Source organism: Echeneis naucrates, chromosome 12, assembly GCF_900963305.1.
Source record: "Echeneis naucrates chromosome 12, fEcheNa1.1, whole genome shotgun sequence".
In the NCBI taxonomy this organism is placed as follows: domain Eukaryota; kingdom Metazoa; phylum Chordata; class Actinopteri; order Carangiformes; family Echeneidae; genus Echeneis; species Echeneis naucrates.
In genome coordinates, this window is record NC_042522.1 from 16426642 (window position 1) to 16562463 (window position 135822).

The following is a 135822-nucleotide window of genomic DNA, read 5'->3' on the forward strand; positions in this document are numbered from 1 at the left end:
CTTGTGTGTCCAGCTCTGGGGAAGGAAGTTGAGCTGCAACCACCTCCAGCCACTCTTGTGTTCCCATAACGGCTCAAACACTTTTCCAGAAAGTGGCTGTTTTGATTTTGCGAAAACACACCGAGTACAATAGAGTAAAGGCTCAGTACAGACGCTTGTACTTGTCTCTCATGTGGCACACGAAAATGTTGTGACTGCGGTGGCACAGTTTTGCTGTTGCTTCATGCAGTGTATCTGAATACGGCACTGAGTTAAGCAGTGAGTTATTCCTGAGGAGCTCCTTGTCATGCTTTGTGTCGAAGTGATGGAACGTGTCACCAAGTGTGCAGTGATGGACAGCAGTGATCCTTTTGAGAGCTGCAGGGAGCTTAGTCCATATGCTTTCCTGATTTCCTGAGCTTTCTGACAGCACCATGAATATTTGCCCAAACTGACACCCTTCACTGCTGCAGCATTTCTGTTTTGTTGTCGTTGTACTTTCTTTTTTATAATTTTTGATTACTTCCCGACAATCTCAATCTCCATGAAGAGTGTGGTGTTTCAGCAAGACATTTGACCAACAGTTTCTTGGAAATCGATCATTTTCAATTCAGCAATTCATCCTCATAATCTCATCTTTGTTCATCAAACCATAAGATACATCATCACTCATTTATTGAATCCCTGAGTTTGAGGTTGAATACAAGGATCAATACAAGGCCAATAGGTGAGATAAGCCTTAACTGAAAGTGATTTTTTTCAAGTAGCTGCAGAACATAAGTCTAGTGCAAGTCCAAACTTCATAGAAAAGAAACTATCCAACAGCTAAAAAAAAAAAAACCTTTTCACAGTATGTCTACTGTGAAAAAGGTCCACTGCAAAAAAGTAATGAAGCAAAAGATGAATGAATGAAGCAGGAAACAACAAAGTCACACAAATAAAAGCACAAAGGTTTGACGTGATCAGGTGAGTGACAGCTGCTTGTCCAGATGCCTTCCCTAATCTCTAACAAGGTTTCAACTCAGATCATTTTAAATCCATCTTTCATGACAGGTGATATGGCTTTAAAGACATTTAGGCCAAACACTCAAACGCCGTTCAAACACGGCTTCAGACAACCACTCTGCATTGTATGTCGGTCACGTTGAAATGCTGGGAAACCAGGAACGGGAATCATAACACTTAGAGGCAGAACATCTTCCAGTAAGGAATACTGAAACTCCCAGAAGACACCGAAGACGACGGATGAGCATCACAAATGAACCTGCGCGGTTCATCGCACACAAGAGTCAGAGAGCAAGACACAGAGAGAGATTTAACAAAAAAAAAAAAACAAACAAACACACAAATCAGCCGTCTGTTATTGGACAGAGCAATGGTTACAGCTAATGACAGCTCCGTCTCTACGTCGTGTTTTAAATATTTTAAGCTTTCAATTTTTTCGATTTGTTTCATAACGCAAATGATTCTGGTACTCGTGGTAAAACTAATTAAATGAGTAATATAAGTCTTAAAATCCATCTTTATGCTGCTCGATTAATATTTGGCAGTGGATGGTGGATATGTCTGGAGGTGTAATTTAGCAACAAGCTTTTATATTCTTGCCCTGGTATGGTGATAATTAACTCTCTCGGAGGCCTCCGTTCTCCAGAGGTTACATTTTGATTGCACATTTGACTTGGCACCAAAAAAGAAAAAAAAAAAAAAAAACCAAGACAAAACTCTGTGACATTTATGATCGTTCCGGTTCATATCCCTCAATAGATCAGTCACAGCATTAAATAAATATAAAGACAACACAGTTTCATTTGCTCCCCCCCCCCCCCCATATTTTGTGCTTTTCGTGTATGTATTTCATGTCATTATTCTTAACACAAATTTTGCAGTCATTTTAGTGTTAATGTATGTACACTGCATTGCAGATCTGATAACATTTGGCAGAGCGTTAGCTCCATGTCCTCTGGGAGCCTCCTGGCACTGCCTCATCAATACCCCGGCCTGGTGGCAGATTCAAAAATACCACAGCAGCAACACAGTTATGTACAGACTGTGGTAAACACAAAGCAAATATGCGCTACTAATATACAGTAGCTCAAATCTGCTGCCATTTGGTTAACATTTGCAGTGATACAGATAAGTTTTCTCTTTTCTTTGCCGCATGTGTTCTCGCTGGGCTTTTTACTGAATTATTACTTGTTATGACACCTTTCTCAGATGGGGCATCGAAGACGCGATGCAAAGAACTTGGCAGAGCTCCTCCATGATGCCTGTACAGACTGAACCTGTGAACACTTGCCATAATACCACAAAAAAAAAAAAAATGACACAAGTTCATGTAATTTTAGGTAAAATCCAGCCAGTATTAAACCTGAGCTCTGTACACAGAGAGGAAAATTGCAAATGATCAGACCTTGAGATGAGAAGATAAAAGAGCACTCCTCTGGATAACATTAAAGGTGTTGTCTGCTCTCTTTAATAAAGTTTCACGAGAAGATTGATAACAATTTGATTTCAGCATATTTAGGCCGGAGATGAGTTTTTTCTGGCTCCACAGGAAAGCTAGCCGGAAGTGGGATCCGTTCAAGAAGCTCCGTTTTTCCTGTCAACAATAAAGAGCACCGTGTTAGCAGAGCAAAACAAATGATGCTCCTTCCTGTTGGATTCCTCTCTGGCAGAGAAAGCAGAAGTCATGTGCTCCAGCATGTCCTCATCATAAATGGCAGTGGTACAGGGCATGATGGCATGGCAGACCTGGTCACAGATGGTACACTTAGGCGCCCCGGAGGCTGCCTGGTGGCAGGACACACACGTTACACAAGAAAAACTGTCATCCTCTGCTTCCGCTTGAGAGGCGCTGACCAATCACCTCCATCATATCCTCCTCTGTACAAATATGACTGATGCACTCTTTGGGTATCTGGCAGAGCTCTCTATTTACCTGAAAAGTCTCTTTTTTATTTTGTACTGGAGAGGCAAAAGACAACTTGCCGTGCTTTGGCTGTGGTTGAAACACAACACTTGAAGCGTACATCCTAAAAAGAGGCAAAAAGGGAATGTATCAGTATTTCTTCACATCCTGGTTAAATTATTATGACTTTTTTTTTTTTATTAAACTAACCTATTTTTTGTGGAGTTAGTGCAGATAAAGTATCGAGTTTCTAGATTTCTACGAAATGTACAGGTATAACCTTTTGAGCTACAGATAATTGCACTCAGCGGTGTTAGTCCAAAGTTTCTGTTCCGATGTCTGCAGGGAAACTCTGAACAGGCTCACTTTCATGCTTCTTCTAAATTGACCTTATTGACTCCATTCCTATCTCTTTCTTGTGATGAAGTGCCTTTGGCAGATCTCATTAAAGTTCGACATTACGTCTAAAAGAGGCTTATAGCGTGTCTCCCCAAGGCCTCGCATCCCCGTGTAGCAACACTGAAAAGTTCTTGAATCAATCTGAAATTCAGCCCCCTCCCCCTCCACGCTTTAGATGTCTTCAATGTTAGAGAGTATAATGACAATGTGAACTCCCGGAAGCTGAGTATATAACTGTAAATAAAGCCAGTGACTGAATGGTAACTCATTAGAGACTGACCTGCTGCAGCCCTGTCCCTTCCCTGTCAGCTCTCTGCTCCACCCAGAAACAAAGCAGCGATTCCACCTTGCCCCAGGATTTGGGAGAAAATATAGATTGCTCCACAACGCTGTATTAAAAGGCCCATTGTGGCTCACGCTTGTGTTTGGGATGAATATTCCTGCACAAATACTCAGCTGATCAAATTATTTATAATCAGCTGATATGATGTAAACTTGTGGTTTTGGTGGGGAAAACAAATCTGGCATTCTATCATGTTTTTTTTTTTTTTTAAACACACCCGGACTACTAATGTTAAATATGAGTGGCTGGTCACTTCACAGTGGGCAGGGTTTTATAAACTGACACCTTTTGGGAAAAGCATACAACTATTGTTTCTGTATCTAAGAAAATCTTCTTCTTTTTTCCATCACTTTACAGTAAATACATCACTGAAGCCTTCACTTGAACGTTCAGACGTGTGACAGTAGCTGACACAGTGCGCCGCCATCCATGAAGAAACTGCGGGAATGGGATGACTGTGAGAGCGTTTGAGAGAGGCGTACGAGAGCAGAGACCGTAAAAGAGGTGGAAATATACAACAACAGAGCAACAGAGGAAGAAGAATTTCAGGGCATTTCTGCAGGGAGGAGTGCAGTTTGGGTATCATAGTTTACACCCAAATGGAAATCACAGTGAACTTACAAATAGAAAATTATCCAAATTTATATGTGGCCTCTATTAAAGCATGCAGTGACTCTCAAACGCAGTGTGACTGAGAGATGACACTTTGTCATCATTGGTTGCGGCTCTTTGAAAATGATTTGGTTTTAAATGTGTTGTTGCAGCTGTAGTAGGACTTTTTAGATCCCCTTCACTTACTTTTTTTTGAATTAAGACAAATTCCCCACCAACGTGAGGTCGTCTTCTCAAGACCCTCAAGCTTTCTCCCTGTTTGCTGATATTGCTGTGTAACTTCAGGATTTTTGCATCGCAGAGCAGCCACTTGGAAGAGGCCACGTTTCAGTCACTGTTTCACACTTGTTCCGCTGTCTGACAACAAAAACACGTCAACAAGAGCAGCTTTATTTGAAATTCACTTGTACTAAAACACTGAATGTGAGCATAGAGGCTGGGGGGGGGGGCAGATAAAGGGGTGAAACCGACTGACAGGGTTCAACCATACACTAGATTTTTACTGCCCCCCCCCCCAACAAGAAGCTTTTTTCACTGTTTGTTTTGTTACAGTCTTTTGAAAGGGATGCCGAGGCAGAGCTGCACAAAACATTCAGCCTTCAGGTGACTTGAACTACAGAAATGTCTGCTGGAGATTATGTTAACTCTGCAGAGTTGTGCATTTCTAAAACATCAGAGGCTCTTTGTTGATGAACTCCGCTTCCCTCCCTTCTCTCATTTAGTTACCAAGTTTTCCTTTGTGTTTGATTTCTTTTCTCTAAACTACTTATTACTCCAATTTCCGCTGACCTCCATATGACGGAGTGGCGTGTTTCTCTCAGATCTAATTTTTAATCAGCACAGTTGGACAAGCTGAAATCAGAGAAGTGGGTTTGTGTATTCCCTCCTGCTGTTTGAAATGAATAACTGTCAGTGTTTACCCAAATCCTTGTTTGTATGCTCCCATGCGTTTGGGCAAATTTTGTTTGAAGGACAGAATATTTGCTTCTAAGATATTACTTAAACAAATCATCTATTTTCAACCAAAAATGTTTTCCCTCAGTCGTTTCCTTTGTGACAGGTATACCTACTACTTTTGGCCCAAATTTGTTTTTAGACAAAGCCATCTGGAGGTATGTGGACTCTGCTGTTTTTCTGCGACTGTGAGGGATGATGGTCAGGTCCCCGGCGTCATTACTGGATGAAGTTTCTTCATGTGAATAAAAGTCTCCAACTTGCAGATGAATGCACCGTCCACCTGTGTCACCTGTGGTTTTGGCATATCATTGCCAAAAAACACACCAGATGTATCAACGATTACTATGCAAAGATATGCATGCATGTCCGACTCTTCACACAGACACTGATGCATGTAATTTCAGGGATTTATTTTATCAGCGCTTTAACTGTATTGTTTCTAAGTACGCCTAACACAGTTTTGTATTTTAATAATTGGTGGGAATTCTTTACATGTATTTGCAGAGCTTATCTATTTTGGTAGTATTCCTGGTCTCCTTACACATTTAAAACATGTTAGGGAAAAAACTAAACTATTACTCATTCGTTTTGTTTTAAAATATTTGCTTCTTTTGGTGCTTTGGTACATCTCATCAGTCCCCCCCCCCCTTCATGTGACAAAGGCCGTCAATGGCGCCAGTCTGTGTGGACAAAGGCGGTATTACACCGGCGGAGCCTGCCAGGTGAGCTCACCTGTTACAATTAGGAAAAGAAGAAGAAGAAGAAGAAGGAAAAAAAAAAAGATGGTGGTCGAAAGAAGAGGATTAAACCGACGCTGTGCAAAAAGAAGAGAGTCTGAAATGAGCGATTTTGTTTGTTTGCTGGTTTGTTTGGAGGTGAGAGTGGATACAAAAGAAGCAGCAGGCGGACCAATCCAGCTTTATCCAACAAACTGAATCATCACATCAGGTGAGCTAAACTCATTTTTACTGTTTGATTTCCCAGCCGATGGTTAAATGTGGCTGTGTGTGTGTGTGTGTGTGTGTGTGTGTGTGTGTGTGTGTGTGTGTGTGTGTGTGTGTGTGTGTGTGTGTGTGTGTGTCCCCTCAATGTGCTGTGCCTCGACAGTGAAGTTGTTGTGTTATTGTTGCTGTCTACATACTGAGTTTGGTCTGAGCCCGCTGAGGCTTTGAATCTTTTCAATGTTTTTATTGGTTGTTGTATCGATGTGTGCAGAAAGTGTTGCAGTTGCATGAGCGTGTTTCTTGTTTGTGCTGCATAATAAGACCGTGTGAGTCATGTAATCGATACATGCATTGATGCATTTTTAAATTATTATGGACTTCTTGATCTGTGCATTTATTTAATGCAAGATGGAGACAGTAGAGACAACTCCAGGTCATGTGTTTTTGTATCCAAATAACAATTTTAAGCTTGTTTGTGTAACTTCTGAGCACAGAGTCTGAATGATTTGAAGCATGGGCTCAATTATTATTTTACAAGCTGCATAGAAATGATGGTCTGGGTGAAAACCCGTCCGACTAGCACAAGGTGCTTTAAGATCATCTCCACAATTGACATGCATGCACATTTTGACCCTAATCTACAGCCTGAGACTCTCTTCTCATACAACAAAAGTTTGATCGGGCCGAAAATGCTGTTCTGAATTTTTCCAAGACTCCCAAAAAGCATTCAGTGGTGCATGTAGTCTGGTGTCTCGTTAAAATGCAAGAAGTGATGGTGAGATACCGTCTTCATATCAACCGTCTATGCAGTGCAGTACTCCAGAACAAACTCAATTTGTCACCTGAAAGCATTATGACATCCCTTAAAAGTGTTCCAAAATTCCCCAAAACATCATGTAAGACAGAAAAACAACCCCCCCCCCCAATGGCATCCACGACTTTGTGACAGGATTCTTAATAAAAGAATAAAAATAATAAATAAAGTAAAAATAAAAAACACAATCAAAGCGCATCACAGAAAATTCCCCCAAAATTCTTTGCATATGTTTCTATCAACAAATGTTTTAACTTTCCTGGAAGTCGCATTCATGAGCTCCAAGCCACAGGCAGTCTGCAGGAGCAGCAGAGGGCCGACATCCCAGCCCCAAGTTTTCCAGCTGAACTCTGTGAACTCTGATGTCAGCCCCACTGCTACGCTGAGCCTGACAGCTCCGCCGATTGACAACAATTTTGCTTCTTTTGGCCTGAAGCGCAGACATTTTGAGGGAACATACTGCACAGCAGCAGCCGCCGTTTCTCAAAAATATGCTAACGTGTTTGAAATACGGCACGCTGATGTATCAGAAGTGGTGTCATCTGGTGCTAAAGGACAGTGTGAGAAACAATGCAGTGACGGTGGAAGTCAGCCAAACTAAGCCCCGCCGTGAGCACGCTTTACTTGTTTGTTCAACAAACAATTGTCCAAAAATAACACACAACTGTCCCCTTGAAGACACCAGCAGGAGGCAATAGTGAATTATAAGATGAAGACATAAATATAAAGAAAACTGTAACCTGCTGTCCACAGATATTTGACCAGAATAGTTATTTTTAAGTATTACTTGAATCTGACTGAAGATTTTCAGCGGCCATCGCTCCGTCTTTGAAGTTGTTGATACGGTGGGCTGATGTTGGTTTATATTGCAGCATCTGGAGGTTTGAACTTTGTTCCTTATGTGGAATGACTTAATGGAAATTGGAATTTGTTCAAAGTCCATTTTGCCATTTTAGCTGGAGGTTGAATGTGTTAAGATGGATGTTTATGTAAGCTGATGTCGGAGGTGTATCTGACAGCAAACGCCGGCCTCGGCAAGATCTCCTACCATCTGATAGCAAGACTGAAATTAAACTGAAAGGAGCTGCTGTCCTTATCTGTATAGTGACAGAAATAAAACAAAATAAACGTCAACCAAAAGCAGTTCCAGCTGTTTCATAGAATAAGAAGACGCGTCAAACTTCTTCAGTTCATTGACTGAACAATCAGTGCGGGAGGGAGCATTTATCTGTAGAGCTTTCGCTTCACTCTTAACCTGTAAATACGATTCATCTGAATGTTTGTGTTGGTTTAGAGTTGCAGTTAGTTCGCTGAAACTAGCTCTTACTGTGAAGAACTGGGAGAAAAATGAATGAATAAAATAAATGGACATATATTTGGTGATTTATTTAATGTGTGCTCTGGTTGAACCGGTATCGAACAACACTGCAGACTGAACGTATCATGCAAGATAAAATGAAATATTAATAAGGGTTAAACATAAGGCCCAGCGTGTGTGTGTGTGTGTGTGTGTGTGTGTGTGTGTGTGTGTGTGAGACACTATTGGTCCTCCTCGTCATATCAATTCCAGTGTATTTCTTCACCTGGAAGTTGTTTGCTTACACCTTGATGGCTCTGTATTATTCTTTAGGGGATGTCTGTGCTGCAGGCTTTTTTTTTTTTTTTTTTTTTTTTAAAGGTCTTCTTTATGTGGCGCTTTTTTTCTGGGTGTCTTTGCCAATTTCTTTCAGCTCAGCCTCAGGCTAGATGCCTCAGGTACACCTGTTCGAGATGAGTGAAGGGAGCTTGACCAGTTAACAGGGAGGGGTGGAGAAAACACTTCGCTGACTTGAGGCACCGAGTTGCATCTCGATGATTCACATTTTATTTGTAATTTTTGGATCTGTTTGTCTTCTTAGAGGAACACCTCTCTCATATCTGTGCTCATGCTAAGGGGCAGCACACAACCGTACATGTGAAACTTTTAAAGCCAGCCGCAGGCTGTTGCGTCCACGTGCTAAGAGGTAGTCTGGTGAAACATAAATTCTTCATTATGATATTATGATTGTGATTTTATGATTTTATTCCGTGATTCTCACTGCTGACTGCAACACTTGGTGATATAAGATAGTTTCAGTTACTCCTCCCAGACTGTCTTCACCTTCAACACCACGTCTCTGCAGCCAGGGGTTATGATGCTGGTATCTGTTCTTCTCTGCTGGAAAATAAAATGTTATTGACTCAATTCAAATGTTTTTCTCTGGAATAACCACTAACAGAATGAGATTATGAATATCATTTTCCATATTTATCCACAAAGAAATGAGTATTCATGTGAATGTAATACTCATGATTTTATGTATGTGTAAAAATAAAATCAAATACTGGGACTGTAAATTTTTTAAAAGATATTTTAAGCCCTCAGAGTTTCTTATTTCAGTTCAGTTATTTAGGTTTTGAGTAGTTTGATCTGCGTGCAGCACAATGTGAAGTCTGTTTACTTGCCTTTCGCTTTGTTTTGTTGTTTTGGCTGTTTCGAAGTTGAACTACAGTCAGATGTCAGCAGCAGTCACAACACTTTTGGCACTAACATGCCTTTGTTGAGCGTTTTGAAAAGATCCTTGAGTTTCAGCCAAAGGATGTTCTTTTAAAGATTCAGTACCTCAAAGTGTGTAAATGTCAACATTGTCATTTAACATGGTCTTACCACAGTGCCGTAGTTTTCAATAATACATGTATGACGGTCAGTTCGCTGTACAAAGCTGCTTTAGGAACACTTTCATCTGTTAGTATTGACATGTGATCTTGCTGGCAGTCGTGATGGTCAAGGTAGGAAGGACTGCATGAAGTTTGGCTTCAAAGTTCCAGCCTGCTAACTTTTGACCCCAGCAGGTTTCACAGAGTGAGTTATTTTTTTATTTTTTATTATTATTATTACAGGTTTTTTGAAAAGCACTGGTAAAGGTTGGGAACTCGGTGTTAGCGTCTTCCGTGTAGGAGATGGTTCATGTTTTGGGAGAGAAAAAATTGTATTGGTTCAGCCTTAATTTTGTCTTGGAATTGATTTATATTCTTGAGTTTTTCAGGATGTAGTGATCAATGCGAGGTTTTCAAGCTAGTGCCGCCCCAGAGAAACACGGAACCCTGAAAGAAATCAGGTCATGTACAGGATGACGGCTGCAGGAAGTACGGGCACGGGTAGAAACCCATGGGCTCACACGGTGAAGCTAACAGGCTTGTTTATCCCCGAAACAAAGGACATCTGAAAAAGCAAGTCTCAGGGCAATCAGACGTGGAAGCCTGGATGCAAACAGGAGGCAGCGGTACAGCTGGGAACACAGTGCGGAGATGACGGGGACAAATAGAGACATTTTCCACCAAACTCTGAGTCACATTCAGGCGGCTGCAGGAGACTAAAGGCAAACTTATTCAGCCGCCTTTTCTCCCACATCCCTGATCCCTTACACAGACGCGCATGCCAGCGTTGGCAGGTGCTGCAGTCTACCTTAAGAAGTAAATGTATGAGATCAGGCGATAAGTGTTATGCTCACTCTATGGCCGTGACAGTAAGTGCTTCTGAATCAGCAGTACTTCCGCCCGCTCCTCATCTCTGTGCCGTGATAAACAGCGGCTGGGTCATCTCGCAGTATGTGCCCGAACACTTTTGAACTTGACTTAAATACCCACTCACTCTGTTTAAAAAAAAAAAAAAAAAAAAGTAAGTAAAACATACATTTAAAGTTCAGAGTTTCATTTGGACTCTTCAGCTATTCAGAGCTGTGATTGGGGGGGAAAAAAAAAAGCAGGGAGGGGGGCAGTTTTGTGTTTTTCTGAGAGTTTACACTCATTCATTTTTTATATATCTCAAAGCAGCAAAGCACAACGTTGCTCCATTTTAATTTAATTAGGCAGATTGCTCTCATTATTCATTTACCGCTGTAATAAACACTAATTATTGACAGTTTTGTATTGAATAGAGGCATCATTTGGCAGTTCAAGTCTTATTTGTCAGAATTAAATCATGAAAAAAATAGCATAAGAATATGAATTGAGTATTGAAACTTTAGCAATGATTTGTTTTAAACCATAAATACAATCATTTCTTCTGGTGCTGCTGTTAACTATAGGTATGTGGCATGTCTTTCTTCTAACTTCCTAAGTATACTTTTTTCTTTCAATAATCCCTTTTTCATTCATTTTTAATCTGAATTTCACTTGTTCAGCGCCTCAGAGAGATGAGTGCACTGGATCTCAAGAAACTTGAGCAAATAAAACGAAGCACAAGAAAATGAAGAGCATCTTCTCCATTCTGACGCATTTACAGTGTCCTAAAAAGGAGAGAGCGAGCAAATGGAGAGACAAAGTCACCAGAGTGACCATAAAAATACCAGAGAAATGCTGCAAGTTGCTCAGCGTCGTGCAACATGAACACACGGCGATTAGAAAAACTGCTAATGCTATAATTAGCATCAAAATCTTTTATTGTGTTAGAATAATCGACTCACAAAGAAACGGTGAAATCATTGTCACGGCCGTCTGGAAATTGCTCGTGTGTCTTGGTAACTTGTAGAACTTGTGATGAAGAAATGCGATGTCAAACTGGTGTTCTTTCCTAATTAGCGCTACTATTTATTTTCAGTTATGACTATTATACTTCGCTATATATGTGTGTGTTTTGTCAAAGTGTTTTTGATGTCTTCTTCCCTGCTTTCTTAAAGGGTTCATTTCATAATTTTGGATTTGAGAAAAGAAAAAATCAACATTAGTCACTGCACACCTATTTTTGTCTGCCAAGAAAATGTCCTGTAAATTCCCCTATAGAGTCACATTTTCTGGCGTTTCCACATATCTGTTGGATGTCAGGATTAAACAAACAAGGTATGTGTTTATTAGTGTGTTCTGCAGATTTGGAAAAAGCACGACTAGCTCGTTTCCTTTTTCTTCTTCTTCTTCTGAACGCTTGTGGCCAGAAAGCAAACAAGGGTATTTCCCATCATGGCCGATAGTTACTTTAGATTTTAGAGCGTTGACCTTGTGAGTGTAAACATGTTTTTAGAAGACAGGCCATTTAGAAGAATATCTCAAATCGACATTCATCTAAAAAGGGTCTTGTTTGTGTTGCGCAGTACATTTTCTGGTGGTTACAAGCCCTTCCTACTCTCTGATCCAGAATGAAACGTGTTCCTTTTTGTATCGTTTCTCAGTGTTCTACATTCATAAACTATTCCCTCCCAGTTCTCTGTTCTTGACACCATTCAGACTCAGAGGGGATGAGCACAACACTTGGAGCAGCTAATAAAGCTACCATCAGCTCAGAAAGAGAAATACCAGAATCCTCCGTCTTGTCATTTCTCGCAGGTTTTAGTCTCGCTTTTATCTTTTGATGTACACAGTATCCTGGTGTAATGCAGCTTCCTTATCTCTTTATCCGCTGTGTACCTGCGCTGACTCAGCAGTTGAACATTTCTCTGTGAAATAATGTGCATTTCTGCTTGGGGGGGGAGAGACCCCAAACAAACCTGAAGGACAGCTGCTAAATGCAATACATCAGTGGCACAGACTTTTAAATATCAGTCATCTGGAAGAGAGAAGCAAATCTGGCCTCAGGATCAGTCGCTTTATCTCTGAGGACCGTTGAGAATCAGCATATCTCCAGTGTTTATATAGTGAAAAATATTTTCTAATTAGCCCATTAACTTGTGGTGCATCAGCAAATGACATTTTCAAATATAAAAGCTCTTTGCAACTTTTATCAGAGTAAAATAATTTATATTCTCTAGACAGGAAAACAGTTCTTAGTGATTGTCAGACAGGCTGTTGTATTTTAAAATTGGAATAATCCATCCGTAATAATGAGCATTCAACACCATGTCCAAAGTAAATGAAATAGATCAAATGGATGACTTGGAGTGATGGCTCTCTCGTCTCAACGTGTTTGATATTTCCTTTTTTTTTTTTTTTTTTTCCCCCCTCCTCTCTCCACCCGACTGGAAAAGCAAAAAGATGTTAACAGCATTGAATCATGGCCATTTGACTGGGGGGAGAAAAAAAGTACAAGCAAGAAGGCAAATAACAGTCATATTTACTGCAAGGTTTACACTCGGTGTAATAAAATGCTCATTTGGAATAGTTGTAAATGTCATTTTTGTATCATTTATTGTAACTCCAAACAAAAATAATTTCTACAAAAAATAGTCAAATAATGTCATAGTATTGATGTGTGGTTGATATCTTTACTCTCTCTTTTAGACATCTGACGTTAAATTCTCTTATGTTCTGCTTCCTGAATACTGTGTGAAGATTAAATCTCGCTAAGTGTGGCAACAATCACTCATTCCTATAACAACCATAATAGTGACTAAATTTTTATTATTCGTAACCCCCTGGATATTATATAATATGTATAATCTCAGCGACTGTTAGTGGGCACATTAGATACAATGACTGAAGATATAATTATTTTTTTTTTGTAATTATAATTTTTTTTTTTTAATATAGTTTTTTAATTTTTTTGTAGAAAAATGCAGCAGAAATAGAATAAATGTAAAATCAAGTCTCATCTGTTGACTGGAAATGAAACCTGGTTAATATACTATGTAGGCCTCAGCAGCAGGATCGAATGCACAGCTCGCCTCCCGACGCACTCGTCGTGTCAACGTGTCTCGTCCTCTCCACCGAGTCTGACCACACACACACACCGTCCATCAGTCTAAAGGAGGTGAGATCCATAGCTCAACCAAGAAAAACAAAAAAAGAAGAAAAAAAAAACCAAACCCAAATAGGTCCTTGTGGTTATAACAGCCATTCCCTTTGTAGTGAAACAGTGGTGAATAAAGTATTCTCTTTATGCTTTTTGGTTTGATGCACTTTTGCTCCAGCTCAGAAATAAAGGGAACAGTGATTGGTATGGTTTAGTTTTTTTAGTTTTTTTTTTTTTCCCCCCTCCCCTTCGTCCGTATCTCTCTCTAACAGTCACTCCTTGTTTTCCTCTGTTTGTCCTCCTCACACCTGAACACACACTCGGTGTCATCACCGTCCTGTGAGGTGTTTGTGTGTGTCTGAAAGGTAACTGGGGGGAATAGTAATTGTGAGTGTGCGCTTCTTTTTTTTTTTTTTTTGCAGGTGGTGCAGAGGGTGTGTGTGTGTGTATGTGTGTGCGTGTGTGCGCGCGCTCATTGGGTCCATGGCCGGGGCTGCCCTGCCTACTGTGGGATACCCCTTGACATACACACATGTACACTCGTTGGTCTGAGCGGTGGGTGCAGTGGTGGGGGGGTGTTGGGGGTTCATGGCTCAGTGGGGAATTAACGTGGCCAGCAGGTGGGCTAGCAGAGTGCAGAGCAGCAGACTGAATGTGGAGAGGTTCGGCGAAGAGGCGGCGTTGCAGTCCTTGCCCGCCTCACAGCGAGAGTGTTGGCACAGTACCCCCTTAAACTCCGGAGGACAGATGCACTTCTGGTTCTGGGAGCATGTTCCTCCGTTCTGGCACAGGAGCATCTCTTCGTCGCAAATGTTAGCTGTGAGTGGAGATGAAAGCAGACAGAGAGAGAGGCAGAGGGGTGAAGCATTGGAAAAGAGGAGTGAAGGCATTACAGATGTAAGGAGGGTGAGAAAGAAGTTGGGAATGAAAAGGATGCAGCAACGTGACAGGTGGTAAAGGGATAGTGGGGGGGAGTAAAGAGCACAAAGAGGAAAGAAAGATGTATAGTGAAGTGACAGACAGGCGGGTGAGGAACAGGAGGGGCGATGTTGGGGAAATACATGATTGGAAACAGCGATAAAGGGGCAGGAGAAAAATCCAGGGCAGAAGGATCAAAGTAGAAAAGGAAGTAAGAGGAAGGAGAGAGCCAAGATAAATTCTCCAGTCTTTGCCTCAGGGACAACAGGTAACACCTGCCTCTTTTTGTTTTTGCAGCCCTTTGTCTGTTTTTCTTGAGCCTGCACTTTCTCAGGGTCAAGTTAAAATCATGTCGGAACCCCAGCAGAAAATACACAGCGTGTGTGATGTCTTAAGTAATGATTGGAGGAACAAATGGCATCATTAAAATGCTATAAAAAGCAGTGTAAAAAGTGCCGAGGTAGTTGTACTGCACGAGATACTTGACCTGAAAATGTTCGGAGACAAAATCAGGCTTCCGTGACAAGAAGTAATTACACGAGATAATATTTTCACTACAGCAGAAATAATTGGTGCTGTTGCATTGGAGTAAGGTGTCAGGCCTAACGCACGCTGTGCTGCTGGCTACTACGGTGCAGCCCGTGTCGTAATAAATTATACTGCGTTGAAAGAACACACATGTCCGTGGAGGTCCAACACACGTTTACGTGTGGGGGTGGGTCTATTAAAGACTGAGGCCCCTGACTAGATGGTAGATGGAGGAGGAAGGCCATTCCCTGTAATGGGGTTAAGGTGTGACAGGGTCATCAATTAAAAGAGCAGCTGATGCTGCTAATGAGCTACATGATCTGTTCCTTTGAGAGCAAAGAAAACATCGGGAGATGCACTCACAAGGGACCCGGAAGGCTGCAACGTTTCTTCAAACCCTGGATTTAGTTTTTTGACATTAACCCTCCAAATATCACTGCCCTCATACTCACGGTAACAGCCTTGTTTCCAGTAGTATCCCGGCACGCAGTCGTCACACTTGGCCCCCGTGGCGCCGTCTTTGCACTCGCAGAAGCCGGTGCCGTTACACCGGTCGTGAACAGAACCCATCTGGTTGCAGTTGCACTCTGAAAGGAGAGAGTCATTTAGAAAATCCCCGCTTGCTGTAGTTTTTTGATTTACACTTGAATTAAGTCCAGCCGGTTGTGTCTGACCATAGATTTTTTTTTTTTTTTTGTGCGTGTTGAAGCACTTCAGAGCTACAGTGCTGCTCTTGATGTGCGGTAATGCTCCTCCAGGGAACAGACAAGTCTCAGGATGCTGCAGAGTCAGACCCCAAAATTAAGGCCCTTTTATTTCACCATGGTTTCGTTTTTTTGATTTATGTGTCGGTGCACTAAATTTATCACGCCTTCAGTGAGACATGCATTCCCCTCAGGACTAAAAATGACTGCGATTTAAAAGATATGTCATTCATTTGGATGTTTTAAACTGCTCGTCATAGGTCTCTTTTTTTTGGTCACACAATACACCACCCCTGCTAAAACTGCTGCAAAGGTCTCCGAGGGACCAGGACCAGCACCTTTCAGTGGATTCACTGACTCTGTGCAGAGACCACAGTGACTCATCCAAACAGAAAAATGAAATGACAGATGTCCTATGTCAGAGAATACTAAGTATCTCAGATGTTGTTTGGGAAAATAATCCCATCTAAATCGAACTGCAAGTTCTTTAGATTGGATGGTATCTTCTTACAAAGGCTGATGGCGTAAGTTTCGGGAACATTGGGATATTTTGAAAAGTTCTGGGCCTCTTTGTTCAATGCACCTCATTCTGTACACACATAATTGGTCCAATCAAACACCACAAACGTATAATTCACCTCAGAAAAACCCTCAATTCTCCCTCCCGTGCAATTTTGTTGTAAAATGTCACATTCATGTTGCTAGTCTGACAAAGAATTTCTGCTCTAGTTTATTCCACACAAAGTGACATTGAATATTTCTGCTTAAATTTTATGATTCAATGTTTCCCTGAGATGTCTTTAAAATATTAACATCACAATTGCAAGTATTTTTAGATACTGGCTGACATGGAGATCAGTGGTGGCAGATCAGAGATGGTGGGAAAAAAATTGCAAATCTGCATATTTGCACTGCTTTTGTGGCTTGTTGTTAACTGATAGCTTGTCTTTTACTGAAACCTGAGATCAAATTAACTAATTTATTCCAAAATTTATCATAAAATATTCATAAAGCAGAAACAAGCCAAGATGCCCAGATTACACAACCACAGCGAGGCGGTTTCTATCCGTGTGTATGTAAAGCGTGTGTGTTAATACTGAGCCACCGAGAACAAGTGCATGTGAATGTGTATCTGCGTAAAATGCATTTGTGCTGTACGGTGTGTCGTTTTGTGTTTTGCTCAGGAGACTCTCAAACTGATTTTTGTTACCATGCGTAGTGTGCCAGTGTGTTGGCAGATGAGCGAATGGGGGCTTTTTTTGTGCTGACTCCAAGGCCTGGCCCTGTGTGTCCCCAACCATGGTGAGTTTACCCTCCAACCCCCTGCAGTCCACCTACAGATGGATCCAAATCAACACCAGATTTCTGCTCCACAGCAATACAAACAGAGTGACCTCTTACTAGGACATGCCCTTAATAAGGCTGAGTGTAGAAAGAGTAAATACTCTGGACCCAACAGCGTAAATCGCCAACTAAGAGCGTTTATCAACAGTGGAGTCAGAAAGTTTATTGATGGGATTCTTTATACGTTCTGTTTTGTGTCATTTTTCACTCTGTACCCCAACAAATTGACTTTGAGCTTTGAGGGTGCTTCAGGGTGTTTGCATCATTAAGTTAAGGGTGCTGGACTGAAAAACGTTTGGAAACACACTCAAAAAAAGGTTTGAGTGTCCAGACCATGAAAAGCTAAGATTAGACTGACGGCATGAACAAACCCCTTCCAGAAATAAGGAGGAGGCCTGACAGAGCCTTGGTACGGATTATTTTTCTATATGCCTAGAGGCAGCAAAATCCAATTTCCTGATCAACTTTACTCCGATCAGAAAGTTTCCAATTTAAACATCCAGTAGATAAAGCTAGCTGTGTCCATCAGCTAGCTGCTTTGTGTTTGCCACTATCAGTGACCTCTTTCACATTTCAAACAGGACATAATTAACCTGCCATGATCTACGTGACACATTTATATCGAATGAAATTCATTCCTCTGTATCCTCTGTATCTGTCCATGTCCAGTCCATACACTGGACGTAAAACAGGACAGATACTGAGTAGTGCAGGTTTAAGATGTTGAAGTTGAAGGAGAATCATCTAAGAAAGAAAGGCATTTTTTTATATTTCAGAACTGGACTGTTCTAGATGCAATCATTTGTTTTTTTGTTTTTTTTTTTTTTTTTTACCAAGAAAAAAAAAATGTGAGTGGGTGCTTGGATTGTAAAGGCAGTAACAGCTATCTTATCCTTTCTCTGTCAATCAAACACACACACACACACACTCTCCCATTCGCCTGTCGACTAACCAATGCAGACGCTCTCATCATCCAGTTCGGCAGAGGCGTTGCGGAAGTATCCCAGTCTGCAGTGTTGGCAGTTCTGGCCCCTTGTGTTGTGCTTGCAGCTGACGCATGTGATGATGTTCAGGTAGTCGATGTAGCTGCAGCGGTTGGAGTGGCCGTAGCACTCACAGTCTGAAATAACAGAGGCAGATTTAATCTCATGCTCATGCTTTTTCAGGTGAACTGTCTATTTAAATGTTGAAAAATTGGACGAGGACTTTTTTTTTTTTTTTAAAGCCGTCTCTCAGGACTCTTTGACGACAGCAGGAAGTGACAAATGACTTTCACTGTCTGAAAGTTTTAGTTTGAATGGCTGTGTGGTCTCCTTTCTGACCATATTGGTTCAATAAAGCCAGACCACTCCCTCTCCATTACTATTACTCAGGTTTGCTGAGTCCGCTTCAGTGTGCTGTACTGATTACTGATGGGAATACCACTTTCCTGTGTGTGTGCGTGTGCGTGCGCGCGTTTGTGTATACTACTTTTGTGTGAGTACAGGCATGTTAATTGTGCCTGGGAATTTCATTGCATTGCAGGATGAGTAGATTATAAACTACAGAATCATAACCTAGGGAGTGTGAGGTGAGTTTTCAGACTGAGCCTGACACTGTGGATTTAGTCCGACCTGCGAGGAAAATCGCTCTCTCTCTCCTCTCCCTTCTCTCTTTGCTCCTCATTTCCACCAACCTAAATTTTCTCTTATAAAGCGCTGCACAATCAGAGCTCATAATTAAAATTTCTCTTTGTAATTCATGAATCATCTGAGAGGATTGGAATGCAAGTTTTACTTTACACGCTCCGACGCTTTATAAATTAAGACTTCTTCCATGTTTCGGGCCCTTAAACCTAAAGCTAAAATATAATGCTGTGGAGAATGGTGTAATTTTTCCACAGAGAGAGAAATGAAGGCCCGATATCATTCACCGTCTGATCTGCATTGTGCAGCGAGAGGTGGAGGGCTTTTGCTCCACATCCTCACTACAATTATCTAGGCTGAATCTGGTACCTAATTAAGGTTTTATTAAGCTTTAGAAGTTGGATGCAATAGTGTGCTGCAAGGCATCACTGTCTTCTAAAGAGGCGTTTACCAGGCATGTTTATGCAAATACACATTTAAACACACATTAAAAAGTCGGAGTTTAGCTGTTTAATCAGCCGTCACATTATTATTTTATTATTGTTTGGTTGATGATGCCGGCTGAAATATTAATGAGCTGTTTTAAAGGAAGTCAGTGAGGGAGCACCATAAAATGCCTCTCTCAGCACTGAGGGAACCATGCTAGCTGTGTGGGAAGAACTGCCTAATTAAATATAAATGGCCAATTACGCCACAGACTAGTGAGGCAGTAGGACATTGTTCCACAAATTGACATTACTAGTCAAGATGCTACTTTATTGGTATTTATCAACTCAAGTTGTAAACGGAGAGAGACGGTTTAGAAAGACTGAGAGACGGCTGCCTGCATCAAAGAGTCTCAGGTTGAAAGAATAATAGAACGCTTTGTGTTACAGGCATCACTTCCTCAAATCGGTGTACAGAAATGGCAGCGCGGGCAGTTGTTAAATATAAATTTAAAGTATAAACACTTACCTTGATCATGCACATAAAGAAAGACACAACCACGAGAGAGACAAGGATGGAAGGAAAAAATGAGCAAAATAAAGAAAAACTAAGTTATGCAATGGAAGGAATTGTTCCACAGATTCTTATCCCACAGAAACAACATCAGCGCTTCAGTGGGATGACTGAGAGATGTTACATCCTCACATGTATCCTCAGACCAAGTAGCACTCGTGCTGGTCTCTTACCTTTGAAATCATCGTATATGATCCCAAACAGCTGTCTGGCTTGGGGCTCTCCTGAGGTCAAGAGTTTCAGAAGGCCTTGAGGGATGAAGGAATCTCTGTAAGAGTAGTCCGCTCATCGTTCATTCTGCCACAGTCATCTACAGCTACACACAGACGGGGCACCTGTAGCTTGTAGGTGAGCATTAGTGCTACATTGGGTTTATGGGATTTCCCACTAGGCCCTACTTTTTTAAAAAGGGAACTGCTTTGTTCTATAAAGCTGATAAAATCCTTCACTCTGAGGTTGGAGAAACTGTTTGGACAGAACCCAAAAATCATAATCAAGATTTAATGAGTCTACATGCAAGGAACTACTGTAGTGCTGCACCTGAGGCAGAGGTTTCAGGTTTGTAAAAATTATTTTAAATTGTCCAATTAGACCATCTTTAATATCTGGGAAAGTAGCAATTTGATGTGGCTTGTTTCTTTTATAGCATGCAGCGGGGATTCATCTTGAATGTATTAAAAAATTTCAAAAGATGAGACGAAATGTTGGTTTGCAACCTTGGGAACAGCACTTGGCAAAATCATTGCATATCACACATTACTCTTGGAGGATGTGATGGAATCAAAAGATCCAAAATGGCACAGTCGGCTTTTTGATGTGGCTGTTTTGCCAACCAGTGTTTCCACGGGAAATTAAGGAACTCATTGTTAAATTTGAAGCTGCACGAGGATACAAAGTCCCCCAAAAATAAAAAATTTGGCCGGAGTGCAGCAGTGGATCCAAACCTATAATCTGTACAGTCCTGGACCGACGGACTGACTGACTGATGATGACGACCAGGCAGCTGAGTGTCTTGTTGCTGAGTTTGCAGTGTTTCCAGCTTAGCAATCTAACTCATGTTCAAACAAACCCGAGTCGAAGCCTGGTACATAGCTGGACTGCGTATGGATGCATACCATTTTAGGGTTTAGGACCACGCCTGTTGTTACAGGTAGTCAATCGAACCGGTTTTCTGCCCGGTGAAACAGCAGAGGGCTTCAGATTTGGAAAGGTTACAGAATGTGATAGAGAAATCTTTACAGCGTGAATGGGATCCATGTCGAAATATCACAATCACCACTTTGACATGTCAAACTGAGGGAGTCTGTAATGAATCTAATAATAAAGAGAAAACTACTGTGATCTTAAATATATTATGTCACTTTCTCTCCGACTGCCATTAATTAACTAAACAGAGCTGAAGACACAAGTTAAGTTTGTCATATGACGTCACGTTACTCAATTCAGGATTGTAAGTGGTCCAGTGATCTACTACCTTTTGACTTCTTGCTAAAAATTCTAATTGGGAAACTATTTTGAGAAACGTTTATTGGGGTCAAACTTTCAAATCAAACCTCAAAAAAAGATGCAGGATTAGTTTTATTTTACACCAATGATGCGTGGAAGATTCAGCCGAGAGAGATGACTCAACTGTGGCCTCAAATGTCTCAAACCACTGCATTTAATAGAGCAGGAACATATTAGATAAAAGCAATACTATGCCACCTATTAACCTTATCATGATAAAGCTCGGCTCCCAATGTGAAGCCAGTTATGAATCACTGTGCTATTACACCACATGCTCCAGTTCTACCTTTCCTTTTCTGTCTTTCCCTCTCTTCCGTTTCTTCATCCTCTTTCCCAGAAGTGTGTTTTGTGGTTTCATGCCTCCCTCGTTCCCCCTCCGGGTTTTCAAAGACATGGTGCACTACAAAGGAGCGAAAGCTTGCAAATCAATCTGTATTGATGATCATCTCTGGCTGTTATACCAAAATAGATTTTACAAAGACGACTGACTAGACAACAATATCCAAATATTTGTGTGAAACCCTTCTCTTGTATAGATTCTTCTCTTCAAATTCTCCGATTTCATGTTTTTACTTAAAGGGAAATGCTCGGTTTAATTTTTTGATCCATGTCATAAATTGGGAAATATTTCTTGTAAGAAATGTTTCAGAAATGGCTGATCAGAGCTTTCAGTAAAACTTGATGGAAACATTATCAGAATGTTTTCTGATGTCCATTTAAAGGACAAAAATCTATCTCCCTGTTGTTTGTCGACCCTTTTTTCCCCTCCTTCACTTCATTCTGCTGCCTGCCTTTTATTTCATAAGCTTCAGTGTCAGTCATCATCTCAGTTAAAAATGTGCCGCTGCTGTTTGAACCAAATTAAGATTTAGCCTCATGGCTTATGTTGACTGACAGGTTATCATGTAATTGCGGAGATGAAGTTAGAAACTTTTTTTTTTTTCTTATCCCCCCCCCCCCCCCCAGTTCCTGTTTTTCACTGCAATGTGCCGAAGGAAACTCACAACAAGAGTTTCCTGCATATTTACTGCACAAAAAGTAATTTATCTATCTCTACCGCCACAAACATCAGAGGTACCTCCCCTGTCAGCTTTTCTTTCCGTGTGCTCGTCCTCCTCTTCCCCTTTCACCCCGTGCTCGGATGAGGTTTTTGTTATGTGACCGTGGGTTTCATGTGGGTGTCCTTCAAAGTTGTGGGAGACTAAAACCACAATGATTGAGCTCACATAATGCACAGAAATATGAGGATGTGCAGATTGCTATCACTGCTGGTGAAAGAGATACCTTTCCTTTCAGCTTTTCTTTCCTCCCCGTGCCCGGATGAGGTGGTTGTTCTGCGGCTGTGAGGTTCATGTTCGTGCCCCTCAGACTTATGGGAGGCTGTTTCGCCACAATCATCATGAACATAAAAAGCAGGAAAATCATATTTGTGTTTCTTCTTGGTTAATGACTCTTTATTTTCTGATCCTTCACCTACAATCAGTATAAATAGAAAATCTGATGCTGATGTTGGTGCTAAAGATTTTACTCTGCAGTATAGCCAAAGCTGTTATATAATGGACAGCTACAGATAGATGGATTCAGTTTCTGTCCAGTCAACACTGGAGCTTCTAAGTTTAGCTTTTGAACAGGTTTATCTGCTGCATATTTAATACGGCACAGCTTAACTACAGTATCTAAGTCCAAAAAACTCCATAGAAATCCAATACCTTGCCTTTCTTTCTGTTTCTCCCCTCCGTGCTCAGATGAGGTTGTTTCTTTGTGGCCATGATTTTTGTGCACGCCTCCCTCCGACTTGTGCGAGACTGAGACAGTCATCGTCATCAACACACAAATCCAACATACATTCCTGCCAATCTATTCAGGAGTTTACACGCCAATGAAAATTTGTTTATCACTACCAGCCAGGGATCTACAGTAAGAGTCCAAGCCCATTTCCACAGAGATACCTTTGGTTTCTTGATTCTTCTCCCATTTTCCCCCGTGCTCGGAAAAATGGGTGTTGTGCCCATGTGTCCCATGAGTCTCATGTGTGTGTCCGTCAGGCTTGTGGGAGACTGAAACACCACAATTCTCATCAACATAAGAAGCAGGAAGACATCATGAGGGAGCAACACAAACAACACAGCCAATAACTGGCCAAATTAAAATTTACCACCACAGCCAGAATCGACTGAGGAGGCAAATTTAGACGGTGCACTTTTTCGGCAATGATTTGAGATGTAAGCTGTGAAGTTCACTTCATACTATACTACAACATCTACATCTACAAGGCCGGGCTACCTGTGCTTTCCTTTTCCTGCGTTTCCTCGCTGTGCTGTGAAGGAGTTGTTTTGTGGCCGTGGTGCGTCTCATGGACGTGCTCCTCAGACTTGCTGGGGACTAACATATTTCTTGTAATTAGCGAGCTAGGTTTAACGCAGGCTGACACTACAGGTGAGCTACAGCGCTACTAAAACTGATACCTTTCCGTTCTGCGTGCGTCTCCTCCTGCCTCCTCTCGCCGTGTGGAGACGAGGCGGCTCTGTGGCCGTGAGTCTCGTGCACGTGTGTCGCATGTACGTGTCCATCAGACTTGTGCAACCCTGAAACACCACCATAGTTATAAAATGTGACAAGCCAAAGGCAAACTAAACCGGCAGCCCAATAATGATCTGTTTTTAGTAGCACTAATATAATCTAAATTAATAATCTAGTGATGTATGAAGTGTACAAGATAATAGCTACCACTACATATAAAAATACCTCTTTCTTTATGTGCATCCTCTTGACTTTTCTCCTCGTGCTCAGATGAAGTTTTGTGACTTTCAGTCTCATGTACATGTCCGTCAGACTTATGGGAGACTGAACACCCAAAACACAGCAAAATACAAGGTCTTGATTTCTGTAGCTTCAGTGTTTTGTTTTTTTTAGTGGCATATTTTCACACTTAAAAAGTTTGTTGCATGTTTCCTACATCGATGGCAGCCACATTTAGAGAAGATACCTTTCCTTTCAGTGTTTATGTGATTCTCCTCCTCCCTTTTCATCACATGCTCAGCTGAGGTTGCAGTTTTGTGGCTGTGACTCTCATGTAAATGTCCATCAGACTTGTGGGAGACTTAACAGACAATGATCATCAAATCATCCAATTTACAGCTAAAGAACAGTCTTTGTTTCTGCATTTTTTTTTTTTTTTTTAAAGGTGCTTGTTTATCACGGTGATAAACATTTCAGAAAAGACTCTGTGTATAAATCTTCCTCCACTCCATTAAAAGAAGTTTTACCTTTCCTTTCAGCATTTATGTGATTCTCTTCCTCCTTTTTCAACCCGTGCTCAGATGATGTTGTTTTGTGGCCATGGCTCTCGTGTGTGTGTCCCTCAAAGACGTGGGAGGCTGAAACACCAAACAGCAAAATTTCTGTTCTGTTCTGTACTGTACTGTTCTTAAGGGCCCAGTTCACATTTAATCAAGACTGGCTCATGGAAGAAAGTAGATTTTCTGCTTATTTGCTCCATCTCAATTACAATTACAGTGTCGACGCTATGTAAACCTTGAGCGTTGCCTCCACTGCCTTCTGAACAAATACCTTTTTTTCCAGCTTTTGTTTCCCTTCCCTCCTCCTCCCCTTTCTCTCCATGCTCAGGTGTTGATTTGTGGTCATGAGTCTCATGTGCATGTCCCTCAGGCTGATGGAGAACTGAAAGACCACAGTGACGGTCGAAATAAAAGCAAAAATCCAACTGCATTTCTGGAGTTTAAACCGCAGTCTGAGTGCATTGTTCCGCCGGTACACAGCTGAACTACAGGTCGCTGCTGCCAACGTGTTGCATATGAAATACTGCTACCTTTTCTTTCTGTGTGCTCCCCCTTCTTTTTCTCCTCGTGCTCAGATGAGGTTGTTATTTGGTGGCCGTGACTCTCGCCATGATGTACGTGTCCCTCAGAGTTGTGGGGATCTGACAAAGCAAAACCGTCATTTTTTTTTTTTTTCTCTTTTCTTTTAGATAAGGTCTGTATTAGCAATATTAAAGACCTTAACCACTGTATCTGTGTATGCTGCAGACGTCTACTGTGTGAAGAACTACCATAAATGTGGTTTTGACTATTTTGGCACGTGATTGTTTTTGTGTGTGCGACAATGTCACATCCGTGGAATGTACGCAGGCCGGTGGTCTCAGGCTTGAAAGTCGGCTCTTGCCTTTTCCTTTCCTTGCCGCCCACTGCGGTCATTCCCTCCCAAAGCGAGGTCACTGAAGAGACTCGTTCTTTTCCTCTTTCAGTTTCAAGTGCCATGTTAACTCACGAAAAAAAGTTCTGCTACTCCATGTTTACTGTATGCCAAGTCAACATAAGGAAGAATGCTACCTCTACCTAAGAAGCAGGATACCTGTCTCTTCAGCCTTTCTTGCTTTATGCTCCTCGTCCTCCTTCTCTTCGCGGTGCTCAGATATAGTTTTGAGGCCGTGAGCCTCGTGTACCTCGTGGCCCTCAGAATTGTGGGAGACTGACAAATCATAAATATCATGGGCATTACCAAAAAAAAAAAAAAAAAAAAGATTATTTCTGCTGATTTAAATTCTAAAATGTTTTTCATCTACAGAACGCAGAGATGGACAGATACCTTTCCTCTCAGCTGATCTTTCAGTGTCCTCCTCCTCCTCCTTCGTTCTCTCACCGTGCTCAGATGAGGCCGTTGTTTTGTGGCCATGACGGTCATCTCCCTCAAACATGTGTTGCACTGACACACCACAATCATCAATAACACTAACATAGAAGGTTTTGATGCATTTCTGCAGTTACTGGTATTCAGATTTACTGCCATGTCCTCCACTACATCTTGAGGAGATACCTGTCTCATCAGGTTTTCTTTCCTTTTCCTCATCGGCCTCCTTGTGCCTTTTCTCCTCTTGCTCAAACGAGGTTTTGGTTTTCTGGCCATGGGCCTCATGTTCGTGCGGGGCTGAAGAGTCAACCAAACGAAAGGAGCAAACATTTGACATTTTTAAATTCGTCTTTGGTCTATTTCTAAATGAGCTACACTTACGCTAGAATAAAAACGGATACCTTTTCTTTCAGCTTTCTCCTCCTCATGCTCAGATGAGTGCGTGATTCTGAGACCATGGGTCTCATGTATGTGTCCCTCTGCATTATGGGAGACTGACACATGGTAATTGTCTTAGACGCGATGAACACAGTTGTAAGGTAAACATGGCAAAAGTGCCACTACTAAATATAAATGATACCTCTTCTCTCCTTCCTCTCTCCATCCTGCCCAGGCTCAGGTGAGATGGCTGATTTGTGAACGTGCGTCTCAGTGATATGGGAGACTGAAACACCACAATGATCGTTGCCAGAACAAGAAAAAGCATCTTATGAGATAAATTTAAGGAGCTACTTCCTCTTTTTCACGTCAGCTTCAGTCCTCGTCTCAGATAAATATGACACATGGCAAAAATTCAGATGTATCTTTACACCTCGCGTTGACTGACAGATTATTATGTCAGCGAGGAGATAAAGTTAGATAAATTTCTACCTGTTTTAAAATTTTAGGGTCTGACTGTGAGCTGTCAAATTTATCCGCTGCACATTTACTGCACCATAACTAAACTACAGTATATAAATTGACAAGGATGTCGCCTCTACAAGATATGAAAGAAATACCTGTCTTTTCAGTTGCTCTCTCTTTTGCCTCCTCTCCCCCCCTCCCTTTGTCATCGTGTCCAGGTGATGCTGTTCGGTGGCCATGAGCCTCGTGTACTTGTTCCTCAGATGTGTGGGAGTCTGACACAGCACAGCCGTCATTAACACAACAAGAGAAGGCATCATGTGAGGTGTATTTTATATGCTCTTTTCCTCAGCAACCTGAACAGTAGGAACTTTATAATTAGGCTGATTCTGCAGTGGCTAAAGATTACTGATATCGTCTGCCTTCCTTTCTCCCCCCGTCTTCCTCGGAGACCTTGCTTTCCTTCTCTCTTCTTCTCTGTCAGTTAGCGGATTGGCCCATCAGGGGTCTCGGCCCCCGGGCTTGGGAAAAAGCTGTGAGAGTCAGAGAGGCTTGAGAAACGCCTTCATCACTACACTTTCACTCTGAGTGTGAAAGAAATGGCATACACCTTCCTTTTTCTGAATGTCGTGAAATTTTCTAAGTAGTTTCAACACTGGATTTTTTTTTTTTTTTTTTCTTTGTTCTAAAATCTTCTAAAATCCGTCTGTGGCCATATTTTTGTTTCTGTATTTACTCTTGCGAATGTTCACAGATTCTGTCGATTGTGGTAAATTACAGTAACACCTCGTCTTGGACACACTTCCTTATGTTGAGATTTAATGCTCTCTCCGGTGCTACACTCACATAAAACAACTCGAATCAGGATGCTAGCAGGGACGGCTTTGCATGCATACCCCATTTTTACAGAATTTTTAATTGTCTCAAGCTCAAGCTTTTCTTTTTCCTTTCCCTTTTCATTATATGTTCCACTTTCCCGGGGGGGGGGGGCTTTATGCCATTCCCAGGATCCTTTGCTCCAAGCTTTAGTGCTACAGTGAGCGCAAGTTAAAGAAGAGATGTGAAAGTAGTTCGGTTTACAGATCAATTCCCCTTTTTCTCTTACCTTTCCCTTTGCTGCAGCACAGGCGCACTCCCCCTCACAGAGATGATTAAGAAAATACTGATAACCAATCGCACAAGGCGACCATGCCATGCCTGTCATTGAGGGACTGGTGATCACTGGGCAGCTGGAGAATACAGCGCTGCACGCTTCCATCTGTGTTTCCCCTTGAGGTGTTTTTGCACGGGCGATGTATGTCTCGAGCTGTTTTTCTTCAGAGAGGGGCATCCTGCGAGCCTCCCGCTCCCCTGCAGAGCATCCCCCTTCAGGCTATCTCCCGCCCACTCACTCCCCTTCATCCCTCCCCCTGCCTGGGGCTCCAGTGAGACAGGATGCCAGCAGCTGTTCTCACAGCACCCTGGACCATTTCACATAACTGGCATCATGCCATCATTACATCTCATCGAAATAACCCCTACCTAACTCCGTTCATGTCCGACTCTGGCCCCACTAGACCCATTCTCTCACACATCTGTCATGGCTGCACGCACACACACACACACACACGTGCGCTCACACGCTGGCGGAAAGGAAGTCTCTAGTGGGAGAATGAAATTCTGAATCATGGGTTGTTTCAAAGGCTGATGTAGCACAGCAGTGAACATAAATGCATTTAATCCCAGTAACCTGTGGTGCCTTGGGGGTAGGAGTGATTCGTACCGTTCTTGGCATTAATCTCAATCAGCTCAGCCCAAACTGTCTGACATCAGACACTGGCAGCCTGAGCTTTCAGGGGTTCCCTTTGCTCCACTCTGATTGAAAGAAGGATATGTGTGAGAGTCTTTTGGGCTTAGTAAACCATGACAGTGATGGAGCTCTTCATCTGGTTCCTCATTGGCAGGATAACGTCATGCCAGGAACAGCAGGAAGTGGCCTCAAACAAAAGACGATCATTTTATTCATTTCTTGGCCCTTCGTATATTAACAATGTAATGCACTGCTGTACGTCCAGGTTAAATTTCAGTGGATGTGATGTTTTAGGGCTTAGTCCTGATTCTATCTGTTCGATCTATTCATCATTCTGATCAGAAGTCTGCTGCACAGCCCTCTCATTATCTTTGAACGACAAAGACAATGTCAACCGATCTAAGGCTCAACCGTCTATGTTCATATCATGTGTTTCTCTCTGCACCCTTAAACTGTCTCTCACTCACTCAGCCATGTTAACTAGATTTTACTGTCACTTTATGAATTGAAAAAGCATATCTGACATGCAATATGATGCCCGGCAACATAAAATGATTATAGCTTGTGTATAAGAGCGGGATAGTGACTTTACCCCCATGAAAATTGTCCATTTTCGGAGGATTGCACACCATAAAAACCATCACACTGGCTGGAAATGAAAATGATCTCCTGATTCTAAATTAGATTATTCTATTTTCTAGGGCCCTCTATATCTACTGTCATCTAGATCTATGGGTGTGCCTTACCTCCTGTCTCACTATGCCTCGACACTGAGTGCTTTTCCTCAGTTTCGACCGGGCTTGTCTGGTGGTGATCATGAGTGTGGGGATGGAGGGTAAACTCTGCTGTGACTGGATGACGGTTGTGGTGATGATGATGAGCAACAGCTGCATGGTGTGTGGACTCCTTTGGGACCGGGTGAGACAGATGTGCGTGCTCGGGGATTGTTTCAGAAGGTGTGAACTCCTTTGGTGTCAAGGAAACTCGGTGCTTCTGTGATGGAGTGGATGCTAAAGGAGGGAAAACCTCTGTTGTAACAGGAAGTGTGCCAGAATCTCCCAGGGGGTACCGATGAACGCTCGCACAAAGGACTGATGGGTAACGCGTTGTCTGTTAGTGGGGCTGAGCTCTGTGCAACTCTGGTTTCTGCTCCAGTGTCTTTTGCATCAGTTACGTGAGGACAGAATGTAAATGCAATGAGGAATGAGCAGGCTAAGGCATTAGCATAAGAGATGCTGCCTCAGATTGTTTATCCAAAGAAAGCCTAGCTTTCCTTTTTTGCCCCTTCAAATGAGCACATAGACACACACTAGTATGCACATTCATGCACATGGAAGTGAGAACACACAATGAAAGTGTGATTTCACGCTGCTGAGATAGGCTAAACTCAAAAGCTGTTCCACAACCCTTTCACTGCTGGATGATTGTGTTTTGAACACAGTGATTGTTAAAGGTGTGACTATTGTTAATATGGTTGTAGAGAGAAATTGCACAGTATTTGTAAGTGTAAAGCAGAGTAATACACTCGCAATGTTGTGCGTGCATATGTGTTTGCACACTGAATCTGAGATATGAAATGAACATGTGTGAATAATGGAAATGTTCATCTTGCACCTTCAGCGCAGTTCACATTTACTGATCTACACATTTGGCACAGTGCAGTGATTAAATTATAACTTTGACATATAAATACATTAAAAAAACATTTTTTTTTCCTTGTTTATGCTGCTCTGATGTGCCTGCTAGTCATCGCTAGTTCTTACCAGTGTGAATCTATAAACTTTTGATGGCCTCATTGTCATTCACCAGCTGGTTAATGTCAGAAAATAAGACAAACAAAATGCCAGACATTCAGCATTTTTCTGCAGACCACATCGTGTTGCATTATTATTATATTTCCACAGAACTCACTCTGCATCTAAACATCTGGAAAGAGTTCTGCTCAGGTGGTTTTGTGCTTTAAAGGACAGAGGGTTGCAGTAAGGAAGCTAGACAGCTGGAGTGTAGAAAGGGCCTACCTTCATTTAATTCAAAATGATGATGGTTTAGTGAGTTGAAAGTGGAGTCGCTGAAGGCAGTGGACTCTATGTAAAGGGAAAAAAACAACAACAAATAGGCGGAGGGGCAAGGTCTTAGTGTCATTTTCAGCCACAACAGTGCCATCACACTCTCACACCAAGCAGTTACGATCTAATCTGATTCATTACATAATCCTATAACATGTGCCTGTCTGTCTGTACAGATGGACTCACTAACTGTCCCATGACGCAGTCTGTGGACTGCGCACGCACACACACACACACACACACACACACACTAAAGTGAGCCTAGAGCGGCGGTTCATGTTCTCTTCCTGCTCAGCCACATTTTTATTTCTTCTACATAGAAGGATTTGCATATAATGAGATAATTTATGGCTTGTATTAATATAACCAGAGAAATGATAACAATGATATTAAATGCCACCTGTCAGTCTCAGCATTCTCGTCATTTATTACCAGAGCTAGGCATTGATTTAGCCCCACACTAATGAAGCCATTGCGATTCAGTGCAGGATAACATTTGCCAGGAGACCTAATGGTGGTGGGCTGAGTGACAGACTCGATGTTTTTAATATGGCACATGATTTTTCAGACATGATCCAATCTCTCTACGTCTGAAACAAGTTCAAAATGCAAGGATTTTAATAGCCGGGAGTGAACTAGGCAGATGGGCCAGATAGGATGGTGGCTGATGTGATGTAGAACATCGCCAGTGCATGTCAGTTTGTCTACACGTGCTGATCTGTGTGTGTTTGTGGGTCTGCTAGTCCTATACTCTGCAGCCTGGTTTTGCATGAAAAGATGAAGAAAGGTCATGTGGGGTGACAGCGGCTTGATGTGTAGATGTATGACTAGCTTTTAGGATTTGGTTTCTCTGGCCTCCCCTCCCCCTCTCTCCAAACGCGCATCCATCCAGCTGACCAATGGGACGCAGGCTCTGTGGATCAGAGTCCCTTGCCAATAGGCCGCTAATCCTCATCTGAGCATGCTCACTGACGTAACTGGGACAGGGACATGACAAACGGTGCAACTACTATGACACTCCAATCTATAAGTATGCTGTAATGTTTGTAGTTCTGTGATGCCCACAGGAAGGCATCTCTACAGTCGAAAAGCGATCACTGATCTTAATGTGAAATCACATAATGAAAAAAAACTAAGCTTCGTTTTGCAATTTCCTATTTCTGGAAAAGGCACTGAAAATGTGATTTATATAACTTCTATGGGAATGAAAAGGTGACAAACAAAATCCCCGGCTGCTCTAAGGCTCTTCTACACAGTTCACAGAAGAAGTCAACTTTTCCTGCTTTCTCAGTATTTCTGCGTGTAAAACTTTTAGAATAACTTACAAGCCTTGAACGTGTCTTTGAGAGCAGGTGAGAGTCAGGTGAAACAGAAACTACAGATTGTATTATTCCAGATGACAAAAATATGATCTTGTTGTTATTTGTGTGTGTGTGTGTGTGTGTGTGTGTGTGTGTGTGTGTGTGTGTGTGTGTGTGTGTGTGTGTGTGTGTGTGTGTGTGTGTGTGTGTGTGTGTGTGGCGGCGGCCGCCACTCTGTGAGACTAGAATCTAAGACCTTAGATCCCGGGAGAAAGAGGAGAGGATGAGAATGATTTATCGGTTTCACGGAACTGCACCATATGTCTGCCATAAATCTACACACACACACGTGCATACAAACACATACATAAATGACAAAGGTTTACTCACATTGGGGTCAGGTTCAAGGTAAATATGCCTCTCTATAACTGAGGTATAAAAATGGCACAAATGCAACTCGACACTGGTATGATTTTCCTTTTCAACGTCCTAAATGAGATTTTGCTGGCTTTTAACATTTATATTATATAATATTTTGAGTAGATGATTAAACAATATGAAGTTAAGAAGATAAAGAACAACATTCAGTGAATAACACCTTAGAAGGCAGTAAGTTATCTGAAAAGTCTGTTTGTCAATCCACAGGAAATGAATCACCAATAATTCTGACGACTCATCTTTTTTTTTTTTTTTTTGTTGTAGTTATCTCTTCATGTTCATATATAGTTCAGAGGTGCATCTAAATAGATTTTAATTAGTGTTTAGTAAGTATGTGGTATTTTTGCTTAAAAATGTGACAGAAGGTTCAGTCGTTTTTATCAAAATAGTTGCAAATGAATTTATTCAACCACTAACTTCAAATATTGTTCACTGAATATCAGTTCTGATGGAGACGCGTGTTTACGGATGCAGCAAGGAATTAAAATTCTGATGTTGTGACCGTGAACGTAATCAGAAGGTCTCAATTAGATTTTTTTGTGATGTTTCTGGCCTTCATTTCAGATTTTAAAACACATAAAGGACTTTTAAGTCCGTTCCTTCCGAATCACAGCTAATCAGTGAATTCTTTGAGTCCCTAACTGATTTCAGCCAAACAATAAAAGTCAAAAAGTGCTGTGCTGTTCAAGTATACTCTCTTAATGGGTCTCCTTCAGACAAAAAAAAAAGAAAAGAAAAGTTGACGACAACGCAGTGGTACCGGAATCCTCCCACGTCCTAAGTGCTTTTCTGGTGGAACATGAGAGGTCTGCTACCGACCAAGATGGCAGGTTTAAATTTAGCATGAGGGCAAGTCAGAGTTTGAGGACCACTTTACTGTACGTTCGAGCAGCTGACAGAATCTGTTCACGTCCGTCCCAGATTTGCTTAAAATCAGTGAGTCGGAATGAATGAAGTCTGAATGTCCATATAGTTTGATGCCTTCACTCTGTTGGGACAGCCCACATCTGACCGTAACATCGGAAAGGGGGGGGGGGGGGGGGTGGCTGATGTACATCATTAAGACCTCCTGGAAGTCGCAGGATGAATTATGTATGATGTATACACAGACAAAAGCACCTTGCTTGTCAGCATCTATAAGCACATTCATGGGCTGACATATTTGATTTAGTCAGGTGTAGTAAGTCTTCATGTCTGTGCAGCTTTGGCCACTGGCAGAACAACGCACATCTTTTAGTTGTGTTCAAATGTAAAATATATCAAAGTATTAAAAGCAAAATAACGCTTCAGAAGTATGGAAAGTATTTAAGTCTCCTCTTCACGGGTTTCTAATACTGTACTATAGTATTCAAAAAGATTTTAAATCCTTAAAATCTCATGGATTATTTCAACCAGGTTACTATTTAGTTTACTATTTTTGAAATGAGAGCGCATTCGCTTTCTTGGATTATGGAGGTCGATACTCACGTCTGGCAAATTTGTGAGAAGTATAAACTGTCGCATCTAACTACCAGAAAACCATCCAGTACCCCCCCCCCAAATTAATCCTGAAGGAACAAACCATATTCTACAAAACGAATAAAACCAGTTGACTTCTGCTGAAATGATGTCACCGGACTGGCAGATGTTTTCACTTTCAGGACAGTAATTGACTAAAATGACTGCATGACATGCAACCTTAACCTACAAAGTATCTACAGCTGTCAAACTTGTTATCTAGCCACGCTTTCTGTGTTTGCAGCTCAGATGGCAGACTTTTGCTTTCTGTGCACGGTTGCATTACCCTTTTTTTTTTTTTTTGGCAACAACGGAAAAGGTTTTGTTGCAGGAAATGGGACACTGCTATTTATCCACCATCAGAAATCAAAGCCATTATCAAATCACTGATGTTGTGTAACATCATCTCCCCATGGTTGCTCCTTTTTGTTTCCAACGTTTTTTTTTTTTGTGGGAATTTATTTATGATTGAGGTCATTTTGTAGCAAAGCTGTCAAAGAGCTGTACCGAAGAGGGCTAAAAAGGAGAAATGTGTTGAGTACATATTGTTTGCTACTTTCTACTTTTGGCCATGGCTAAGCTACTTTTCCACACCTTTGTGAGAAGCTCTAAAGGGCCCTTCAGCCTCTGACATGGTTGAAGTCCTCTGTAGTTGGCCCTCAGATCCACCTTCAGCTTCGGCGTCACCCTGCGATTCACCCTCTGTTTCATCTTCAGCTTCAGGAAGAGTAAATGTCTCCGATTTAGTGAATATTGTGGTCATTCAGCAGCAAATGTAGGAGCCTCGATTAAAACGCGTAAAATAAATCTGTGGGGAATCTGAAACTGCACCACAAAATCAGTAATCAGTCCATTAGCAATCATCCCTCTCTAAGCATACCTGTTATTTTTCCGAAATGTACACACACTAATTATGAGTGGAGACCTTTTAAAAGCAGACTTCTGCAGTGCAGCGCAATTGCTCAGTCTATCCATGCATCAGCCTTTTTACTGTTGGGCCATGTGGAGAAAAGCCCAGTGCTGTCAGGGTTGATGTTGCCACTTTGCCGATCGTTTCTGTCTAACAGCTCTGAGGCTGAGAGCCTCTCCACAGAGAGAATCCCTAATCAAATTCCCTTTTATTCCTGACTCCCCGAGCCCCTCACCCGGAATCACACTGCATTACAACACACTAACATATGCCCGCATCCTTCTCTCCCATTTTGTTGTCCGTCTGCTTCTTTTCTCCCTCTCTCTGCTCCTCCGTCCACCAGCCATTCTCATCTGCCCTTTCCTCAATCCGTCAATACCACTGTCTTTTAGTCTAAATAAGAAAAAGATCAGCTGTGGAAGAGTTCCTCCTTTGCAGGTTTGTGTGATGTGATGTGATGAAAGGACGTAGCAACAGAGGGGCCTATTAATAATGAAGCACACCAGGCCCAAACTGCCACACTGAAAGGAGAAACGCTGGGAAAGGAAAATGACTGACTGGAGAAGCCAGCTGATCATCACAGTGGAGAGGAGAGGGTTGGTTAGAGGACATGCAGAAGGTGAAGTATGGGGTTAAAAAAAAACAATGAAAACATCAAAAGGGCAGCGAGACGGGACAGAAAGAGCGAGGTGGTGGGAAAACTACCTCTGCTGCTTTGCTTGGCATTATTTACTTACTAGAACCGGAGGAGGAACCAGCAATTGTACCTGAAAGAAAAAAGGAAGAGGAGATGAGAACTTGTTTATTTATGCATTCAATTTGCCTAAAGACTCCACTAAACCTCATTCATCAGGCTCAGGTGGCAGAGGGAGCTGAAGAGCTGCTCTGAGAAATATGGGCTCATTGTTAGACCACCTCTCCTCAACCTGGGGTAATTACTGGGGCTGCACCGCCCCCCTAAATTTAAACTGTTAATCCTTCACCAACTCTCACATATATGTTTTAAGAGCATGCAACCTCTTCACAACGCTTGTAGTGGAAAAAAGTAGTTTGTTTTTTTTTGCCGTTCCTGCATCCTTTCTCGATTATATTTATAGTTGGCTTAGCTTGGCATGCATAATGCAATCTGTTGAGACTGAACTGTTCCGTGAGCCGGAGCCATTTTTGTGCTGCATTTCAACCGAGAAAAGTTGCAAACATTTTAATTTTTAAATTCCGCCAATGGGATTTAGAAGTTTAAAAGGGTAGTCCTGGGCTCTGAAGGTGTGCGTTAGCACCATTAGAACTGGGTTGGAAACAACAGCATGATTTTTAAAAAAGCTGACAATGGAGCCGTTCTCTGCAGTGAGTGTGCAGGTGCATGTGTGTGTCTCTCCCTGCGCCTGTGTGTGTGTCCATAATTGTTTGAAAGGAGAAAACTAGGGAAGGGCTGCCCTAGATTATTATTTTATCATAGCTAGCTACTGTAGGTGGCTACCCTCTCCGGGAGGATCCCCACACACACACACACACACACACACACACACACACACACACACACACACACACTCTCCCCTGTCGTGACACAGCTCCAATCTGCTCCCTGCACGGAGGTGACGACAACTCGGAGCACATTTCCTGTCAGTTCAACTATTGTCCCGATATCTAAATACCTTTCTTTTCAGGACCTGTCATGATAATGTCATGAAATGAACTGCATCGATTACAGCTAACTGCCTCTGGACCTGACAGCAGAAAAAAAAAACGAGAGTAAATTAAAACAACAGAAGAACAAAACACAGTGGATTAAGCCGCCTTCACAGTTTTCCTGTAGTCCAAGCAACGCCTTTTCCTTGGACCGGATGACTGGCAATGCAGAGGGGTGAAGTAGGATTTGTACCCTCTCTTTATTCTCTAGTTTTCAAAGAGCTGTTGGAGCTGGATCAACTGGTGATCCAACATCAGCTTAACAAAACACCATGTAAGAGTAACATCAGTGAGTCCGAACTACCAGCTGTTACATCTGACAAGGCGTTGAGGTAACAATAAATTACTTGGGCTTAGAAAACAGATAAGAGGGCAAGCAGTTAATGGGACAACCAGCAAGCTTGTTAGATTAAATATCTGAAAGTGACACAAATCAATATGTTTTATATGAACAATTGATTAAGTGATCCCCGCAGCGGAGAGTTATCATCAACCCTACTGAACATTTTAGTATCTTCGAGCTCTTCATTTTGCTTTTACAGCCCTCACTCTTATTGCTGCCGTCGCTGCTGTTTTTGATTTGTTACGACAAAACGAAGAAGCTAAAAAAAAAAACACACAACTTGCTTAGCATCAAACAGCAGCAGGCAGATTTGGCCACAGAGTGAACATGGCGGTGCATTTAGAAATTTCTCCCCCCAAGTTCGCCTGGAGACGTAAAAGGAGAGTGAATATTCATGGGGTGGCTTGAAATGGGAACGTTGGTTCCCATCTGCTTCTTTTGCCATAAGTAAGTTAGTTTTCCACAGGAGGGTGATACTATGATGACTGACTTAGGATCAGGCACGTCTGATATCATTTGTTCTGCACTAAAACCATTGTGAAAGAGCAGTTTTCTATTCTGCGTGTTGTTATTTGCTGTAGCACTTCATGGCTCCGACTAGTGACTGGAGCCTACGACTGCTCTCAGTAAGTAGTGAAAGAAAATGTGTTAATGAGGTGTTGGTAGGCTACCTTGATAGTATTTCAACAAAGGCAGGCCAGCTCCTTCCCCCCGCAAGTCTTGTACTACTTTCGTTGTGATGGGGGTTTGCATGTATATGTGAATTTCAATAGCTCACAGTGTCAGCAAATACATTCCTGACCCTTCTGCAACAAGTCGACGGATCCTCAGTGAAAGTACCCTGCAGTGTTGTATCTGACTGTGTGAGTCAGGTTGATGGATGAGCAGATAAACATGGGCTGGGTACGTACAGGTGTTGGGGGTCCCGTTGGGATTTGGCAGATAGGATCCAGCCTTCCAGGACTTGGCTTTGAAACCCTTCTTGCAGCGCTGGCAGTCCGGGCCTGTTGTGTTGTGTTCACACTGACACTGGAGGTTCCCATCCTGCATCAGGCACTGGGAGGCGTGGAGGTTACACTTGCACCTTTAAAAGAAGTGAGAATAGGTGGATAACGTGAGGTGAGGTGAAAGTGTGTGTCTTTCCTGCACATACAGCAGGTGAAATTTGTAATCACCGACTGTGTGTGTGTGTGTGTGGTGTTAGATATGCCAGTTGTGCAGGCAGCAATTATTGAAAATCTGATGATGAGACAGAACATACACCTATTATGGGTGAACTGCATTATGGGAATTCATGAAAAAGAAATTGTTATGGAACATACACACAATCTGTTGTTGGCTGAGCAAATACTTTAAAATCACATGGTCCACATGAAAAAAGCAAAAACTAGGTAAAACTTTACGACAGGGTTTTTTTTTTTTTTTGTGCGTTTGCATGTATGGTTTGTGTTGAGTACACAACTATGCATCAAGAGCAGCGAAAAATTCCAAATCCGAGCCGGAAGCTTGGACTAAGGTTTGAAACAGATTTAGAAATGTGACATAACAAGATTTACAACACATTTATAGAAAGAACAATATCACAGTTACCATGATAAGTTTATAGTTTTGCTTGTTTTCTTTCTCTCAGAAGTCACTGGCACAGCTACAACATCCATTTCTATTTTGATGTGTGCGAGTGCAGTTTGTACAAACGCCAGTCCATTTGAATTTGTAGTCTTTCATTTTACCAGCAGCTTTACTCTTTACAGTTTGATACCTGTTATTTATTCTTTAACAAAACAAACAAACCTGTTTTTACATAATGTGACAAGTGAAATGAATTGTTACACGAAGCTATGTTTTAAAATCTCCTTTTCTTTCTTATATTTCATAAACTAAATATCTTGGTTTTGTAAAATTGAGTGAATAAAACAGGAATTTAAAGAACGGGTCGATGTGTGCTGTGAATGCTAAGAATGAAAGAAATGATGAATGGAATAATCATGAGTTTATTTCTATTAGCAAAGAATTTTTATGATCTTGAAGAACTGTTTGTTTTTTTTTTTTTTAAATCGTCAACTTATTGTTTAATTTAGTGTCGATACAAAAAAACAAACAAATAAAAGGACAAGGAAATATGGTCTTTGTGTTTGGAAATAATATTGGAGCGTAGTAAAGCATACAGCAAAGTGTATTCAGAAAAAACACTCCAGTGAAGTGCAGTGTTGGTAATCTATTTACCTGCACTCTATCCAAGTCTTCCATTTGGAAACAAGTGATTTTTTTATTTTTTTTTTCAATTGCTGGCAGAGAAATTAAAGTGTTTTGAGTGTCTGTGTGTGCTGGGTTAGGGTTAGGGTAAGCGCATATGTGTGTGTGTTTATATGTACACAGTGTGACCTCAGCAGAGGGCAGGGCCCAGGTGGTCTGAGCCAGAGGTTGAAGTTCTGCTGAGAAGGAAATGAGGATCTCAAGGACACTCAGCAGCTACGACTTTAAATTACAGCCTTTTCCAGATGAGCGACTGGACTCCAATCCAGTTTGTTCCACTGGAGTGAACAGCTATCCGTCTGCATCAAATATTCAAAGAATGGCCGCTGTATTCTGGAGAGATGACTACTTCAATCTTCCTTCCTCGCACTAATCTGCAATCTCTCATCATTTTTTTTTTGGGAGCGGGGGGCTTTATGCTGCCATCTTATCAACCTCAACTCTAGTTTCACAACGTTACTTTACATACAGAATAACGATGACGGAAACAGCCAGCAATCGACAGAGTGGAAAAACGGAGGCAGTCGGTCTTGGTGAGATCTGTCTCCTATTACACTGTTGCACTCAGTCCTCTACATTACCCACGATTCTCTCTGATCACCTGGACGAGCTGACAGGGCTTGCCAGGATAGAATCCATCCACAGACAAGGCCTTGTTTCCTGCATGCTTTCTGAAAGATGCGAGCTGTCCATCGAGCAGAGAAGGAAATTGAACATCTCTTTTTCATGGAGAAAACTGTGTGTGCGTTTGTGAGACAGAGCGAGAGAGGGAACGTGCGTGAAATGAGACAGGTGTGTGTGTGTTTGTTTCTGCTCGGTGTGATTGTGATGCATTTATCTGAGCGCGGCGATGACAGACAACAGATCAGAGAAGCAGAGGCGCGGTGACTAATGCCCATGTTGAGTGACTGACAGCGTTGACATATCACTGCTTGTGATCTCCTGCATCTTTGGTGATGAAGCTCATCTGTCTCGGCCCAAAAGAGGAACCGCTGCTGAGTGCAGGATCTAGAAGTTGTGGTTTCAAATCAATACGGACGAACGGAATGATTTTCGAGGTGTACTGCTGTGCATTTCGTGCCTTACAAACTTAATGTCTGCAGCGTACGAGAGGGAATGGCCTGCCTGACATGTCCTGAAGTTAGAGCCTGCGTGAGTAGATGCGTCAGCGTCCACGACTTTACCTCAGCAAAATGTGACAGCCTTCTTGATATTAACCAACTCCTCCGCTAATTAAATGGTATTTTTTGAGCTGCACAGTCTTACAGGTTAAGGTTTGTGGGCACTTCATCCTTACGACCTGCTTTTCTGACTCCTGCCACACAACTCCGGGTCCGGGAAGACCTGGAGTACCCCCAGACTTGCACTCCTTCCACATGAATGACGTGACACTTTGCCTCTTCAAGTGCCACATCTCTCTTTCGCTCGCTCTCTTTCGGATGACAGCTTGCTGTGGGATTTCTCCCCGTCCCTCTTTCTCAGTCCCTCCACACACAAATAATACATGGGCACAATCATATGTTAATGTGCAAGATGTCTGCCTTCACTGCAAAGTCATCAAAGTGGGAGTAGCAGCTCTGAGCTGAAGGAAGTTAAGACGGGACAGCTGGATGCATCACAGCCCTGTCTATTTACTTTGAGAGAGAGGGGGAGATGAAATGAGAGAAGGTGAGTGGAGGAAAAGACAAAGAAGGGCAAGAGAAATCAGGGCAGGAGAGAGAGTCTGGGCTCGAGAGGAAATAAGGGATGCAAATGCATTCCAGTCTACATTAGAAACCACACACACAAGGTGGTGTTTTAATTAGCTGGTGTAATTATGGGTCAATATTTCAGTCTGTTGGCCATGGTACTTTAAACATTCTTTCTCAGTCCCGAAAGCACTGTGATTTTTGTTTTGTTGGTTGTGCACACACAAGGCTGCAGGGCTGAACATGCACACGGTGTGATAAAGGTGCCTGCTCAAAGACTAACTGACAGTTGGCAATAATGGGCCGAGATAGGCGGCGAGCATGAGGGCTGCTCGCAAGCTGACGAGGATGTAAACGATGCCGGATTCAAAGTTGAAAGAAATATCAGCTTTGCAAATGTTTTATGAGGAACAGAAGTGCATGTTTTGTTGCACACAGTGTGTCGAAATGAGAAGCAACGACCGCAACAGTTCAGCTATGAATAAAACACCTCGGTGCTTTTAAAGTTAAAATACTGATCATTGGGGATTTCAGCTGGTTGAACTGGTTGGTTTTCATGATGCAGGTGTAACAGTTCCACATGAGATGACAATGTATCGACCGCTGCCGGCAACAACGCAACAGTTTACAGAGCCAAACAAACCACGGGCCGAGTCCTTGTTTGAGAAAATGGAACGGACAACACATGTTCTTGTCATGTGGCGCACACTGCAGTTCATCTTTCAGATCGTTTCAAATACACACTCATCTCCCCTGAGATTCCTCGTGCGAAATTAGAACTATCATTAAAAGAATGTACTTCTAAGAACAATCTTTAATAGTATTTGCAATGTCAGATTCTTCATAATGGATAAAAACAAGGACAATATGATGGATTCTTGTGCTAAAGAACAAATCCATGTATAATTTATAACTGAGCTTCATGGTGAACTTAGCAATGAATTATTCCTGATCATCTGCTTAACTGCGAAACATCAATGTGGGATCATTGGTTCCTTACAATGTATTTTTTTGTGTGCCCTCACACAGAGCGGAGGAAAGCTGTGCTCCGTAAATGCTTCCGCTTTGCTTAGCATCCCTGTCATCTGACTATGACCTGTAATAATTTGCAGCAGCACCCAGAATGTGGCGAAGAAGAAAGACTTGGAACATCTCGTTCTCATTCTGTTTCATCAACAGAATGAGAAGGCATTATGAATAATATGCTTAGTGATAATACACCAATTTTAATTCATACAGCATACTTTATTAATTCTCCCCCCACGCGTTTCGAATACGAGACCCACTTGCGGATGGCATGATCGATGTTTTTATGCTGTTGTTAAAGTAACTCAAAAGACTTTAGTCATCAGTGAAATGAAGCAACCTTCACAGTGTCACAGCTTTGTGTTGTGTATGGCTTATAAACATGCACCATGACCGTCTTAGTGATGCAAAATGCGGAGAAAAGAAAAGAAAAAAAGTTGCCAGCAAACATAATCCAGGCAGTAATTGGATTCCTTTCAGAACATGTAAGGCGAAACAGTCCAGTGGGATGTAAAGGCAATCTTTTGGTGAGGGGTTGTTCCATGTTAGACATGTACAGTAACATCATACATGTATTATCTGCATGCCCGCGCTGTGCTTTATATCTAATTAATGACCTGTGGTAATTACGCAGTAGAAGGATAAATGAATTGAAAGCCTTTCAGGCTTGTCTAGCTGCGTGTGTGTCCTTCTCTTTGTCCATCCTCCATGCAGACTGTCTCTCTGAAGTCATGTCGGCCCAGTGTATTTAATGATATGAGGACTGCCTGTTTTAGACAGCAGAGATGCAGCAATTAGGGGCATAAATAAGAAGAAAGATAAACAAACATCAAGGAGGAGTCCTGTGGTGGCAGAGCCTGAGAAAGCAGCTGGAAGCGGCAGTTAATGGGGCTTTATCCGTCTCCTCGCTGTAGTCAACGCCTATGCCTCTATTCCTCCCCGGGGACACGGCTATCACTCCCTCACTGTTTTCTGTTTTGTGCTCTCCTCCCACTGTATTTTTTACATTTGCTCCCAAAGTCCATCCACTGCAGCCATTCTAATCCTCCAGTCTTCGCTTCTGCTCTTTTTCTCATTTTCTCCCCCGTCTCTCTCTCTTCCCATCTTCACCTGTTCTTGTCTTATTTGTGCAGCTTTACCCCTTTAGCTCTTTTGCTGCTGCCCATTGCACCAGTGCTCACTGAGGACTGCATTGGGTAAATTGGGTTGTGGACATGTGTTTGAGCGGAGCAAAGGAAGGGGGGAACAGACGATGTCGAGAGGCTGAGCAGTCATACAGCAGGGAGTAGGGCAGTTGTGTCAAAGCCCTGTCAGTCCGCCTGCCTCTCTGACTACAGCGCTGAGGCTTGGAGGAGGAGCAGAAGGAGGGCCCGCATTGACGTGCTCTAACCTGTGATGACAGACCGCATCGATGCGGCTCTGACCCAGCAGGAGATCACCCTCCTCTTCCACTCTGTGTTCGATCAGCCGTCACTGAGGAGGCCCACTTGGTGCTTGCAACAGCTCCCTCCCTTGATAACTAAAAATACACAACTGTTTGCACAGATTGCTGGAGTAATGGTGGAGTGAGAGCCTAATGGGCAATGAGTGTTGGTGCTCTTGTCAGGCAGAAAAGAACTAAACACCCAAACCAGAACTGACTCACAGGATTCGAGGTCCGTGTGCAGATGCTGGGGGTGAATAAAATTAACCTTTGAGAAATCTACAGATTCATACATATTTATGTCACTTTGTGTTGCTTAGTGTCGAGCTACTGGATCTCTACGTGTGCGCAGCTCTACCGTGGATGGTGGGATGTGTAATGTGCAGACGTTTGACCCCACAGTCCGAGGTCGGCATTCTGAGTCCTGCATGCAGCAAAAGCAGTTTGGTCATATCTCATACATCAAGCTACTACGCACCAGATGTTTGTGGAGTTTTAATCGAGTGGTGCCGGTGCCTGAAGGCATTCATCCTTCGGAAATAAGTGAAGTGGATGTGGCTGCCGCCATTAAGATGCTGTTTGTTGAAATGCAGGAGAGAAACGGTTGCAAATTAGTTTCATAGAAGACAAATGGACAGAACATGACTGTGAAGGGGTTTCATGCAACTCCTGTGGTACGTTCTGTGGTCAACGTGTTTTTGTATCCACTTTCCTTTCAGGAGTGTCTTCTGCATGTAGATACGTGAGGTGGAAGATTATGCTGAAGGACTCAGGATGTACGGCACCTCAGAAGCGTAGACTGTGATCTGTCCCAGAGTGCAGGACCGCGGGGTGTTTTCACAGGCATCTGCTGACGTACAAGTTGGATGTGGAAATGTGAAGCCTCCAGCACATTTGAGCTGACAGTGGACTTTTCAGTGAAGTAGGCGACTTCCTGTTTCTACTCACTAAACTTTTCAAATGAAAAATACTTGCATATTCATGTGTTCTGTATTTTCAGTGAGGGAGAAGGAATTAATATAATTTTATGTTGGAAGTGGAACTTTTTTTTTTTTGTGGCAGAACCACAGCAGCTGAAAATGATTATTCAAAGAAAGAAAAATTTGTGTTTTTTTTTTTTTTTTTTTTTTTTTCCTTAAAACTTGTCCAGAGGTGACTTTTAGTAAAATCATGTATTAAAGTCTGACTGGTGGAGGGAAGCCAGGCCCCTGAAACAGTGGATCCCAGGCGACCGAGTGAGGAGTGGGAGTTTCACGAAGCCAGGATCATTGATCAGCAGCACGGCTTATTGGCTTCTGCTGAAGTCTTTATCACCACATCCTGTCCCACTTCCTCCCCCGCTTCGCCTCGTAAATTCAGAGGAGCTAATTGGACATGACTGCGTTTATGTTCCAGCTTCATAAATTTCTTTCTCCGAAGGGAGAGGATCGATTTTCCTCGAGTGCAGCCTCCCGTGGCGGGGGAGCAGAGTGAGTTTGTTCAAACGTTCCCTCTCCTCCCCATCCCGCCACACCTTTTTTTTTTTTTTTTTCCTCCCCCCTCCACCATCCATCCTCTCTCTAACACATGGTCCCCCCTCTATACCTCCAGACTAACAGGTAATCTATAAATGACCTCCCCTGCAATCATGCAGTGAGAAGGAATTACACTCCGCCTGTTCTTCTCCTAACCACAACAATATCACGTTAATAACAGAACTTAGGACCTCTTTTTAAACAAAACACGCAGCCCAAGTTCATCATCTGTCAGGTCCAATTAAAGTTGTTGACGGCAAAACACCATGAATGTTTTAGATACATTTCCTTCCTGGCTCTTCTCTTACATTTGTCCTCTCTCTCTCCGTCTCCCTCTCATCTCTGTTTTCTTTTTTGGGCACATCCCAAAAGGAAGAACACACTACAGGAGCATCTAAGAGAGCGAGAGACAGGCCTGAGGGATCGTGTGTGTGTGTGTGTGTGTGTGTGTGTGTGTGTGTGTGTGTGTGTACGTGCGCTGTGATAGGAAGAATGGGAGGCCCCAAACACACGCATGCATCTAAATAGATGCACTCACAAAATGTGTTCAATGTCGAGAAGTCACTGGATGTTTTTGGGGAAAAAAATGTGGCGTGAAATGTCCGGCAAAAAGAAATCTTAAATTATTCAAAGCACAGGAATGACCTTGACTGTGTTTGCAATCCACACCGTGTGTGTGTGTAGCTCTACTATGCAAGTGCACGGGGATGTGTGACCTCCCTGGTGCGTATGTGGGATGATTCATTATATTAGCACAGTTTGCTCCGAGTTAAAAAGTGTCTTTTAGTTTGTGGAGTTTAATTTGACCAGATAGAAGGATGGCTATAAAGATAGAAAAGAGAGAGACTGTGTGAGACCAAAGCGTATGAGTGAATTATTTACACAGGATACAGTAAATGGCTATTGCGTGCTGCCGAGCTGGCGTTCCAACCTGAGCGCAGAGCCCTGATTGGTCGGTTTGAGCCATGCAAAGAACAGCAGGCAGACTCGGCCCCACTTTGAGCTACCTGCTCTCTGAAGGATGTAGAGTATCCACAGATAACTAAATAATGGAGCCTGGGCACATCCTGTTCTCCTGCCTGGACCTCAGAGGACTCCTCTCATGAGTGCAGCGGGGTGTGTGTGTTGTGTTGGAGTACAGGTGTGGGTCATTTGCCAGCTTTGTGAAAAGCACTGTTTTTGCTGACCTTTCAACAGCAGGAGTAATTAATATGCAGCTTTCAAATGATTTTGTCACTGTGGCTGTTTCCAGGGATACTTTGTGTATGCAGATGAGATCCAATTTGTAAATTACTTTCTCATTCACTCAAACAGTAAAATGAAACAGTCCCAATGACATGGATTCCTGTCTTTATGTGGAGATAGTGTGACCTTTAAATCACACTATATTCTTTCTGCATCTGAGGATTGTGACAAGAGACGAGCTATTCCAGCTTGTATGGACCTTTACCTCAGAGATCTACAGAGACCGGAGGTACAGCTTATCTGGCCACGCATGGACTAGTCTAACCTTTTATTTGTTTTCTTGGTCTGTGTGAAATTCACAAGTCCATCAGGTCATTTTCAGACATTTTCTTAGGACAGGATGGAAAAAACACATCTGGCACATTCGTTGGCGAAAAAAAAGATTTTAAAATAAAGAAATGGACTAATTATTCGCAGCCATAATAATATAATATGATATAACTTTCCAGAGTTCTACTATGTTGTACCATGAAGAGTTGTGCGTTGTTTTGCGTCTAATAATGAACTCATGTTTCTTAGTTTAACTTTTTGCGTGACTTATGACCGTCTCATCATCATCATCATTTTTTTTTTTTTTTTTGCCCCGTACGTCACTGTTTTTCCAGCACACCACTGTGAATCAGCAACCATCTGCCAGAAACTGGAACATATGAAGAGGGAAAAAAAAGTGATTAAACTGACTTTACGAATGTACACATTTCTGCCTAATTACTGCCAAACACCAACCATGTGGTTAGGGTGCACACCATGTGGGCATACTGAAACCTGAGCAGGAGGTCCCAGGCAGCTGGACCCTTTACTACATGTCTATTTCTCCATATTTCTCATCTCACTCCACTTTCCCAATCAAATAGACATGAAAACCAACTTAAAAAGCTCTGAAATTGTCCTTACTGGTTTAACCTACAGATAAAGTTGACTACAGCAAGCTATGTTATTCCATGTACAATTTTTTTTTTTTTTTTTGAGCGTTGCCTCTTGGGTGCATAATTTTAGTCAAATCCAATGGAAGAAATGAGTAACCTTTTCTTTCTTTTTTTTCTGTCTGTGTGAAAAAAAAAAATTCATAAGAAATACTGTGCGGTAACATATGCTGAATGTTATCACCTTTGCATAGATGCTCTCCGAAAAGTCACTGACCACTGTGATGGGCGACCCTTATTAATTCATCCACACAGACATATTTTACCGGCATTTGGCACTTGGTGGGTGGTAATTTAAGACTCTGCATGCCAGCATTGTAATATTCAAGCAGCTTGATGCAGCATCAAGCATTTCGGAATAGCTGACACGGTTCTTACTGAGGCGGCCATGTCGCATCATCAAAACGCTCCTTCCAAGTAAGGAAAGTCCGGCCCGGCTCCATCCAGGCTCCACCGTGTAACTGCGCTGGATACCAAAGCATAACCTCCCTGCAGAGTCTTTGCTGCTGCTGCTGCTGCTGAACACGTTTTAATGAACACTACAGCAAAGATTAACACCTGGGGAGAGAGGAAATTGGGTGAGGGGTGGGGGGGGCTTATTATTCGTTCTCTTATTTAAGATATGAAAGATGAAGAAGTAAAGGAGGAATGGGAGGTAAGAGGAGCAATGAGAGTGTGATAGACAGAAACTCTGGAAGGAGGTGGGGTTTGGTGGGAGCTTCTTCCTGTTGCACTCCCCGCTGCAGGATCTTCAAACCTCTGAGGTTATTTAGATCGATGATGTAGGCTCTTTATGTCTCTTGTATATATCAGAATGAAAAAAAAAAATCTTTGGAGTGGAGACCAGATTACACTCAGCAGCATCTCCCTGAGACAGCACATCCACCACATGAACCTCAGAGACACAAAACACTTTTGAACCTTTATGTGCAAAGTCATGTTGCTATAAGTTTACATCCGTAAACCTTCCATCCACCTTTGCACCTGATTTTCCACACATTTACGATTCATTTTCTTCGTTGCAAGCATTCCTAATTAAATTACAAACTCACTTCTCTAAAAGTTGGCGAAAACTGCAGACACACTCTAACGCACATTCCTGTATATCCACGTGTGTCTAATTGTGGTGAGAGCGAGCAGGGGAGGAAGTCTGGGGAAGAGGAGCTGAGCTGGGATCAGCCAGAGGACAGGGGTTAATATAATTATCCTGCTAAAACCTTGAGTCTGAAAGAACATCATTAGTCATCGTGAGAAGAGGGCTATACCCCAGCCCTGGGCCAGAAGACGGAGAGTGGAGGGGACGAGGAAAAAAGAGCAGGGGAGGAGAAAGGGGATGGATAAGAGCTTCAGAACGCGCTAGTGCACTTAGCAAGACAATTAGTTCAAGGACTAAAACCTGAGGGTCTCTGTTGAAAAACAGAGGGCAGTGTTTATCAGTGCTTTGAGCTGTAGCAGAAACTGCTTCACTTTTTCAGTAATTATGATGTTTTGCTTAATAACCTACCTAAATGAATTACTTGTGGTGGAAGGATTTAGAAATTAAACTCATATCTGACCTGAACAGATAATGATTCCCTCGTGCAGTGAACGCCCAACATTACAGCATGAACCGACCTCTCGTTGGGAAGACTTAATAATGAGCTGTACTTACTGAAGGACCCGCACTTTTTTTTTATGAACTGTGATTTTGTTTAGTGCCCAGCAAATGAATTGATCGATAGATAATGGCACACAGGTCTTCAAACGTGTCATTTAGGACCAAGGGCAGGGTTAATCCGACGGTTACGGCTCGCCAACTTTATCACGCGTTCTTTCCTCGTCACATTCGGGCGCTTAAGTTAAAACGCACAAACGTGGCGGAAAAAAGATATACGCATCCAACTTTTTCTCCTCAACTCCCACGCAGCATTCAAGTGTGACAAGCTCTGACTGGTGGCTACAAACTGCAATTAGTTTTTGGACCAAACAATGGACAAAAGGAATACAGATTTTAGTCACAAAGTTGTTCCTAGTGTCGAATAGTTGCAAAGGTTTGTCCAACCACCTGAGGAATCAAATTTGTTTGTCGTTTTTTGAAATAACAATAAATAATAACTAGATGTTTACGGTTTTAACATGATTGACATGCTATTCTACATACTGTGCTGTACTTACACTCTGCTGAAGGCCCAAAGCCATGCCTTTAAGTTACTTGTCATTATGGAGTAATTCCAACAAAACCTAAAGAGATTTGGTGTGATGACATTTGACAAGTTTTGAGCAGCAAATTCTCACAAATGCGAACCGCTAATTGGGAACATTCTACGTTTAGTGAGAAGTTACTACTAATCCCAATCAAAACTTTTGCCGATTTAGTTTTGCATCGATAAAATTTCCCATTAATTTCAATTTAAACTGTCAAACCTAAGGCAGCAGCAATCCAACCCAGTTTTGTTTGTCTTTAATTATTTCATATATTATTTAATCTGTGTTTAGATTTAGCTACACAGCAACTTGGTTCACTTAGTTTCCTGGCAACTCCGTTTCATAGTGGCAGGTGCTGCTGTTAGGCTGCTGCACTGTAAACTGCATCCCAGTATGCAGTATCTGATTATTGGTTAAACTTGTCAATGGGCCACAAATAATGCTGTTCTTAACTGTATGTTAAACCTTATTTATGGGGACACGCATGTAGTGCATAATTTATTGTTACATTATGAGCTTTTAGTTCATCCCTGACCTTGGAGACGACATTTGCTAGAACCGTCCCCTGACTGGTTTTTAAACCCGCTAGTCTACATCAGCTGATGAACACGAATCTTCAGCAGATGAAGCACAGCTGTTGTACACGGCGGGAAAAAATATCCTCAAAGTGAGAAATTTTGAACATATTCAGTCTCAACTGTCCACAGAAGACTGTGATACAGCTGAGTGGGCATTTTTTTCTCTCATGGTCAATTATTGTGCTCCATTTTTGTGATTTCAGCTCGCTACTTATTCATTAATTAGCAGTGCCTCACTCGTATGGCTCCATCGTACAGCTCAAGTCTCACCAGACTCATCAAAGATCAACACGACATCAGGAGAGCGCCTGTTTGTTGCACGGAAAACGTGCAGACTCCCGTCCCTCTATGACCCATTACGGACCAGTGCTGCAGTAAAAGTCTCCATCATCAAAAAGCGACTGATCACAGTGTGAGCCAGCGAGCTTCTAATTGACAAACACACGGGCTTATTTTCTGTCTCTCGGCTTCAGACGCCAATTGATGAGTTGTTTATGTTCCCATGTACATGATATTAATGGCAGCGACAGTCTTGCAGCAGAGGCTCCGGTGTGTTTTTGTACACTCCATGCCTGTAATAATACTATGCTAATTGATGTGGCTGACTGAGAACAAACCGTCTTTCCAAGGACACCCTCCCTCTACCTCATGTTCTCCCACTTACGATTCCCAGCATGCTTTTCAGCTTTAAAGCACGCTTGCGGTATCAAGAGATTCCCCTCTCACCAGATGCTAGGCAAGGCACGGTGCGGGCGCTGATGGGGAGAATTCTTCATAGTATTTGCGAATTTAAAAGGATAGTAATGGGATGAATAAGAGGCAGGGTGGGAAGATGCAAGAAGAAAGGAAAAATCTGTTGAAGAGGGTGGGCATGAAGGGGAAAAAAGATGTTCATCTGTGAAACAAAAGATGGGGAATGAAAGGAAAACAGGCAAAATTGCTGACTTTAACTTTCTTCCCTTCTGAAGGGAAATAAACTGTGATTATCAAATCAGTTACAACCGTTGTATCATAAATCATCGCATATGAGAGGAACAATGACACATTCCTCATTGCACTCCCTCAGCTTTCTGCATGCCCTTCTTTTCTGGGGAGTGCTCATGAATGATTTAAAAAGTGATCTGTTTCCGAGCCTCGGCAGCCTCCGAGGGAGATAACTCAGAGGAGGAGGAGTCTGGAGGGGGTGGGAGGGACCGCGTGTGAAGGTTTCCTGTCTTTGGCGGCAACACCTGAGCCACCGCTTTGTTTTGTTTACTCCATCACCCGTCAATCACGGACCGTATATTTCATTCATGAGGGGAAAACGGAGGCAGTATTCAAGTGCAAAGCAGTTTTTCGTCATGAAAGAGAATAATAGACGGGGAAAGTTTTCATCCGTGGGTGGAAAACATGGAGAATACGTAGGGAGAGTGTCTAACGCTGCTCTGTGGTGGCCATGTGAACAGGAGAATAATATTTACAGAGCAACACACCTCACATCATTCATCACAAAATCACACACCCCAGCTAGTCCCATGAAACTAGGAGTTAATCCATCATCTGCCTCCCTCTTTTCTTCCTCTCCCTGTCCCCCTGATCCAGGCTTATACCTCCCATCCGCTCACCTTCACTGCACAAAAGGACACGAAAGAAAACTTTGTTGTAATTCAGAAATAGCAGCGACGGCTCCCAAAGTCAAAGTCACCCTACGTGGATAATCAAGACACACAAAAAGACTGGAGGCTCCAAAACGGGAGCAACTGCTCTTCCTTGTAAGATGGACACGGCCGTAGAGATTTTTCATTTGTCCTGCCCACTACAACTACAAACCTTTGTCACGGTTGGATTTAGCCAATGTAAGCCCTTCAGGATCTAATTAGTCTGATTCCCAAGGGGCAGTGTGACTGCAAATACAAATCGGGGTTATTGAAAGTTTGTGATTTCCAAGTTTTAATGAGAATGTTTTAGTTACAAGTTAATTTTAGTTCAATTTAGTTTTTTCTCTCTCTTTTTTTTTTTTTGTTGCATTGTCTGGAGCTTTATGTATCATCTGTTGCATTTCTTTTTTCTCGTCTTCCCCTTGACTGTAGTTCACTACATTGTCAGTCAAAAAACTGACTGTTTTTTTTTTTTTTTTCCTCCCCAGGTCAAAATCAATGGACAGGACTGATAACATTTTTTTTTTTTTTCTAAGAAGCATTCATCTTTCTTGTCAAAACCTGATTTAGATGGAAAACAGCCATGGTAGGGGTGTGTTGTTTACGGTTCGGGTGAGACAATGACATACGACCGAGGAAGACCAGGTGGAGTAATAGATTAATGTGTTTAAAGGCTTATCAAACACCAAAACACTGTGTAACCCCAACAGCTGCTGATACTCAGGCAGGATTTCAAACTCTGGAAAGTTATCAAGAGAATCAGTAAAACGAGTTCCCCTTCAATAATTTTGCTAATTTGTTTTGATCTGCATTCGATTGTGTTTTTATTACATTTTTTGAATGTAAATATTGCCTGATAGGTTTAGTTTAAATGGTTAATAAGTGAAAATTTAAGTTAAGTTGTCCTAACGAAGTTGTAACTGGCATAAAAACCCAATCTTTATCTAGCCATCTCATCCTTATGAGGAAAAGACATGATCGGTGGCATTTTGTCATCGGGAAGGGGGAGATATGCTGATAATAAACATTTAGATGCGAAGGATCACACAAAATTTTCAGATAAAATGGCCTTTACAAGCTCGGCAGCAGGGAGCTTTAGAGGCAAATTGCACTGAAATATTTTCCTCGATATTATTTGCAAGCGTTTCCTCAAATCAAGTGATCTTTTTAAAAGTTTGTTAGAAATAATATTCATGACTTGAGTTGCATATTTTATGTAGCAGAAATATCCCCATTTGGTGGGGAATTACAAAACTTCTGCTGCTCTGGCTGTCATCATATAACCACAAACAGAACACCTAGAAAGACATGAAAGAAGTTGAAAGAACTTCCTCGACCCTCCTCTCTCTACTCTCTGGATCAGAAAAACTTTCCTGGTGTTTATTAACATGTTGCAGTCTGTTCCAGTCTGTGAGGAGATGGAGAGCTTAAACCTCTCAGCACATTAGCTCTGTCAGCAGGGGGCCAGGATGGCACTGAGAGAAACACACACACACAGCAGATAAATGAGTCAAGCAGGCATGAAACAACACGGCCACGTTAAAAACCCTTTGAATATCATTAGCATTCAGATGGCCTGTTTTTCTGGCAGGTCTGCTCTTAACTAATTTTCACCACTGCAAATAATTAGTTGTCAGTGAGGGATTTTAGGCAAGACCGAGCCTATCAACTCAGAATTAAAGCCCATGACATTAAATGCTACTTCACTACACTGGTTTCAGTGTCATGATAGTAGCAGCAGCGGTGGGTATTATAGGGGAGGGGAGAATGGTGACGCCAGTCTGTCAGATCGATCACCACTTTGGTCCAGACTACAACATTTCATCATCTCTTCAATAAAATTTGTGCGTTTGGTAGAAACTTTGGAGGATAAATCACACAGAGTGTATCATTCCTATGACTTCAGCTTTGCTGATGCTTTGATGCTGACATATACGGTTGTGAGACAATTATCTCATCAACTGCTGGATGTATTACCATGAAATTTGTTCCCCCTGTGAAAGATGAATTGTAATAACTTCGATCCTGTGAGTTAAAGAGGAGTGTTTAACGTTTGGGAGCATCCAGCAGGGAGGTTGGAGATATTAAGGGCTCATTCTAAGCAAAGGAAAGCACTCATTAATTTCACGTGATCAGACACAAATGAGAACATAATTAGGAAAGCTAAACAAGCATGACAAACAAGGCAAACAATCAGCCTGCTAAACATCAGCGCGTACAGACCCACAAAACCGTCTTCAACTAAACAGCAGTACTTTTATCGAATGAATTTTCCTCATAATGTGGAAATTATTCCATACAAAGCCTCTAGATCCAACTGCTTGGCTCTATAATATATAATATAATTTTAAATAAAATTATTATGTAATTAATCATAAACTGTGAAAAATGGGATTCAAATAAATTACTGATACGGCTCTTTAACAGCACTCATTGCCTAAAATGCCACTAATGGGTTAATGTTTTAAATGGCATCACTGCGATGTTGCACATGTGCTGAAACTTCTTCCTCACCCCTTGCTCAGCTTTCTGGCATAAGAGACACTCACGCTGCATACTTGGCTTCTCTTAAATGTCATTCTTAGCCCATCATCCAATCAAATCAAATTGAGATGTCTCGGGGAAGAGGACCTGATGCTGCAGCGATTACCAGCGAGGAGAGAAAAACGATGGAGACTTCTAACGTCTATCTCCTCATCCTGCTCCATCTCCTTCCCTCTGTCTTGGCCCTAATCCACTTAGTTTGCTCTTCCCGAGCTTACAGCCTTTCCATTATTCCATTATAAAGACCCACCGTACAACCTGCTGCTTATTTCATTAAAAAGGTCCAAATCCGTGACCCCACGTCTAATCCATAATATAGACTACAGGCTAGCCGTGGCCCACTACAGTCCACGCTCCAGTCCAGCAGGGTGCCTGACAGATGGGACACAGGGAACAGGGATGGAGGGATAGAAGTCCTTTGAATGAGGGAGAATTTGAGAGCTCCGCTTCTGAGTGAAGCCTCCTGGTGAATATGATTTCACTGATTCAAATGATGATAGAGTTGAGGCTTTGCTGCTCTATCTTTGATGGTTGGAGGTGGCTTTCCCATGGCCCATCAGTGATATGGAAATGGCCACATCTAAGGATTGAATATAGCCTGTAAAATGAGCGGAGAGCCCAAGGCTTAGAAAACCCAAAACACCTCCACTCTGAGTGTATATTGTAGTCTGTACTGTAGCTCATTACAGTTAACCTTGGGAGAACTTTGCAACACAAACCGGCTGATGCTGAATCGTACAATAATAATTCTATCGACTCTGTCCAATTTAACTTTGTCTCCACTCCTGCTACTCGACCTTCTCTCCTCCTCTACCCACCTCTGGGTGCCCTCTACCCTGAATGCCCTCAGAGAACTTGCTCAAGATCCAGTTTGCTGAGTGTTTTCGTCGCGTCCACAAATCTAAATTTACAACCTGCCTCCCGTCAAACCTAGCTTGCCTGTGTTTGCACTTAATGGCCTATCAGGTTGCGTATTTATTGATAAAGCAGCACTATTTAGCCCTGAGTACCTGGCTTCCCGCATACCTGTGCCAGCTCTTTAGAGCCCGACCAGTCATTCTGACAATGCAGCGTCAGTTAAAAGAGACACATCCCATAGAGGTAACATCTCATGTTGGTTGATGAGAAAAAGACTTGTTTTGCAGTCTCCTCCTTGGCTCAGATCAGATCATTAAGAACAGTTAACTAATAATAATTACTTTTAACTGGGTTCAGTCAGAGAGCCAGAGCCTCGAGGCCTGGGGACATACAATACAGACAGGAAGTGACTACAACCCTCTCTCCATCGATAACACTAGCATATCTCATTACCTCGGCGACCTGCGGTACACTGCCACTTGGTCTTGATCATATAAAACCCATTTCAGTGTGCCGTCCCCGCTGGAGCCCCAGCAGACTGGCATATTCATTATTCAAATTTTAAGCATTGGAAATCCCAATACATTACTAAGGCCAGATGAGATGAGATGAAATAGCTTAGCCTTTTGTCCAGGGAACACTGACTAATCGTCTCCCTCCCCAAAATCAATTTTCCAGCCGTAAGCATCACACTCCTGATTGTACTGTACTGTTGAGGACCCCCCGTCACTATCACCTAATACTCATGCTGGCTGCCGAGAATAACTTATTGATTAGTGATAATGTTACGGGAGCTGAGGGTGGCCGGGGCGGAAGGCAGACTGGCCTCGGTCATCTCCACAGAGCTAAATTTGGTTCCTCTGTTACCAGATCTAGCACATACTGACACTATCACCAGCTGCCACCCGCCACTGGCCATCAGCCATCAGCCCCACTCTTGGGACAAAGACCGAAATTAACATTTTCTTAAAGTGTGGACATGAGGGGGAGATTTTTCTTTTTTTACAGTCAGTCAGGGGCGTTTGAAGAGGAAAAAAAGAAAAAATGTTTCCACTGATAAATTCTTTAAATTTGGTACTTGTAGACTAAAAAATATAGAAAGATGTACAAATATTTTGAAAACAGAAGCTGGAATGTTATAAAATTTGCTGAGCTTAATGATGGAGGTTGTACTTTGGTGTTGGACTGCTTCAGCCCCCGAGGTATTGGGCTGATCTTTCCTCTCACACTCTGATTCTGTGCTGAGCTTGAAATGTGGCTGTGATCAATACCTGCAGGCTCTTTCCCCTGTGCCAGAGGGCTGTTTGTGTGTGTGTGTGTGTGTGTGTGTGTGTGTGTGTGTGTGTGTGTGTGTGTGCTGTGTCAGCATCCACTCACGAACTCCATCAAACATTCCCCCAACTCCAAACACACGCACATACAAATATACGAGACGCCCATGTTGGCGGACGCTCCGCTGAAACAGTCGCTCATCTTCACTTTCCCCCTTCCCACCCACAGGCCCTATCTCGCACACATTTACACCTCCTTGCTCCTATTCCAGGCCATCCCAACAAGGATGTTAAATACCATTCAAATGTCAGCCCGCTGTATTGATTGGAATAATAATTCTGTAAGGTAGCAGAGATGGCTTGTTGATGCTAAGCAGGCGCGTGACGGCCCCAAGCATCCTTCACTGTCACAAAGTTGCCATGTAAGGGTTCCCGGCTCCTCTGGCTGAATGTGGATGGCGGTTTATGTTAGACCACCGAGGCCGTGTGTTTCTGTCATTAATCATTGTCCTCACGGGCCACTGACAGACAGACCAGGATGCATGCTGAGACAGAGAGAGGGTCATTTTAAATGCCCTCCCATCACAGTGACTGTGTGCGAGTGTGCGTTGCACGGATGTTAGACCAAAGAGTGCGTTCATCACCAGATGGTTTTACTTTTTCTGTCATGTTCAAATGTAAGAAGTACTCAACCGTATGGCGGTAATATGATTAAAACTCTAATCTTACATTCACATTCAGTCTCGCATTACTCATTTATTTTAACTGGGACTGCAGTGACTGACTAAACATTATTGTGGCACATTGCATTATAATTTAATCAGTAGCCATTCCTGCAACTATTAATTACAGAAATTTCTATAATTCATGTCAATAACTCTTGCTACCCCTATCTAGCTTCACAAATTACTGTTATTTGTGGTGAAAATCCTTTATGTCTGCACTGAAGTTGCATTTTAACACATTCACTGAAACTTAAAGAGGCCTTTGGTTTTAGGGAGATTTCATGTTCATGGTTTCGGTATTGGGGCAACATTCAACCTGGGCTCAGTTTAGAGCCAATGTTTTTCAAGGACTATGCAGTGTTGTGTTTTCTTAAAAGTGATTTTTGATTTTATATTTAAAAGGCGTGAACCTGTGTGAAGATGCTTCTTTATAAAAGTGCATCCCTAGTGAAGTCATTATTGACCCTCACCTGGCAGGTACCTCGATGTTTGAGATGGCGTAGAAGTATTTCAGCAGGTTGTCTCTCTGGACATAGGTGCCTCCGAGGGCAGGCCTGAGAAGCCTCAACCTAAGGTTGGTGAAGGTGAAGAAGTCCCTCAATCCCTTCATACTCTCCATGCGAGTGTACAGTTTGTCCATGTTCTGTAGCTGAGGTCCAGCGAACACAGCAAAGCGTGCCCGCACCTCAAACTTCACATTCTTGTCATTCTTGGATCCGACCCAGCGCGAGTACTGCTCAGTGCAGATCACGCGTGTGATGTTGGCGGCCGAAAGATCGAGCACTCGTTTGGGTGGCATGTTGAAGGCGTCCAGGCAGTCGTCAGCGTAGAACTGGTAGGGCTGCCAGGAGCGTCCGTGGTCCATGGACTTATCCAGTACCATGATCGTAGGGCGGCCGTACTCAAAGGTGATCAGGATGTCGTCTGTGAGCTCCAGACTCTTGTTCCAAGACATTGTAATGTTAGCCAACAGGGGTTCTGGGTGGCGTCTCCATGTGACTGTCTGCCAGTAGGTGATAAGGCCAGTGTGTTCACGGTCCTGCATCAGCTGAGGAGGGTGAGCCAAGTCTGGGTTAGAGGCGTCACACTCGTCACTGCACAGGTATGGGTTCTCCTAAAAGAGCCATAAAGACAGAGTCATGAGGTATTAGTCAGGGTTTGAGAAGTCCTGTAATGACAGTAGCCTGGAGATAATAATCCCTCTGAGATATCAGATTTGATTACTTCTGAGCAGATACAATTTAAAATAAAATCACCACCATCAGCATGTATTGAAGTAAGTCGGGGACAAATTAACACTTTAATTGGCCATGTGGCAAATTTAAGCTTTGGGCCTTAACTCCCATGTCCCCCCGCGACTATTTGTGCATTTTATTTGTGTCCTGTTGCCTTTAAGTACCCATCAGGTACAAAGCACATAGCAGACTACCCAGGGCAGTTTCAATATACTATAGCCCACAGCACAAGAAACGATACGTGCTCCGATGCCAGAATATTAACTTGCACTGGGTTTGCATTTTGGTGAGGTAGTGGTAATTTTATTAAACCCGATGATGTAAGCACACTATAAACTGATATACTGAAGGACTTGGGTTGGTCCAAAAAAAGATCAAGCCACCTTAATGCTCATATTACATCAGTTTATAATGTGCTTTAATGGTGCACCATTAAGCATTAAGTTAGCACAAAGCAATTGGCACACATTGAACATGGGGCAGTTGGCCAGCTTTGTCCAGTTGGTAATCCAGCCTCACGGAGACCTTTCAAAATAAAATGTCAGCATTTTGATTGATTAGAAAAGAAAGGATCTATGTGTTGTCATAGTAAAGGAAATTGAGGACTATCTTGAAATGAGGAATTGCAGTTTCTACTCCCTTTCAGCTGCCAGTTTAAGTGTGGGTGCCCCCCTTTTTGTCATCATTAGTATCAGTGCTGATTCAAAAACTGTTTTGTTTTTTGTTTTTTTTTTCCTGCAGCCTCACTCACAAAAATATCTGTGTGCCACCATAAAGGATGGTGTGTTTCTAAATGAGTACCTTGAACTCCTTGCCAAGGGCACTGAGGGACAGAGAGCTTAAAAGAGAACTTGCCAAACAACACAACAGGAAGTGTGAAGGTCAAGAGGATCGTGCATCATCACTGTCTTTGCATAGACAGCAGAGAGCTGCTGCACTTTTAACTCATGAGAATTGATCCTGTTCTTTTAGTGATGAAAAGACTTTTGAGCCAGCACCTCTCCGCACAACGCAGGAGTCAACGGGATTATTCACACTGCTCACAGAGAGCCGCAGCCCTCTTTCCACCTGCACCCAGAAATGCCTTTCACTGTCTGTGCGAAGACCTCATACCTCTCATCGTCCTTTTTCTTTCCAAACAGGCAAATTCATCCTCCTCACACATTTCCACGTGAGAGAAAATGTCAGGTCCTGTACCTCTAACCTCGTCTCCTAGACATTATGTTAATACATTTCTAAATAATTTTACCACTTATGTTGAAATGAAAAATGGAGTGGATTATATTCAGACTTAACCTTTTTATTTTTGACTGAATGAGACAAGGAGGTGGCACGGGTGGACGTAATGATTTGGTTAAGGTTTGGGAATTGTAACATGTAAAAACAAAAGAAAAAAAAAAGGCATAGTGTCTGAAATCTCTCTGTAAGGGAGTATTTTGAACTTAACGTTAGTACTTTTACTTAGGATCTGAATACCTCCTCTACAACGTCCCTTTCACCATTTAATTCCCTTTAAAAAGCATTTTAGTTGTTGCATACTATTTGTAAATTGATAGAATATCCCCACAACCTCTAATTCCACAGTTACTGGCTCCTCGTGTTGAGACATTTGCAGACATTTCAGCAAAATTGATGTGGCTTACTGTGGTTAGCCAGTTGTCTGACAGCCACATCGCCATGGAAGTTAAATATTTACACGACAAAATCCCAGAGATCCACACAGACGTCTCTCCTGGTGCTTAATTTGCAAAATTCTGCTTCGGTGTTGTTTAGATTGTGTCACGTGTAGAAGGCTCATCATGCCCCCCGGCCTTACTAATTAGACTGATATGGCGCATAGCTAGTCACAGTTATTTATTTTATCAACGGCCTCATAATGGATTATTTTTCCTTGTGTTGATGTGATCATACACACACGGTGGTTTCTTTCATTACGTTTTAGGGTACACATTTGTAGCATTACTCAAAAATACAAGTCCCAAAGTGATTATTTTCATCCTCACAATTACACTGTTGTGTTATTATGTGATAAACTTAATATAAAAAAAAAAAAGTACAAAGTTATTTAGGTTAGGAATTAGCTGCTGAAATTGCCATTAGATTGTGTTTCCAACTTCCTCTTCTGTTTTTTTTTCACACCTTGCAAGAGCTGATCAAATTTTATAGCTGATGTTTTCCTTTTATTTGGTCTTTCTGAATTTTACTGCGCTCGTCTTAACAAGCTCTTGATGGAGTGTAGAGTATAAATATCCTGCTTTTTTTAATTCCTCTTCCTTCCCTCCTCCCTCCTTCCCTTTCTTCTCTGTTTTGTTCCTCTTATTATTTTTGCTGTTGGTGTTATACGGCTTCTAATTGTACTGTTGTATGCGACCAACTTGTCTTGAAGTGCACTCTGGGAACGTAATGGTAATTACGTTGACAACTGCGACGACTGAAAAAAGCTGATTTACTTGAACGCTTGTTTTGTAATATATCTAGATATTTAAATTTTGCAAAACAAAGGTAAACAATGGGTTGAGGAAAAACAGGAAAAGAAAAGACTGAAATCTGCCTCGGTGGCATCAAGTATTTGTAGCCTGTTACCTCTTACATCTGACCTGCATGTCACAAAAATGTGAATTGGGATTTGGTTATTTTTTCGAACAAGAAAAGTGCTGGAGCAGAAAAGAAGTTTTGCCTCTTATAGAAGGTGCATCATTGAGAGGGAGACTTTAGTACCACATTATTGAGTGTGTATTAGGACAGCAAAGTAGGTGGCAAATGCAAACTTCTTGGTTAGCATGCTATTAAATGTTAAATTGATACCAGGATAAAATTATTTAACTCTGAAGCACACAGCACACACTCAGGTAAGAAATAATTCACGAACAACGGTCACATTTTGTGAATGAACATTTTCAAACAGCCAAGAGTGTCTGCTCATCTCCCCCTGACGTTAAATTCAAGGAAATTTTTGTCCTAATGGGTGTCGTAGAAAATCGTGCCGTATACAATGAAATGCTGGATTAAAAAGGTAAAATGAACTTAACGAACTATCCACACCTCATTTCATCTCATATTTAACATTTGGGAAATGATTGCTGTGAGGTAAGATAATGAAGTGAAACTCCCGAGCATTCATGAATCCATGAATTCATGAATCTGATGTTGCAAATGCTTTGCTTGAGCCCGACAGAATTAGATCATAAGGACTTGAAAGTGACGTGAATCTTGAATCTATGGCTTGCGCGTCAAACACCCTCCTCTGAAGACTTCAATGTTGGCTGTAGTCCAGAGTTTCATGTTTGATGGAAAATGGCGGCTGTAGTCAGCAGGAGGTATGTTAGGAAACGTACGCTTACATACATGCATGTACATGAGGAGGATTGTGATGCAAGTTGTGTATTTACCCATAGTGTTTGAAACATGCTGCGCAAACAGATGGAGAAATGGGCTGTGAGGTGGTCGAAGTTCTTCCAGATGTTTCAATGTATTTGCATCGGTATTCTAACGAACATGAGTTCAATTTCTACAGCCAGCTTTCTGGCCCACAGAGGCTGACTGCTTCATACTTGAAATGAATTGGGTGTAATATAACTTTAAGCAGCAGATTTTTCTGTATGACCTAAGCTCTAACGTGAAAGCCATACTGCATCATATCGGTGCACAGCGCGAGCTCAGATCGTGTGTCACCGCCTCTTTGCAGACGTTGACTTCTTCACGTCTGCTGCCAAAAAGCAGCATCTGCCGACAGTGCTGCCTTTTGAATAAAGTCATTGGACTGTACCAGGAGCAAGTGAGCAGTCACTCAGATCCACTCTAGTGGTCTAGTAACAGACGCAGAAGTTAGAAACCTTGCAAGGCTAAGATTATAAATCAACTGATTTATGGTGACAACGCAGACTATGAAAACTCCAAACATAAGCAAACGCGGAGTCCTTGCTGAGAGAAGCTGTACAGCACAGAAGACACAACACGGGGCCATAATGCACGTGCAAGACACCGCGATGAAACTACAGTGTCCTTATACCAAAACCTGCAGATAATCCATCTTTTTCCTCCATGGAACGACACAGCAGCATTGTTCCCCTATCTGATAACCCAATTATCTCCCTTGCACCGACTCAGATAGAGATCACTGTCAGCACAAACACACTTAGGATGATAATCTACAATGCTTATAAACAAGTGCGAACGGAACAGATGATTAGAGTGAGATGAATCGGGTGGGGTGTAGTGAAAGTCAAGACCTGATTTTATTCAAAAACTGCTCTGGGCTGTAGTGGGCCTGTTGTGTTCGTACCCTCCGTCAGTGTATCCCCTGACCTCACTCCAGACGCACATTTACACACACACAGGACTGGATTAGTAGGCTGTTGTTCTTGGGATGACCCCCGACCTACAAATCCTATTGAAAATGATTGCAGTGTCACGCCGTCCCAGATAGAGAAGGAGCTGCATATAGGTTAGCTCCTGAGGTGTGCCTGTGACGGCGTCTGAGAGAATGAAGCGCTCGGGTGTTTTTCTGCGAGTGAATCCTCAAACTCGACGAGCGATATCGAACAATTCTTTCTTTTTTTGACCAAAAACCTGCACGTTGTTGTTTATGTCTGCTCAACCTCCCTGAGCCCTTTGGGATTAGCTACAGTAGAGGTGATATGTATAGTTATATAGGCTGGAAGGATTTTATCCCCCATGAGAGACTTGTGCGTGAGGTTATGTTTAAGCCCTTTGTGTGCCCTGTCCTCCTTATCCTACTCTGCCTCCTGCCACTGCTCTGCCCCGGTCCAGTATATCTATGCCAGGACACACACACACACACACACACACACACACACACACAAGCGGAGTCTCTCTCTCTCTCTCACACGCACATGCACATACAGATCCCGGGCCAACTGCTGCGGCAGGTGGCCCACACTGCTAAGCCCCTCCAGCAATTATCCTCACTGGGATCCTGTCTCCACGACAACAGCCGCCATGATGCCCCTGCAATGAGTAACTTCCTTGTTTTCACGAGCGGGATAACAATGTGATTCTAAACACTCATTAATAACTCTGCAAGTGCTCGCGCCTGATTCATCTCTGAGTTCATTTCTTGCGGCGCTTGTGATTGTGAGACTGTGAGAGTTAAAAAAAAAAAAAAGAAATAAATAAATGACTGCGCTCTCTGACCTGAAAAATCATCTCACAGAAATATCTGTGTAGACGTGAATTATTGCAAAGTTCTTTAACACAACTGCAGTACTAAAATATTACGGGCTGCTTATGGAGATAGTGTGGTGCCATTATGCATTCACGCAGGAGTAAAGCATGAAGAGAATCATTCTCTGCAAGTCATCCTGTCTCACTTTTATCACCGTTTCCGTCCCCTCGAAATGTTTTCCAGTCACCGCGTTGCCCTCTGTCTCTTCTTTATTTCTTCCTCCACTTATAGAAGTTTCTGAGCTATATTGCTAGCAAGGGGAATAAAGGTAGGGACACACACTCAAAGAATACAATTTATTTTGTTATGGAGAAACATCAAATGAAATGACCCTCCCATTAAAAAGGCCACAGAGGGCATGGGAAAGGGATATTGCTTTTTCACTTATAACATTAATCTTTTATTGTGTCTGATGGTTTTTCCATCAAACTGGAGGTTCTCTCTACCCTAAGTGAAGATGGTGTGTGTTTGTGTGTGTGTGTGTGTGTGTGTGTGTGTGTGTGTGTGTGTGTGTGTGCGCGCATGCTTACTGAAACAAGTTGTGTTGAATTACAACTCATATACCTGCCTTTTAATTACCAGAAACTGTGATTATTCGCTCACTGAAAAATGTCTCACTCTGTGCGAAACAGCATTTGGCAAGTGTGTAAGTGTCTAAGGTGTGTGCGTATGTTTGTTTTGGTAGGTGTTGTTTATGTCTGAGTGTCTGTGTGTGCGGAGGTTTACTGTGTACTGCTGGGGGACTGAGCTGCTCATCCCAATCAGATCACCTCAGTCAAACAGGGGACGAGTTATACAACAAAACATCAGGACATGTCGCTGTACCTCAAAGTGCACTTGTGATGTCAGTTCAGGTAAAAGCCATTATACTTTTTTTTTTCTTTTTTTTGACGTCTGTCATTAAACTAATCACAAAGCAAGAGATGTAGATAAAGTAAGATGGAGGAGGAAATTGACTTAAAACCTTGAGACAACAGAGACGAGGACTGTGCGTCGGAGATATTTAGAGAGAGATATTATTTCATATTGTACACTAATTCCACTGATTTAGATCTGCCCTCCTATAACAGGCAGCAGAACCAGCCTTTCTTTTGTCCCATGCCTTTTATTCCCTTCTTTATCAAAGCCACGCTGCCCACAATGGAACTTGACTTGTTTATGTTCAGAGTTGGGACTAATGTAGCCAGAACCAGTGATGAGGGTGAGATGTCCGGTGAGCTCCAAACTTTGTTTCACATTTCAACAAGCCTCAAAAAGCTTTTACAACTTTCACATGTACTGCACAGTAATTCTGCCCAAGACCTGGAAACTGACTTTAGTCTCAAATCAGCACACTTTCCCTTCAACTGAGGAGCTGAAGTGTTTCATTGTAGACATGTCTGAAACTGCAAATGGGACAAAGAGCAAACGTTTTCTGCAGATCTCAAGAAACTTATTAACAGATAATATCAGCACTTGAGTCCAACCTGAAGTAAGTGAGGAATAAATTCCCGATGAAATCCATTCAAATAATCATATGCAAATCATGGCACTTGCCCTGACATCGTTATTTCTCCTAGGGCATCGATTCTCCTACAAATAATTTGATATACTTACCAACCTGTCATGGGGCGACTTTTTGAGATTGTTTTTGTCGTATTTAAGTTTTTTTTTTTTTTTAAAGCTGTTGGAGCCTTGTGCTCCCTCCTCCCTGAACTTTTCTCCATTTCCCAAAACCTTGGAGCAGAATTTGAGTGACAATATTTAGTGAAACTCTGTTATCAAAAGGGGCCGAGTGGTGTACTCGGTCTTTCCCTCGTTCACATGCAGAAACAATGGCCCAGTAGTTTCAATACACGCGCTCTGTCGTCACCAAAAGACCATCAGTCCTGAGGTCCTGACTGGGGACACAGGGCGGTTTGCTCAGTTCAGCTCTGGTCATCTAAGCTCCGATGGCCAATCCCTCTTAGTATCACCTGAGTCAGGGATAATCACTTATAACTATCCTTCCGTTTTGCCAACACATCTAAACACTCCTATCGCTTTCAACTGCTTCCTAATGGGGAAGCAAGCCATGCCATTACATCACTGCACCCTCCCCCACCTCGCTTGTTTGTACAGTCACTCTCTGTCGCTCTCTTTACTGTAGCGGAGCTTCTTTCTCTCCATTCTCTTCGTTAACGATGCCCTACGCTGTCAGACCTGCTCCCGCTGTGTCCACATTCACCTCCATGGGTGTATTATTAGGACACTGGCCACCTGGGCTTTATTTTTACCCCAGGGAGGTGCATCGGAGAAGGCCCGCTGCTGGATGCGGGTGGCCCTTTTTGCCTGGCCTCGATGGCCCGCTGCTGGGCAGGGCAGGCCAGGCGGACCTGGCAGGACTGAACTGGGCAGGGCGTATGAGGTATGGCCATAGGCCCAGTCTGGGAAGCACTGATCCACACTACCAGCTGCTATCTTCCTCCCCTTCTGCATGCTCCCCTTCCGCTGCTGCGTGGCTTCTCTCTTCACATGTCTATTTTTAGAGCTGGCTGATTTCTACCTTCTAAAACAGGCAAATGTGTTGTGAAACAGGAAGGTGTGGTTTTTTTGTGTGTGTGTGTCTTTTTTTTTTTTTTTTTCTTAGACATACTACCCTGCGCTGTTGGCCAACTCGTGCACATCCTTCCCGCTAACGTCACACCACGCTACATTCTTGCACACATGCGCGCATCCCATTTGCATTCGGCGGCTCTCTGTTCTCGGCACCCAAGGGAGACGGCTGATTGAAGGTTTTGGTTCAAAACCAAAAAAGTGAAATAACAAACAACAGCACAGCGAGACCTTTTTGAATGCAGCATTTTTATATCGACAGTGTGTATTATTGTGGAACTGTGGTCTGATTTCATCTTTCTGCTTAGCTAAGCTTGGATCTTCTTCACCTCTCCCTCATCATTAGCTATCCCCCTCTGCAACACGCTGTCTCACCCCCCTTAAACCTCCCTACTCCATCATCCTCAACTGCAAGCGAAGGCCCCTAAAGTAACTATCACAAAGAGAAACTACAAAGAAACTACTGAAGCTCCAAATGCGGCGCTAGTGACAGTAGCATCTTTGTCAAAGTGCTGGAAGCCCGTCACATTGAAAGAAGCCAACATGCTGGCCTGTTTGGCTGAGGAGGAAAGATGCTGCATTCCCAGGAAACAAGAGTGATAAATAGAGTAGGAAAAAAATGCATCCCTGTGGAGATGGAGAGACCAAAAGCTACTGTAAAGCAATGCAAGCAGGGGAAGCTACAGTATGCCTCAACATTAAAACCTCAAAAAGTGAATTCTTCCATAGTTTTTTTTTTTCCCAATACACACTCATAGGGCAAGAGAAGGAGGGGAGTTGGGTGGGGGGGGGGTTATTTTGCATCTTCCGCAGTATGTCTCAAGTCTTATTAAGGATGAGCAGCTCTGCGCACTGGGTGATGCAGTCTTTTTTTTTTTTTTTTTTTTTTTCTGTACCCTCACTTTTCCTTGACTTGAGGGATCGCTGAATGAGTGAGTGAATGTAAATGTACACCAATTAGATAAGAAACCAGCTTTTTTGTAAAGCTGCCAAATCTGGGGGCAAGAGGAGGAGGAGGAGGACCAAAAAAAAAAAAAAAATTGCTGCTTGCCTGAAAATAAATGTGTATACCAATATCCCACCACCAAAACTCAGTTGGTGTGTCCAACCATGTTGTGATGGCCTCGCTTCCCTGCTGAAGTGTGTACAGACAAATTAATCCTCTTTTTAGGGGACAATAATTTAGATGCTCAGATTTTTTTTTTCCTCAACCCAAAATGTGTGCCAAAAAAAGTTTTGATCGTTTCATGCCATAGTAAAACACTAAATGAAATATTTTAAGTATGAATTAAACCCATCCTGCTCTCTCAGAATGTAGGACTTTGAGTCCGACACCTGTCACTCTTTTCATCCCCAGCCAGTGGACTAGGGTGCCCTTTTCAATTCCCACAGATTTGCAGAGGACGAAACAACAACTGAAACTTTCCACTATAAAGACCCCATCCTTTAAAAGTGCTGACTAAGACCAGACTCCTTCCTGTCCTGCCCTCCATCCCTCCCTGGCTTTCTCTCACAGCAGCCGGGCAGCACACTCTGGATCTTTGGGATGGAGCGTTGCTGGCCAACCCTAGTAAGGAAGCCCATTAAGGGGCCCATCAATATTTCATCATTGCTCACTCATAAACATAGTTATAGAAGTTTCCAGGCTGGGGCCATTAGGGGGCAGACGTCAATACGTTATGGCAGCGAGCATCTTTCTTCACTATCCCTCCCCCCTTCCCTTGTCTCTCTCCAACTCCCCCTTCTCCCCCTTTCAAGAGAAGTCATTGGAGAGGCTTTCTGAAGACGACAGTGGTTTCCGCTACTTCTACATTAAACAAATCATTAACCATTAGGTATCCAAAGGGCACAATATCCTTTTCTGCTACTGTCAGATGACCCCAAGTACTGTCATTAGTCTCCATGGGAAGAAGGGCGACAGACTGGGGCAGAAGGCTGTTTGTAAAATCTGTCTCAAGGTGACAAATCTCCAGTCACACAGGACACAAACAGCTAATTAACATGGCATGACACGATTGTATAATGTGCTGCAGATGGGCCCAGACACCATCTAGAAACATGTTTCCGTGAAACTTGTGTGACTCGTGGCCGTCAGCATGGATGAAGTCAGCGACCACCAAAGCCTCTGTCACAGACAGCGTGTCGGATGTAAAACGCTCTGTGGAGGAGGCTTGCAGGGTGGAAGCTTAATTGCTGGCCCTTTAGGATCACAATGATTTTATAACCCTTATTTCAAATTATTACACCCACATTAGCAGGGATGGGAACTAGCCTGCAGGCTAAAGTGTTTTAAATAATGCTGTAGCAGACATTTTAATGAGTTTTATGCAGCTCACCCTTCACTGTCCTTGGAACTAAAAAAGGTCCCACCATGTGCATCTTACAGGAGGGACTGTTAGGTCCTCTGGAAGCCCAAATCAAACCGGATCCAGGATGCCAGGTCCATACTAATGTAAACAACACCTCCGGTCCTCTCAGAGGGAGCCTGGACTGTTCCCAGCACTTATGTCATCCTCTTTAGGTCCTATAGCTGAGTGTGAAATCTCATCTGACTGTAATTGGACCCTTTTTTATGTGTGTGTCTGTGTGTGTGATCACTTTTCACCGCTGATATTCTGTAACTTAACAGCATGAGATCTTGGTGTTTCCTCCTTTCCAACTTTTTACCTGTATTCACACTTTCACGCATTGCTCTCTCTCTCTCTCTCTCTCTCTCTCTGAATATTTTCGAGATAATAATATACGTGGGGAAAAAATGTAACACAAGCACCGGCATGAACTCACCAGAGTGCAGAACCTCTCCGGCGGGTTTCCACACGTGATTCCGGGCGGGTCCACCTTGATCCGCATGTGCTCTTTCATGGACGCGGGTTTCGGCTGGCACGCGTAATACTCCCACACCGAGCCTTCATCCGTGCTCACCAGGGACTTGCACAGTTCGTACTGGCCCAGAGTGGAGGCCAAGCAGCGCAGCAGCAGCAGTAATACGGCCTGGAGGAGCATGGCAGGCTGGGGGGTTGTTTGGAGTGGGGTCCGGCACGGGGCGAGGGGGCCACGGAGCTCAGAGGAGAGATGAGGCGCATGGAGCGGTGATCACAGGGAGACAGTGGACATCACCACCACAACGCTGCTGGACTTGTGTTTAGACCCCCCCAGGCTTGTAAATCCCCGAAATGTGGGGGTGGGGGTGAGGGGGGGAGGGGGGGGCACTGTATCTACGACTCTCCCTCAGTGTCTCTTCACAAATATCGACGGCCCCCAGAGAGCCGAGAGAGGGACACTTAGCTGTTTTGACGGCTGACTTCCTGAGGAAGATGGGCGGCGGATGGAGAGGCAGATAATGTTACATAGATGAATCTCGGCATACACTTTCACCATAGTGTTGCAGGGAGTTGGGTGGGAGGCTAACGCGGATTCATGAGAGCGGTGTCCTGCAAGCACACAGTGGAGCTGGTCCGGGAGGAGGAGGGAGAAGCTGCTGCGTCTTCAGGTACATCCATTGGACGCTTTGGACGGGCCGAGCTCCTCTGATTGTCCTGCGGGGGTGGGGGGCACAAACGTGAGAGAAGAGGGGAGTTAGTGTGATGAATAGTGAATCCCCATCTTTCTTGTAAATGCAAAAATATTCCTGTCATACCCCCCCCTGCCCCCCCACACACACAATAGCTGCTCTTGTCTTTTGCATGGATAAAAGTTTAATGTCGGTCTTTGCAATATACATGCGGGTGGGCGGGATTTCCAACTAAAATCAACCCTTGCATTATAAAGTATTCAACTGCGGTGGTGAAGGATTGAACTTTGAAGTGTATGTGTGTCACAGACGTTGACATCTAACAGCGAGAGTTGCACGTTAACATTAAAAGACGCACCAGAAAGTGCCGCACTGTGTGGATAACCTTGTGCGTAAAAACACGTGCTTGTGCCGGGTGCAGGAGTTGATTGCTCCCGTAGCTCACCTCTGCTGGACATGGAGGCTGCAGATGTTTGTGCGGGAAATAACAACTTGTGTAAGTGTAATATTCTGATTCGTCTTTTTTTTTTTTTTTTTTTTTTTGGGGCGAGAGAGAGTTAAACCCCACTCACTCCGCAGTTTTAAGAATTTTCTTTTCAAATGCGTGCAATTTTCTTTGCAGTTAGTGAATTTCGGGCCTGTTCCTCATCCTGTCTTCCTTCAGCATGACCGTCATCTATTTCATAATAAACTTTAAGAAAAACAAACTGCGGTGGAAGTGGAGCGTGTCACTTTAATTGTTTCGATTTTAAACTGAATTCATGAATAAATATGTGATTTTTTTTTTTTTTTAACCCCCCCCCCTCCCTGCCTACCGTCGCCGCCCCCGCCTTCTGCAACGTGGACTCATTGATCATAATCCGACCGTCATCCCACACAACCCGGCGGACTCTGACTTACTCCAGCTGTCAAATGAAGTCGCCAAAGCAATTTCCAAGCACTGACAGTCTCGCAGGGGTGTGTCAGTCCCCCCCCCCCCCCCACACACACACACCTCTCCTCCCCCTCCTTTCTCACCAGTAGTGCATCCCACCCTGCAGCATTGCTCTCACACTCTCTGTATGTTCAGTATTCGCACATGAATGCGCGAGTGCGTGCGTGAAACAGTGCAAATGAAGCTGGAAGTGTCTCTCATCACTCTGATGCAGAACTCAGAGCAGCTTGACGGAGCCGACTCCAAATGCACCGTGTGTTTTATTTATTTATTTATTTATTTATTTATTTATTTTTCCATATCACAGATAAAGCACTTACTTCTAATGTGCATCCGTGAAGCAGATCAGCACTTTGTCCTGTCCGTGCACGTCTGCCCCCCCCTTTCCCTCCTCCTCCCTGCTGTCTTTTGGCCAAAGAAAATTAAAAAAGAAGAAGAAGAAGAAGAAGAAGGTCCTCCCGATCCTCCACTGTACTCGGTCCCCGCCGCGGTCCTCCGGTCCTCCGGTCCTGCTGCCCGGCTCCGCTGGTTGTTTGTGCCTACTTTTTCTTGTCTCACCGGGCGGACGGCTGCGCGCGGCGGATCGGCGTCCTGGATGCGGGGGACGGCGGGCAGGAAGGTGTGTGTGGAGGGTGTAGGGGGTGGGGGTGGGGTGGGGGGGTTAAAGAGGACCGAAATCCGGCGTCAGGGAGTATCAAAAGTAGAAAATATTGACTTTGAGGAAATGCTTGCTCCCGCCCTTCTTGCCCCCCTCTCCTCTTCCTCCTCTTCTTCCCACTTTACCAGCGCGGGTTTACCCGGGATGCTCAAGGGCAGATAGAGAGAGAGGGGAGGAAAAAAAGGCTTTATGGAAAATATCTCCCTCCCTCTCTCTCCCTCTCTCTCTCTCTCTCTCTCTCTCTGTCCTCACTCCCTCCCCCGCTCTCTCTCTCTCTCTCTCTGTCTCTCTCTCTCTGTCTGTCTCTCTCCCTCTGTTAATGCTGAGGCTAAATCCTTTTACCATCACTTTCAATCACTATCCGAGCTTTTATCTGCTCCGGTCCTGCTGCCTGAACCGGGGCGGTGCAACTTCCCCGCTCCTGCTCCTGCTCCAAGCTGCCCCCCACCCCCATCCCACCCCCACCGGCAGGTCCGGTCTGCAGGCACCCTGCTCGGCTTAAAGGACCAGCAGGAAACACCGAGATGTTGATGCTCTCACCTTTTAATGTGTCCAGATGTGTAAAAGAAGCTTTTTGTGCATCATATTTATTTTTGTTGTTTTGTTTTTGACTGAACTCTGTCGGTGCATCGAAATACAAAATTGTGCTGATCCTGTCCCGGGACTTGCAACCTGTCTGCGGTGCAACATAGTGACCTTATCCTACTTTATTGCATTATTCATCTCCTGTAAATAACCTTAAAGTCTCTTGCAACACTAAGTAATACAATATCTTGTGATGATATTAACTTTCTGTGTGTGTGTGTGTGTGTGTGTTTACCTGTGCCTGCATCTGCTTTGAATTCTCCATAGGACTATTATGCAGAATTATAAGTGGATGTGAATTTAGAGTTTAAGTACAGGCTGTGGGTCACAGCAGGTGCAGTGCTGTGTAATGCTGTCATCCTGCAGCAGCGTGGTGCTGTGCATGGTGCTGTGCATGGTGCTGTGCACGGTGCTGTGCACGGTGCTGGGCCTTTAACTTTCCAAACTCACATAAGTCTCCTCACATTTTTCCACAGTATGGCCAAGAAAAACAAACAAACAAAATGATAAAAAAAATCATGGTCTGGATCAAAAGGTCACCAGGTTTTGTTTTGTTTTTTTTTGGGGGGGGGGTTATTAATTGTTTTAAGAAAGTAGAAAAAAAACTTTTCTGCTGCAGGACAGCAAGAATAAGTTTTGTTGATGCCACTTTAAAGATGCTATCAAATGGAAAAGACATATTTTGTCACAGCTGACAACTGTGTTCAAAATAATAATGTGGGAATACTTTTTTTTTTTCCCCCCTCTCTAGACAATTTCGTATTTTCTGTAACCATACTTTTAAAATGTGACTAAATTATGGTAGTGCATCTTGAAGCGAGTACAGTTTTTATCGTTGTTATCGAGTCCAATGTGGAGTTTGAATGACAAGCAGAAATGGTGGTTGTTGGGTATCAAGCAAAAGGTAAAAGTTTTCTATTTCAACTAGCAAAAACCCCCAAAAAAGTGTTTATGGATGCGGTCTGAAAAAGTGACCCTGAACATTTTGGCAGCTTGCATTTTGTTTGCGTTTGTTGGCTGGACCGGTCAAAGATCAACTGATGCCATTCAAATGGTTTACATCACATTATCAGTGGACGCGTGCAGCAGTTTTAGTTTGCCCTTTTAGAGTTATTTAAATTGTGTGTTACTAACTCAGCACTTTCTGCAACAGTGTCAAATTCAAAGTTTTCCAGTATTCAGGCACACCTTAAATCTGAAAGGGCTTTTATTAGAGCAGCAAATGTATTGTCTCATTTCTGGTTGCTGGTATTTCTGTTTCCTTGTTATTCAGATGTGCTCTTCCTGTCACTTTGTAGTTACAGCATAGCTTCTCTCTCTCTCCATCTCTTCCTCGAAGTGGTTTATAGTTAGTTATTACTGTGTCAGTTAACTGGAGGTGTGCAGTTTGCATATTTAGGATGCACGCAGTTCTAATTGAAGACACTATTGAATAGAAGCTTAGTTGGAGCTTGACCTTTGGCTTCTGCTGCTTTGATTTTGACCTTTATTTTGCCTCTTTGCCAGCAGCTGGATGTTTTTAAGCCGTCCATCCCAGTCTCATGAATACAATATCTCAGAAACGCTTTCTGGCTAGTATTTTAAAATTGGCACATACATTTGATTGGACTTAAAGGTGAACTAATTAGATCTTGGTGGTCAAAGGTCAATGTCACAGTGAGAAATGGACCAAAAAACACTTTTTTTTTTAACTTTCCAGTTCCAACACCAGAATTTATGTAAAGATCTGATAAGAATACATTGAAAACAGACAGTCGTTCTTAAAAATGCTGTTAATGTAAAATGTGTCTAGTCGTCCACTGACAGTCACATTTTGGCTCTTGTTATACATGTCAACACGTGAGAATTCACCAGAAAACAATGCGCCTTTTTAGAATCAGAAGAATTGATTTTTTTTTTCTTCTTTTTTCAGAAAACTGCTGTTTTCATCTGATTGTGAGACTATAAAGTACGAGAGAGCAAGAGAGAGAGTAACTCATAGTAACAACCTCTGAAAATCATGTCTTGTCTACTTCTTGTCTTGCTGTGGTGATGAAGAAGTGTACTTCAAGACGTGTCGGGTGCTTCATCGAAGCACACTGCAAACATAGCCCGACCTCAGAAGGTAGTTTTGACGGGTGTGGTCAGTGATGGAGCAGGCTTCAAACTTTCTAGCAGATTGTTTTACAGCTTGGTGGTGAATCACCGCTACCGTAATCAAAATATTCCTTTTTTCAAGTGTCCTTGAGTGAGATACTGAGCCCCTGAGTACTTGTGTGAATGTGTATTCGAGTGAATGAATTACACATACATGGATCTTGTTAAGCACTTGGGTTGATGGGTTTAAAAAGCACGACAAAAAATATAGCCCGTTTTACTCACAACCTTATGGAATAGCTTGCATTTTCAGTCAGTGAAAAAATTATTGAATCAAACACCAGAAAATCACTGTCCTGCTGTCATGGTCACAAATTGCAGACAGGAACTGAGAGACCTATATAAGCAGCTTTATGTTTTTCTAACACGACCAATCGACTGATTTTTACCACAAGAGGACTGCGGTTAAGGCGGAGACACATCTCAAAGCTTTAAAAGGCTTACAAGCTAAATTCCAAGTGTCATCGCAAAAAGGTCTGTCGCAAAACTGTGACATTTCAATGTTTCCTTTGAGAGAAATTCTTTAAATTCCGTTTTCACTTTGTCATTATGACGTATTGAATTGATGAGTGAGAGGGGATCTGAATATTTGCTGAGCGCACACAGTGAATGGAGAGATTAATTAACACTGCTGGGGTCCTGCCGCAGCATCCTGATGGACCCCAAAGGCCTCCCACCTAATTTTGGAAATCACTGAAGTAACACCAGTGTAGTGCCAACGCAGGAACAGATGTGTATAATGAATTCTTAGTGAGCTGGGACGCTGTAATTCACACTTTGGAGGTGAATGACAACCATTTGGTTGTATATAATTCACACCTCTAGTCTGGTTCAAGGGCAACATGGGAGGTAAGAGGCCAAAAGACGAGGGGGCCGGAGAGAAAGAGGTGTAGGATTCAAAGGAAATTATGAACGTTGGCAGTACACCCCGGAGACAATCGATAGTTTGTCCTTGCAGGGCCTCCCCTTTCTTTTCGCATCTTCGAAATGAGTCTTAACCCCTTTTTCTATCTGTGGGGCGTTTCGGAGGGGTGGACACCTTTCCTCACACCACTGGGAAGTGGGCCGGGCCGAAAGACAAATTCTTTGACAAATTGATCCTCGGGGATCAATAGAGCAACACAAATATGGCGTTGAAAGTTATAGCAGGCTCTCGGTATAGAATCGACAGTGGGCACAAACACAAAAAAGGAGCTTGCTGATTTTATCAAAGGTGGGGGGAAAAAAAAAAAAACCCAACAAAAAATTATGGCCTATGTCGGAAGTTGAGGAAAAATTCAGTGAGAGTGATTGAAAAGCAGTTTTGAATCATCAGTGTTTCAGCGATGTTCAGAGTGTCTGCTGTGCCTGAAATGTGACTTTGCATGATTAAGCTTCAAACGTTTATTTCACAAATGGATAAGGATTACACATTACATGTGTAGCCAGGGAGGCTGATTGCATTTTGTGCAGCTGTTATGATTGACCGTAGTGTGTCCCTTGGCAAAATCATGATCACATTAGCCAACTACACATCTATATGCAATTTTACACTTTGCTTAATTCACCTGAATCTGCATCAATAAATTTGATAGAAATGTCACCCTTCAACATGATGAAGGAGTGATATTGTATTTTGAAATTCAATTATGTCTACCTAAATAACAACATCAATAACAATAAAACAGCCTGTCTTAGTAGACTTGTAGCGATGACGGTGCGTAGTACCGCAGGATATAGCTGCATTCATTTCCTTTTCCAGCGTTCGGCGTCTGTCTGTGCCACGTTCAAAGACGCTTTTGAAAAACCTGCTATTTCTGTTACTCATTGAATAATCTGTGCAGGAACCTGCTCTAAGTGTGCTCACCAAATGTGGGAAGTTGTATAAAACGCCGAGTGGCAAAGTGGCAAAAATCAGATGACAAGACGCTCCATCATTCTTCCCCCGTGCTTGGCCTATCACTTCTCTGTGTTTGTATTTTAGCAGAAGATAGAACTGTCAGTGTGGCCTAGCTGGCAGACCTTGATGGAAAAAAAATAAAATAAAATACCCTTCATCGTGGCAGCCTGCAGAGTTTGGAAAAGGTTCAGGATAGGCCTCATCCCTCCCTCTCTTTGCTCTCTTTCTTTCTTCCCTCCTTCCCCATGTTTGCCAAAAGGATGATGCAAATGTTAACTTGTGCGAGAGTCACGCTCCAGCATAAATCAGTTTGGAACTTTGGGAAGGCCCCAAACAAGTTGTGCAAGATCAGATATAATTTATCTGTTCATCAGGAAGTGCTTTGACCAGATGGTCAGGCTTTAATCACACACACACACACACACACACAGACATGTATACCAAACAGTATACAGTTTGTACGCTTTGGCTGATGTCTTGAAGAACTCTTAAGGATATTGTCTGGAGCTACTGGCTCAAAGGACCATATGTAGAAGAGAAATCATTTAAAAGTGGACGACACACCAACATCTGTTTACATGTATTGGAGGAAATAAAAAAAAAAAAAAGTACATCTTTGGTTGTCTTCCAACAATTCTGATCCATTAATTTAACTTTGCATTGTGATTTTCACAAGGTTGAAGGAATTCGGTTCTTAAATCGGTTGAGCACTCCTTTTTAATATAAATCACTTTTGAGTTTGTTTTTCTCAGATCTGGCCAAATATCTAAGAAAAACAAACTAGAGATTCGGTTTGATGAATTCGTATAAATTTTTTATTTTTGTTAGCTTTAAGAGTTTCTGTGATGGAAAAAAAAAAATTTAAATCCAAATGGGTGTGTTAATATTTGAACACTTTTCATCAATTAAAAAAAAATAATAATTTGATTTAATTTTTTTTCATTACCAATATTTTGTTTGCTCTTTTCGTTCCCATTTTTGGCTCAGAAGCCACAGATGACAGAGTACCTGTCAATAAGAGCATATGATGTACTTTAAACAAGCAGATGGGTCCTTCTGACAAAAGCACAAACACACACACACACATGCATGCACACATGCACCATTCATTGTCTCCTAGCAACTCCTAGTTAGTGGCCCTACCTCGGGAGTGATGCTCTTTTCACTTACATCAGGTGTTTGCCCACTGGGGAACCAGAAATAACCTTGGGATGACCCTGAAATACAGCAACATTTCACCTCCTTCCCACCAACAGAACCTCTTTACCCAGCTGCTGGCCCCCCCGAGAGCACATTTTATTTGATATTTCCCCACAAATCTGTTGTATTTTGGTCGTCGTCGTCTCGTATGATTACAATAACACAGGTTTAGCTTGGCCTCTCTGGTGATTTCCGTCCTGAAGGGTCAGCTGTGCGGAAGTTGTGCTTGAGTATTCAGAGGACGCGGGCTGTAATGAGCAGGAATGACAGCTGAGGGCTCGCCCTACCATCACACTCTTCATTTGCTCGGTAGGGACAGATAACAAGTCGCCAACCTGACGGCGAGCGCGGTCGGCGTCCTGCCCCACACTGGGCCAGCTGTAGAAATGTTAATCTGCGGCAGCGTCTGAAATTGGGATTGATCACACAAAAGAGCCAAGGCTTATATTTGTTTGGTGTATACCTGCAGAGTTTCAGGGGTGTGGAGGGTGGAAAGACGTGTGTGTGTGTGTCTGTGTGTCTGTGTGCGCAGGTGCAGTGCTGTCTCTGTGTAGTGACCTCTTTTCTGCCGGTTGGCTGCTGCATGACTGAACTTCCTCTGTGTCCCCGTGTGATCCAGTGATCGATGTGAACCTCTGGAGGTGCCTTTCACAAACTCTCACACACACACACACACACACACACACATATCTGCCTCTGTTTCAACGCGGCCTCCCGCCACTGAAGGTTACAATAACCAAGCCGACCTCTCACTCACAGCCTTCTTCAATGGATCAATCAATTTGTTGTGTATTTTCTCATTCCTCTTCACTCACTCATTTACTCGCTCATCTATCACAGAGTGCGAAGTTGCGCTCGCCATCTCTGGCTTTCTGCACATCTCAACGGCGTGCCTGATCCAGTCACTCAATCACCGGCACTGCACACTTAGTCATTCATGCGGCGAATGAATGAGTGAGTCTTCATTGGCCACTGCTCAGCTCGCCTGCTCGCTCATTCTCACTCTCTCATGGCAGCAGTCAATAGCTCTCAGAATCAGTTGTGGTTTACATGTTGTTGCTGTTGTTGTTGAGTTGAACGGAAACACATCGATATTTTCTCTACGACGTCTTGCCCTGCAGTTGGTCGGATGTGCTGCTCGATGGATCCCTCAGTTTGGAGTTTTGTGGATTTACAAAAGAAGTTGCATCCTTAAGTCGAAGCTCACCCACTCACCCCCATCTCTTACTCATTCAACCACTCATTTCCTCCCATGCTCCCTTATTCTGTCACACTGCTGTTTGTTTGTTCTCGATAAGTTGCTCTTACTCATACACTTACTCATTTAGTGGGTGATATACATGTTCACGCATTCACTTTTTGTGCCTACGTTTCATACTGCGTATTGTTGATCTGGTCTCCCATTTATTAAAAAGACACATGTCCTAAATTGAAAGTACTACCAAAAGATCTCCAATCCAAAAATGAAAATAATGATAATCATAAAAAAAAAAAGTTGTCTGACACTCTGTGTGCACAAAGCATCCTCTTTGCTCTTCTGCTCCTCAAGAGAGACCACAATAACAAAAACACAACAAAAAACATTACTTATTTTATCCATGACAGTCCCACGACTTTAACCACAACGAGCAAACTTTTTAACAAAGTGCTTATTTTGACAAACACCAAAGTCGTCTTCGAAACTCAATCGTGTTTTTGTGCCCGGATCTAACCAAGCCTAAACTATGGCACAGTCGCAGTCTGAAACCGTTTCATCTTCGGGATGATCTCCTGTCACTGAGGCACAAATACAGGAACCGCCCCTACACAGCAGGCTTTGGATCAGAGAGTAAACACTAATTGGTCATCTGAGCTGCAGGACTCGTTGTGTGTTTCTTATCATTGTATATTTAACTACGCGCACAGGAGCTGATAAAACATGCAATAATGCAAATCACTCACGCGCCGACAGAGTGGTGCCGTAGTGTTTAATTTATGTAAAAGTTTAGTTTTCTCAGGTATTTCAGGAGAAAGACACTTTTTTCCAGCTGTGACCGCTTTCTGCATTTCCCTCATGAATTGTGGGGGGAAAATGGAGCACAGACTCACTGCACTACTCTTCAGTTGAGTGGTATCTGTCTATGGCTTTTCTTCCAATTACTAAATTTACGTTTATTACACAATAAGTTCTTTGAACTGAAGCGAAAAGGAAAGGTTAGTAAAAACACCATTAACCAAAGAGTTGCTCAGGATGATACAAAAAAAATTTTAAAATGCAAAATAGATCCTGGTTTTTATTCTCTAGTGTGAGCTATGATTGAAAAGCATTGGATCCTACGTTTCCCACAAAACAACCACATAGTCAATTTAATTTTTTAAACTCAAAAAGCCACATAAGCGTTTTTTTTTTTGTTTTGTTTTGTTTGTTTTCTTTTACAAGATGAATCGAACCTCTCTGACAGGAAAGTTGGCGCTGCTCTCCAGAAAGCTTCCTCTTCTTATATAAGAGATTTTTTACCACCATGTCTGGATTTGGTGCCTGGGTGTTGAGAAATGTTACAGACTGGTGTTTAATTGTTATTGAACACTTGGGCTCTTAGTTTCATGCTGATTAATGACTGTCAAAATAAATCAATGAACACTGACATAAAAAACCAAAGTGGTTTTTTGCTCCTGTTGTGGTTGACTGGAACTCCATTGGAAATATTAAATCTGAAAAGTTCATGTAAACAAAGATGAACACATTACTTTCCATGTGTTAGCAGAGCCACTTATACACTATTTCAGATTTATAACTCGGGCTTAGCAGCAAATTAAAGTCAGCTCTAGAGGAGGATAAAAGATTTACTGTCTATTCACCAGAACGGTCTGCTAACAGTCGCTCAGCCTACTCACACCATTATATCCTTCATTAAATGAGCTGTAGAGGAGAGAATGAGATTTATCCTGGTGCTCTCAGGGCAAACAGGGCACCGTCTCTTCTTCAGACTGACGCTCCTTGTTGACATTGGGGGAGATAAATCCAGCAGGATCAATAGCAGCTTTTCGTCTCATTGATTTGCTCATACAACCTCGCCCTCGTCCCACCCAGAGGTGCTTCCGCCACGCTGACCCCTCTCCGTCACTTGTGGACACCGTTCATTCATCTATCTACATATAGTGCCTATCCGTTTCACAGATGGGGAGACGGTGACATTGTAGAGTGAGAGCAGGTCTTTGAGGTCCCGTGAAGACAAAGAGGTTCAACAGTGCTTCTTGACCTTTTAAGTGGGTGAGCTAATTTTAGTTTCAAACCAAAAAGCCTGCTCTTAACTCCTGAAATCAAAACAGAAAACCAGACAAGGGTGCTCTTCATTTCACGTTCCCTCCTTTCCATCCACATGACACAGCCACTCACAAAACAGTCTCAGACATGAAACATTTTTCTAATCTTACACAGCTCTGTCTAAATTTAGCTTAAGGTTTAGGCGTGAAAAGCTATTTTGTGGACGTTAGAAGAAGAGCGTGGTTTCTGTCGTAGACCTACTTTGATCGGTGATTGGCAGAAATGTGCCTCATCCTTTGTTTCGTTTGACTCGTCCGTCCATCCAACCTTCTCCTGCCTCGATAACAGAACCACACTTTGCTCCCATTCCTACAACTGCTCGATGTCACTTCAATGTCGGCACAAGTTGTTTTTGGGAATTTGCTAAAGTGACCTTCTTTCATGACTGAGGCAGTGGCACAAATGCACATCGTGAGTTTTTTTTTTTTTTTTAATATATGTATACATTTTTGATTGACAGCCGGTGAGGAGGATGGCGGCCACTGTAACCTTTCACTGCAGCCGTGTTTTGTTTCCATCGCTCGATCAATGGTGGTCTTTGTTTATTTTTGTCCTTCCTCGGGGGTAAATAAGACCCTGCTCTGCCAGAGAGGAGCCTGGGTAATGAGGCCTGTGTCTTTGTGAGCTCTACATCCAACAGGTCATGGGTCAACCTTTGAGATATGGGGGAAATAGATATGAGGCTGGAGGAATCTATTTATATAATATTATACTGTATTATATTTCTGTGTGTGCGTGCATGTGGGTGTGTGTGCTTTAAATCATCTCCTGTAATACTATCCATGAACATCATTATCATTATGACTGTGCATAGAAAGATTTTCTGAAACAAACTAGTTGAATAGGATACACAATGTTAGGAAGCTGAGTGAAAAGGCCACATCACAAAAATAACACAACACACATTTACAAATAATACGCACATTAGTAAGAAGATAAGAGGAAGAAAGAGGTTCTTCTATGTAATTTTTAAGTGACAGTTAACAGTGAAGAAATGTGCATAAACAATATATTTATCTCGAACACTTCTACAACAGATCCATCTCCAAACTTTGTCTCTGATTTGATGGAGACTTCAAAGGACACGAAGAAGATTAAGAAGAGAAAGAGGAATAAGAAAACCAACAAAGCAAACATAATCCCTCTGTCAAAACGAGATGTAAACAGCTCTTCATCTGACTGCCACCTCTCCCTCTCTCCCTCATTACCAACTTTATACAGATTTTTGGGTTTTGTTTTGTTTTTTTTTTTTGTTTTTTTGCCTCTGACGCTTTTAATTCCAAGTTTCACATTATGCCAGTTTTACTTTAACACACCCTGCTGTCTTATTGGCCTTTGCTCTTCCATTGCATTGCAACCATCTGTTGGACATACAGTAAATTACCAACATCGTCTAATCATAACGCGTACGTATAATTTAAACTTGTACTTCCTCTCCGTTTTTCTCATTAATAGAACACATCAACTGTATCATTAGTCCAACCAACGAGGAAGACAATTTATGCCTTGTGGTTTCTTAAGTGACGGCTCAATTAATCGCTAATTAATCTCCTCCTTTTTTTTGCTCTCTAAGTTCTTAATAATGCGCCCAGTTTGCCCAGATGTTTGAATTAAATACCAGGGCAGTCTTTCCGTCGCATTAATGGCTGTACATATGAGAAATAATTTTTTCATATATTTGAAAGCATTTTCCTCAGTTAATTCATCCATCTTCTACCGCACCAATTAAGCTCAACACGATGTCTTTGGACAGTGGGAGGAAACATGCAAACTCTGCACAGAAAGGCCCCAGGCCGGGAACCTGTGAGGCAACAGGGCTAACCACTCTCCTTATTTAATAAAAAAAAAACAAACAAATCTCAATCATTACAGCTGTGTTGAATTGCTAATGTGATTTAGTTTTGATGATTGTTATAAATCAGCATTTACCATTTGACCAACTAACAATCATTTAACACATTACCAATTTACCATCTGACTTGGCAGGCGGTTAGTGTTCGCTCAGGCAGCTCCCAACTCTCCTGTTTAGTTTAGTCCTGATGCTCTGATGAAAGGAAGGAGCCCAGCTTTCCCCCAGTGGAGCAGTTTAATCACTTTCATCACTGCTTTAAATATTAGAAAACAAAACATTTATTTCTCTTTTCTCTTGAAGTTATATCATGTAGTTCCTAAACGTGAACAGTTGAATTACTGAACGTGAGGTTTTAAAATGCTCCTCTGTTACTGCTACAAAAGCTGAGCGATGTGCTGAACAGGAACATCTGCATAAACATATTTTAGCCAAAAAAAAAAAAGCATTAGTGTAAGTGCACACTATATTTTAAATATTTTACCATCAAACAGGACTTTTGTTAGGAGCTGCAGTTTGTGAACTGTTTTGTGACTAAAATATGTTTTGTTTTTGTACCCATCTACAGCAACAGCATTGAATTTGCTACATCTTTTACTTTTCTGTGTTGGCATCAAATAGAAATGTTCAGTTCATCTTACCATTTTATTTTAGAAATGCATTGTGTAGTATTGTTCATCCACCACGATCATACACGGTCATACTTTGTGGCTTGTGGCTGTGTTTTTTCTCCTTCCCTCTTGCCTTTAAAGTGTCACCGCTGACATTCAGCTGTTGATTTTCATCAGACAGGACACGCCCAGCACAGAGCAGCTGCACACTGTTTGGGTTCAGAGTGATCTGCAGGATTTCAAAATGGCACCACTCCTTCTCTTTGGCTTCTACCTGATGAGGAGATGGAGGGTCGATTCTCCAGCAGTTGTGCGTTTTGATCCACCACCGCGGCATTACATCCGTCATGCCTTTCAGGCCGTTTTACCTCATGGCTCAGATGTTTGTGGACGTTTCCTCCTTTTAGACACAGTGCTCACTTTCCCACTTGAGCATCCTTACTTCCCGTGTTTCTCTCGCTCCCCCCCCCCCCCTCCCAGTCTTGTGTGTCAGTATGAACAATTTTCCCACTACATACTAATTTGGGGTGACAGGTAGGTGTTAGTAGGTGTACCTTTCATCCCCACTCAGGGTGGGAATGAAGCAGGCAGTGGGTGGAGGTCTGGTCAGAGATTAGCCCTCCTCTGTCTGAGTGATCCGAGGACTGCAGCAAAGCAGGGCTGGCCTCTCCTCTGCAGCTCCCCACATACCCATTAATGCAAACAGGATCAATATGTTTGTTGTGAGACCTGCACAACTAAAAAGGAGAGAGTGAAACCACAGAACCATGAGGTTGGAGTCTTGCCTCATTTTTGCTGCCTTTCTGTAACCCATTATATTTCCATGACCTTTTACTTTTGACTCCACTTGCATTGTGTACATTGGATGTGTAAATGATCCTGTTTAAACACCTTCACGCAACTTCTTGTTGCTTCACACGCAGCAAAGATTGCAGCTGATGTACATGAAAATCCTGTTCTCCACATGAGTGCAAGTTGCTATTTTGAAGAAAATACACAGTGTATTAAGGTGAAGAGGGGACTTGTATCAGTTGGCTTAATGTCTTCTGATGTATGAAGTATAATATCATTCGTATAATGAGCAAAGATAAGATAGGTTAGACGAGCTACAGAGGTCGAGGTCCTGGTGTCCCGTCTGGGATAACATCTGTTCCACTAGCTCTCTCAGTCTCTGTTGCTTTAAGAGGCTTTCATCTGTCTTTGTGGGGGGGGGGGGTGTTCCAGGAGTTTACTTTCCAAGACATGCTGACGTCTCTGGCTTCCACGCAATCCTGATAACCTCTCACCCGGAAAGATTTTTCTGTTCCTCAATGGGAAATCGCAATTCGTATTCGATGAACGGTTCCTTGTTGTCTCACAGCTGTTTGTCTGTGCTCAAGCTCAGAAAAAGATTAGCAGAATATTTGAACCTTTAGTTCTCAGCAGGGCAGTACGGCGGCATAGTGGTTAGCCCTGCTGCCCCACGACGACAACGTTGTGGGTTCGGCCTTTTTGTGCGAAGGTTGCATGTTCTTGTGTCGGTTTCCTCCCGACGTCCAAAGACATCATGTCCAGATTAATTGGTGATTCTTAAATGCCAGCAGGTCTGAGTCTGAGTGGCGACCTGTCCAGGGTGACCCCGCCCTCGCCCAGTGTGAGCTGGGATTGGCTCCAGCACCCCCCGCGACCCGGAGATGGATAAGCCTGAGGAGATGAATGACGGAATGAATAATTCTCAACAAGGTTATATTAGGTAATATTTGCCCAGTGTGCCTAAGTCTCCATGTGAATATTAATACTTTGACTATTTCAAAGCAAAAGAAAAAAGAATTACACATTTTCAGAGAAATCTTCATTTTTTTTTCGGTGTTGTTGGACCCCCGCCAGCTTTTCACCAAAGCTATTGTGTTTTGAAGAAAACATTTGTTGAGTGCTGCTGTAGTGTGTTCTAAATTTAATAATCCCACACTCAAAAAATAATCTCTTTGAGCACGGTTTATTCTGTAAGACCTTTCTCTCCCATGACCTTTGATTCTGCTTCCTGTTCGTCTGTCGGGCCGTTCCTCACCTGGCAGCCAGAGGCCCTCAGTGCGCTCTCCTGTCTGTCTCACCTGTGACTCGGCCCTAATCAGCTGTGATGGCCGGTCTGCTTTCAACATCTGCTCCTCATCTCCAGCGAGGGCCTCTGCTCTTCCCCCTGTTGTCTCCACCTTCTCCGCCTCAAATCTATTTTCTGCTGTGTCACCTGCTGTCTTTCTTTCCCAACACCGAGCCGCCTTTAGTTCTGCCTGCCTGTTTGTGTCTGCATACAGTGACTCCTCTGAATGGCAAGTGCACCAAAGTCTGCAGGAATAAGTCTCTTATTGGCTTTGTGTGTTTTTGTAAAAACTGGCATTAGAATATCAGCAAAACTGTTTGATTCATGAAACCATTTATTTCATCTATATTAAAAAGTAAAAATATCAACCTTTATTTGTGACTGAAACAAACCAAAGTGGCAGTGTATCATGTAAAAAAAAAAAAAAAAAATCCATTTAATAATGCACTTTCAGTATATGTACTTATTGTAGGATTAGTTATGTTACCATTTAAATTATGAATTATTATCATTAAAATAAATTCTATTATGGATCGCACTTTATATCTCATGGTTTGAAGAAGCCACACAAGTCCAGCTGCTTTAGTGAATTTTTTTTTCCTGCAGCACATTTTATGGAAACCATCACGAAGTTGTAAACATCTTGGACACAGTTGGGCACCACGATCCATTTTTTATTTTTTAGAAATAAGAAAAAAACAACAACAAATTGTTCTCAAGGTTTAAACTAAAATCAAAGTTTATATTCCTGTTTTCAGCTCAAAGAGAACACTGTTTACTGCAGTTTCTCATGTACGAGGTTGTGTGCCAAAAGTAAAGCATAATTTCTATTCTTCTGTTTTGTACTTCTTTTTTTGTTGTTGTTTTTCATTTTTGGGTTCGGCCCACATTCACTTAGTTTGACTGATTAGACCTCTGCAGTTGTACTGCACAAGAAATACCTGATAAAGTGTAAAAGTGTGTTCACACATACAACAGTTTGTTTTTACCCCCCCAGCAGCAAGTCTTTCATTCACAGACACTGTTTGTGAGGCAGTTCAGTCACCACTTCCTGCACGCAGAGCTTTGTCGAAGGAAGAATAAAGCAAACAGCGTAACAAAGATGCCAAGTAGTGACATTACACACGGTGGCATCAGTCAAAATAAAACACACACAGACCTACTAACAGACCATTCAACGTGTCAAAGAGGGACAGTAAATAGTAAACATGCCTCTTTCCTGGTATTTTATACGTCTGTGTCTTTCTTACTGTGTTGTGACATTAAGTCATCGATATTATCATAAATTAGGTCCTGTTTTTCTTATGGTGACTGGTTAAACTGTTTCTCTTTTTTATCTGAATGATCTGATCTCTTTCATTAGTGTATTTAACCGTCCGTTATTATTGCAGAGTGAGCAGTACATTCATGCTGTGACTCTCCTGTTCCGCCCAATCCTAAAACTGTTCTTTCTTTCAAACTCGGATGTAGTGACATCCAAAGATGATTTTCTAATCACCGCAATTGTTCCTCTGAAGAGAAGAAGTAAATACATATCGTACCGTACCATAGCATTTTCCTCCAACCTCTCCCATGTGCAGGGCGTTTCTGACTGCACAACTGCAGCTCACTAGATGATCTCTTTTGCCTCTTTTTGGCTCCATGCTGAGTGAAAACTCTGGAGACGGCTTTGTGTGAAACTCCCTCGAGATGAGCAGTTTCAGAAACACACAAAGTAGCCTGTCTGGCACCGGCAATCAAGTCACAGTCAAAATCACTGAGATCACATTTTCCCCTCATTCTGATGTCTCATTGGTATCATTATTGGAAAATTATTGGATAAGAGTAACACAACAATCAATAAGGGAGATATTCAAAGTGTTTCAGGCAAGCTCCTAGTTCATTTTAATGGGGTTAGGAAATGAACTGAAATGAAGAGCTTTTTCCTGACTTGTCTTAAACAGTCCCAGCAGGAAAAGAAAAGTGTGATCAACGGCTGATTGGGGCACATTAATAGAGTTGATGTATCATGTCATTATTCCAACATGTACAATGAAAAGTTAAAATGTTTTCTACCTGTGCATTTTATGAGCTCAACAGTCTACGTGGTTCAAAATAAGTACAGCTAAAGCAGAAGGAAACGTTTTCCTTGTATCTGATCTGACCTGACCTGACATTTTGTAGTGGTGATGACACTGCATGCTAAGTGTTTTGAAAGTGAAAGGTTGACCAACATCAGTAGTATTTATCCTCTGGGGAAGATGACAGTGCAAAATTTTAGGCCAGTCCGTCTAATAGTTGAGGTATTTCAGTAGTGGACTGACACGACCATCCAGAGAGAAGGGCCACCATCATGCCCAAAAATCCTCCTCGCTGCCGCAGCCTCCCGCCACAGCCAGCGATCATCAGTCTGAGAAAGAGGAAACACATTTTCTAAAGGTTGAGCCGCTTATCCACGCTCGTTCTCGTGGTGTCTTGTGGGAATTGTGCTCTAACAATAGAAGCTCAGAGGAATCTGTTGGTCCGATCTTTGTTATGTGACTTGTGGGCCCAGGAACATTTGTTCTCCTTCATCCCTCGATATGTGTGGGATGAACAGAGCCTTCCCAGGAGAGTCCAAACTGTTTGCTTGCTTCAACTCTTTCCAGCTCTCTTCATCTCATCTTTTTCTCACTTGCCAACCTTCTTATTTTTCTGTATCTGGTTAATCTCTATAATCTTTGTCTATTTCTTATTTTGTTTGATTTTGCCTTACCCCCCCCCCCCCCGCCCCCTGCCCCCCTTCTTCTCCCTCCACTCTCTTTCCGCCGCCTGTTATTACAGTTTTGTTTTCCTGTAATCATGTGAGTGAAGTGTGTACGGAAATACACCCACGCAGGCAAAATAACAAGCATGGACACACGCGAACATCATGCAGGGCTGCTTTTATGAAAGCGTGTTGAGATATGTTATTACAGCCTGCCTCCCTGGATACAGTGAGGTCCAAATGTCTGGGACCTGTGTCAGATACAGTACGACTTTCTCAAATCTTTGAAAAGTGGAGATGATTTTCAGAATATTTGTGACTTGATTTTTTTTTTTTTTTTGTCAGACTTCGGCAGACATGATTGGACTTTTTGTGATGTCTCACTTTGCTTGTCTTTCAGGCAACTTTGGAGAAAAGTCCAGGACAGTTACGGCTCTGGGTCTTCCTTGCGTATATGAGCGGTTCATACACAGATTTGAGGTTTTGGGTCATTATCCTGTTGCAGCATGAGCCCTCCATGTCCACAAAGACGCAAATCAGAGGATTAAACGTCCCTCTGAAGAACTCGATGGTCCTTCTGACGCTAGTGGAAACACAGAGGAAAGTTCCAGCAATGAAAACACGCGTGTCGTCTTTTTATTAACTGTTAATAAAATGGTTATGGTGGAGCATCTGTTGTTAATTTCCCCCATCAAAGGAGCAAAGTTCAAACATGCACACATTGCATGCCCGTCCTCTCTCAGCCTTTTTGTAATTTCACTGTGGGAAAGATGCAAAACCATTTTCATTGTAGTCATGGTAAATTTAGCAAATTTAGCTCTCAGTGAGAAAAGCTTTCGCCATCAGCCATTTACAGTTGAAAATTTCTCCCCAGCTGCACTGTAACACACACACACACACGCTAACACACACACACAATGAAAATACAGGCACTCTTGGGGCACCCCAACTGCCTGCAGGGAAAAAAGGGGCTAATCCGACAGTGATCTAGTGACTCTGGAGAGAAACCTGGTGAACAGAGGAATGTCACAGGCTTACTGAGGAGGGTGTGTGTCCATGCATGCATGCATGCGTGCGTGTGTGCGTGTGTGTGTGTGTGTGTGTGTGTGTGTGTGTGTGGACAGCCGTACTTGTGAGTGGAATGGCAGGGAACGTGGTGATTAACACTGGATGTTTGTTTGCTCCCGGCGCTGGCACAGTTATAGGGAAGTGCTGAGCCATGTAAGCACCTGCTTTATTCCCCCCTAGTGCGGTGACAGAATACAGACATCAAGTGAAAACCCCCCCCCCCCCAACCCGATTCTCCCTCTCCTTCCTCACACTCACACATAATGCATAATACATAATACATATACGTAGGTAGGCACGATCTCTGCCAACCCGGCGGACCGTGTTGGACCTGCATCTCCACCATCTTTCCAAACACAACCCCTCACTGCAGGCAGAGCACGGCTGGAACAGAACTGTGTTCTCCACCTTAAATGGAGCATTACTCAGATCTGCGGTCAGCTCTGTTCCGGCTCTCTGTGCCACGGGTCCTTGGACCCGTCCAGCAGACTTCGGATCACAGCGGCTGAATCCTTGGCTTCTCTTACACAGTCTGGCAGCGCGTTTGAAGAAACGAGAATCTCATTCAAACAAAACAAACTGAGAGGAAAACACAAAAATCCTGTAGGGAGGCCTCATACCAAGTCAAAAGAAAGCAGTGGAGTAAGACAAATGGGGTGCAGCTGCATGGATTAAATCTTGATGTTAGTGTTGACCAGCAAAATGTTTTTGATTTTCCAGGATATGGAATTTTGGGAAAAAAAAAAAAAAAAAAAGTAAATGTATATGGTCTTCACTGAAAGGGCTTTCCATGTCTCTTTATTCCTTCCCTAATGAGAAACCTTGGCACAAGAGAAATTCAAGGCCAAGGCAGCAGCTTTCAGATGGACTGTGGAGCAGTTGCTGAGACATGTCAGATAAACAGTGACATTCTGGTGCATCCAAAGCAAACCCCAGCCACACAGGCAATTAAGACAGTTTTATTTCGATTGAACGATTGATTTGGTAGGTTTGTAGATTCAGGAGTCAGTCGGGACACTTCACCTTTTTTTTTTTTTTCTGAATTATTTTGATATTCTATTCACTTTTCACAAAATCTATGTGATTTTTGAAATGCAGTAGTTCAACGTTCTCTTAAAAAGTTTTTTTTTTTTTTTTTCCTATTTATTTTTAAAAATGTGTTCAGAACACAAGACTCTCCGTCTCTTATAAGTGATGTAGAGTCTTGGACTGACTTCAGAAGCCCTCTGGTCCTCAGTTATGGTCTTATTGTCTTGCAAGGCCAGTGAATCTGTCGTAGCATCTGGTGATGGGATTGGAAAAAAAAGAAGTGGCTCGTGAAGGCCAGTGGCTTTACTTGTGTGCAACATGAAATTGTTGTACCTCAGGGATACAAAATGTTTGAGGGAGAAACATGATCTGGGGTTCATTTAGTTAAAATTATTATTGTAGTAGAGCTCCAATGTCCATAACTTCTTTCTGAGAACTTTTTTGCTGATATTATTGCTTTTAAAAGGGACAGAGCAACATGTTTATTTATTTATCTCGATATAGGTTCGGCTACAAGTTTCCATCTGTGTCCAGTCTTTATGCAAGCTAAGGTAATTGAGCTAAATCTGGCTTCATAGTAAACCGACACTTTCATTTTGTCTCCTAACTAATAAATAAAATGGCAATTCTTCCTTCAAAAAGTTTGTCTCTAAAAATGTTCACTTGTGTGCCCGTCGCTCTTCAGCGTTGGCGCGCAGATGTGCGAGCCTGCTCGAAAGCAAAACTGGTGAGGTGCGGGTTGTGTGACATGCTGAGCAATGCTGTGTGCCGAAGCGCTGACACTGACAGGGACTAGCGGTGATTCCGGGGCACTGGAGGTCTCTCAAGTGTCACAGAGAGCTATGGCCACATAATTTGATATAGCTGCAGTGGTGGGAATGAAGGAAACCTCAAAACAGCAAAATCTTTAATTTTGCTGTCCCGGCTACTCCTCGTAGCGCTGAGTCTTGAGGTCTGTAAATCTTATCGTTTTGTATACACCTTCAAAAGTTAATCTATCGGGTTTGTACGAGGAACCAGAGTTTTTGATCGGCCCTCTCCTGTGTGCATCATCTCCCTTTAATCAAACGTAAGATCGTTCTTCACCTTAGATCTCTCTTTGCAACATTTCTTCAAGGGTTAATTTGCCAACAACCATCGCCAGATATGTCAGTCTGTAGTCAATTGATCCACCTTGCCCAGAAACTGCTCTTAAAATTCACTTCATCTCCGCTGCCAATCACCGATAGCTGTATCAGATCAGAGTTTTGTCTGAGCTGAGCCTGAGCTTGGTGGAGAACAGTGGTGTCAGAGAATTCCCCTGGCCTCCCTCCATCCCCAGAAGGTCACTTTGCCGCAGGCTCTCTTTTCCTTTCTTTGGCTCCGAGGGTTGTAGGAAAGCTCATGTGCCCAACTAATGAGAGAGTAAAACGAGGAGAGGAGACGGAGAACAAAAGGGAGGGGGAAAAGGAAACGCCACCCATCAGATGAGCTTCAGATTTCAATTTAATATGTTAATCTGCATCTGAAGTTGAAGTCGGAGTAAGCAGCAGAGCATTTTCTGCCACCGCCGCTGTGCATGAGGCATTTGTGTGGAGCAGCTTTCTCCTGAAAGCTGATCAAAAGCTGTTTATTCGCCTGTGTGTGTTGCACCACCACTGTTCTTGTGTGTCTCTGTGTGTGATCAATTGTGTGTTGTTTGTTTCTGTCTTTGCACACAGATGCATGTATCAATCCACTGGCTTTAATCATCTGTGGAGCAAGGCCATGGCCAGGAGACAGTGGTGACCCACCCACGCTTATTTTTGTGTGTGTGTGTGTTTGCACGTGTCTCTTTATGCACCATTTCCCGTGTACTGCAGTGTTGCTCCACTGCTAATGACCCAGCAAAGCACCTAAATGACAAGGAACACGTACTCCCTGCTGTTCCATGAGCCAAAACTAATAAGTTGGTCAGTCAGACAGGCAAAGTAATGTAACCCCCTTTAAAACAACACAAATAAAAAAGAAATCGTGGACAACACGGCAAAGCAAGAGCTGCAACGAGCAAATACAATTTCACAGTTGTGGTGTATGAGTGAAGAAAGCTCCCATCCCTCACATCTGCTCGGGCCTTTGATGGGCAGGAGTGAGGGGGGGGGGGCAGAGCGAGCGGCACAGCAGAGCACCCAAAGACGAGAGTGAATAGTAAAATCAGAATTTGTTTGTTTATCGCTTACTGGTAATTCCTCATTAAAACCAATCAGAAGCAGCAGGAGGTCTTTGATAAGAAGCAGCACAGTGTTTGCTTTACTTCTCTACGCGCAGTCATCTGCTCGGCCCACTGTGAGAGTTGGCTGCAGACACAGGGAGATTGTTTTGATTTTGCTTATTTTAAATGTATCGCTTTCCCAAGTCATGCGTGGCTAACTGTTTCCTTAGTTGTAATCTGGTGAATCAGAACGTTCAGTCCTGCTGAGGCTTCGTCTCGAGGGAGAGCTTGGTTATTAAATGGTGCCCTGTCATCTTCATTCCTTCCATGAAATACTGTTTGAGTAATTGTTCTGTAACTTGGCATGTGCATGTCTGTGCGGAGGATTGCATGAGCATAAGTGTGTGTGTGTGTGTGTGTGTGTGTGTGTGTGTAAATCCACCCTCTTAACTCTTGTATGCAGCAAGGGGCTGTTTTGTATTTAAAGACGAGGCTGTATTTCATCGGTCATTTCCCTCTGCTCCTCCGGAACATGCCTCCTGGACTGCGTCCGTCTCAAGCTGACATTGAGCTCAGCTCATTTTTCAGCTCTGCCTCCTGACCAGGTTTTAATAAAGCCAGTCAAAGTGTTGGGAGAATTAGGGGGCTGTGGGCTGGGGGCTGGCGGTGGGAGTGTGAAAGCTTTGCCTGGTGCTGGTTGAGGAACTCATTAAGGCCGTGTTGTACTGTCACACATACGCGTCCGCTTGCTCAATCATAGTGCATAAGGGCGTGTTTAAATCCAAAATAGGTTTCTGGCTACAAACCCCCTCATGCCCATGTACCCAGATGGATCTGATTTATGGGGGTGGGACCTAGGAAATACCACGGACCTCATCGCAGTGCTCCCATTTTTTATGCTTAAAAATTGTTTGGGGTAGGGTGGATTCTCTCTCTCTCTCTCTCTCACTGCCTAACTTCAAGAACTTCTTCCAAATATCTTTTCTTCTCTTCTTCTTCTCCTCAAGGTTGAGGCTAATTGCCAACCCCCCATTACTTAATTTTACTGCACCTTCAGTGAAGAATAAACATCGCTGCATGACATTGACGATGAGTAAAAACAGCATAGTCAGGATACTTTAACACAGAAATATGCATATTGCATATTTCCCCCCCCCTCAAGTTGGGATATGATTATATGATTCTGAGCCTGAAACTAAAACTGGTACTATACACAGATACTCCAAGTTTTGGGGATTTTTTTTTTTTTTTTTTTATCTTCGTTACATTTCAAAACAAGAAATAAAAATATGGCTGAGGAGTTATTGATATATAGCTTAAAAGTTCGGACCTTCCCTAAGAATGGAAGAAAAGTTTTCTTTAGTTCTTTTTGTGAAATAAAGAAAATAGTGTTTGCCTATAAACTGTTCACGGCTTATGTCATAAGTCGCTTCATTTTTAAGAACCACAGGCTGAAAAGTCTGATAATGAGAGAGCAAGAGGGAACAGTGGAAACAGTTTTCCTGGCATCATGTGATTTATTCAGCCGAGCTGTAACAGTTTCACAATAAAGGGATTTTTCAGTTATTTATTTATTTATTTATTTTAATCAATCCGTAGGGGCAAATATACAAAATATAATGACGCACACACGCGCATGTTCTGAATGATTAGACGTACCCAATCGTTACACGCTGTGTGTGTAGGGTCAGGTGTATTATTGGTATATTATTAAAAAAAATATACTGCTGCGGTCAAACAGCTAAGGATGATTTGAATTTCTTCCCTTAATCAATGGAAACTAAAAAATGCATTTGCATTGTATTGATGCAAATCCAACAGAATAAATGATTATTCAGATGATGTTTCAAATAGCAATGGAGCTGGGACTTTTATAGAGAGTAACACAATTACCTCACCAAACAACCGCACAACGTGTCAGTCAGGTTACTGTATGATCAGACAGCTGAGGATCTTCAAGTAATAGACCTTTTTTGGTGATGGAGACTTTCATCTTGAAGGAGCTCTTTGTGCAATTTGCTATTACTAGTTAGCATCAGCAGCTGTTTACTTATTGATCAAGACTTTATGACCTTTACTGGCCAAGAGCTGCAGTGTTAATGTTACAGTACTGCTTGTCTCTATTAAATCTTTTCTTCTACTGGCCAGCCCCGGCCCAGCTCATCGCTTTCAGATAGCAACTCATTAGCCTCCAATCTACCCTGAATACATATCTCTGCTCAGAGAGCGTATTATAACTTCTTGTCTTGTAAATGTGAGAATGGCCGACCGGCTTGTCAAGCAACAAGCACTACTGGCAAGAAACAACATCTGCTGGAGGAATAAATTTAGAATTAGTTCCTTTTAAACCCAAGAAACAAACTCAGAAGTGATAAAATGTTTTTTTTTTTTCTTTTAACTTTGATTCCTTTAGTTTTATTTTTCTTAGATGTTAAAGTAGCCATACAGTTCATAGGCATTTTCATTGCAGCACATCCAGAATCCTTAAAACAGAAGACGCTAAAAGATTGTGAACAGTCCAGGGTAAGAAATCCAAATTCATATTAATAAGATGAGTTTGGTTATGCCTGTGTTTGCTGCAAACATTGTCAGTAGTTCAAACCATGAAGCTGTCCCTCATTTGGACCTCTCTACTGTAACAGTGTGCAACTACATTGCCCTGTACTGTACACCAGTATCCTCCACACTCTCATTAAGCGGCCTGACTATCCTCTAAATCCGCCAGGGTTTGATCATTAGGACATACGGGAGGAATCAATCCGGTGAGTGAATTCGCATCACATACACCTCCAGCTCTCATCAAATGACCTTCACTGCTGCCACCGCCGGCATCGCTTGGTTTTAGATGAGAGGCTGAGAATGATGGTAAGATTGTGTGATGTGCAGATGAAGTATAGTATTGCACATTAGCTGGTTCAAGGCAGTAAATTCAACCAGGCTAATTAATCTGCCACTCTGGCTAATTTAAAGTCCTACAGGTACACACTTAGAGTTGCACTAAAGACCAGGGTCAGTGGTTTCAGGTTAGTGGTGTGCAGTCGGTCTGAGGATGGTCTCACAGCTGTTAATTAGTTCCCCACACTCATGGTTGTTACCTCACCAGCATGAAGCCTTGTCTCTTATGTCAGCTCCCATGATGACCTCCCTTCAGAGATACGGAATTACACAGCAACGCAATGTTTTGAACATGTGCCGTTACCTCACCGAATGCGTACATTGACACTAAAAAAAACTGTGCCGCAGTGTGATACCGCTGGCCTCGGCTCCTGCCAGCTCGGCAGTTTTGTTAACATCTTTCCCTACTGTACTACAGCAGCTCCCCCATCCATATGCAAAAGATCTCGGTAATAAAACAAGTGTCACCTGCGTGTGACTGAGATATTTCTGTAGGTGAAGATGTGCTATCCACAGCCGGCACTCCTGAGAACGAAGGTGGTTCAGACTGGGGCAGATGTCACCAGTACACAACTGAAGAGTAATAACTACAATGAGGGCCAACTCCATCTTTTTTTCTTTTTTTTTTTACCCCCCCCTCCCTCCTCTGCTGCTCTGTGCAGGAAACTGGGCAGAGTTTCAAAGCCTCCTCTTTTCTCACTCTGACTCAGTCGGAAGGAGAGAGAAGAAAAAGAAGTGTTTTTCTGCCACATTCACACGGGAAATTCATCATACTGTTTCCCGTATGTGGACTGAAAGATTTCAGCTGTCACCCCCTGCACGTCACGGTCCCCTAAAACCTTCGCACTATTGGTCACACTCTCTCACATGTGAACTTACCTAGTTTGACATCCACTGATACTCTGTTAACATGTTAACGTTGCATGCCGTATTCAAAGCATGCACTTTTCTTATTTATTTATCTGCACATTTAGTTTCTTTATTTTTCTTTATTTTTTTTTCTTAGTATATGATCCATGGCTCTGTAGACAGGAACATGCATGCTGCAGCAAGATGTCGGCTTCGTTTTAACTAGGCTCATTAGCTGCAGAAGGCGGCACCAGTTAATTAAAATAATTCCCTGTTATCGTGGCTGCTTTGGTCAGCCAAACGATACCGGGGGACTGCTATGCAGCACAGACTGCTCTCGCTTGGCAAACGGTGCTCCTCAACCACAGCTAGCACCTAATTAGTGCTGGAGGAGGAATATTTTACCGAGAATTAACATGCCACGCTTCGGCCCTAGCTCTAATTGACGAGCCTCATCTGAGGGCCGGTGGAAGACTTCAGCTGTACAGCGGCTCAACTGGAGCGCAGGAGAGAAACCAGCGTAGAATGTTTAACCATTTCATAATTAGTGAGAATCAAAAAGATGCCTGTTTCCTGGCGGACTTGCGTCGATTTTTATGGGCGTTGCATACTTGCTCGTTGGTGGGCCTCCTTGTGTTCTCCCATGACCTCCGCTGCACTCTTTGCAGCATGAAAGCAGGTGGGGATCTTGCTCAGGTTAGAGGGCATCATTGGTAAATATCCTATAATCCATGTTTGAATCAAAACTCAAAGGGGCCAGCTTAATGAAAGAATTTGGATGAGCCATAATCCAGAGAAGGATCGGGCAAACACTCCCTTCAAGTCCCTCTGTTGAATAACATTAAAACACAAACAACCTTCAAGATTCATTCATTCATCTTCTACCACGCGGGGGATTCTGGAGCCAATCCCAGCTCACATCGGGTGGTGTCACCCTGGACAGGTCATCAGTCCACAGACAGAGAGACCAGCAACCACTCAGACCTACGGACAATTAAGAGTCACCAGTTAATCCAAACATGATGTCTTTGGACGGTGGGGGGAAGTCCACACAGGCACGGGGAGAACATGCAAACTCCACACAGAAAGGCCCCAGGCTGGGAACTGAATCTGTGACCTTCTTGTTTTGAGGCAACAACAGCAGTAACCACTATGCCGCCGTGCTGCCGGACCTTCAATATACGTATTTAAAACCTTGGGGTGAGCTGTTGCGCCTGGCTTTGCTGACAGGCAGTGTTTTTAGAAAGAAATTTTAACCACAGTGTTATTGGATGGGAGTTTGAGGTATCATGCAGGCTGCTGATGTGACTGCGGGAGCTGAGTTTAACAGGAAAGGTTCACAAGTTTTACTCAAAACATTGCTGACATGCCAGGATATACGTTGACAGAGTTATCGTTTGATGCTGTTGATTGCTGTCCGTACTGGCCCTGAAGGCATCCCATTCCAATGAGAGTCCTGCGGAGGAGATGGGGAAGCTTCACCCACAATCGCATTTTTGTGAGAGAAGCTAGAGCCACAGCTCATATGAATGTTTAACGATCAGAAACTGTCAAGTCTGGATTTCATCCTTCCCAGTTACTATATTTTTTTGAGTTACTAGCTCTGCAACATGCAGTCACTACATTTCATTGAGATTTTCAAACCTCCAAATTACCCAAAACAATGATTTTTACACAAGTCCAGCTGCCCTCGTACAACCCTAAAGATATCCTGACCTGGATGACTGATAATAAACACACCCAAAGAGGCTCATCCATAGAAAACACCGAGGACAGATGGCATTCATTTTGCTTTGATGCTGCCTGTAACTGATTATTCTTTCAAGGTAAGCGTGTGTAAACCTTGAAAAAGTTCTTTAAAGAGATGTAAAATGCAGATGGAGTTGTTTCTTACTCATTGGGCAAGAACAAGTTAGGTTAAATTAAGTAGTAAGGTATAAATGCAGGAAATGATACATAAATAATTAATTCATATGTGAATACAAAGACTAAGCCTCAATTGTAAAAGATTCCCTAGGTCCCTTCTTAGTTGTTGTTGTTGTTTACCCAAAATAAAAAGGTTACTGATCCACAGCACTTCTGATTTCTGTCTCTTATTTCGTATGATAGAAGTCAGACTCAGCATGAGAGACACTGAGCCAATTACCAATGCTCAGATCCAGATTTTCTTTTTGTTTTTTTCTGCTTTCAATCCAAACGTGAATATAAGTATAAAGTAATATATTTTTTATGGACAGTAAAGTCATGGCCAAATGGACCAGTTCTGTTTCAGTGCCAAGAGGATCCTAAAATGTTTCACACAGATGAACCTTGAGCAATTCAATCAATGTACAGTCTTTTGAGGTTTTGTGAAGTCCGAGTTCAGTGCAGAACCGAAACAAACCTGATGTGGTGTTTCCAAGGCCATACTGTCTTTAAAAATGATAGATTTTGGGGACCAGCTAAAGGCAGATTTTCAGATAAGACAGGAATGAATGGAGACCAAACGTATCCTGTTCATATCCGGTTTGTAAAAGCTCTGGATCCTACAACCCCCATAATGTCTGAGGTATTTTCAGTCCATATCTGAACTGAGGTAACTCTGATAATATCAGTAGTTATGAGTCATTAAAGCTGCTCCAGACGTTATAGAGCCGTTTTCTTGATTAAATACAGTGAACTGATTTTGGCTGTTTCTTGTAAATAAGTCAGAAACATTTTAGACTTGCTGGCTTGAAAACATATTAGAAAATGATTAAATGATCATTAATGGGTCATGAGCTTCCCACTTTCTTCCACCAAAGTGAAGCACTGAGGAACTTTCATTATCTGTGTTGCAAAAACTATAAACTTGAAACTATAAACACTTTTCACTGTGTGTGTGTGTGTGTGTGTGTTGTGGGGTTTGGTGCAGATTACTGCAGTCGCTGCTCCGATAATCAGTTTATGGGAACTTTCTCCAAATATTTCCTCTGATGATATTTGTTGCACATCTGAAATAACTACTGTGACTAATACTCCGGACTTTGCTCTCTCCCTCTGTTTCTCCCTTTTGTCTCCGTCTGCAGAGCTCTAACAACATTGTCATATTTTAACATATTGGTTGTGAGGAGAGTGGGTGGGAGTGCAGACTCTTCAGAAGATTTTTTTTTTTTCTTTCCTGTTTTGTTTTTATCTGTCTATTTGTATGGTGAGGTTTGTTCTCGGCATGCTAATCTCGCCGTCAACAGTGGTGAAGCCCAAGTTGTGTATTTCAGAGACCTGGGGATCTTTTGATCAGACCAGCGCTGCCTGCTGAGCCCCTTCGCCTCCCTAACAAGACTTGTTTGCAGCCGCCGCTGCTGCTGCTGGACGAGCAGTCGCACACGGGGGTTCATACTGTATGCCTTCTCACACACACACACACCTGTGCATTTCCATTTGTCACACAGAAACACCGTCTACATTCTGATAATGAAAGCAGGAGCATGAAGGCACACATGGGCTGCCCACCCACACACACATCCATTCATGACGCCTTAAAAAAAACAAACATGCTACAGCTTAACTTTACCATGCACTCTTTGTTGGAGTTGACACACACACACACACACACACACGTGTGCACGCACGTGCACATTTTAGTGCACTCACTGACACATGAAAGCGGACACAGAGACGAGCAGCCTCCGCAGGCCTCCGGGAGCTCTAATGGTCTTGTAGAGTGCAGTCAGGGAGAGTGAGGGTGAAGAGCAGAGCAAGGTGAAGGCACACTTAAACACACACACACGCACGTGAGCGCATTTTACACAAGCATGATGAAAAGTACGGTACGCATAGAAAGTGCACAACTAACAAACGTGCCACTACAAGCAGAATTCGGAGCAACTTACACTTTCTCTCTCACACACACACACACACACACGCTGCATTGCTACAGTCAAGCGGCCCTGTCCTGATGAAGCGGCTGTTTCTAAAAGGAGCTGAACATGAATTATGCAGGTTCGTCTTCACATGAGGGTTTTTTTTTTTTTCCCCCTCTTTCTTTGCCACATTCCTCTAAGCCAGCTGTTTTCTATTCCTCCTCTGACTCTCCTCCACTCTCTCCTTCACTCATTTAAACTTATCCTCTCATCTCAAACACTTCTATCTTTTTCACTTTAAATCATGCATCCCAAAAAACTGTAAGTCTCCCCTCTATATGAAGGAGGGAGCAGAGTCAGTGCTGCTTCACTGGTATCAGATTCCCACAAGTGAGTGAAAGAAGAGAAGCGCAAGTCATCTCATTTGTCATAGACACAAGTTTTGACATTAGAAAGGCCGAAGACAAACATCCAAAGCTGTCGAATAGTCTAATGTCATGTTTGGGAAGATGCTGCATGTGGGCCGGCGAGGGAGGGCGAGACAGATGAGATTTTTACACTCAGGCTTTGTCTCACAGCTACAGTGCATGTTTGTTTACGTGCATGTACGTATGTGAATGTGTGTTAGAGTCAAAAGAACGTCCACACTGAATACTGTTTGTACTGGAACTACTTTCTCTGAAGGCACAGTCCCCGAGAAAGCTATTCATGTTTGGATTATCCAGAATAACATGGACACTGTGCCTGGAAAGAGTTGTTGCTGTTTGGCAAGCGCTATTCTAGTTTCTGAATTTTTTCTTACTGTTGACAAATCCAATGCAAGGCCCAAAAGCAACAATGCATTAATCCCTTATCTTAAAAAAAAAAAAAAAAAAAAAAAAAGCTGAAGAGAAACCAAAACTTCAAGGTTCTGTTCCATCAGAACAAAACGGTGGCGATGACTTTTTGTGATAACAAAGACGAATACTTCATTCCTCAAGAATGTGACAGGTTGTGAATTTGATAGTAACTTTTATTCTTCTAAGTCTGTTATTATTAATGAAATATACTGTTGATTTTTGTTACTTTTATTGAATAGAATTTTTCGAAAACGTTGAAAAGATGAAAAGACCGTATTTGAGGGTGTGGGTGGATATTATGGATAAAGATGAATTGTTAATTTTCATGGGAGCTGAACTAAAATCAATTGTTCAACCTTGTTAAAATCACAAAGCTGTTTGACATGATGTGAAATCACCGTAATTAATTTTCAGAATATGGGTAATAAACCTTAGACACATGAAAGATTGATGAAAGGAGCCTTTAATGAGAGATTGCATTGAGTTGCACAAGCTGGTGGCACAGCAGTGAGCCTGGAGGTGATGTGAGGACCGGCTCCCTCTGACTTCCATACTTTGGCTCTCAGCTCTGAGAGTGTTTGTTTCTACTCCCAAATGTGATCACACACAAACACAATGCTGCAGTTTCAAAAAGGGGCAAAGTCATTTCCAAAAACAGCTGGGCACTGTCGTATTGATCAAGCATTTCTAAAACTGGTACAAATTGTGTATTTGCACATTCCCAGAAATTTTGTATGCTCCTGAGTGTTATGAGTAGCAAACAGTGTTAGTCAGTAGAAACTGCAGCAATGTGCAGTGTTGTCATAAAAAAACCCAAAACAATACAAACAAACAACCCAGCGCATATATATATATATATATATATATATATATATATATATATATATATATATATATATATATATATATATATATATATATATCAGCGACAGCTCAACTCTTTCATTTTGTTTGAAATTTTGTAATTTTTTTGGAACGCTCCAGCTGAAGGCAGAAATCTCAGAAAGATCAGAGCTGCTGTTGCTGTTGCTGCTGGAATCCAGAGACAAACAAGGTCATCTCCGGCGCCACTCATGTGGTGCGAAGTCACCGGTGGGCCAGTGGCGGGGGCCTTCTTCATCCCTCTCTCAAAAGCAGCTGCTTTGCCCTTGCGGGATCGATCCAGAGTGGCATTGTCGGGTCGGCTCTGCCACTCCCCTGTCAGCGGGCAATCCAGGCATTCCTAACAAGAGCGGGGCCACATGTCCCCGGCTCCCCTTCAGGGCCCAGATTCACACAGGTCCAGAAGACATGTGGTCTGGCCCACTGCCATCTCCACAGGAGCAGGACACACACATGACCACAGCAGCTGAGTCTGACTGTGTGTGACAGCGTCTGTGTGTGTTTCTGCAGCTTAGGTTTATAACCTTGTTTGTACCTGTGGGATGACAGAAGGCCCTCACATTGGGGAGCTTTTCATCAGTACTTTCAATAAGAAGTTTAACCCTTGTTATTCTTCAAGGGCAGTATTTGAGATTGGACAAGGTTTTTAATCTGTCTGTGCAGAGAGGATTCCTGTTTTCACAACATCGAGGTCCTTTATGCAAAGAATGATAAAGATATTGAACACCTGTTTTCTGTTCAGCCTCCTCGTTCAGAGTGTGGGGTAAAAGGGATTGAGAGATTTGGAGAGGAGTGTTTGATGGCGAAGATCTTTGTATTGTTAACCCCGCGGCGTCCTTCTCTCCTCCACTGGAATATAGACGTGCTGCGTCATACTCAATCTCATCTACCTAACGTGACCTTCGTTTACCTCAACAATATGCACTAAATGAGTTTCCAAGCAAATTAAAAGTATTCACACACACAATTTAGAGCAGCCTCCCTGATGTACAGATAAATCCTCACTCCGTTGTGATACACTTCAACCCCCTTTCGCCTCATACTCACCCCTCCGTAGGGCAACCATGAGGCCTGTTGCGCAATGGCCCATTTATTCTAGCTCTTGTTCAGACATCTTTTTGTGTTTAATCGTGAGAGATTGAGAGGATTAAACTGGAGATTACCAGTGGCGGGATTACACTGACCCTGATATCGGGAGGCCTCTGGGATGGGATGAGGTGCGAGAACCCCACAGGACTTGTCAGGTTAGACTGAGGTGGATAAATGACGAGGAAGAGATGGAAGTGGAGAAGAGAGGGAGGCGGCGTGGGGCTTTGGGAGATAATTGTGTGGGATGAGGAATGTGCGAAGAGTAGAAAAAAAAAAAGATGGTGGGGAAACGGAGCAAAAGATTTCACTGCAGAGGCACGAGAAGGGAATGGGAGGTAGATGAAAGGACATCGAGTAGTTTTTGGAGGACTTGGTCTGGACAGATGGGTGTTATTTTTACAGTCTTTGCTGTCTGTCTAGTTGGTAATATTAAGGTTATACTCACCAGATTGCAGAGATCTTAGAACAAGGCGAGATTTCCAAAAAAGTTGGGCGAGGGTAGGAAACCTGAGCAGTGAGGTGATCGTACATGTTTTTAATATATTTTTGAAACTAAATGAAACAGACTGGCTTTTCTGTGAGGTGAAGGATTATTGCCAGCGTTTTAGGTGCCTTCATCACCATCCTCTTCTAATTGATTATTGATCAATGCTGGTAGCCATAATCAGGTTGATCTGCTTTGTCATATTTTCCCTGTTAAGTAAACAGCTGTACATTTGCTATAGGTTAACAGCATTTGTAAATATCAGAACCCATTTATAGAGATGAACTAAATCTATGCACTGCAGCACTTTCACATCACTGACACTCAGAAAAACACATTCACCCCTTTATGCTCTCATGAAAGCAGTAACACATGTGCAAACACTTCCACCCATACAGGCTGGCTTATTACAAATCCACATTCCTTATTGGGGGATTTATTCTTCAGATTCAGCTCAGACTCACTCCTGGTCCATGTTTCATTCAGTTAGACCTGCCAGTTTGGTTTAACTGGAAGGCAGAACAGATTTACTAGAGCTATGGAGGAGAGTCACCATCGTGTCTGCACAGAAAGACGTGGACCTGAGAGAACTGAAGCACGCCAAAGATGGTGGCTGGAAACCTGCAGCATCATATGGCAGTCACTTGGTTAAAGATAAGGGAGTGTCTATTCATAAAAGTGGCTCTTTAAAACCATTTGCGGTTGAATGTTGTGCATTTACAACATGTATCAAGCGCAAAACATTTCCTGTGAGAAAGCAAAACAAATGCTCTTAATGCATATGTCCATACAATCAAAGCCTGCCAGTAATGAAATTGTGAATATTGCGTGGAGAGCGGAGGCCTTTCAGACTGACGAGCACTTCTTCTGCTTCCACATCCTGTCCTCCTTGTTTACTCCAGAGATTCTCTTTTGCATTGGCTACAATACCTTGATGTCACCCATCGATTGTCAGCAGTTAGAGAGACGTGCGCAATGCCCTGATTAGCATACAATTAGGACTGACCTGGTACCCCTGGGAGCAGACAGAGTGAGGGAAGGATTCAGTGCTTTGGAGAGAGTGAGCAGCAGCCTGACACAGTTGCTTCTGTTTCTGCTGACGGGTGCAGGACAACGGCGGGGTTTCAGAGGGCATCACGGGCCAAGGTGTGCCAAACCCGTATTGACGTCTGGGAAAGGTGTCTCGGGCGCGCTGACGGACGCCACTACGAAGGCTTAATGACTGTCCCTGCAAGGGAAAAGGTTTATAAATGTGCGTTAGTGTGTGTGTGTGTGTGTGTGTATGTGTGGGGTGAGTGCATGTTTAGAGAATTCATGCAGAGATTCAGGACATTTTGTCTTGCAAAAATAAAAATCTATACTTTTCTAGCCCTGCAACCAACCATTAAAATCCTTTGCCAGTGTGGTAGAAATGCCAGAAAGTCGTGAAAGGTGACACCTTCCACACCTAGAATAGTTTTTGTCCCAACAACAGCAAAAAGCCCAAACATGTTGATGTAAAACAAGAAAGCAATCAATGAATCCCAACATTTAAAAACTGTTTGCTTGATAAATGACCTTAAAATTTAACCACTAATCAGTATGTATTACTTAATCAATCAACTGCCCCCCCCCCCCTTTTTTTTTTTTTTTTTTTTTGGACATAATAGGTTGATTTCAGCCATGTTGCAGTGCAGCTCTATTGTTGTCGGTGTGGACATGTTGTTCAGTCCACACACAAACATCTAAATGCCTATTGGATTGATTACAGTGAACGGTTTTTAGTGCTAACCTGATTTGCCTTGAAAATACAGTCTGTACACAACTAATGGAAGCTTGCTCCTGTTTGGCAAGCTTGTGTTTTTTGTTTTGTTTTGGGTTTTTTTTTGCAGCAAAAAAACATTCATCCTCTGGGAATCTTTTTCTTAGACGGCACAGAAATGATAACTCAGTCGTGTCATCAGAATAAATTATTTGAACCTGGCCTTTCTGAACTGGCTGTTAATGGCTCCAGGTGAGTCACGGCAGTGAGGATACGCAGCGGCGATGCTGCTCCTGACAGCTCTCCATGAATTCATATGAGTGAAGTGTGCTGAAATATGAAAATGTTCCAGTGAAGTGAAGCATTGCTTTGGGATGCGCTTGTAATTCACTCGCTGGCCTCTTAATGACCTCACATGCCTGTACTGTGATTTATATCTTTGAGGATTTGACCTTTCTATTATCTCCTCATGATATCTGTTAACATCTCACTCTTCATCTCCTCTCCTGACACACCCGCAGGCCTGGGCCAGTTACCTCTGCAGCTGCAGCAGTGAGGCCTTAATCAGAAGTGTGTATCAATAGTATTGAACCCAGAAAGCCCCCTTGTGTCCCGTGGCGTTTGTTCTGATGCATTGATGCACTATTGACGGAAACAGCATGGCCAACAGTGACAAATTAAAATGTCAGCCATGGCAAAGGTGAGCCTCGCCTCACTCCTCGCCGCGTCCTTAAGGCGGGGTGACAGGCCGTCGGCTGAACGATTCCTGATAAAATGCTGACACCTCACTCAGCGCGCACACACACACACACACACACACACACACATTCACAGAACAACAAGGACACCGGTGACAAGGGGAGTTGCATATTGAAAAGAAGTGAGTCAGGTGAGAGGCGGAGCCGGGCTATCGACTGTGACATGATGGTTTAATGATAGGATTGTGGTTTCAAGTTTTGGTTGTAATCGAGCTGAAGCTGCCTGGGTTCATTTTTGGAAAGCTGCTCCTGGTTCACGTTTTGCTGCACGGATTACAGATCAGTTATTTGGCCACCTGCATACGTCTCAATAAACCATGATTATGGAGTACTGATGCACACTGTAATTACACAAATGAGAGCATTTTCCAAGAATCAGTTAAATTATAATGTTTTTGTCATTAAGCGTGAGTAGGCTTGATGTGCATTGGTTTAATACAGTGTGCTCGGAGGAGTGAGATGAAATGAAGACAGAGTGATGAAGGACATGAACGCGAGGCATGCTGTCAACATTTGGCGATCATCAGGCCTTCACGTCTGCTCCCACCCGTCTACCCACACACACAACACGAAGACAGAGTATATGATGTCTCTGACAAAAAAAAAAAAAAAAGAAAAGACAATCATTGGTCAGGTTTTGCAAGAGCTCTTCGTGTCTCCCCTGACTCTTGACTATCCTGACAGTTGATCGGGGTGTAATGGTGGCTACTTATAAATGTGCGTCTCCATGCGCCGTTAATCTGTCAATGTCACTTTCCTGATATTCCAGCTGTTCTCTGGTTTTAATAGTGCGGCATTGTTGATGAGCACAACTCTGACAGCCAACTGTCCAACCAGCCCGGGACGGATGTAGTAGCTCGGTCTCAGGAGGAGCCTCGTTAGCCAACCGGGGTCAAGGACTGTCACTGATTGACAGCTTTGTTTTAGTTGGATCTACATTAAGTCATTGTGTTTACATGACATGCATCCTAACTTCCACCCACTAACAAGTTCCTCACTTCTGAGGGCTTCTAGTTTTCTCCAGCTAGAGGACTGATCTGATATCCTGCTGTTGTAAGTAATGGATGGAGGGAGTGGTACTGTTGGCATCAGGATTGGTTTATTAATGTTCTCTGTTGCAATATTAAGCCCGCTATCGAGCCATCCTTGCCTGACCCGCACTGATGGGATTCTCTGCAGCATGAATAGACCAAGTCCTCGCTCCACTCTTGCTTAGCCCAGATTCAGCCTGATCGACATGAACTGTTTTCTAATTCATGCATCAGCATGCAATTTACAGAGCAACCATTAGCGTAGCATCTGCCAGCACTGTCCTATACATCATGAGGAAAATGGATAAACCTGCATCATCCTGCCTGTAACTTGTGGATTAAAACCCGTTCTGCAGATGTTTTCGTACGATATGATGCTTTTGCATTTGAAAAAAATAAAAAATAAAAACCATATGGGCAGTAAAAGTCAAACAGGTCAGATCCTCTGGACTCCACGGCCCCTCACTCACTCCCGATAGACAAACACCTCTGATCTGTCCTCTGCCGAAAGTGCTCTGTCATTGAAAGTTTGGCATCATCACTCAGATCAATAAAATAAATATCTTACCATCGCAGTTTAGTAAAATGCACCCCCCTGTTAGGGCATTTTACTGTACAATGTGTGCAAAATACACACACGAGATTAAAAAAAACAATATAAAATAAATCTGAAGTCTCTAGAGATACTATTAGTTGTATTTTTGACTCAACTTTGGACATTGATAGCTGTTTAACGCCATTCCCAGTGTTTGTGCTGAGCTAGGCTGACACTGCCTCTGGTAATAGCTTCATTTTTTACTGTACAGATACAAGAGTGGTATAAATATCACGTAACTCCCGGCAAGGAAAAAAATGTAATCAAAACTCAAAAATCAAAAGAGCCTCAGATTTTTGTAGAAGAGCTTGTGCAGCAGAAACTGAGACAAGACCTCATGAAGGCAGATAAACCTGAACACGGCTGTTCTTGAAGTTTTTCGACAGCTTTTATAAAGCACTTTATCCAACTCCAGACGTTGGCACACAAGGTGCGAGGAGTTCGTCTTTCCAAAAGCACCTTTTGTTGTCCAGTTTGAATCGCATGGTTGTCTTTTTGAACCTGCAGGTGGAGAGAGAAACATGAACTCGAAGATTTAACCAACGTGGCTTCGTCAGTCAGGAACCATTTGTTTGGCTGTGTGTTTTACTACTAGGAGCAATATCATGTTCCTTTTTTCGTTAATTGTCTGTTTGGGTCCTCATTATGTAATTATCTTATATTTTACCAAAATAAACGAGGATTTAAGCTCTTCACATTTCCAACAGATTCTGAATTGGCGGCAGAATATGCAGAGACAGTCGACAGATTCATGGTTCAGTTAAGACAGAAGTCACAGCTGTGATGGGGACAACGGTCATTTTTCTATTTTTGTCTGTTCTTTTGCTCAGTTTCAGTCTTTCTCTCCGTGTGACACATGGACACCACACAAGTCCCTGAGTAATTTTATTTCACCAATTCATTTAAGCTGTGTGTTTGTTTAGTGTAACAGTAGTTTGTGTCTGGATTTCACAGACCAGCGTATTCATCTTATTTCTGTCAGTTTTCACTCTGCGCACACGCACACAGATACACACACAATACACTGAAACGTCTCTGTGGGAAGCCTCTCAATTCTAACAATGAGCAGATGATTTATTTATTTTTTATGAAGAGGAAAACAAGATTCAACTGAACAACAGATGAAACAACAACCTGTCACATTTTCCTTAAAAGAACCAGCAGCACTTGATAAAATGTACCTTTTAACTGTGACGCTGCTTTGAATGTCTGAAACAGCAGAGACAGCGTGACCAGTTAAAACAAGAGCTGCTGTAAAATGTGACAGCATTCCACCATGGAAAGTCAAAGTCTTCTTAGTCTTTGGACCATATCAATCGCAGATAAATCATTTACAGGCCTCACCATTGTTACAACGTGCTCACACCAGGATGAGAGAGATGATATCTGGGTGAGTTAGCAGGCACTAGGTTGTACAGTGAGTATGGCAGTATTGTCACTCTGGAGACACCAACAGAAAGAGCCATTACTGCAAATCATAAATGGTTTGTGTTTCATTTTTTACATTCCTAAATTTACTCTCCAGCTGAGACTTTATCATCGTCCTATTACTGTTCAGATATTTAAAAGGAGCAACATGTATGAGCATTTTTTCACTTTTCACCAATACTTTTGGAAACCATATTGGCAAAGAAGCAGAAAGAAGATGAGAAGCAGCAAAGTGCCATGTGTCGGATTCAAACCCGCTCCAGCATATTTTACTCTGCTGAAGTCTATCTATATATCTAACTCTCGTCTAACTCTCGTCTTGTCAACACTTTTTCACATTCAACAATCACCACCACTTGCTCCTCGCAAAAGACGATGTTTCATGTCTGAGGAAACTTAGAAATCGGCCCTTTAAAACATCTGAAACACAATCTGAATGGAGCAGCGATGATAAATCTTTTTTTTTTTTTTTTTTTTTTACTGTGGGCGAAAAAACAACAAAAAAAAAAGTGCCGTAAGACGCTCCGTAGAGCTGAGTGTTGGGCAATATATTATGTTTGCTTGTCGCTATCAGTGGCCTCTTTCACAGCCCTGTGGGTCAGTAACTTGATCCAGTGTTGATCTGACTGAAAATATTTCATTATAACTATATTACATTATCAACTATTTTAGGAGACGTGTCAGCGTACAGATTCTAGAGAGGAATGTGGAAATGAATCAAACTCCAAATCTGCCTCCTACTTTGCTGGTTGTTCTGGCAAACATTAAATTATTTTAGATACTTAAACAGCTTCAGCTCAGAGTTTTAATTCCTCTTGGAATCAATTTATCAACAGCTGTTGGGTGTTTTGGATGCCAGAACAAAGTATTCTGGCTTAGGTAGACCTCAGGATTTCCATCTTTGTGCAGTGCTTAGTATGGCTAATGAAGTTTAACGGCCTTCTGCACGTCGAACTGTCAGGGCACTAACTTTGTGGAGAGCCAAAGTAACATTTAACCGGCTGGCTTAACATAACTCCACAGTGTTATTGAATTATAAAAGAGATACCTATGTTTCTGTGTTGAGGTTAATGTTAAATGTTTTATACTTTCACTCTAACAAAAACCTCAGTGTGTGCTGTATGGCCGGTACTCTCAATTGTTCTTGGAGATGTGAAGCATCAGACTAAATAATGAGCTAAATGGTGAGCTACATAGAATCACACTCACAAACAGTCACACTAAATAATGTGCAGCGGAGCTTGTTGTCAGTCGTAAGTCAAAGCCCATCACCTTCAGCTTACAACAAAGTCTGCTCAGCCTTGTTACAGAGAGTTGTTCTTCCATTACTTCCCTTCATCTCCATCATTTCTATTACCGTCGCTTCCTCAGTGCCTCACCGTTCTTATCCTCCTCCCTCTCTGCTGCTGCTGCTGCTGCTGCTCTCTCATATATGCATTTTTTGTTCTCCACCTACGTTTCCTTGCCGCCTTCTTGGTGGTGGAGCGGCAGCCCGGACCCCGTGGTCGTGGGGTTCCAGATGGTCTGGCTGGCAGAAGGTTCAGAAGTAACCCCTCAGCAGCCGATCCCGTCCTGCCTCGAACCCCAGGGGGTCTGAGAGGGAACACGTATCTCAAGCAAGATGAGAGGCAGAGGACAGGAGAGGGACCGGAGACAGGCGGAGAATTGCATAACAGCCGAACCTGTCATTTACTGCATCTCCTCGTCAGACCGTCTGAGGCTGTTTCTTTGAAAGTGCCTGCACTTCACAGTTGTTTGAAGCACAAGCACACACACTTTTCTACCGTTCAAGTGTGGTGTAAGGAGCAAAAAAAAAAAAAAAAACCTGACTTGGAACAGTAGAAGGATGAGTAAAAGCAGACAGATCGTATTACAGATAGAAATGTGAGCAAGAATCCAAGACAATGAGGGAGGGAGAGAATGGATAGGAAGACTCAGCGAGGCATGGATGACAGCTTGTGACGCCACATTAGTCATTGTGCAAGAAGACAGAGGTGTCTACACGGCCTCTTTAGCACTGTCTCCTCTAATGGCTGTGTGTGTGTTTGAGGAGGTGCTAAGCCCACAGCCTATGGCGCATCCCGCCAATGCCGAGCTGTGTTTAGACAGCGGCTGCAGCAGTGTTGATGGAAACACACAGGGGAGGGAGGTGGAAGTGAGGTGGAGGCGGTGGGGGGCGGGGTTGTTGCAGGGCAGTGCTAATTGGGACAGAAGATCGGGGTCAGGATTGAAAGAATGAGACAGGAAGAGGAGTAGAGGTGAGACAGGGAGTCCTCAAGCCCTCCGGTGGCTCACTCTGCTTAATGATGCATCCCTCTCGTAATTAGCAGACGGTAATTAACGCTCGGATCACCTGGGTCTCTGCGGGTCACAGTCTCTCTCTCTCAGCCATTACACATCCACCTCTTACTACAAACACCTCCAGTCACTTGCCGTGGTCCAGGCCCGCTGACCTCCCAGCAGCCCTTGTGGCTCAGACTTAGCTGATAAAAGCAGCCCTTCCATATGGAACACCCATTTTATGGATTCATCTACAGCTCCTGTCTAAACCAGCTTGTGTTTATTTTCTTGTGTATGCGTTTTGTCTGTTTGTGGCTGCTTAAGCACTGCTCTGTGTGTGTGTGCGTGTGTGTGTGTGTGTGCACGCCAAGCGAGCTTATATGGGAGGCAGCCAGTGTTTTGTACACACGGTCTGTCAGGCTGTCTTAGAGCGGGCCTCACCTCCAGGCTGGTTTAAATATTAAGACTGAGTGGTGGCTCAACATGCATATTTTAATGCTCCCCCCCCCCCCCAACACACATACACACACTACCCTCCATGTGGATGCAAGAAGTGGCACATTGCTGGTTATTCAACACAGCAAAACTTCACACACCAATTTGACTATTGATTACTGTGGACGAGAAGGGGCTGGACTGCAGACACTCACCTGACCTCAGCGAGCCAAACATGCTGCGCATGACAGCGGCGGCGGGCTCTGGCGCGCACAAACACATGCAAGGAAAAATACACACAGATGGTGGCGCAAGACACAATATGCTTTTGTTGGCTCGCACCACGACCGCTAATAAAACATGGTGTTGGTGAAACATTGATTCCAGACAACCTCATCTCCAAACAACTCTTTGTTCTTGATAATACAGATATGAATTTATCCACATCACCTCTCTTCTGCTTCTCCAGTTGTCTACGCTGGGAACAGGTCATGTTGAGATTTGCCCCCCCCCAGGGGTGACGACAGCTCTTGGGATCTTCACTTTCTTATTAATTGAATTTTAAAGTGACCTTGCAGTGATATTGATCTGCATTTGATGAAACACACACACGCACACACAAACACGGAGAAAAAGAGAGAGAGAGAGACACACAGGCATCCATCCTGCCTTAAGCATCCTTCACAAGCTCAAGGTTAACGTAGTAGCAAAGTAAGCAGCGAGTCAGAGTGCTTTGTCGTGTAGAATATTTGTCAGAGTTCTGTGATGGCTGAAGTTTGGGAGTTGTGCTGAGCCGTGCAATAAAGGATGGGAGGGGCCGGAAGAAGAAGAAGAAGAGGAGGAGGAGGAAGGTGAGGGGAAGGGGAAAATGGAGTGTGAGTGAGAAAAGGAAGGGAGCGTTGTGGTGGGGGAACATGGCCAAAGTGCTCAGGAAAGTAGATGTGGGGGGTTAAGAGGATGAAGTTGGGAGGGGACTTTGGGGAGGGAGGGCAAAAGGTGTTATTGTGTTGGTGGATTTAAGAGTAAGTGAAGAGGAAGCGAGTGCAAAGTCGAAGCAGGTGTGAGGAGGAGAGAAAGACTTCTCTGACCTATTTTGCCGCGTGGATGCCGCTCAGTCTCAGCTTCCCCCGGTAGCAGCTCCCTCTTCTGGTCCACCCTCAGCAGTACACCGAAAAAATACCTCTTATTAAGTGCTTTCATTCCTCATTAGCTGCAATGAAAGTCAGCTTTTTAGAGATTGCCTGCATCCGAAGACGCTCATTCATCAATTTCCCCGTTAACAACAGCTGTCAGAGTGGATTTTCGTTTTCAGCACCGGAACAGACGAAACGCACTGATGACTGTGAGTGCAGGAAATGGGTTCAGGGATACACACCAACACAGGCCTCTTACCTAAGCCAAAGAAGAAGGTGTGTGTGTGTGTGTGTGCAGGGCAGGGGGTGTTAATCTGTTGTGATTAAACAGTGAAAACATGGGCTTAGTGTGTTTCATGTGGCTGTGTCACACCCACGAGCGTAAGAGTGATGGAGCATTTGTGGGATGGAGGATTTGTGCGTGGGTGTGTGCTCACATGCGTGTGAGGGTGTGAAGGAAGAAACGGTGGCGGAAACACGAATTTCACGTCTTTCAAATTCACCCAAATTTCTTTATAATACCAGCGAGAGTACTGAAGTTTTGTTCAACACACAACGCACACAGTCACTGGGTGTTAATGGTGAGCTGGGTTAAACACCGTGAATCACAGATATCGGGTTTTCAGGCAGAAGGATGCTGAAGAGCCCCCAATCATTTCTGGCATTCATCATGACACCGATGCTTATTGTCTGTTAATCTGGTACACGCCGGGGTTAATGGCGATTGATTGGTTGCTGTTAATCACCTTGGTTTGTGATTACCTGGCAGGGCCGTATTGATTGGTAATTGATCAGCTCATCTCCGCCACTTGTACCACTGTGTCTGTGAGCTCACTGTCATTTAGCAATTTGCTGGTGCAATATTGCTGTTATGACACCCCAGGCGTCGGCCTCTTTCAATGACTCTCTGGTGGCAACTGTCTGCCACATTACCAAAGCACCGGCTGCTCAGACATAGTTTGATTCAAATGGATGCAGAGAAGAAAACCGAGTTGTGTCTGAGTAAGGAGGCATATTTATCTGCGGCTTTCAGGCTCCCCTTGGCAGGCTTGCTGTAGTTAAACGGTGCTTCATTTCTTCACTTCAACAAAAGCAGCAGGTCCGTGGTCGAGCGAAGTGAGGGTTGAGTGCGAATTAAAAGTTTACTCTCACCTTTCTCTCTTTGTCTTGGTCCTGCTCTTTTCTGTACGTTGTGTTCCTGGATCTAGCCTCCATTAAAGACCTTGTCCAAAGTAATGAGATGAAAGGCAAGGTGCTTGTTTCAGGGAAGGAGTCACTGACTCTGTGTATTTTTCCACGCCGTGTGCGAGTGTGTCACTGCCAGGGTTTTTAGAATAATTGTGTGCGTCTGTGTGTGTTTCACTAAGACTTTGAGGTACGCTTTGACAGCTGCAAATTTAATAAGCAAACGTTGAAAGTAGGAGGGAGGGGGTGGGTCTGCACTGAACCTCACTTATGAAATATGAATGACTGTTTCTGCATTTTCTTCATCTGGTTTGATATCTTCTCCGGTTTGCAGCACAGGATACACAGTCCAGCAGCCTTATGAGAGGAGGTGTTAGATTCTATATAGGTATCTCTCTTCAACTTGTCAACCTCAGCACTGGAGAGTATTAATGGGCTGTGTCATATAGTACCTTAAAGAGATATTTCACTTTGGTGGGAGGTTTTTTACTTTCCAGCATGCAAATCCCTCTGTGGCTGCACAAGCAGTCAGTTGCCAATACTAAGAGGCTTGGCTCTTGAAATTGGTGTCACACACTTTGTCTTTGTTTGAAAGACCTTATTAAAATAACAAGTTACAAACTCAAGCAAAGCAGCTCAGAGAGACTGCAGCACAACTTTGGAAAGGTTCTGGTTCCTTAACAATCAATGTCAGGAGTTTGTGACTATTTTGGAAAAGAAAAATGAAATATGTGAAATAGACCCTCTGAATGTATCAAAGAGCACACAGAGCATAACGATATGATCACAAAATGTGAGAGAAATTGAGAAAAGAGACTTGGAAACAGTGTCAAGGTCGATTTAACAAGTAATATCTAATAACTAATTCTGTATGATACCTTTGATTTGTCTGTGGGATTCCTGGTGGGTGTTTTTTTTTTTTTTGGATCATTTAAATGACACTGGAAAAGCAGAAATAGACACAATCACCACAGTGACTGATTCAAAAGGTCGTGCAGGGGACAGATTTAGGAAAGAATGATCATGATCCCTCCAGACTTTGATGTTGTGTTTTAAATCTCTCATTCAAGTGTTTACATGCAATTATCAGTCAAGCTTTTTGACAGTGCAACATCAGTTTTAAGGACACAAAAATATCTTTTGTGCGCAGACACGTAGTGTTGCAGTGTAGAGTGCCGTGCAATCCGGCGAACTATAATCAGGATCATAAAATTGCCAAATGCAATATCCATATCTAAGAGCTGCAGTTTTTTTCATAAAGGTCAAATGTGTCGCACAATGTTCTGCATTGTGAGGACGTCCCAGCCTACGAATCCTTTTCATTCCAGATGTAAGAAAACTTGCTTGTTTGATACAAACCCAAACGAAAACCTCATCATCATCAAAAGAAAAACAACAAACTTCAGTGAATATGATTTAATCCTGATGATACCAGCAAGGTTATTCTCTCAGACTGACTCACAGCAAGAAGGTTCTGGCTTCAGGCTTCCATCTACCGTCCAAAGACAGGAGTTCTTGTGTCTCGTGCTGTGAGAGAGCGGTGTCCGGTCCAGAGTCCTGCCCTCCACAATCTCAGATTATCTAACCCCATGTGTAGATGAGCAGTGTAGATAGTGGCTGGATGGATGGTATTCCTCTTAGTTAGGCTGGAAGTATTTTGGTAAAACTCATTTATTATTTTCTTTGGAACGAAACATCATGTTGTTCTGTGAATCCTGTTTTAGATGCAGAATATGTTTCTATAATCTGCTGAGTCAGTAAAATTTTTTTTGCATCTTTGGAAAGACCCCAAACATTTTCCTGAGTCTTCTATCTCTTAACAATGCATTATCTAATATAGATAGAGTTGTACAGTATATTGCAATATTGCAAGGAGATGCCTATCTTCCACACTGACCTGCATTAACTTGCTCTTTTTGCCTTTCTCTCTGGAAACCCAGCCAATGCTCTTTCTCATGTTCACTTCTAATTTATTCAGATGTTAAGCTTTGGTTGTTCTTTCTGTCACACAAACAGTTTGAATCTGTTCAGTAAAATCTGTTATAGACTGAATGAATATTTATTAAAAGGTTCAGAAATGTGCCTCTTCTTTTTCAGCGTTCCTGTGGAAGTACGGGCAAATACAAACATTAATACAGCGAAACTTTAGTGGAGCATATTTCCAGGATGCTTTGCAGTTCAAACTGAGTGAGCAAAAAAACAGAAGTTAACCAGGCATTCACAGCCAAGACTAGGAACTGAAGTATGAGGGGAAAACACATCTAACAGCGATGCTAGGTCATTCATAATCAGCGTTGCATCACATGACGCATTGTTTATGTGATGAACTGGTAAAATATCTCATCTTGATTTAGCCCGAGGCCTGAAGACTCAGTAGAGCTCAACCATCCAAGGACCCTGCTGGCGCTCAGATGCTCTGGGCTGGCTTACAAGTGGACAAGTTAAAACAGATTCTGAGCTGATTTACAGCTCAGAGCAGCAGTGAGTTATGAAGGGTTTTGTCGGACACACGCTGGCACAGTAACGCTGAGGTGGGTCTGCGGTTTGAATTAAATAAACATACAGTCTGTCTTTGAACACGTTCTTTAAAAAAGTGGATAAAGGCAAACAAGGTCATGAGACGATTAACTTTCTTTGTTTTCCTCCTCTATTCTCCCATTTCCAACATATATTAATTCCACCCCCTCAGCCTTAAGATTAGATTCCTTTTGTCCCAAAAGAGGGGTCCACCCCTCCCTCCCCGGCTTCCAGCTCTAAAAGGCTGATGAAATGTGAGAGAAAGGGGCAAAGAAAAATCCAGCCTCTGTTTCTGTGCTTCGCTGTGCAGGGAGAGACGCCTTTTCTCATCCATTCTCCCAGATGGCGCGATTCTCCAAAGTGTTGAGTTTAACCCTCTGCTTCAACCCTAACACACAAAGTCTAGTGCTCTCACACACACACACACACACACACACACACACTTTTTACTAGTCCCACAGTGGCAAGGAACTGCCTGCGTGCTCACTAGGCTCAATAACATGGAGCCGATGGAGGTGCAGACACATACAGCAGCTCTCATTAGCTTTCTACCACCGATACCGTGGAGCTGAAAAGACGTTGCACCCATGTGTGCACTGTGCTGTCTTCTGTGTGCTTACAATATGCATTACTGCACTGCTGAAGCCTTGAAGTGCACACAGCAGCGCTTATGGCATTGTTTTCAAAGTGGCTTTGCGGAAGGTGGAGAGTGCTTCTGGGCCAGCCTGGGGAGAAGGCGTGAATGAGTGACCACAGGGGTGAGCAGTGAAATGAATGGATATCATGAATGATTGCATTCTTTCAATTCCACCAATCTACATATTTTTTTATGGAAGTTTTTATTTGACCTTTACGTGTCTCTCAAAATCAAAATGTGTGTCTCTGAAAGGGCCTTGCATTATTATTATTTTCTTTAGCTATTAATTATTTAATTACTTTCACAATTACTCAATTACTTTAGCAAGCATCCCAGGATGACTAAATGTCTTTCCATTCTCTTTGATTATTTATATATTTTTTTTTCCACTCTCCTCCTTTTTAAAGGGCAAATGGCGCTCAGCATGCCACCAGGCACATGTGACTGATAATAAACAATCCTTTGGTGAGGTAGAGAGTCCGCTGACATTTTTGAGTGTCCCATCAAACATGAGATATTACAGCCTCTCCATATAAAGTACCCCACTTCTAAAAATCACACAAAGGGCTTAATTAAAACGTTCAAAAAAACAGGGAGTCCCCGGTGGATCAGTGGTTTCAAGCACACAGACTCCAGTCCTGATGAATGTGGCCTGAGGGCCCAGTCATTCAATCCAAAACTGTGGACAGTATTTACAAAATCATTTAATCTGATCAACAGAACTAGAGATGCTTTTCCTCGTTAGTGCTTAAGCCTACATGGAATTTATAGTAAATAAATAAATAAGCAATTCTAAGCGTAGACGTGTGGCTTCTGAAGGTCAGCTTTGTATATCACCTCACACCTAAATACAACTTTAACTGTGAGAAACTCTGACTATCTTACAGATAACATTGTTGTTAGGCGTTGTCCTGACACTGAATTTCAGTACCTGACATCAAAACCTACATCATGACTACTGTGACTGCCAAACATCCAATCACAGAGTTTAAGATTATGTGAAGTGTGTCTGACAAAAGCTGATGATTATTGTTGTGCTTTCAGCTTAAAGCTGCAGACTTTTGGATTCTGGGTCAATTCTGGCTCGATTCATTAAGCATGGCACCATGTTGTCTTCAGAAATTCTCATATTTTGAAACTGCTTTAATTTGGACATCTGTGTGTCTTCTGTGTCATCACAACCACACCCAAAGCTTTCAAGCCATGCTGAGATGATTTATATTGATAATATAAATCTGTGTTATTGCCACATCAACCAGGACGCTTCTCTGTGCAGCAGTTCAGAGCTCCATCGAGTCGACTGCCACAGATAAGTCTTCTTCTCTCAAAACAGCAACTGTGTCCTCTCCAACACGTCACTTTCTTTGCTTGATTTCTTTCTTCAGTTTGTCTTTTTTTTCCCTCCTTGGAGTACTGGAGGTGCTAAAAGCTACTCTGGTGTCGACAGGTTGCACTTCCTTGATGGTACAGAGCAACCTTCAGTCATAACCAGGCGCTGAGGGTGTCTGTACACTGTTTTTAATATGTGGTTTGGTGTTCATGCATGTATGTGCATGAGTACTGATGTGAAAATAATTTATAATTTAACCACACAACGCTAAAAGCCAGACTGGGAATAAAAAGTATTGAATGGGGGGCGGCGGTTTAAATCTGGGAAACCAATAATCCCAAATAGGATTTTATTAAGCAGGGCTATAATGAATGACATTGTCCTGTGTGCTATATATTTTGGGTCACTTTCAAAGCCTTCTGTGGATGTGGATGGAAGGCACTTGATCTTTCGTTGTTCATATTAAATAAGTCAGATTCCAGCCCCCACCTCAAAAACCTACACTCACATTTACACTGGGGCTTATTGGATTTGAATATGAGCCTGTGTATAGCTCTCCTTTCAGCTCAGGCCAGTGAGTTTGAGTCCTTTTGAACAGGCAGTAACATGAGGCAACTATGACAGGCAGTACGACCCTTGATCACTGTTAATTATCTAAGTGGACGTGAGGTTCCCAAACCATCGGAGCACTGCAGCTCATGTTCTACATCAGGGAGAGGGGGCCTGTGCATATGTGCCTTCAAAGTCAGTGTGCGACACTTGAGTGAGCGCACTGTGTGTATATCTGTGTGTTATCATCATCGTCACCGCACACGACAATTTGCCCTTCAAGTGTATGTCATGCTCATAGGGAGGCAGCCGTGTTCTTCAAAATCACTCAAAAACTAGGCTGGAGTTTGTCAAATCTGTCACACGCAAACACACACCAAAGAGCCCTTGAGTAGCATGTCTTTGAAGAAGTGGAGGCCATTTAAGATTTATGAAAGAATTTTAAAAACCCAGCCACAATGGACTGTCATTACACTTGGGTTTGTTTCGGTTACATCATCTCTTAGGAAATGATCTGTACTTGGTTTTATGGAGATGATGCATTGACTTCCCTGGAGGTTAAAAGTAAAGGAGGAGGGCGAAATCAGTATCCACGCTCAAAACTATTTGAAAAACTTTTAGATCTTGTGGAATGAAAAACGAAGCAAACAAGAAGGAGGAATTTTAACCCTATTAAAGTGTCCACAGTTCTCCTTTACATCATGGCAGTCCAGTCAGCGTGGTGTCCATTGAAAAGCCAGAGATTAGAACAAAGATGGCCAAAGTGTCCATGGAAGTATTGATGGGATTACAGCATGTTACTAATAGACAGTAGATGTAATCCCTCTGTTTCTCATGGGAGGGTATCTGCCAATAGCAGAAGGAGAAATAATGGCCCGTTTTAACCTGAAAACTGACTTGTAGGCGGTTTCGTTTGTGATTTAAATGTGCTGATGGCTTTGTGCACCACGTCCACTATTGGTGCCTTAATTTGTGGATAAAAAGTCTGTTTGTGTATTGGCCTTGGCAATATTGTCTTCCAGTGGTGGTCGACCTGCAAGGTGGTGTCAGATGAACAAATGGTCGTTGGGTAGGTCGTCAATTGGTCATTACACATTACTAATTAGAAAAACTTCACCTCAACAGAAAATAAATAATGAGTTTAATTGTACATTACTAAACTTTGGCTGCTCAAAACAGCTTCATGAAAGATGCCCTGGAAGAACACTAATTACTATTTTTTTTACTTTTAATGTGTTTATAAATAATAATTCAGATATCGTGATTTCAGCAATTAGCCAGTCTAGAGTTTGGAGGTATTTACTGCCTGTCGACAGTTAGTTTAGCTCCTGCACTGCAGCACTGCAAGAGTGCTACAATGTGGGCTCAGCAAAGAACACACAACCCATATGCCAAATACGACAACGTTGGAGCTAATAGTCTTTTGGCTGCAGATTCATCCTGAGTGTGCAGACATGAGAGTAGTGTGAATTTTCTTCTTTAACTCTCAGGGGGGAGAAAAAAAAAAAGTAATTGAGAAATTGTTCAGAACGTCAAATGTGGAAAGTTATAGTGGAATTGATATGAAGCAGATTAATTAAAGGCAACAGAACCTAAACACTGTTATTTGGTGAGAAAAGCAGGGAACTGAATGACTGATAGCTTAAAGTTAAATGTAAATTTGTTTATACAATGATAGAGTCGTATGATCTTTTGATCTTTTGTCCAATTTACAGTTAGGAATGAACACAAATTATTGTACTGTTCTAATCCATTTTGAAAAGCCAGTTCAGATATCACAATAAAACCTATATGAGAGCTCTTTAGCTACAGCTAAAGCTAATGGGAGTCTGGAGCTATCAGGCATGGACCAATTAATGAAACCAAAAAAAAAAAAAACAACAGTATTGTTCTTTGCAAGAAAAGATTTCTGATTTGCCTACACAAGCAAAATAAATAAGAGTTACAAAGTCCTTTCAAAGAGGTTAGATCTTCAGCAGTCCAGTTTAAAGACAAACTGTCTATAGATGGAGATGATTTTGCTCTTTGGTGACTCTAACCCTAACCCTAACCCTGCTCAGCTGGAGGTTTAAAGGAATCAATGGCAGGAGATAACATCTCTGTTCACAAGTCTACTAAACACAAATCATGCTGCATGCTGCATGGATTATTGTTTCCTGCCAAACAGTTTGCAGCTGTTTGTGTGAAATTAGTTTATGAATAGCTCAGATGAAGATCAGATCAGGGGATGACCAGTCATTAGACGAGTTACTCCAAAGGCTGCACATACTTGTTCTCTCTTTAGAAGACGTGTATAAGAACAGAAAAGTAGTTCACATCCACAGATACGTATGTTTTGACACAAAAAGAAACATCTGGCAATAGTTTTTGTCAATATATGAATGTTTTCTTCACTTTTCACTTTTATATAATGTTTTTTTTTCCACCTTGTCTCTGGTTCAAAAAGAGAGAAAAATGAAAGCTTGCTTTTTCTTTTGTCATCTTTTTACTAGATAACAGCTAGTTAACAATCGGGAGCTCCTCGTCAGTTTTCCTAAGCAAATACTTCCTTACTTTCGCTGTCAGGCTACAGAGAAATAATTTCTGAGTGTCTGTACATTTATTCCCTAGTGATGTTGTGAAGAGACCAGCGTAAACAGAAATACTCCGTAACAACTTCCATATGCACAGAGGATGCTGAAGGAAGTTGTGAATGGCTGACAGAAATATACACGACGCCCATGGACTTTCAATCTGTCACTCTTTGGTTGGTTGGTTGGTTGGTTGGGAGGGGGGGGGGGGCTAATGATGGCGGACTCCCGGAGGGTTAGTTGCAGCAGGTGGATATTAACGAAAAATAAATAAAGGAAGAAAGAAAGGGGAGTGGTCCACCACTTTTTTTGCGAAAAATGAAAATAATAAATCCAAACAACAACGTTTTGGGGATTAGGACTCCTGTTTTTCTTTAAAATGTTGCTCAGAGGGTTCCTGTCCATTTCTGCGGTTCGTGGTTATTGCTCTGACTGAGCACAAGTATTGTGGTAGAATGTGTAATCTCACCGTTGTGCAGATTAATGTTTGCAGGCTTCATTGTGTGTGTGTGTGTGGAAAGATGGGAGAAGTGAGAGATGGAGCGGGAGAGATGCAGAGGGAGCAGAGAAAACAACACTATCAAAGGAGGGCTTCAAAGACTATCAGCTACGTCTCCTGGGTAATTTGCGATCCTGCATTCTTTCGACTTCAAAGGGCCGCTGTGTGTTCGAATACCGCCAGTGGGAGAGTGAAAGGGGGAGACGAGGGGATGGAGGAGGGGGAGAATCTGATTTCTTTAATAAATGCTGACACCAGGCCTGTTTGATATTAGATTCAGGGAACAGTTTGATTTGTTATCGCCTTTGAAACTCTTCGGACGTCCTTCAGCAAGGCAGGCTGACTACCACCACATCCTGAGTGGAAGCAGGAGAGGAGAGAGCGCCAGGCTGCCAGGACATTTGTCCAGCTATAAAGATGACCATTAAGGAGCTATTGATTAGGAGTCTCTCTGTCTGACTCCTTGTCTGTCTCTTGTCAAGACTTATTCTCTGCACACCTTAATACACTATCAACAATTCAGTGCATCTGAAAAACATTTTAAGCGGCCAATAAGTCACTTAGAGTCAGATTTTTGCTGAGTCAAGGTAATTTGATGCAGGGTGACTCAACGGTTCTTGCTCGCTTCCACTGCTTGACAGACACATACCAATGCAGTTGTATTTAAGATGAATCTGTAAGGGCCTTTGCATTTTAATAACCCTGATAACATAACGTCTGTTTGCAAAATCTGCTTAAAAGATTATGCATCAGCGGCCACAGGAGAATTGTCTGACAAGTCAGACCTTTCATTGAGCAACAGGAAAGAATATTTTTATACCCAGCGCCGACAGTGGGTTATGGCATGAAAACCTATAGGGGCTTGTCATCTATCGGGATATTTTACAGCTGCAGTTTTCCACGTTGTACATATTTAGAAAGTAGATCGACAGTTTTGATGTCTTGTCATTTCTGCCAAATCACTGAGAAAAGTGATGGTGAAACTCGTTGCCATCAATGAAAGTGAAGGGTTCCCTTTTCTAGCCTAGCTAGCTAGCCTAACCTGCCTTTACGCCATGTCATCTGACCAGATGCAAAAGGAAAAGAGGTTGATAGCTGCTCAGAATAACCTCAGGGGAGGGCCAAACAAACAGGAAGCCAACATCCAGAAGAGCAAGGTGCAGTGATCATTAAAAATTGGGGATATTGATTCACATTTTCAAACAGCCTTGGACGGCATTCATAACGTTTCAATTGGTTATTTGCATAAAAAGTGATCCCTCACTTGTCTGAAAACAGCGGATGAGGTGCGTAAAAAGGAGGACAGCATTTGTCACTTTTTCTGAGACCTGAAACAGCATATGCTTCGCTCTACCTGACAGGGACCTCAAGGGACCATGTGAATTATAACTGTTGTCTGTCAGGAGCATGCGTGGGAGTAGCATGAAAACAATGAGCTGAGAAACCTGTTATGGTTCACAGAAAGATACCAACGTGCGATTTCTGTCGCACCATCTTCACCTCGAAGTGTCGGCGTGCTGTCTGCATCTACTGAAAAGACAGTCGCGGCGTAAAGATGTCGAATCACCGGCTGTAATTAAGACCAATTAGTAACACAACAGAGCAAATTAAAAGTATGAAATCCGAATTGTGTCTGCCAGGTTCACATTTTCAGCTCACTTTGATCCTCATTTGTTTTGATTACGTTTTCGGCCTATGTCGATAAATCTGCTCGTACTTCCTCATTTATGAAGGCCATCATTTAGGAGCGTCCGTTACATCTGTCCTCATATTTACGTACACCACCAATGTCAAGCTGCAGCCTGTGCGCTCATGGCTCCGCGCTTTTGAATTTACCAAGGGTACATACGGAGCTCAGTAAAAAGGACTTCTGCGTGGGCAGCTCCATCTGCTTGGACAGAATGACAAAAAAATGTAAATTATTTTAAACAAAGTCACAGACATTTTGAGGAGCGAGACAGAAACGTGTAAATGTCCTAATTTATAGTTTTTAGTTCTTTGAGAGGCGGAGTGTGATTCATGTCTTTACCACACTAATGCCCTTTTCCCCCTTTCTTCATTCTCACTCCTATTGTAAATGTCAGCTCTGTGTTGATTTGTGTAACATAGTTGTGCCGCTATTTCATCCTCATTTCTCTTGAGAAAGAGACTTTGTTGTCAGCGGATCATGTATAAATGAAGGTCAACTTAGAAAGGTCCTCTTTTATGTTGTATGATTGTCATTAAATCCAAGATGCTTTTCCCTTCTCTTTGATAATCGTTCTGGAAAAATGATTCAGTTTTGTGCCGGCGTGTGTGTTTATTGTGTGTCTGCGCATACATGCGTATGCAGCACAAAACATAATTTTAGGCTTGTGTTACACTTGTCCCTTCGTGACTGATTCCGATTTTGTTTAATCTTCAGGCTGTGTGCCGACCCAACTGGAGAGACACTAACTAGTCATTTTAATGGAGCCATTTATAACTTTAACTATTGCTCCATAGTCACTATTTGTATTAAGAGCTGTTTAAGGTCAGTTGAGAAGACGATTAATTTCTTTGTTACTTTGGTCATGAAAATGTTTTTTGTTTTTTTTTTTCCTACGGCCTTCCGTCTTCAGATACTCACTGTAAAATTAAATGCTCAAAGTTCCCGTTTGCATAGTTATCGACAGGTCGCAGAAGAATCCTACAACTGAATTCAAGTGAGGTTTTTAATCAACAAGCTGAAGCATGCAGAATAAATTAGCTCTGTGTATGTGAAGTTGAATTTGTGGTTATGTTGCGTTCGTTTCTACCTGTACAGTTTCCTTCACACACAAACGTGCTGATGCACATCAAAGTAGTTGTGTGTCACTATCTTCCCACCGTACTCGCTGACCCAGGAGACGATTGTGGTATCTGATTATTCCGCAGGGTGACTGATGTATCGCACACTGCTGTGGTTTGTATGCATATGAAAGCATTGATCTATTGATGCATGTTATTGTGTCATGAATATGCAAAACTGCAGCGCTTGGCTATTGATGACATCATGTGCGAGCCACAGGTGTTTGCTTCCTGCTGTCCAGGCAGGACACCGCAGCTTTGTAAATGAGCTGTAATCAGTACATCAGTCCAAACACTCCTGTATCTGTGCCAGCTGAAAAACACCCCATCATGCCACTCTCAAATCTCTCGCCCCTCCTTGTTGCCCCTGCCAGAGTCCCTCCCCTCCTTTCCTGTCTCTATATCTTCTCATTAGTGCTGGTTTTGGAACAAAGAGCCATCTGGGCACGGATACCTGCTAGCTCAGGTGGGCCTGTACACAGAAAAGACAGCTTCTCTTCAACATCTGCCTGCCAGGATCAAACACATTTCTGTTTACCCCCTAAACTCCCCCCCCTCGTTTTCTCTCTCCTTCGCTGTCTTCCCTCCTCTTCTACCTCCGCCTCTCTTATTTCAGATAACTTCCCATACATTATAGGAAGTAGACTAAGTGCAGCACCCTCCTCCTTCTTCATGTCTCTCTCTGCCTCTTTGTCCCTTGCAGGCTCTTCATTTCCCCCTCAGTGTGTCATGCGTTCTCCCAGACTTCATTGTTTTGTACCTTCAGTTTTTTTTTTTTTTTAGATAATTGTTTCCCTTTATGTATAATGTTTTTTTTTCTTCACATCTCAGCAGTTACTTGACAAATATATCAAGTTGTTGTTTTTTTTTTGGTAATTATCTCCTCCTTGCTGCCTCTGGGGTTTGGGTGCAAACAGATAGAGGAGAAAGAAGTTCTTCTCAGAGCTTATAGAAACTTCCCATGGAGCTGGAAGTATAGCCCTACTTTTTTTTTGTTTTGTTTTTGTTTTTGTTTTGTTGTTTTTTTAATGGGTGTTTGCACAAAGTATCTCAATGTACACTAGCATCAATAAACACGCAGAGCTATATGTGTGGGCAGTTAAAAAAGGGTCAGCCAGATTTACAGCTTTTAATCAGATGCAGATGGGTCCCCAGACCTGCAGTGAACGGAGCTAATATAATGGCGAGAATTGATGTATTTCTTCTTTTTCCTCCTCTTTTCTTTATACCATCCACTTTCAGAGAAATGATGCCAGCTGCCATTGCAGTCGGCATCCCCCTCCATGGCTGTGAGATGGTGTATTCCGCTGTAGATACAGGGGATCAGGAGAAGTGTTATCCTTTAAGCCAGATGCTGCTGTTCAACACAGGCGGTTCCTCCTGACTGTAACACTGTAACACACTGTCTGACTACATTCTCACAGGCTCATTGTGCGTGTGCGTGTGTGTGTGTGTGTGTGTGTGTGTGAAGAGGTTACTCTGACCCCTCTGTCTGAGCTGCCAGTGTGTACAGTATGACTGTGTTTGATCGCAGAAGGGCAAACTTTCCAGAAACCTTTTCGGAAATGATGCCTCTGTAGTTGCTTCGGGCCTTTTTGCTCAGAACAAATAAAGATTGATCAGTCTTCCGTTCAAGATCGATGGCCACACTATTTCGGTTTTGGCTGTTTGCATTCTGATCAATGACAAAGCTATTTTTTGTGGGGCGGTTTACTTCAAGGCAGGATGGAGGAGAGCAGCTTGGCTGATGGACCGTTCAAGGCCATGGGAGTTTCAGCAGCTCCTCCCCTCTCTCCCCTGAATAGGCTCCTATTCTGAAAGTGTTGATAGTGAATTCATCTAGAGAGATTTTGCATGCTCTATGTCAGACACATTACCAGCGGGGACAATTACATCACTGTCAGATTGCAACTTGCCACCTACTGTTCTGCCAATTTTGGCAAAACTCTTCCAGGAAAAGACTTCCTCATGCTTCCTCCTTCTGTTTCTTTCCAACCTCTCTCTACCAATGACCTTTCTCCTGCATCGACTTGGAAGCTGGGCGTGTGAGGCGGAGAGAGAAAGAGAGAGAGAGAGATGGCGGGGGGGGTCATTGTCCATTTTTCTCCTGCATCATGTTCAGCGGGAGACAGCCAACTAGAGCGTAAAACAAGGCTGTGGTCTGCAGGTAGCCACCGGCTGAGCTCACCTGCCGCTAAATTCACTCTGACAGGTGAGATCACAGCCTCGTGGTGGGGGCACGGCGCCCGACCGAGAGACGAGAGGCATGCAGGGGTGCCAGCTCAATCTCACAGGGACCAACCCCTGCACCGCAGTTTATAGGAACAAGGAGGACAACGGTAGAGACAAAGTTGTGAGGCTTGGACTGACCGCTACTTTGAGCTGGCCAGCCTGAAAGTAATGGGTCAGAGAGCCACAGGAGTCACTTTTAAAAAGGAGGCTATATTATTTTAATAACAGGTAATGGCTTTCATTAGAGGTATGCCCACTTGGTGTGGACTATAGCATACAATGAAAGAGGTGGGTGTTATTTAATGACTTCCTATCCTGAGTAGGACAGTATTACATTTAGATGATGACACGATCCGGTTAGACTCTAACCAATTTTTCAAATTCCAAAACGAAGATGAGGTACAAGCTGTTTCGGAGTGTAAACATGATTTTGTCAGTTTAATTTGTACAGAAGGCGGTCTTCAATGTTTCATGACCCAGGGGAAGCTGAGGCCTTCTGGTGCTGACAAGATAGGAATTAAGGGTACACTAAAAATAGTCTGGATTTTTAGAATCACAGTTCACATTTGTTCGCCAGCAGGAGTCCTACAGTTTAGTATTGTGACCAACTTTCCACTTATCAGTGGGGCCGAAGTGTCAGAGCATCTCTCTGCTTATATCCACCCCCCCGTGTGTGTGTGTGTGTGTGTGTGAGTGAGTGTGTAGTTGGTTTGTCACTTTTTTTTGTGTCGCCTGGGTGTTTTTATTTGTTTCACTCAGGTGCAAAACACACCACAGGGAAACCACACCCCTGCATGCACACACACACACACACACACACACACAAACCCATCACTGCAACTCAGCAAATGTGGCAGGCAGGGTTTAATTTTCTGGCCCCCCGCCTCGGCCCCAGACTCATGCATTTTTCATCACCACCGTCCTGTTCCCACCCAGCCACTGCCGCTGCACAATGCTATTGATTGGCGATTAAGCCATCAAACTGTTATAAAGAGGTTAATATTTTAAAGCTGTTATGCTTTTCACCCTCCTTACATTACTGTGTACCCTCTAGTGCAGTTTCATGGGTTTTAAAGAGTTTCCGCTCCTATGCCAGGTCTGGTTATGAATGTTTGATGTAATGCAGAAAGCATTTTTTTTTTTAGCTCTCCACTCCTATATGATACTTCAGCTCTGGGGTGGCGTGTTCGATCAGCTGACTGTGCCAAAGGTCGAGAGGGAACGGTGTCAGTCAGCAGGGAGGAGACTGGCAAGGGTCATACTCTGCTAACCCCACATGTGGGATATGTCTAGTTGTTGACCAAAGTGCTTATGGTAATTCTAAAAGATCTCTGGAGGCCGCTGGGCAATACTGGGGGTTCAGCATTAATTGTGACCACTGGGCAAAGAATCTGCAGTCTCATCCTCTTCTAGCAACTGATGAGCATCTTGAGTTATTTTTAGGTATTAATCCAGAGGAAGAGAACTCGTCTTCCTGTCTTTAAAGTAATGCATGTGCATGTACTCACCGGCACAGGTAAAGGCTACCAGCTGTGATGTTCTCTGTGTTTTCCTTCTCCGCTCATCCTGTTTCAGATTGTAGGGGTTTAATGTACATGCTAAAAAGACAGTGTTTTTCAAAAGAAAACTCAAGGATCAACAGGAGCATTTCTGAATCTACTGGTTCCCAGACGTACTTGTGAGATGAACCTCCACAACCCTGCCAGAGGAACTCAAGTACCCCGACTGCATCACCAATCATCTATGGTCCAAATGTTCTCAGTTGGGCGGATTTTAAATGGAGCCATCAGTGTTCATCTGGTTTATATTTGTAGAACTGACACTTGGAGTGGCACAAAACTAGACATTGCATAATCATTAGACTTTTTTGCTTTTCGCACACTCTCAACTGCAATATGCACTGTTCCAGTTTCATTGCATAAATATATTTTTTTCAATCAAATCTGGATTTATACTGTTTTTTAATAGGCTTAGTTACTCTACAGTCTGCATATGATGTAGCCTCAAGCAACAGCAGAATTACCCTCTGGGATACATGTATACGTGATTGGTCATCACTGTTTTATACCACTGGTTACAGAAAACACACTTATTGCTGCAAAGCATGCGTGAGATTTGTAGATATTTGACATATCCCGTTTTCCAGGCCATCGCTCTTTTCTATTAATTTCCTGCTATGAATGTCAAGCTGAAGTGCTATATTACTTACAGCAGCGTAGCCTTTAAAATGTTTTCATTATTTGCCATTGTTTGTCCTTTAAAATATTAAGAACTATTGTCATTGTCAATATGATTTCCAAAATGCCCATCTCAAAGGTTTGTCACCACAGCCAGGAATAGAACTCTTATGGGAAAAACTAAAGCCTTAATTCCTTAAAAAATTATTTTGCTTGGCCAAAGATTGTCAAATTTAAATATTTTGTGACCAAAGATACTGAGATTAGAGTGTAAACACCCCACTGTGGATGCACATATTTGATTAAAAGGCAACACATTTGGGTTGTTTTTTTTACATTACAGTAACTACAGTTCAGCAGTTCACTCTCAGATCATCCTGACTCTTGAGCACATCCTCAAGGAGTGTTTAAAATGCACTTTATTACAGAATCATAATGCAATTTAGTATTTAAAAAATTTCCTTCCTTGGTTCTGTGGTGAAATTAACTGAACCAGGCACCTAATCAAGGATGCATTGCGTTTTAAAAAATTAAGCAGAATAAAATGCAAAAGATTGGAAGTAAATGACTGGAGAAAGGCAAGTGGTGACGCGTGAAGAAGGGCAGAGGTCTGGAGAGGGGAGGGTGTGCACAGAATGGATTTATTGTGTGAATGTGCTTGGAAGAAACAGCAGCAGAGGAACAAGGAGTCACAGATGTTGGTCCTGGAGGATTCGCACCTGCAGCTCTTGGGACTAAAGGAGAAGAATGTCAAGAAGCTGGAAACCAGGTCGGAGGAATGTAGGATGAGCACCGTGAACCTCCACCGCCATCCAGATGAAAGGCTGCAACTTTCACTTTGACCCAAAGCCAGGCCCACATTTCTCCTGTTATCCGTCTCGAATTGACAAAACCGATGTGCTCATTCTCTTCGTGTCAGTCATTTCCTGGCTCCACTTGACGGAGAAGACAAGTGACTCATATACTAAGAGTAGAGTTCTCCATTAGTGCCAGTCAGTTTGTGCTGTTTAAGTCCTTACTGTTCTCTCCTCCAGGGCAGAGCTGGATAACACGCTTGAGCAGTGGCCCAATCACTGTGATCACCTGTGACAAACCACACCGAGGCCCAATCAATACACTTCTCTCCCGAGGGCCGGGGAATTAATGTAACTCCTTGCCCTGCGTGCCTGTGTGTGTGTGTGTGTGTGTGTGTTTATTGCTGCACACATACATCTCCCAATACGCCGTCTCAAAACTGACCTTTTTTTTTTTTTTTTTTTTTTTCTAAATCTGCCTGTGTGTGAGAGATCAGGATGAAAAAGAAGCAGATTTTTTTTTTTTTTTTATCTTCTTTACCTGGCAGATAAATCAAAGTGGGAAAAAAACTGCAGATTTTACAGAATGAAGAGGAAATGAGGAGCACAAAGTGTGTGTGTGTGTGTGTGTGTGTGTGGGAGATTTGGGGGGGGGGGGGGGGGTGCCTGGGCAGTGACTCCTATGGGAGAGTGTTCACAGCTACATTAAAAGAACAGAGAGGGGCTAGCTAGAGAAGCTTTGTTTGTCTTAGGCTAAATGAACATCCCTTTCCCATCATAATAGTCGTGTCATTACAGGTGGAGGGTGAAGAGCCTGAAGAGCCTGAAGAATGTTTATGTCAATGATTTTCCTCCCACTTAATGAGCTGGGTTTACTCCCTGCAAACAATTTAGCAGATGAGACTGTGGAGTTGTTAGTGAGGTAGAGTTTGAGGCATCTTTCTGTTGGATATGTGTTTGTTAAAGACTCGCAGTCAGACACACACACGTATACGGTGTACTGGATGTCCAGCTGCTCGGTGTCTTTGTTAATCTGTTAAGCTGTATCTTTGTATCTTTTACTTGAACGCAGCATAGTGTGGCCGCTCTTTGTTCCTCCTTTTTTCTCTCCGTCCCCTCGTCTTCCACCTCCCTTCTGGCTCATGCCTGACCTCCTGCTGCGGTTGCCTCCGAACGGCGTCCGCCCACAGCTGCTAACCCCATGCCTGCGAGAGTTTGTCCCTCATTATCGGTCCTCACTGCACCCCAACCAACCCTCCTACCCAGTGTGGTGTCGTAGCTTCTGAACAGTATTGTCTCATTATCTCCGCAGACACCAGAGAGGCAGGGCATTATGGGACATCAGACACTCCCCCTCAGTTACAGGGCTGGGGGCTGCTGACAGAGTTGGCAGGTGATTAAGACAGGCCAAAGGTTTTATCTGCCTTTATCATTGCAGCTGAACTCAACGCTATGTTTCATTTATTTTTCAGAGGCAAACGTTGTCTGTTAATCATTAGTGTGAAATGAGAGTAGTCAAAATAAACACATATATATATATATATCTATATATATATATATAGATATATATATGTGTGTGTGTGTGTGTGTGTGTGTGTGTTTTATACCATCATCTGTGGGTGTTTTCAAGTCAGATTCTTTCTTATCTTTCTTTGTTTACTTCAAAGCTCTGTTCCTCACAGGAGCCCTTAAACACTCAGACTGCCAAAACAGTTCTACACAACAACCGACCAACAAAGTAAAAAAAGTTTTGAGTGTAAAGCCCCATATATTGGCTTTTTGCTGTATTTTAAGTTTTCAAGTTTTTATATACGTAAGAAGATATATTTGTGGTTTGGGCTCTGAGGAGCAACAACAGGTCAGCAGCAGGTAAACACTTAATGTGGTCTGTGTGGGCCAGGCTGGGGGCGAGGTGGACCGGGGTTATTGTTTTGTTGTAACAACAGAAAGTCCTGCAGGACCATACCTTCATTTTAAGGCTCAGATTCTGAATATGGTCCCGGGTCATTTCTCTATGGACTGACCACTTTCATAGTATTACAGTAGAACTGTGACCCGATTCGTAATCATAAAAATGTCTCGCTTTATACAATATGGGGCCTTTAACATGAAAAAATATTGGCTTGACCTTTTCTCTGATCAAGTCAAAGAAAGAAGTGTAAGGAGCAGATCCACAGTGTCCGCAGCCACAACGCTAAATTACTTTATGAGGTTTATTTCATATCAAAAGACGGCGCTGATACGGGAAAGCAATGTAAGAGTGTTTGCTGGACGAAAATCAAGTGAAATCATTCACATTATGTAATTAAATCTTGTAACAATAATCTGTGTTTATTGAGCATAAGTGGCTTTTTCCAGATCATGTTAACTTGTTTAAATTCTGTCTTCCCCCTCTCTCCTGTACCACCTACAAGCTGTTCCGAACATGCTGTAAGACCAAATTATCTAAAGAAAACTATGTAGAGGCAGGTTTGTCATAAATAAATCATCGCTCAGTCTTCTTGATGTTTGAGTTTAAATGCGTTTGGCTCTCCATCTCCTCCTTGAGTCATCTCTCCAAATTCCTTCTGTCTTCCCAGAGCTCCAAAAAACAACACGTTACATCCGTGTAGCTGTTGGGCCTGTTTTCTTGGTTTCAGGATGGGGGTGGCGTGGCAGAGGAGCGGGGTTGGCGAGGACACAGCGCTGAGAAGGAGGAGGAAGGGGGGGCTGTCTGTCCTAGGAGACAGATGGCGCGGGGGGCTGGTCCATGATGGGCTGGTGCTGGATGGGCTCCATGTGCTGTAGTGGGTAACTGGGGCCCAGGGTGGAACGTAGGCGGCACTCTGATCCTCAGCGCCACAGTATTCCTCAGGCACAGGAGTCCACTTCCCCCGCCCATCTGTTCCTTCCATTGCAGCTCTGCACATGCTAAAATATACACACACGCACGCTCTCATACACATAGATACGTCAGACACCCCAAACCCCCCCCCCACCCACCCACCACCCACCACCACCACCACCACCTTCCCTGCCTTGCTAATCTGCAGCTTTGGGTTCAGTTACAGTGCACCGGCAGCTCTTCCTCTCACATTCCTCCTCCCCATCCTGCAAAATTAGCCTCCAGGTTCGATCCCACCAGCTCCCGCTCCCATTTCATGTCACACTGATTGTATCTCTTACTGAAACATTTAAACGCTCCGGTGTAATCCTACATTATTTTAGACTGCTCCCTGACATGCTCCGTGATGACCGCGCTGCTGTCATCTTGGCTCCAGGGATTTAATCACTGTGCTGTCACCTGTGAAGGTACAAGGGCCAGCGGAGAGCAGGTACTTCCACAGACTGGGAGACAGAAGCCAGACAGGGAGAGGAAAAAAACAAAAACAAAACAGAAAAACTTGTTGCCACAAAATCTGTAATGTATGCTGGAGGATGATGTGTTTCTCTGAATGATACATGTTCCTGCAGAATTTTTTTTTTCTGTCAAATAATAAATGTTTTCATAATTAGCCCAGTAATAAATGTGCTAACACATGTGCAGCACTCAGAGTGATAATGATGTGAATGTGAAGGTGACACAGAGTCACGGTCCAAAGGCTGCTGGTGAGTCAAGGTCAAATGGAGGCAGTGTACAAGATGTTTTTGTTTTTTTTTTCCTTTTCACAACCTGCAATGGCTGTGATCATCAGATGTTGCACACATTTTTATCCACACTCTGAGATAAATAATGCATAATGTAATCTTTTGTCTTCCTATTGCCGATTGCGCTCGGCGGACAGCAAGGAAACACACGCTGTGGGATGAAAAGGGAACAGCTGGTTGAAATCCCAACATGAGGAAAAAAGACAAACTCCAAACAAAAAGAATCCAAATTAGATATTGCCGTGAAGTGATGTGCTCTGATAGCGACACCCACTAATGCTTCTACAAGTATTACAAGTTCCAATAACCACCTCTGTGTATGTACAGTCTCTTTGTCTCTTTCTTCAGTCTCCCCCTAGTCTCTTTTCTCCTTTTGGAGTAAACAAAGCTGAGACATTAAGGCACACATTATGTGACTTTTACTAAACAGCCACTGTAGACACATCGACTTTTTCTTAATTTCTCATGGTTACCTTAAAGACTGCTGCTTTACAGGCATCATCATTATGCTAGTTAGTTAAGAATGAGTGGAATGAAATCACAAACCAGAAAACATTTTCTATCAGACTGTGTCAGCGAGGTCACAAATAGATTGATGCTGAAAACATGTCACAAATTACGCAGTTTTTCCAGACAATGCATTTTCTTTCTGCATAAATATCAATTGTTTTGTGTTGGGGTTTTTTTTTTTTTTTATGTTGTATGTTTTATGTTTGTTTGTGTTCTCACAGCACGTCTAAGGGAAAGATGAAGCAATTATAACTGTAAGAGAGCTCGTCCTATTGTTATCTTAAAAAATATTAAGAATAATTCAGCAAATAAGCTTGAAATTTAAGGCAGTTTTAAACTAGTCAGTGTATTTATATGAGGCAGTCAGAAAGAAGAAAAAGTCAAAAGTTCAAAAGTCATTAAAAATTCTCTACAATATTTTTTTCCTTTTTTACATATTTAGCACATGACCAGCATACATGACATTCCACTGAGCGTCAAGCCTGACGAGCCTTTTTTTTTTTTTTTTTTTTAGCAAGAGGCCCTTAGCCAGCTGTCTGAATGCCAGAAAGGGAAACATTAGACCTTAAATATTAATGCTGTAATATGGCATTGTTGGAATGCTTACTGGGCTGTGGGCTCCAGGCCTGCTGGGTTATTTGTCACACTCCAAAAAGCTCACAGCAGCCAGAGAAGAAACCTCCAAGAAATGGCGAGAGCAGCCGATGAAGGGAGGAGTTTAAAAAAAAAAAAAAAAAAAAAAGGACCACCTTTTATAAACAGAACATTGGAGTCACGTTGCTTTATCGTTACTACTGTTTTTTTACTCATGATTTGTTTGTTCATAGGTGAGCCTCTCATGGTCTCTTTCTTCTGCAGGAAGTCCCACATTAACACCACTTTAGCTCATACCTGATAGTTGTTTTTTTGTGTGTACTAAATTCATCCAAAAGCTCTGTTCAGTCAGAGTCTAATTGAGATTTGCACAATCAAAACCAGGTACAAAACAGATTAGGCTCGGTTGTCAAAGCAGCCCTCCCCTCCTCTTTCTCTCTCTGTGTGATCCTTCCAGCAACAGATGGCCGATGGAGAAATCAGCAACACGTTTATTTTCTCTGTCCTTTATTTTAACTAAAATGTGTCATAATTGGATGACTACCCGAACACACATATTTTAGTATGTATTGATTCTTTTCCAGTGGAGATATTTTGATCTTACATCATCCGATGAACTGAATATGCCTGCCTTTGGGGAATAAGTTGCTTTACACTTTTTTAAGATTTAGTTTTTTGTGTGAGCAAAAAATATGCAAATGTGTATAAAATGCTACGCATAATCACCGCGCAAACACACACACACACACACAAAATAGTACAAACAGAAACAGCCTCAGTGCTTTGTGCTTTAATGATTGTAATGTATTAGGTTAACCTTGGAGACACCCTGTGGGGCTTTAGCTGCGGCTGCCAACGATGCTATAACCTCTGCGATGAACGAGGAGATAAGAGAACAGGAGGAAAGGAAGATATGCTAACTACAAGAGTTTAACTTCAGAAAGAGAGTGAGATAATTTTTTTTGGCGTGAGTGTGAGCAGGTGTTCATGTGTGTATTTCCGTTTCAGCAGAGGAGGTAATGTCCAAGCTTGATGTGTGCCTAATTGGATATGTAAAGAAATGCAAAATTAAAATCAGTGATAGGACTCTGGCGCAGGCTCACGACGGAGGCAGTGATGCTGTGGGTTGTGAGGAAAGGTTGGGGACGCAGGTGTGAGGAGGGGGAGGGGGTGAAAGGTTGGCAGGCAGACGTGGGTTAGAGGGCACATGTGGTGAGAGGGGGTCAGTGATGTGAATTCCATCGATCGCAGGCTTCCTGACAAGTGTTCAGTGATTTCCTGTCCCTGGCAGAAATATTGTGCTTGTTAATCCATTTGAGTCAGAGCAGCAAGGGGGCTCAGTGAAAGAGGCAGAGTCTGTGTGTTTTTGCCTGTGTGTGTGTGTGTGTGTGTGTGTGTGTGTGTGTGTGTGTGTGTGCATACATGATGCTTGGAAATGGTCGAGTGGTCAATGCAAACAGGATGCTAATGAGCCTGCGCTAATCAATGTGTGCTTAATCAGCTATTCAGCTCTGAGTGGCCACAGGAAGGATTGAGGATTGGAGCAGAGGGAGCTGTGCTGGGAGGAGTTCATGAGAAAGTGCAGGCCCAACCTCTGATTCACACCCTTTGTTGAAAAGATCAGTTCTCAGGAACTCCTCGGTGAATGCGGAATCACTCTCCTTCAGACGGCGGAGCAGCCGGAGTGCCGCTGGGTTTCTGAATGAGAAGCGCTGCTGTTTCTTCTCTGTGGAAAATAACCTCAGTGATATTCGCTGTGAAAGATGGTGATGTCATGACGCAGGGAGTCAGGATGTATGAGAGCATTGCACATTAACAAACCCATGGGTTTCTTGTCCTGATGAGAAATGATGAGGATTTGTGGCACCTGTTTTTGGGAACCACAGCAGTGTTTAAAATTCTGACGGCGGCGCAAACTTGGGATGAAGTTGTCACTCTGAGACTGCTGCTGCAATCCACATCTATAGACCGAGTGGTCCGATCTGACGATCATAACATCAGCTGGTTCCAGTTTTGTAGATTTCATTTTCAATAAAGTTTAGCTGAAAAAGACAGCTGACACTCGTTTCTACCTGCATCCACAGATCCACAGATGTGGGACGGATGGATGCCTTCGCTCTGCTTCTTTTTTCTTTACACGCTCTGATTTATTGTG

General features: G+C 42.8%; 1 protein-coding gene across 1 annotated transcript; it reads right to left on the reverse strand.

Moving 5' to 3' along the window:
- Positions 1 to 13062: 13062 nt before the first annotated feature.
- Positions 13063 to 70880, reverse strand: ntng2b (netrin g2b). The gene is made up of 8 exons (XM_029515806.1): positions 70408 to 70880; positions 68427 to 69178; positions 57119 to 57762; positions 37691 to 37863; positions 35488 to 35517; positions 18082 to 18249; positions 15534 to 15668; positions 13063 to 14452 (listed from the first exon to the last, which is right to left on the reverse strand). Exons 2-8 carry the CDS (start codon positions 68643 to 68645, stop codon positions 14229 to 14231), a joined length of 1593 nt encoding a protein of 530 aa, XP_029371666.1. The 5' UTR covers positions 68646 to 69178; positions 70408 to 70880; the 3' UTR covers positions 13063 to 14228.
- Between the last annotated feature and the right edge of the window lie 64942 nt (positions 70881 to 135822).

Bases quoted from the DNA above. Each gene is read 5' to 3' on its own strand.
- ntng2b (XM_029515806.1), bottom strand. From the start codon at position 68,645: ATGCTCCTCCAGGCCGTATTACTGCTGCTGCTGCGCTGCTTGGCCTCC. The intron at 37,864-57,118 runs GTGAGGGTCAAT...CTTCTTTTAAAG, and splicing joins AACATCGAGGTACCTGCCAG to GTGCAAGTGTAACCTCCACG. The intron at 18,250-35,487 runs GTAAGTAAATAA...CTGTTATTTCAG, and splicing joins TGGTTCCTCCTCCGGTTCTA to ACTGTGAGTGCTACGGCCAC.